We start from the raw sequence: 144,179 nt of genomic DNA on the forward strand, positions 1-144,179 counted from the left end.
CAAGATCAAGAAAAATATTATCACAGTTTGAAGGTTCCATGCAACAACAGAAAATGATGCTGCTTGTTTAGTTACACTACAGTTTTCTGATACATTTGGGATAGCAGGGAACATAAAAGAAAAATAGAAACTGCTCATAATTCTTGACATTATCATGCATATGCAGCAAAACAGTTCTCTGGTCTATTCTTTATTTCACTTTTCCCTGGACAGAGTGCAGACCATGCAGCTTTCCAAACACAGCAATATTGCATGATAGACAGAAAAAAATAATTTTTATCTTCTGCTTTGAAGAGATGGGACTTTAACCTAATATGGAAGGGGTTGATTCAACTGAATATGAGATTTTCTTTATTGTATCCAGAAAAGCTACGTGCTTATTTTGAGGATAGGTCAAAATTGTTTGAATTCCCTCAAGGGGCTTTGGATTTTTGAATGCTATGTCCAGGAATACAAATGAAGATAGATCTTGAAATAAATATTTTTTTCTTTGCATTTCAGGTGGTAAGAGTAAGTGGCATAAGGCCAAGTATAGACATTTTTTATAAAGGGTTTGTCAATACTAGAGCATACCTTTTACAGAGTGGTTATTTCTGATGAGAAACCACATGAGAAGTCACATAGCCAAAAAAAAAAAAAAAAAAAAAAAAATCCCCATCTTAAGTAGAAAGCAAGAAGGCAGATAAGTAACCAACTTTTAAAGCAATATGTAATAGTTGCACATCTCTCTCAAAAGAGTTTTCTATGATTTGTCTTGGGCTTCAGTACATTTAGCACATTTCTTCAAGTACTAGAGAAGTATCTTTCAAGCTTTCTTTGATTTATAACCTCCAAACATTTAATGAGAAAGGTAGGGTCTTTGTTTATCTAATAGCTGGATTTATACATTCTGAAAACAGCTCTGTTTTTCTTTCTTACCTATTATATTATTGACAAGAAGAAACAGAAAGCACTTGGCACGTTTTTTCTTACGCCAGTTAAGGATATAATTTCTACTAATGACCGCAAGTCTTGCTATGAGGATCTTGCACTTCTTTGTATGCTAAAATATCTGAAATTAAGTGTCTTCATTAAAAATACAGCATTTGTTGTAACAGAAATTCATGGCCTCTTTTGATGTTCTTTCCCAGCCCTTGCCCTTTCATATAGCCTTTATTTCTAAGATACATAACAAAAACCTAGACCAGAACATAGTCAATCTACACCATCTACAGGTTGTCTCTAACAGGGACAAAAAGGGGATACATTTCTTTTTCTGTAAATATGGTAGCATCAGTGTATTTCATCAATGGCTATTTGATTCCAGGTCTGAGTGAAATAAATGCTATGTTTCACTATTACTAAAAGCATTTCTTTGGTGAGTAGTAGAAGTACAATGTAGTTGTCGTGCTCCAGGATCTTGCTCTTTTCTTATATATCATTGCATGAAAACAGTTTTGGTCTTAGCTGTATTATAAAAAGTAAAATCTACAAAATGAACCCCTCCTCCACCCCACTTTAAAAGATCCTCCAAAAAAATTCACAGTAGAGGCCCAAAAATGGAGCTTTACTCAGTGCTGTTCATTGGCACTGTGCAGCTGGCACCACTGAGGGAATTGCAAGTGCAATCCCGAAGGCAAGGCTGAAAAATTCTCATTCCACACGGTGTAATTATTAACATCAGCCAGTTACTCTAATGGTAATCACCACACTAAAAAGTGACACATAAAAAGACAGTATGCTTTGATACAAATCACAAAATACAAATTAATTTAAAGTGGATGCTGTTAGGAGTTTCGTTTCTTTATGCTTGTACAGCAGTCAGAAAATCATGGCTACTATATTAAATAAAACAGCAAACAAACAGCTATAAACCATTATTCAATTGCCATTGGGAACACAATGTATGCAGTATGTCCAGTGACTGAGGCACGTTATGGTGTAGATTATGGTGTAGCATTTAACTGACAATCATGTCTGGGCTATCCTGAACATACACAGAATTAAATATTCTTAGTTCTACTGTCTGGACCTGTCTTTCTTGACAAGCTATTTTGGATAACTTTTGGTGAAATGCGTCTAAATTCAGTTCACTTTTTCTCTTTTCTAATTGATCTTGCGTATAACAGAACGCAGCATACCTACTGCGCTTACTTAATACGTATTAGCCTTTCAGGCATAACCTGAAGTGACTTGCAGCTACTTCACATGCTTTATCTCCATCTGCAAACCGCTAAGACAATTGTCCAGTCTGAGAGAGAACAGACCACATGATATGAGAGCAGAATGTAAGTCTCAAGAGATTAGAGAATAAAATTGAATCTTACCCATCACAACAATAACGCTCCCTTCTCTCCACTTCCTGTCTTCCTTGCCAAAACCCCCAAATTCCAAACCAAACAAAGCTGGTTTTATTTGAAAACTCATGAAATAATTTTGCTAGCAGTGATCCACTCAAAGCCTAAAAATTCAGGGGAATACTATTTCTCTGCCTAATTCCAAAAAATGTGTCCACATGAGCTTGAAATAGCGATTAATAGACAGAACCTTATTAGGTTTATGAAAATTGCAAATTCTTAGGGGAAATACATAGATCTCTCAAACATGTTAGTGAGGCCAATATTTCAAAGGACAAAAACCAGCTTGACAGCAGGCACAAAGCCATTCCAGCATAAGAATACACTATTGCCCAGCCTCGCTTAAAAAGCTGGTACCCTGAATGATTTCCTAGGCAGAAGTAAAAGAAAGAGATTTTGGTAGGAAGTACAGGAGACACATGAGACACAGAGGGACAGATAGACACTGGAGCTGTAGTAGGACACAGGAAAGGCTCCATTAGAAATCTTTTCTGAGGTAGTTCTAATCACGAGAAACCTGTATCGGGTATTACACTTTTAAGTCAGAAGCAATCAAAATAATTTGCAAGTGCTGTAAATAGAAACAAAGGATCGTGTCCACATTTCCAAAAAGTAGGATTACACATGCTTCAGTAGAAGCACTTTTAATATGGGGATATTATTTTGACGGATGTAAAGTTATTTCACATTTTGCAACAGACACTGCTGCACTAGGTAACATAGATATTAAATAGTTTTCTCTATGTCATTCACTACATTTGCCTTGTGTTTTCCTTATTTATTGCATTCTAACAACTTACAGAAAGGTAGAGAGGTGGAAAATACAACCTGAGATTTTCAATGGCTTCCACATTGCTTCCAAATACAATTTAAGCAATGGATTTCAATCCTAAGGTGTTAAATATTTTGTACTCCTTGGACCTTGGTGGCCACCTGTTCCCTCATGTTTACAGAGCTACTTTCACAAAACAACCCTTATGCTTAGAGCCGAGATTGCCTAAAGCAGTGTATTTTTAGGAAGGGGTTTTTAACTTTGTAATTTACTTTTCTTTCTCCAAAGGTTCACCAGAGTTTGTGTCTGCTTTTTTTCCAAACTGCAGGTCTGGAGATAAGCATAAAAATAAGCAATACATAGCATTATAGTGATAGGGATACTAGAAATCTTTGTTTCTATATGGGCCCAATTTATCTATTATGCAGGTTTTTATTGCATGCTAAACTTTGTAAATAGGATGCATTTTAAAGTAATCGAGTACCTGAATTTTCTAAAAATGTTTTAGGTGCAAAAATTAAAGTCTAAAATACATTTTAAATATTTCACAATTGACATATAGGATTAGCAAGTGAGAGATACTGATATTCCAGACTTCACTCATTTGCAATACCGTAGCAAGGACTCCAGCTGATAAGCTATTTAGGTATCAAGAAACTGAGGTCTTGGCCTCCAGGCAAGAAAGCGAATGAGCCCCTGGACACTTCACAATTCACTAAAACAAGGTTTCTCTAAGGAATTATTTTTACGAAGCCAGGGCCCTGCTGATCATTCCCTTTTGCCAATTAAATCAATAGAACCACTTAGAAATACACAAAAGAGATTTTCACAAGCGGTAAATGGAATTTATATTTCACAGCATGAGCAGTAAATCTAAGGAAACAATAAAGATAGTAGAACTACTAGGAATAGGTTATTCTTTCACAGACATGGTGAACACAGTTCAGGAAACTGCAGGAGAATATGTTATTTTCTATAGTTTAATAGAAACTCAAAAGAAATGAAACAAGCACTTATAGCCTTCACTTTCTGGTATTGTTTTTTTGTGGAGACAACGGTTACTGTACTGTGCAATACACTTTGTATCCCTATCATCATTAGATTCCAGGTTTCAAATGCTTCTATTTCAGCTGTTGAAACAAATATTACCTTAAAGGGCAGGACATCAACACAATACCTTAATTTATAAGACTGAGGGAGGAAGGAAGATTTGATTTAGCTTTTGCAATAAGATTTACAACTAAGCGAGATCCTCCTTACACCAATGAGAGTACCAAACATTGAAATAAATAGAACTATTTCATTCAGAAGAAAGTTTAGATTTCAAACTTGCCAAGCTGTTAGCAGGGTCAAAAAAATGAATTATATATTCATTTTGAGTAAAATCTCTTACTTATTGTGAAGTATCTAGAAAGATTAAACACAATAACTTTGAGGAAAATACAAACCTGTTCTGACATTTTTCTTAACATAAAAAGGCATTATTACGGTGGCAGACAAAGCATTCTTTCATTTGACAAAAAATTCCATTAAATAGATTTTTTTTATACATGGTCTAATTTCTTTAGCATGGCAATATGACATCCTATATGCTTTGCCAAGCTATTATATTATTTATTATTAAATTTGCAAAGGGTATTATTAAAAAAGGAGTTTAAATTCACAGCTTCTGGTGCACAGAAAATAAACTCTAGGTGGAAATTCAGCGAGTCTGTGAATTATGCACAGATGTTTTCAAAGCATTGCTCAGTAATTGTAAAACCTGTAGAAGCGACCATAAATAAGTAACCTCCATAGTTCTCCTAATCCCTTTTCTACAGTGCACAAATAACCACCTCCCTCTTATCTGTTGAAAAAAAGTAGGAATCAGACCAAGAAGTAGGAGCAATATTGATCAAATCATAGTTTTAAAGGCTAACTTGTTTCAGATATTTATTAATACCTGTTATGTGTCTAATTTGTCTGCTGTATATTAATGAAAGCTAGCTTTATAAGAATTTTAGTTAAAGGAAGGAAAAAATTAGCAACTTTATTTCACAGTTTTCTTCATCATCATCATAATTTTATTATAGATTGGTTAAAACTTTTAATTAAAATCTTGATTAGCTTAGGTCTGCGTAACAGATGGATTCTATTAAAATTTTTCTTGCAAAATTTTGCACAGGACTGAAATAATCATGTCAGTCTTTCTGTCTCAAACTGGAAAGTTGATTACAAGTTGATCTTGTACAAATGCTACAAATTTGCCAAAATGTCTGATCTCATGAGATTTCAGTCAGACAGTGATTGAAAAACTGCTCTGTTCCATTCACAATCTGATCAAACTCTTCAAGATGTTTGAGACATGATGGCATGGAAGTCTAAGATTAGGTTCATTACTCTATCTTCTTGCACATTATAGCCTATCTAACCTTTATTTCTTACAATATTTACCCTAGGAATGATGCTCATCTGTGAAAGTTTTTGTGTTGAGTTTAATGCAAGAATTGCATTAAAAGAGACCGTGACAGAGCTTCCCTGCTATTTCATGCTTTGCTTTATTTTTGCTGATAAATAAGAGAAATAGTGATTAGGTAGTGAGTGAGCACAGGAACCTGCTGACTTAAGGGACGTAATAGTTAATGCTCACTACTATGAAGAATTTGCAGGCTGCACTATACATGGAACGGTAATGGAACACTTTGTTTGGTAAGAAAGTGGTAGAAGCAAGTCCCGCGTAAAAAAATATGTACAGAATTTACAGAAGACCTGGAAAGTGGCAAAAAAGCGACATAAAATCATAGCTATTATACAAGTCTACAGACTTTAGGTAGTATTGTTTCATATTTAAAACCAATATGCTGAGTACTGGAAACTGCAGTAGAGATTGCCCATTAATGTGTCCATGCTGGAAACAGGAAAGCCAGATTTTTATTTGGCTAAACCTCTCCATTTTCCTAGTGGCTTCAACCTTTACAACATGTGCAGTTATGAAGTATTATCTGGATCTTTTCCCTTGTTCTTTAAGGAGATTAGATGAACATAATACAGTGTGTCTGGGACTCTTGTAAAGCTACCACATTTATTCAGAGCAAACAAGAAGTGAGATTTGCAAACACTCTCAGTTCTGTGAAGGCATGTTTTAAAGTTTTAAGTGCCCTGTGGACATCCAGGAATGCAGTTTGTGCTCCGAGAAGTCTGCAGGCTTTGGCTTTAAGAAAGGTAGAAATATTTCCTGATTTATGTGAGAGCTGGAAGTCACTTTTGGCAAAAATCCCAGAACTATTCTTATTATTGCTTTGTGAGAAGAAAATATGTAAGATAGGAGCAGGAGAGCATGAAGCTCTAACTCATCAAGCCAAATACAAAGCAAGCTGGAAGGCAGAGCTCAGGTCAAAAGCCTAAGAGGAATGGAAGTCGTGGTTGAAATGAAGAGTCCATCAGAAGACACAGCACTACTTTTAGGTCCCAAGATGGAAAAAAGAGAACTCTTATGTGGGGTCATATGGGGGACACTGTGAAAAGGCTGCATTAAGTTTGGATGTGAACCAATCTGGTTCCCTTTAATGCATCACCTACAATAATGGTAGAAATGTTTGCAAGCTAAAGTACCCTTAGTTCCTTTCAGAATCTACAAAGTGTAATATAGTGGAAACTAAGTACGTCTGAGAGTAATCTTCTGTGCCACACTTTCAGTGAGAGCTTTTAAAAGGAGTATATGAGACTTGTTTAAAATGCATGTGCAAAATTAGTAGCAAACCCTATGTCCTGGTTTTGGCTGGGGTAGAGTTAATCTTCTTCCTAGTAGCTGGTATAGTGCTGTGTTTTGGATTTAGTATGAGAATAATGTTGATAACACACTGATGATACCATATGATGTCACGCTCAGTATATAAACTAGGGGAAAGGCAGCCGGCAGGCCGCTGCTTGCAGGCAGCTGGGCATTGGTTGGTGGGTGGTGAGCAATTTCATCATGCCTCACTCGCTTTGTATATCCTTTTATTATAATTATTACTACTATTTTAATTTATTTTATTTCAATTATGAAACTGTTCTTGTCTCAACCCATGCGTTTTCTCACTTTTACTCTTCCAATTCTCTCCCCCATCCCACTGAGAGTGGGGAGAGTGAGCGAGCGGCTGTGTGGTACTCAGTTGCCTGCTGGGGTTAAACGACAACACCATAGATCAGAGTAACTGCATATACATTGCACCTTAGTTTGGAAATCTGGAAAGGTTGGCAACACCATTTCTTCATAGGATGTTTATGAGACTAACAAAGCTGGTTTTTGGTATCACTAGTACATGCAGGATTGACAATTCTAATTCTGGGATCAGAGCTGGCTATGCTCTGAGATGCCATCTAAACTGCAGGTCCAGTGGTTTCTAATCCACACAAACACAAAACAATTATCCCTAAATCCACTCAAATGTTACACACTTTACCTGCATTATTCCACATTCCTGAAGAGACTCAAATTTAGCGCCTTTTTCTTAGCACCTTAATAACTTTATGGATGACACAGAAAATAATATTTTCCTGTCTTCCTCTGGAAAGACATAATTAAAACCCAGTATCTTTAATCTCTGAAAAGTAATTAAATGGATATGCAAAGAGTTCTTCAAATTTACCCTAATTTTCAAGCAACATAACGATTCTACAACAATTTAACCCTAACCTGAAATAGGACGATTTCCAAGTGATTCAGCCATGAATACAAAATAATATGGATCTAAAAATATGCTTAATCGATATATGACACAGATGTGAAGAAGCAAAGAAACATATCTTGATTTATGTACATTTTCTAGGACAGGGCAAAGTACAGAATCCATTATTCTTGACTTTAAGTTAATTTCAGTAATGATTAGGAATAAAAAATAAACTCAATATGTTATAAGTCAATAAGCTCAATATTGTTAAACCAGTGAAACAACAAAGATATGACAAGGGGAAAGGGCATTTTGACTAACAAAAGCCAGCATTTTTAAACCGAGATGTCTAGATTTAATTTATGGTAGGGAAAGAGATGGCACAACAGATGAAATCAGTCTAGCTTGTGTTTCTACCTTAACTTTCAAATATATGAGAGTAGGGTAAAACGACTTAAAGTAGCAGCTTTCACCACAAAATTGGATTAAAATTCTGCTTTACAACACAAAAAATAAAATTGATTTTTTTTCTAGTTACTATTTTTTGCTATACTTGTTACAAATGACTGCATAAATAATCTTTGGTTTACGCTCATGAGAAGCATATGAATAGATTTATAGATCTCCTATCTATTAAGTTTGGCTTGTATTGTGAAAACTGAATAGAAAAAAATTGTACACTGCTCTTACACACAATCCAGCCAATGTTGCTATCCCTTCTAGATAGCAGATTCAGAAACTCCTTTAAGAAAAGATGGTGTCTTTAAAAATACATTGCACAGCTTTTGCCACTGAAACATATGAATTATACTCTATTACTGCCAGCAGTAGGACAAGCATGTTATTTGCTGACCTGGATAGAATGCTTTTGCACAGCTAGGAAATTCCACGTTCCAAGAAACATTGTGATTTTTTTAATTAAAGAATTTTATTGTGGCCATCGGTCCTTTTTTTTTTACTTTCTACCCACGTTCCAGCCAATAAGAACTGCTCTTAATGGGGCAAAGAATACTACCGGGGGGTGGGTGGGTGGGGGTGTGTGTGGGGGTGTGTGTGTGTGGGTGGGTGGGTGTGTAACCCTCAATTTAAAGTTAAAATTCACATTCTATTCTAAGACTTTGTCATGAGGTTGTGAGAATAGAAGCCTAATATACGCAAAATCCTTTTCTCAAAACTGACATGAAAAATATCAACCTTAGTTGACAGTTCTCAACAAAGGTTACAGCTTGAGTAATTGGCAAAGAAATTCAAAAATGTGATTTAGTATGCAGTCAAAAATCAGGAATTCACTTTAAGAAAATTCTAAATTGATCACAGATCATTCACAAAATGTCACTTGATAAATTATTTACTGTTTTGCTCCAGAACATTGGACATGACTGCATCTATATGTATTGAATAATAAGATCCACGGCGCTTCTGCCATTATTTAATTGATAAAATGAATGCTTGGGAAATTTTTTCTCTTTTTATGTCAAAGTGCTCAGAGTAAGTGATGGCGGTGATGACAAAGGAGACAGATATTTTTCTCCCTTTGTAATTTTAGTTTGATAATACTAGGATTCTCTAGATTTATGAAATCTGACATCATTAAAATCTCAACATTTCATCATCAATCCCTCAATTTAGAATAGATTCAAAAATTGTTCTTGCCTTTCTACTGAGGGGCTTAGATATAAATGACACTGAAAGTAATATATGAACTTCACCAGAGGCTTTCTAGCAGAGGCAGGCACTCCAAAGTCAATGGAGCAATGCCTGAAGCATTAACCTCAGATGTTGTCTCAAAAAATCTCCCTTACTCAGCTGCTCATGGTCCCTGGTATCCTGCACCCATGTTACTGACCCCTTTAGCCTGGGCTCAGATCATTTATGCTTAGGAAGAGCCGAGTTCACAGTCAGTAGATTGAATTTTGGAGTGGTTCATCATTATCTAGTCCTCTAGGTAGGCACTCAGAGATGAAAGCCAGGCTGTAGTATCCATGCTCCAAGAAATTATTCTTTTATTTTTACATTGGCCAATGGGGGTACAGGGACTAAGGTAGTCACCATGAAGCTTTGTAGTCTTCTCTGTGACTCAGCTAAGATTCCCCATCTCAGATGGGAAATGGCGGAGGGACCAGGATTGCAGCTTGCTACAATATCTGCTGGAGCACTCCTTTCCTCTAAGCTGTGTGCTGACGAGTTACTCAGCCTGATACGGACATAGCCTGGGCCAAATAATACTTGTTCCTAAGTCAATTATTTGAAAATAGAACCGGTAATGTGAGATTTACTGTGATACTGTTAACTTTGTAGTGAATTGAAGTGTTTGTAGCATCTGTAAAATTGATGGACTGTTTCTCATAGACCTAGCAGTTCAATAGCAAATATGGCTTTTATGTGCAGGAAAGCAACAAGGTCAAACATCTGTGAAGGGCATACTGGAAACACAACTGATTTCTAGGCGAATAATGCATGCCCTAGAACTTACTATTTGTTTCTTTGAAATGAGAGCAGATGTGAAAATATCCACCAACATCATCTATTCTTATTTGCCAGCTTCATGTACCTAAGATGAACAGAATGGCTAGGAAAAAAATTGCTAGGTTTTGGGTTTATTTTTAAAGAGGACTAGACAGAGAGAAATTCTTTTTCAATAGGATTTCACAACCTAAAATATATGCTCCGATCTTCCCAAATCTAGAAAGAATACTTAGTGTTTCTGTGTTACCACCACTAGATCTCAGCAATGACAAAAAAGGAAGAGGGAACTGTTCTTTTGTTTTTCTACTCAAGCATAAAATAATTGCAGTGTGAGAAAAAGCAACGGTCATTTGAATTTTACTTTTTATTCCTTTCCCTCTATGTCTTCAGTTCATACTTTTGTCTTGAACTGGGATGGGAGAAGGCAAATATAACTCTTCAGAGAATGTATTTCTCCATTGTTAGGAAAAGTGTCTTAAGTTATTCAAAGTAAAAGTACACTGACAAAATCACTGGGAAAAAATGCATGACAAAATATATCTCTTGATTTTAAAACTACATCAAATAACATTTGATCAGATCTTGTAAAGAACCAAGACATTGTGAAAAGCATGTGAGTTTATGATACAGTCTAGTTTAAGATCTTCAGCTCTGGCTGCAGCTTGTCATCACTGAAGAAGCATTAACTGTTAATAGTAACAGTAAAACATAGGTATCTTTTCAAGCTGGGAAAGCTAGCATGACTTTGGCTATTGCCCAACCAAACAGCCCTAACTGAAGTGCTAGGAAATTGTGTTAAATAAATATGAAACTAGACAATTATTACAGATTTCTATTTAATTCCTGGCTTTGTTAGTCTTCCTGTGTGACCTTCAATGAGGCATTTAATCTCTTTCTGTATCAAACTGTAAACAGTTGCCTGAGAATGACTATGGGATACTAGAGGGCATATAAACAGCTAGCAGAAAAAGAATAACATAAATTATTCATCTGTTTTATGAAAAGCTTGCCTCCAATTGAGTAAATAGAGCTTTTCAATCTGAATTATAGTGTATGTGTAATATTTCCTTTACAATGAATTCATTTTATTCACTAACTATATTATATTCCTCAAACACCAGGAAAATGGTGTCAACCATACCTTTCACCATTTGTGATGAAATTACAGTGCCACTTGTTAGACTTGGAGCTTTAATACTATTCCTAACACCTCCGTAATGTAGACTGGACTCTTCAAGGTAAAGAGTTACCAGACACCTTGCCCTGACAAAAAAATGTGCTAAAACATAGAGAACAGTAAGTCACTTATTTAAAACCATTTGGCGGTCTACTTGAGACCAAGTTTCACACATTTATCCTTTTACTTAAATAACATTGCTCCAGTTAGTTCCTACTGGCAGGTCAGTCTAGCCTTCTTTCAGTACAAATGAAGGTATGAGTTCCTACAGCAGCGTGTGCTCTGTAAGAACTCGTGATTGCTTGGTGTGGAAAGCAGAAATTAAAAAGCTGATTATACACACATCCAGTAACAGAACAGCAGTGCAATGACAGTAAAGTATTTCCCCCTCATTAAAATGCATATAATTAATTTCAAAATCATGCATGTCTAACAGGATGCCTTGCTATTTAAAGAATCTTAACACTGCCATGATGTCATGAAAATAAATTCATAGAACTTCTTTCCTATCTCATTTAACAAGATGCAAATGTAACTAATGTTTCCCTGAAAATTGAGAAAAATATCAGCACAGTGCCTAATCAACTTCAGTAATGTTATGCCGTTTATCACCAACCACAACTGTAAAATTGCTTCAGCAAAATAAATAAGCACCTCTTTCAGTTTGCATTGCACTTTAAGATAACTTTCAAACTGAGAAACATTTTAGCTAAGAGATGATGAACAACAGCTTCAGATTTTACTTTAATCTTTCATCACATACTCCTGGGCCTGACTCTTACACAGGTTCAGTAGAAGAAATTTATGCAAGTAGCTTCAGTGTATATATAAGTGCATATATCAAATATTTATGATTTAAAGAACATATACCATCATATATTATATATATATATATATGATTCAATGTTTCTGAATCCAAAGCAGTTGCAGAAAGTTGAAGTAGGAGTAATAGTATTAACAGGAAAAGCTCTACTTTACTGCTTGGTTTTAGTAGAATAAGATATCAATTCCTTTAACGAACATCTTACATGCACCAAAAGCCCAACAGATCAGAGACAAAAATTCCCACTGCTTACATTTCTGTTACAGATAACCTTAGTGAAATAATTCCATATCTGATAAGAAATTCCCCTGGTCTAAGTCAAAAGTAATCCTGCATAGCAATAATTATTAACATGTAATAAATGAGGAACAAAAAAAAAATACACAAATTTATAAAATACAATTTATCTCACTGTGAATCTGATACCAATCATCAGCAGACCATCTTAATTATCACTTCAGTTTCTATGAATCTCTTTTAAAGAGAAAAAATTATTCATACTGATAATTCTTGATGATGTTTGGTAGCCCCCCCTACACCCCCCAAAAATCCCCAAACACCAAAACAACAAATGGAAGACGTGGGAGCTTTTTTCGGATATTCTAAAAGGAAATTAAGCCAATTATTTATCAAAAAGAAGCAACAAGCTAAAATAACTACGATATTGAAGCTTTTATGAAGACAGTATGTTTGAAAACAGTGGAGAATGTAAATATTAACTCTTTGTAATTCAAGTCAGTGGCAATATCTTACATGTAGGACCAAGCAATGTGATTCTGTACTTTGCTAGGTTAATCTTACAGAGTTACTTAGCACTTGTCGGGTTCCCCCTCACACCATTCTCAAATATTATTCCCACTGATGGGTCCACTGTCTCTGAGAGCAGCCTGAGCATTATAATGATTCTTATGTTGTATTTCTTGATGATATGGCATACATTTAACAACCAGTTTCACTCAAAATCTAGGGTAATACAGAGAGGCTCAGCATCTGTACCCCTGCGTTCCCAGACAACTATTGTACAAATGGGCAGAAGATGCTCAAGAGAGCAATTTCTGGCTAACTGGTCAGAAATTGCTGTAAGGGTTTTGACAGGTTGAGAAGTACAACTCTTCCTAAAAGAAACAAGATTATATTTCTGGACCAGAATCCTAAAAGACCCCTCCAGCCAGCACAGTTCATTTTCATCCAAGCAGTTTCACTAGAACAAACATCAATACATACATCAACTATCATACATTAACATCAATCATCAACAGTTTTAAATGAATTCAGAAGTTTGGCTCCTTGTTTCTACCAGATACAAATCTGTGTATAACGAAATTTTTTCTACATAGCACAAAACAGCTTGAAAAAAATAAGCCATGGCACTCAAAGCAACCACAAAGAATTCTGAAGTAACCCACAAGACCTTTTTTATATGAGATCCTGAAACAAGGTGAGAATTCAGATCTTCCTGCTACTACCAGAGTCATTACTGGAAAGCTGGGATCACTAGGTTGCTTGGTTGAAAAAGAACTTTCTGATGGATATACAACTCAAAGGCATAAAGATTTAACATGTATTTTTCAATCAAAAATAAAAGCCTTGGTGCATAGCAGTTTTATTTCAAATAAACAGAATAATTTAGAACTATATTACAATATTTTTCTTCTATTGAGATGCTATTGAAAATGTGTCACTTACAAAGAAACCCTAACTACTGAAAAACAATTTCTTGAAAGATATGGACAGATAGATCAATGTTTTGAAAAACTCTCGTTGCTGTTGTATTCCCAGCAACACTTGAACAGGAAGCCGTTCAACACTTCACAGCTGCGCTTCTTGGCTGCACACAAGCGTTCCTTCCCTTGTTCTGCCGCATCTTTTGTGACTCTGATTTTACCCAACTTCATCACTGCTTGCAATTAAGTCTTGTCAACTGCTGCACACCAGCATGAATGATCCTAAAGTTTGGTAAAGATTTTTAACTTCACTGTGCTATAGGAGCTACAGAATTCCAAAACAATGATCTCTAAATTGATCAATTTTATCAAACAAGTTTCAGTGGACTTGCAACTTTCCTGACTTTTCAGCCCAACCCTATTCAATAAACTACCTTGTCAGATTCTTATTACTCTGATTAATTGATCAAAGGCAATGACAGCCATAAATGTGCAAATAGAATGAACTCTGGTACCCTCATATTTCTTTGCAACCCATATTTGCTTGGGCTACTGAACACATGTGAAGTAATAAATCTCAAAAAAAATTGTTTATCAGGAGGTGTTGTAGAGATCAACCTGGAGGTTAAGCAAGCATAATTTATCTTGAGATAGAGAACTGCCACTAAGCTCTTAATAAAGGATGGTTTACACCTTTTGCTGTAGTATCTTAGAGTTTACCAATGTTAATGAAATCCAGTTCCTACTCTAAAACAACTCCCTTCCCACCCAGAATCTAAAGTGAAAAAGTTTTTTATTCGTTTAACAGACAATAGAGATGAACATTTTAACAGTGTATTTTAGTATCAACAAACAGTATGTCAGTTCTTCAACTTCATTGGTCTTGGTATAAGTTAAGAATAATGTCAGTTTACACCAAATTTAACTGAACTTCATTATTCAGCCAAATATCTTTTATTTATTGCTCTTTCCATCCACAGCAGGAATGCATAGCTGATGCCTCCACAATGGAACAGAGTAGGAACTTGGTTTGGTTCAGCAATATTGTAAGTCCAGCTGATTAGCTGATTTTTTGAAAAAAGAAGAGAGGAGAGAGAGCAAGAAAATGAGAAAATGGGGGGGGGGGGGGGGGTTGGAGAGAGAAAAAAAAGGAGAGAAAGAGATAGCTAAGGAGGTATGCCTTTCATCCAGTACAAGCAGGAATATATCTATACCTGTTGGCTTTCCAGACCTAATGCAAACTCCAAAGCTGGAAAAGCTATTTAAGTTTCCTAATGCCCAGCTCAATGCAGTCGTACTGTTATTTTAGGTTGACTGAATTGCACCAGTTGAGGCTGCCTAGAAGTCACTATGCCTTTGCAACAGGCAACATAATGGTCCTTTCAGGAAGAAATTTAGACTGTCTCATCTACCCAGTGTTGCTAATATGAACACCATTAAGACAGCATTTAGAAGAGAGAGTTAGCACAAACACAAATAAGTTCCAATAGGCACATTAATGTCTTCACAAGTAATACAGCACTGCAGTAATGCACCAAAATTCAAAATCGTCACACTGCTGCTTTCTTACTGTCTTCAAAGAGCTGCTGTATTAAGTTCTATGACAAGGTGACCTACACCTTGAGCACAGCATTCAGTTTTGGGCCCCTTACTACAAGAAGGACATCGAGGGGCTGGAGTGTGTCCAAAGAAGGGCAATGAAGCTGGTGAAGGGTCTGGAGAACAAAGTCTGGTGAGGAGCAGCTGAGGGAGCTGGGGTTGTTTAGCCTGGAGAAAAGGAGGCTGAGGGGAGACCTTATCGCTCTCTACAACTACCTGAAAGGAGGTTGTAGCGAGGTGGGGGTCGGTCTCTTCTCCCAAGTAACAAACGATAGGACAAGAGGAAACGGCCTCAAGTTGCACCAGGGGACGTTTACGTTGGATATTAGGAAAAATTTCTTCACCAAAAGGGCTGTCAGGCACTGGCACAGGCTGCCCAGGGAAGTGGTGGAGTCCTCATCCCTGGAGGTATTTAAAAGACGTGTAGATGTGGTGCTTAGGGACATGGTTTAGTGGTGGACTTGGCAGTGTTACATTTACGGTTGGACTTGATGATCTTAAAGGTCTTTTCCCACCTAAATGATTCTATGATTCTAAGACTCCAGCTCAGCTGTGTCCTTTGTCTGCTGAAGGCTAAATCTTATCACATTGCTGACAATCTAATGTCAAGGAACTTGATCGTTCCCTGTCTTTAACTCTCTGGTCTCTAGGTTTATCCAGAGAAATGTATTTTTCAAAGACTGCGAGTTTTTGGAGTCTAGTAAATAGCTTACTAGAATCAGTGCTAAGGCTTCTATTGACTTCAGAGGATGTCAGATCAGATCCTTGGTTTACCTGCAACGCATCGATACAAAGATGTCAAATTTCATGAAGTCTAGGATTTAAGTTACCCAGCTTTGAAAGGCACTCTATTATTTGGCCATCAGATATAATGGGAATATCTGTACCGATCACGGAGAATTTCAGTTTGAATCAGATAGTTTCAGCTCTGTGTTATCATTTAACCTGAATTCCATTTATCTATTAAATGTCTGCTAGTCTGCAGACTAAAGATTCAGAGTTTTCATTCTATGGCACTGCTATTTTCTAGTCAGGCAAATAAATAAATAATTAAGATATCTTATTTATGCACAGTTTGAGCCTTCAAAGAGTTCTGTTGAAGAGAATGGTGAGAACCGTCTGAGTTATACTGGATAGGGACAACAATTTACACTGCCAAACTCAGGCTACATCCATCAAAATAAGGAAGGACTTCAACAGTTTTGGTGTTTGCCATTACAAGCTGTCTAGGTTATACAGCTCCAGTGCGTTGCATCATCTTTTGATGGTATGGAGCAAGAGTAAAAAGAAAAGAGGCTTTATATATTTATATTTACAATATGCACATAACTGTGCTGTGTATATACGTTTTGGGGGGAATAAGGAAATTTGAAAGGAATTGTGTCTAGAGCGGCTGGTGTGATGGCAGCCATGGGAAAAAGATACGAGTACCACTATGCAGTGTATCATTGCCAGTTACACTTTCACAAATGCTATCATGTGGATTTGGTTAGAATAAGAAATTCTAACAAACTAAATAGAGAGGCAGAGACCCTTACCTAGAGAATGTCCAATGCACCTTTCTGCATTTAATGACATTTGAGTTATGTGACATTTTGGATGCCAGATAACATGTAAGTAATAAGTTTTATCTTCCTTTAGAACAAGATAGAGATAGGTAGGAAGTTCCTAAACAGGACAATTTCCCTGTGAGTTTCTGCCATTTATGCAGTGCTGTTAAGAAGTATCAGAGCACTGAGAAATCATAAGATGAGTAGTGCTTAAGGATTTGTCTCTGCTTGCAAAGATTTTTGAGTATAGCTATTCAAACAGCTTTAAACAGATACCACATATTAAAAGATCAAGAGCATAAATTCTGGTGGAAGCTTTTGCTCGAGTAATCAACTCAAGAATCTTGGAAATAGTCTAAAGAGCTTTCACCACTGGCAGAAAACTGCATAGTGACTGACAACTCCTATGCTGGAAAAATACACTTAAAAATACAGAGTAGACGCAGTGCCGCCATATACAGGGTCGGAAAGTCCCTCTGTCTCCTTTGTTGGGTCTCTGGTGGCTTAAAAGCAAAGAAGAACCCCCAAAGAATTAAGTACTCACAATACAATGTTAACTTAATTATGGATGCACATTAACAAACTACCTGTATACTTTGGCTAAAAAGTGAAGATTTAATGCTCTGGGGGGAGGAGAGACCAAAAAAAAAAAAAAAAGAGTCTAATTCAGGTGCTTTTATTTATCAGTTTAATAGAACTATAACTTAAGAAATAAAAACATTTGTCATAAAAGTAGCTGCCTTGTTATCTTGCAACAAACCATTTGAGACACACAATGGTAATATCTGTGCCTTTATTCCCTGAATTAGGATCATCAATTCCTTAGCAATTGCCTAGAGTTCTTTTGAAAGTAGAGGACTTCATTTTCCCATTACAATTTTATACCAACTTTTATGGACTGGTAGAAAGCACAGGTTTTAAATCTGGGATGTTTGTCTCAATTCAATTTCAGAATTTTTTTTTTTTTTTTTTTTAATGCCAACCAAGTGTCCCATCACAAAGACCACATTTTAAGATAAATTGGAAATTGCTGGACAGTGCACTCTGAGAAGAGGAATGTGTGAGCGTATCTTATATTAGAAGAAAATTAAAATAAAATAGATTAAGTGCTGATCCTCCAGAAGTTTCAAACTTCTATGGAGGGAAAAACAAAACAAAACAAAACAAAACAAACAACAACAACAACAACAACAACAAAAACCCACAATCAAAAAAACCCCAAAGTTAGCATCCAGTACAGGGTACTACGATATTACAAGAGGGTACAAGTGTGTTCAGTCAACTTCATTAGAGCCAAATTGTGATAGGGCCTTATTTCATTCAAAATAACTTTCTTTCATACCAAATAACTTCCTCCTCCTAAAAAGTAAACACCACAACGATAAAGAATTTACCTACTGTATTCAGGTTTTGACTCATGGAAGAAATTATACTGAACACAAAAAATACACAGTTCCTGCAAATAATACGCAAATCCTCACACACAACCCTACATCTGAAATTGATTTATTTTGAAACTTCTTCTTAGAGCAATTTGAGTCTGATATCTTTTGATTTTGTTAAGCACTGTACATCCAAAGTTCTGGTACAAAACAATGGAGACATTAATACTGTCAGCCTCTCTGTAATTAAGTTATCATCATTGAAGAAGGCTTAGAAACAGGGTCCATTCACATTTCATGGTGGACACAGACTACAACATTGCAAAGTAACACTTCATAGCTTGATCCAACTCAGCTAACAAAAAATGTACAATCTTTCCTTGTCTTCCCTGCTATTTCTTTGTCAAGCACTTTTTGTTCTGATTTGCACTGTGATGAAGGTGATTCTGAAAGTGAAATCCAAATTCACCATCAACATTATTTTGCATCTCAGTTTAGTTCTGTAACTGGCATCTTAACCTTGCCCTAATTTCAGATATAGACCGAATTATTTTGAATATGCTAATAAATCTGCTATTTTTCTAGACACCTATTTTTCTGGAACACTGTCATCTATGAAGCAAATAACTCTATCAGCTTACTGCAAACATGCAGCAGAAATGTAAATGGCAGAAGCCGAGATCAACCACCGCTCCCAATCAATTTGTTAATTTTCATGCCACATTTGGGCTACTAATATGCACTACATATAGTGCTTTTCTCCTCAGACTCAGCTTCATTTTGTTGCTATTTTCACTTTAAGCGTTTTCAGGGCATCAGTACAGGACGCAGCTGTACCAGCCGGAGCCAAGCCACAGACATTCTCAATCTCTTTTTCGTTTAAAATGGGGTGGGTTTTTGCTATAAAGGGATTCTCATATGGAAGGACTTCAGACTTTGCATTTTCTAGGAATGAATTCACTAGCATATTTATGACCCATCAGATTCTAATGAAAGCAGAATTATTATCCCTGTGCAGTTAATATATGGCTGTATCATGTAAACAACGTAAGCCCAAAGGTCATGACAAAGCTAAGACTTTTTAAAATGATGTGGGAAAGCCATAGTGCTTTCAGGATTAGGTACCCAATTTTCCCCATTTATCTAATCAATAGCTGCAGTAGAGATGATATAAAAATAAGTGAAGTCAGGGAAAAAAGCAAGGATTTCCAAGAAATCACTGAGAACGTCAAAATATTTTCACACAGAAGAGTGCATGGGGAAAAAACCACTGATTTCTAGAACTAAAAATGCTGTGCTTGCTTTGAAGAAAGAAACAGAAAATGAAAGAACTTGAGGTAGCTGCAAAATAGTGTATGTGCTGTAGTTAGAGCAATAAAAAGGAAGTGTACGTAATTTTAGTTTGCATAATCATTATAGCTGGCCATTCAAGCATAAAAGTGGATTTTCTGCTGTAGCAACATTTTTAGTTTCTGTTTTTCATCATAAAACTAATTAAAAGTAGAGAAGGGTGGAACTGTTAAGAAAAAAAAAAAAAGTTTGGGTATATTTAAATACTGGATTATCCATTAAGGCATATAGCACTTACCAAATACAGTTCACTTGTATCGAGTTCAAGCTGTGCCACAGAAAAAGCTCCAGAGGAGTTTTGCTGAAGCATACTTCCACAGACTTAATATCCCTAAAACTATCCCCAAATATGTTTTTTTCCCTATGACTTTCTAAAAAAAATATTTCCTTTTCCGTGGTAGTTGATGAAAGACAGCATTCTAATGTCAATTTGCCAGGAGGAGGCAATTACTACAAAAGTCATATAAAGTGTTTGAGACAATTTTATTAAATGCATACAAAACCCCTTTGTTGCTCTTAAAGGCTTGCTCTTAAATTCAGCTGTATCACAGTCCTATTTAAGCACATGTAAAACTAATGGAAAAATTGCCTGATATAGAAATACAAGCCTGAACTCTGGGTAGCCAACATGTTTTAAGATCTAATCCACCAAGCCTTCTGCTTGTTTACTCAGGCATATGGGTGTAACTTGAAGCATTTTCAGGAAGAAGTGTAAATGGAAGAGGCAATTGGTGCAGCAGATAAGCTATATCAAAACTCAAGAGAGATTTTAACATGAAGATAATGGATGTGTATTAAGAACAGTTACCAAAGACTTGATAGAATATAGACCTGGAGGCCAGAAGATGGGCTAATGAACCATAGCTTTCCATTTCACATTTCTAGAACTTCGTATTTGAAAAGCAAAATACACAATGCACATGAAAATGCACAAGTTTAGAATCCTTCATTCTTCAGTTATGAGTTGAATGTCCTGTCCTCCCCAGCATACACAGACACATACACACACACAGATATATATAATTAGTTATTATATTTCAAAAGTATATGGTGTGCTGGTGTTCTTACCCCATGACACCTGCCTTGAGCTGCTACTGGGCCCAAGGTGGCCAGACCTGGGAGATGCTCCACAGATCAGCCCCAGCCACTTGTGTGTTATGACAGTCCTATTACCTATGAGTCACAACTACTTGAAAAGTTCTTTTCAAGAGTATTGAAACAATATTTTCCTCAAAACACATGCAATTATTTTCAGATTGTATACTTGGATAATGCAAACACCTTGACTTCACCTTTTGGGAAGCAAACGATTTGAATACACCCTCCCCCTCCTGAATGTTACAGCTGTCCCATGGTAAGCTAGGAATTCAAACTCCTGTCCAATTTCCAATTAAAAGATGTGAATGAAAAGCTGACATTCTGTTGTGCCTGAGAAGATTGGTTTGGGTTTTTTTTTTATTCTAGATCTGCAAATGATGGGCAATTATTTAGTCAGCGTAAGACTATTCTATGCAAAAGTTCTAGAACTTGGATGTTAATTCAACATTTGTAATATAATATTTCTGGTGCTCAAGTCACACAGGCAGTTTATAATATTCAGACAAATATTGTGTTACCCACCATAACATTAAAAGTTCAAGCACATTTCTCCTAAATGCTTGCAGCCTAGTAAAATAATTTAAATTCTGAAGAAATATGTATCATAATCTAAATATAAATATTATTAATAACTAGTTTCATAACTAAAATTGCTTACAAAGCAGAATTTAATTTTTAATAAACCTGTAGTACTCTATAGGTATATTTGGCTATATATTCAAAACTTACTGGTGCTTTAATTGCTTTATTTGTCATTGTTACAGATTGTTACTATAACAATTACTACAAAGATAAATGCTTTTTGTCATAGTTCATCAAAAGAAAGTTATTCAGATTAAGACAACATAGCAACTAAAATTGTAGAATAAAACAATGATTTCTTCCACAAACCGTATTGTTTTAGTTATACCTTGGATCATCTACAAACTTATAAATGCATGTTTTAATGAACAATTATCATATGCCAAAGAGATTAAGAGAAGGATCAAGCACTGATTATAACTGAGAAATAGAAACATACGTAGAAATAAAAAGCTGGAATTTTGCATCCCCGAGAAAGACGACAAAAACAATTTCAAAGGACATGGCAAATTGCATATGACTGATGAGAATCAAATTGATTTCCCTAATTTCTTTGACACAAAATTCTCTTTTCAGTACAGGGTATACCCATTACTATCTACTAATGAACTGAAATTTTCTCAATTATCTGTATTTATACAAGTGTTATATGATCAATAATGGTCACACAGCAGTCAACATTAGCACGGTCCTAGGGTAACTGGCCAGAGCTTGCCTGTAAATCTACAATACAGTCCAGGCAGATAAGGACAGTCAATGGAAATAGAAACTGAAAGCAAAGGAAAGGAAATATTCTTTCTTGTAACATAACACTAACTCAAATTAGTTACTTGACATTATCTGCAATGCTTTTAGAAGGCTAAATAGACAACTAACATTTATTGCTATGCAGTGTCAAATAACTAAACAGATCAGTGTTTAAACGTCCAGAAGGAACACTTCCTAATAGGGATGGCATCATGCAGCATGATTAGGCTTTCACCTTGGTTAGCACCAGGACTTATGCTTGCGAGGAAGATGACAAAGTAGATACATCCATGGTCTGATTCAGTACAAAAAAAATCCTCTGCTCTTTCTTAAAGCCAGAACATGCAGAACATGAAAATTTTTATGGGAAATGAAATTCAGAGCTTACTCTGAAATTTTGCGGTTCAACTATGCAGCCCAAAATAAATTTAGAGAAACATGTCTATGGTTTTATTTGTTTAATATCCATATTTGTCATACTCATGTCAGTCATTTCTTTAGGTACATGCAGAAGAAAGGCCTGTCCTGCATCTCGTGAAATTTGTATCCAGCAATATTTTACATGGCAGAGACAAATTGGAGGCCAGTTTAGAACCTCCAGGCATGTAGTCTGCCAGGGTAATACAAAAGCAACTTTGTTAACTCAAGCTAGAAAATAACTAACATATTAGTATATTCCTTCTAGTAGAAATTAGACTTGGAGTCCTAGGAGGGTGAAAGCTGAGGCCTTGTGTGGACCAGTAAACGTCAGTGCCCACAGGCACTACTAGATGCTACCAGGTCCCGTTCGCTAAAGTAGTGCTGCATGTCAGCTCATGAGAGAAATATCTCTACTGCATCTAATAATTAAATTCAAGGGACTTTCAAACAAATGCTTTATTAGTTAAGAAGCTGTATTTTTAATTCCTCCAGCAGAGGCTGAATGAAAATGAAAATGCACATTTTAATTTAACCTCTGATCCAATTCTACAAAGTGATCACTTGATAAATTCTTCTGGTTGTTTAAGGCTACCACTTAGTACAGAAATAGTATTAACAAAAAGCCTTGTGGATTTTTTTTCTTTTTTTTAGCTTTTTCAGCTCTTTAGTGTATAAATTAAGCTAAAAGCTTGTAGACACCGTGTAGTTTACCCCAATTGCATGAAGCACATACACTCTATGAAATAACTCTAAAACAATTTCAAGAGTCAAGTAACTTAAGGTCTGCTTACACTGTAAAAAGCTTCAATGTGTTACCCATGGACACTTACTTCATAGAGTACTTGTAATTCTTCTCACTGAACTTCTTCCCTTCACTTTCCCTCCCCACTTCCACTCAGGAAACAGCAGCTAAACTAAAGGTTGACTGAAACGCAAGGGTTCAAATGAATGTGTTCTATCACTATATATAGACAGTTTTGAATGTGCTTTCAGGATCTTTTAGATTGTTTCTGTTTGGAGAAAAAAACTTGAGTCCTGATCCGGGTATCTATTGGACATGATTAGCATTATATTAGAAACCTAATGTTACAACACTTTTTATTTGATCCCAGTTCCCTGCCTCATTCCAGCTGGCACATCAACCAAAGGAACTCTCTTGTCATGCAGTTTTCAAGGCCATATTACAACTTCTTGGTTTTGCAGCCAAGCTTCCTTACTACTTATTTCTATATTGAGCTTTTCATTAGCTTAAAGTCTTTTGTATAGGCTTCTTGATACCACTTTTTGCCTTTAGGTCCCTGACTTTCTTGGTCTCTATGGCTCACCTTCTACTCTGGTCTAAATATCACACCTGGTGGTTCCCACTGCTCTGCTGACCGTCAGAGTAAAGGAGTTTATTTTGCTTTTCAGCCTGAATGAATAACAGCTATTGTGTCCAGCAGCTTCACTGAGCTTTCATGTCTCATCTTAACTCATATATATATCTGCATGTGTATGAATATATGTACACACACATATATGTAATCTCCTTTAAAGAAAAGATACAACATTTTCTATTGCTGCCCAAATCTTCACTCTTCTCAGTTTTTTTGAATACCTAACAATTAACTGCTGTGAAATTGTTTCTGAGAAAATATTGAATCTGTGTTGTTCCTCTGCAATTTCCCCGCTTCAGCAGTGTCAGCCAGTCAACGCAGAAGAGACAGAATGTCTCCAGACAGCCTATAAATGCCACCTTTAGAATAATAACTTTGCAAAGTGAACAAGAGACAAGAGAATCCCATTAGGTTACTAATGACCATTTTTTTCCCCTTAGTGACATGAGGGAAACGCAGGAGCTTCCTCTCAACCTCCATGCCCAGCACACAGCTCAGACTGAAGTGCTGAAGTTTCCACAGCTGCCTTCACACCTCACAGGTACTGGAGAGATTACTATAGTCCTAATGATCAACTACATTTTACATCTTTTAGGTATCAAGTGGTAGTCAAGGATGGGAGATTCAAAGTTACACAAGCTAATTCAAGCAAGATTCTTTCCTGTCTATTCTTATCCTAGGGGAAGGTGGAGATCTATTTTCACGACCTTTAGACTTTCTTCTGAATAGTCCTGAACAGACATTTTGCGAGCTATTAAAAGTAGGATCTGCTACTTGTTCCAGATTGTTATTACTTGCCTCTTTTTTTTTTTTTCTTTTTTTTTTTTTTTTAAATAATTTCTTTTCAGGTATGTATTTCAGCTACTATACTTGGTACCATTTGTTGGCGAGATTTTAGGTGCTTGTTTAAAACAATTTTTTGTTAAAAAATTTAGATTATTGCAGCAATTGATAATCAAAGAGATGATGGATTTTTTCAATATAGGGCTGTTCAGATGCTTGTGTAAATCTAGACTTGACTTTCATAACCAGTTAAAGCAGAACCTTGTCATTAGGTACAGCACTCAGTGCTAAGCTTCATAGTTTATTGCTAATGAAATACTGCAGAATGGAGCCACAATTTCCAAAGCATTTATCAATAGTTACTGAAATAGGAACGGATCTCCTTGTGATGACACATTTAATGAGTGTCACACTTGCTGTATGACGATTGCTAAGTCCGCTCCCCTTCCTGTCCCAGTTCTGTAAAGGAGAAATAGCTGTTTAAACAGCCTCATAAAGGACTTCAAAATGTACGGATGATCAGTGCTATGAGAAACAAATACTAAGTGATGAGAGACAAATAAAGTATTATTTCATGGTAAAAATATGCATTATGCTGGATACTGTCTCCTCCAAGGAGCTGTTTGTGCTCTGATTGAATGCTGAGAATGAAAAATAGACCCTCTATGTTAGACAAGGAAAAGGCTTTCCCTCTTTCAGCTCACTGCAGATACCTCTCTCTACAAAGTAAAACAGATCCCCCATGAGACAGATACCCATTAGTATTACAGGCAAAGCAAACTTATTTCAAAATGTATAAAAGACACACCCATTGATAAAATACTCTGTCTTCAAGAAACAAAGTTAAAAGCTTTTGTACTATAACAAAATATTCAGATTTTAAGAAAAGAAATAAGTTATAAAGCACCTCTTTGGAGGTTGGAAGTTCAATCACTCTCATATCACAGTTCTTTGTTCTTAAAAATAAACTGGAAAGATTTATATGCACCCTGGGAGTGGCAGGAAGGAATGATGCTTTCAGTTAAGTCATAGGAAGTTCCATATCTCTACAATGAGAACAGAATCCGTCCCCACACAAATTATGTGGTGACTACAGTCAAGGAACTACAGCCACACACCTTTCATGGATGCTACAATGACACTGGAGCTACCTCCTTAGCACCTATTTCTGTATGGAATTAAATGAGTGGTTCATTGAGCTTTGTCTCCTCCTGCCTTCCTTCCTTTCTCCACTCTTCCTCTCTTCCATATATATATATGTGAACTGTCTTCCATCCCTTCTGAAGGTGTAGTCCAAGCTAGGTTTTAATCAACAGGAGTAGTCCCATAGCCCTCAGATCACCTTGGATGACCCTGCAAAACTCCAGCTGTACCTCATGTCAAACAGAGCAAACCCCAAAATCATCTCTACAAAACTTCTGGTGAGCTCAAGAAGATCCAACACAGTAACAGAAGCTTTGGCATTCCAGCAGCGCAACTCCTTTTACTGAAAATATTTTGGAAATTAATTTCAAGCTGGCAAGCTTTGTGAAACACAAACATCTAAAATTGGCCAATCTACTATTTAGATGAAAGTGAAATATGTGCGCTTTTGTTGTTACTGTTCCTGCAGAGATTAAGCAATTTTCTATTGAACTGTTTATTGTTCAGTATTGTAATTTACAATATGAGCTGTGCCAACGTTCTGAAAGAAAGATCCAAAGAACATTCCTTTCTGTGCCTTTTTAATTAAATAAAACTTTCCCAGAAACATTAAAAATGTAGGAACTGAGAAAGTTCCACTGAACTCAGCATCTGCAATGCCTACTGGACAGGAGAAAAATAACAATCTATACAGTCCTCACTCACAATGAAATCTGCCTTTATTCTTTATACTTTACAACCCCCCCACCCCCCTATTTTAAAATATTTGCATACCATTTTGTCATTGTAATCTTTGCTGTGTTACAGGACCATTATCTGTCACTAGCTGTGAAATAAATGACTCCTCCTGAGTTGTATAGTCTAACTATATTTTTACGTATAAAAGAGCAATACAACTGAAAAAAACAGGACTGCATTTAAATGTATGTAGCAGGTACAACATCCCAGCTGGAAACTGGATTTGATGGTGAGTACCAGTGATGGACTGTTTCCTGTGGAGGATATCATAACGTAATAGAGTAGCAGTTGAAACAACACTTTCAGTAACACATTATACTACCTTCATTTATCTGTTCAATGAATAGGAAATCTACTTAAGCCACAGTGCCAAGATATGCTATTTCTTTTGCCTCAAATGCATTTTTCACATTGCCATACTACTAATGGAAAATGTGTTATAAACAACAAAAAATGTATTTTATCTCACAGAACACTTAATTCATGCAGTGAAGATTTTAACTGAAGTTTCTATCATTTTAGATATGGAGAAGGTTAGGTTTTTTTCTCTTTCAAACTTCATGAGCACTTTAAAAATGATGTAGTCAATATCAGTTAAAAATACCTGTACACAGCATAGCTGTCTGTCAGCAGCACATAAGGCATATAAAATATAACTGCCTTCTATATAGGGCATCTGTCAATCAGCTTTTAAAGTGGTGGCCAGTAGTAGAGGGCTACTCCATGCATCTCTTCATTTGCACACTCAAATTTCAGTAGAAGCCAAGAATGCCTTTTTCCAAATTCAATTGGAGAGAAAATTGTTCCCAATTTACTGTGCTGTGACCGTAATCACGCCGAAGCATGCCTTCATCATTTCTGAACAAAGCAGCATGATCTATGCAGTAGCTGACTGCTGAGTAACAGGATGCTTGGACACACCCAAATCATAGCTGTCCACTGTTGAACCGAGCCAGAAAGAAGAGCACACCTGGTGTCTTTACCTTACGGTGCCTTCCAAGTTCTTGTTAAATATACATAATAGTATTTCTCAAGATACCAGGAAACAGAGGATGGTATCCAAAATTCTATCACGAGGCTATCAATTTTTGATGTCAGTACTGTGCCATGCATAAATGACAGAGTTGGCCTAGACTCAGGACCACCTACAACTGCAGTGATGTCCTCTCAAGTGACATAAAATGCAGAATGCAAAAAACTGTCTAATGTTGTCCTATATAAATGAATATTAAATTGCATTAATGTAACAAGAATGTTGAGCAGAATGAGCAATGATTTCCTAATTTGTAATCACTGAATTATGTCAGGTCAGAGGCACATTATGTGATGCTATATATCATCAGCAGTGATACTACTGTATTTGTATGGAAACAACACAGGCAGATGAATAATATTTGCACTTTCTGAATTCAGCAGTCTATTTTCTATACATTCAAAATCAAAGTACAAAAGCTCATGCAAGACATGACTTGTGTGATAGGAGAGAACCAATGACAAATTCAGAGCTGATAGATATTTATAGGGGATAAAACATTTTGAAATTTCCTGTGAGAGAAAGGTGTTGAAGGCAAGAGTAGCACTATATTTATTTCTCAAATTTACTATCTATTCAACAGACTCTGAAAAGACACACAGCTATAAAAGGCCACTCTTCTGCTATGACAGCACTCTCTACACTACACTCACTGATGATTCTGCCAGAACAGGAAAACATTCCTGGTACTATTATAGTAAGAAAATGATGGAAAATAGCAACATATTTAGTTGTTTAGGTTCATTGTTGATATCAAGCAATATTCAGAAATCTTTGTGGCCTTCGAGGTTTACTTGTTCTTCAAATTTCCCTTCTAATCAACAGGTTCAGGTGATCCAAGTAGCAGCAGTCAAGCTTCTTAGTTTGAACATTTTAGGCATGCTGCCCCAATTCACATTAAATTGTTTTATTTTCAGTGCTGCATGGCTGCATTTTTTGATAGCATGGAGCGCTATGAAATAAGTTTTTGTGATTTGTGAAGGGCACAGGCAATCAAACACAACTTTTATGTCATTACCACTGCATAAAAGCGTATGTTCACTATAACGTTCAGAGCTATAGGAAATGCCAAGTAAAAGAAAAACAATGTTTGATTGTTTACTCACTCCATTTATCCCACATTTATGTGAAATAAATAAAGGAGCTATAACGGGGCTCCAGTGGCATACCACATTTAACTCTTGCTGTTGAAAAGCTAAACCATAGTAGATAAATACCAGAACATTTTGGAGAAATAGATGCTATTCCTTTTCCAGTACAGCCTATATCCCAAAACAGTGCAAAAAGAGAGAAAAATATTTAAGAATATGTATTAAGTTTATATGCAATTTTTTTTGTACATTCTATTGCAGTCAAAAATCTGGCTTCACTTAGGTAAATAACCATCGCTATGTGAATGTTTTGACAAATAACTCCAATTTGTTCTTTAGAGCTTTGTTCTATTGCAGTGGGAGGTGGGATTGTTTATCATCCGTGTTGGCAACTGTCACAAACTGCCTGGAATCCTGCAGGCTCCTTACTTAAACATATACTTAATTGCACTTAAGTAACATATAAATTACATTTGGTTTTAGACAGCAGAGAAAAATGCATGGTTACTAGATAGGTATGGCATATATTTTCAAGTTTGTCATACAGATGATCTTTTACTCCATAAAACTGAATGTTATGCTTACCATGAGCAATGGATACAATTTTCTACATGTGCATCTTGACTTGAGATACACAGATTTTTTGAGGAGGATTAGCAGGCTAAGAATTTACAATACACCGGGTGATGCACTGCAACTGCCTATGTTTAAGCTCTTACCTGTGGCAAATGTGAGGTACGTTCCCCTCAGAGGAACAGGGGAGCTACCTACACCACATTATCTTGCTCACTGTTAAACAGAGGAGACTTCATAACTTAAGAGCTTAGTTTATTGCAATGTATTTTTTTTTTATGCCTTTATGCTTCAATAGAAAAGAGATGACAGCAACAAGAATTTTCTCTTTGGTTCATACGACGACGACTTCTACAATCAAATTAACAATAGTTTTAATGAAAGACTGTTTGTAAACTCAGCCCTGAAGATCACCGTTCCATTGCCATGCTCATCGTGTGACATACTGCCATTTCCATACTAAAATAGTGATTGTTACTCTCGTCAGAGCAAATCTATCTATCACCTATTACAGCGTCCAGTAACTGAAGCTTCAGTTTAACTTGGAAGAAAATCTGCCTGGACAGAATAACCTGCAAAGAGGAAATTATTTGTCACCTCAAGCAGTTGATGATTTGGCTTAAACTTAAAACTTACAGACTTTTATCTCCTTTAAAGAAATGTTTACCCACTGTAATAGCTCTCTTACTGTTCACTTATAGTGCCAATTCTCTCTGGAACCTTGAGTCTCAAGATTTCTTATCAAATCCATTCTTTTTTTAGTTTAGTGTTTACCTCCTTTCTTTAAATGTTTAGTTTTCTACTTTTTAATCTCATTTAAATTTCTCTTCACATTTAGAGGAAAACAGAAATGCATGATATAATTCACTCTGCTATTCAATAATTTCTACATAACTCTACTGTGTTCCAAGGTAATTATCTAATCTTAAAATAACATTTCTATCTTGTCTCCCTCCTTTTGAAGGTTTCCCCTACCTCTAATGATTTTCTTTCTATGTAACATCTATTTATTTTTTTAAAAAGAAACTGCAACCAGGAGAAATTATAATAGTGCAAGAAAAGGGTTACTGTATAACATTTTTTCAGTGGTTCTGATACTTATATACTCATATATATATTACGCATATATATTAGGTTTACTTAAAAAAGCACCATGGCATGCGGACCAGTTCCTCAATGATGATACCTAAGCCTTTCTTCAAAGGCATTCCAGTCAAAGCCCAGTAACAAGTATGACTAGCTGAACTGGTTTACTGTCATGCAATATATGTTTAATTCATCAAAAGTGGAATTCATTGTCCACATACAGCTTATTCACCAAGTTTGTAAAAAGGTTCAGTGAGACCTATCAGTCTTCAGCAGTGCTGCAAAGAAAGCTGTTTTCTGCAACTCTGATACCTTACTGTGTTCAGAAGAGCAGTAAACCTATTATGCAATGCTGTTTCTAGTTTATACGTTAGGTCTCTTGACAACAGCATTAACCTTTTGCCACGCTGAAAATTGCCCATTTATTTCTGCTTTTTGGTTTCTGTTTTAGCCATTTTCTAATTCAATATAGTACTTTACCTTTCAGCCAAAACTATTTATTAGCTTTGGCAAGGGACTTCTTTAAATTATGTTCTCAGTCTATTATCCACTATTTGATAGACAAGATAGCATGTCTTTTTCTTAAACAAAGGCATACTAGTTTCTTTGTATCAAATATAGATGTTTGCAAAATACGTTTTTTAATTAAAGCTTGCCATCTGTAATTGAATAAAAATTCCTCATCAATGTATGAACATAATTGACAAGAATTAAATCTTGAACAGACCACCACAAAGCTGAGATAACTGAGATGGATGCAGCTTAAAAATGTAGATAAAAATCACCATAAAATATGCTGACACTATAAATCAAGTTCCTACAGTGATAGAGGTTCACCTGAACAACAGTGTGTGTGTGTCTTGAGAATTTGGTTCAAATGTCTGGAGAAAACATAACCATGTTGCTAAGGTAACAAATGTGGTTGGTTTGTTTGTTTGTTTTTTTTCTTGGAAGAATAAACAGGCATGTAAAACCAGCATAAAATCGACAAGTAATATCTTGATGCCCTAGGGCTTTTCTAGTTTATATATGGCACTTTGCGTAGATACTTGATATTCATCTTTCACAGCTGATTACCCCTTTCCTCATTTAGAGAGTCCTTTAGAAACCAATTGTGTAAAATGGAGAAATAACTAAGGATTCAGAAGAAAGAGCAAACTGGACTGTGAAGGCAGTGCCAGAGTCTTACTCAGCTGCTGCATCCATGAGCAAAATGCTGAGCATTTTTGTCTAAAGCGTAGCAGAGAAAATGTCAACGCAAAGCAACTCATACATAAGGGACCTCTAAATCACTGCATAAATAAAATAAGGTAGCATTAGAACTGTGAATATTACAAAAAACAACGAAAGGATCTGATTCCATTTTAAAAGTGAATTACACTGGAATCTTTTCCCCTTTTATGTTTATTTTGTATGAATGGTGATATTTTATTTGAACAAATCTGCCTGAAATTTATATTACAAATTGCATTATAATGAGAACTCTCAGGACCCAGAGAAAAGTTAGTTACCCTCAGCACCCTAATCACTATCCTAATATTTTGTCAATTAAAAGAACTAGACAAGAGTTTCAACTATAAACATCTCATTTCATGTGCTTAGACAATACAGATCTGGGATCAGATGACATTATACTGCAGCAGTGCTTCTCACTGATGTCTCATTGCCAGGTTTTATTCGGAGAAGGCAGAGGCTGAAGTACTAGAGGCTTCCATTTTACTTAAGTGCAGCCACCCTTTTCCACTACAATCTTTTTTCCTTCGCTTCCTTCCTCCTGTTCAGTGCCTTCCTCCTCCCAGAGAAAGAAGCATTAAATAAGGATTCATAGAAACTTGAACAACTTACAGATTTGAATCAGACATTTATAGTAACAAATTTAGCTTTAGCTCTGAGGTTTTTATTCCCTATAAATCCACTATTTGCACTTCTGGGAAATTACCATCTTTCCATTTATTTTCAGGCAATTCAAAGCTGTACCTTCTTTGGAAAGTGAGGTCAAAGGCAGAAATACAATTCTCAGTACTTCCAACCTGTCCACATGCATCATCACTGCATAAAATGTTGCTTATAGTTTAATGAATAGCATTCAGTGCTTCCCCAAGCTAACGAGCACCACTAGGTCACATTTTAATACATGATTTACTGTCTGAGAACAAAAGTCTCTTTTCGCCATGACAGTCATTAGTAATATGGTAACAGGAGGTGATGGTGTGAAATGGGGGTGAAGGAGTGAGATATGATGGAAGCGGCAGTATCTCATTGAGCTGGAGTAGGAGCAGAGTAGGAGTTGCGTGAAGGGCTGATGTGGACATGAAAAAGAGATGACTGAATTGATAAGAAGAGCTGGGGAATTAATTTGGGAGTTGGAAAGAGGAATAGGGACCTCTGAGATGGCAGGAGTCTTAAGTTCAAGTAGAAAGGACAGGGGCTGTCATACAGGTGGAAAAGGATGGGCGGAACATGAGGTGGAAGACTGGTGAACTGGGCATTTTTTGTCAGGAGGAGCAGGGAGCTGATAGCAAGGGGATGTGGAAGTCTTACGTCCACAAAAGTGAGAGGCTGTCCTTTTGGGGTGCAAGAAGGGCTGGGATAGGAGACCTCAGGACTTTACTATGGTAACTCTAGAGCAATTCTAACTGTGATCCAGTTCAGCAGTGGACATCATGTACAAGCCTATGAGGCTTCTCTCACCATCCTTTTCATTCAAGTCAAATGCACTCTCTTTTCCTGAAACTCTTTCTAAGTGCAATGCTTTGGGGCAAAACAGAATGACAGCGAATCACTGGGAAGGAAACTGAGACTGCAATCCGAACCAAACAACTTGCACAATTGCAGCACAGTAGTTTACGAGCTTTCCACATGCAAGAAATAAAAAATAATCCACAATCAAAACCAACCCTTTAAAACATTAAAATAAGGCAGTACAAATTTACTTTCTTCTGAATACATAGGATGTTTAAAAAGACAGAGTAGTTTGAAAATTATGTCTTCATACAGCACACATTGTTAGTCTACAAATTATACCTCCACTACAGCAGCATGGTAGCATACTGCCTCATATGACAAATAAGCCTTAAATTATACATAATTAACCCAAAACAACGTTTGTATGTAATGAACATTATTTTGCATACTGAAGATTTAAGTTTTTGCATTCTGAATAGAATATATTGAATTTCACTAAAACTTCACCTATTTTATCAGCAGCAGCTACATGAGATCTGTCACAGTTATACATGCTACATGAAGCTTTACAGTACAGCATTTGAAGCTATTGCACCCATTTTGGTAGCTGAACAAATGCTGTACAAAGCTGAGGTAGGACAGAAGAAAACAAAAATATTTAATAATATGCCAAGCCACTGGCCACCATATGCTATTCATGTAGAGAGCTACAGGTATTCTATCATAATCCTGACAATCACTGTTATAATTTTTCATGTTCAATTATCGTGTATTCAATAGTTGTTCTCAAGAAAATAAACAGGGAACAAAACATAACTACAATAGTTTAAATTAAACAGCAGGTGTTTTGTACATCACAGAGCTTCCTCAACAAGCTCTCAAAAACAGTGCCCAGTATTGGAATTACAGTGCTGCACAGCCCAAGCTCTTATCCTCAGACATTAACATGATGTTTCTTAAAGGTCTTTCAAATGCCTTTTCCCTTAAAAATCAACCTTTTTTTCCTTCATGTCCTAGAAATAATCCTTCACAAAATACTTCATCTAGCTCATTGATATCTTTGATACCATCTGGATAATTCTTTTTTATTGTTGTTGAAAGAGAAAAATATTTTAAGAAGAATGAACTTAATTAATAATATTGCTAACAACAAGTTGATAACAACAAGTATTTTGTTTCACATTCAGAGGTTGGAACAACTTGAGATTTCCTGTTTGATTGGTGAGAGGATTTTGTTGTTTGTTTTAGAACTGCTAATTAACTCCAAACCTTCACGACCAAGTAGAAACACCAATGGGAAGAACTTGTCCCTATACAGACATACACCAGCTTACTCATAACCTGAGAATTAACTGCAGTCTTTGGGAGCTAATGGAAGTGGTAATTAGCAAAACCAAAACACAGTTCTGCACATTTGCTCTCCCGTTTCTTCTCTTTTTTTGCTATTACCTGGAGCATTTACATTGCAACTACCCTTGCTACTAACTTCCCATCTGAAACTTTAATTATCATTAGCAACCATTTATGATATCAAAACATTATATTATAATTTCAGGCTAGTAAATTGTTGCAGAAATAAACGTATGCTTATGAAACAAAGTTACTTTTCTTACAACCATTTCAACAGCTTTTCAACAGCTGCTGAAAATAACAAACACCGTAATTAGAACATTGTGGATTCTTTTTAACAAGCTTTGGAAGAACAAAAAGAAAATCTTTCTCTTGAGCTGATGGGGTAGCATGTTGCATACCATGCTTAAGGTGCTGTGCAGCAGAGAAATATTTTTCCATACATTATTTCTACTCTCCATTTGAATAATGTCATAAGTTGACTTGGAGCATGATAACTCTGAATAGAACACAGAGAGAGCTGTTTCTAAGTAATTACTACATTTTTTTCCTCTAGGGATAAACTGCCAAATGTAAATTACACAGATACCTGCATGTTAAAAACCATACTCGAGTTTCTATAGATCTTACTCATTGATCCTTGCATTATGATGGCCTGCTCCTTCAAGTACTAGGAGGCCTCAGAGCAGCTGCATCTGTAAACCAGGATGGGCTAAACTTCTTGATTTGCTTACATTTCATTTTTAAAAATCTTGTGACTCAAAGATATATGTGTATCCTGAAGACTTTTCCATGGGATTTAAAAACACATCTTGTGAGAAGGTGAGCAGCTCACTGGTCGGTGAGCTATCAGCAGAGTGAATGATCAGCCATGCTCAAATCAGTCTTAGCCATTGTATCTGGGCTTTGGCTAAAGATACTGCTGCAAACAGATGAGTCTTCTCCTACAAAATGAAGCAGGCTGGCTTGGAACGGTGCCAATTTTCCAGAACGGCTTGGCTTCAGTTATATGCATCTGATCACAGAAATTTAAGAACAGTGAAACATCATTTCCTTCAGACTTGAGGTTTAGGAAAAAAGAAGTTCTAAATGTCCCATTTATCAAAATAGTAGGAGGATTCTAAATTTTGAATAACCTTGATGCAGATGGAAAGCAACAAAACAGCTATATCTTGGGTTTGAGAAGAAGCATCACGTTACCATCACAGAGCTGACAAGAAGTGACAAACGTTTGCTTCATCCTATGAGCTTGTTTAACAACCAGAAGGGGACAAAATGTAATGTGTCTATCACAGGCATGCTGTTCAGGATTCAAGTGGTAACTCACAATCTCAAATACAGAATTTTAAAATGAAAAAACCCCTGTGTGTCCATTTCTATTAAACTAGGGCAAGATGCAAACTCATTGTGATAGCCCTGTCATCTAGTCTTATCCCCAGCTCCCAAAACTTGCACAAAGAATGTTGCAATCAGCTTCAGGACGACACAAAATCTCCCAGGCCCTGACAGGCATAATCCTTTGGTAAAATAGGCTTCTTTATCTGTAATGCTATCACCTGTCGACAGAGTGATGTGATGCCACATCAAGGACAGCATATAATGTGATTCAAATATAGATTTTTTTAGAAAAAGTTTTCTTTTGCATGAAATAATCTGATTTAGAGATTTCTGACAAGTGCTGTAATTATTTGAAGTACTTATGACAAAATGGCGTAATTTGTCAATATAGCAAAGATAATTGCAAGGTGACTAGTCAAAATAATCGTGATTAAACCACTTTCTAGATGCTGTTTAGATGATGATATAATGAGAATGACAACACAATCCAGTTACTGGCACTTAGAACTCTTGGAAATATTTCAAATGTCTCCGGAATAATGTAGATGGAGACATGTTTTCTGTTTTGATTTTGATGTTACAAAGGTGTTTAGTACTTTCTTTTCCTGTGGACCTGTCACTGAAAGTCTCAAGCTTTGTACAAGATGTCCCATTAGTCTAATATTACTGTTCTGTCTTGTGTATTCTCCTGGAAGAGACACACCACTCCTGCCATTGTTTTATATCAACCTGGGTCCCGTCACAGTGTCTCAGATGATTGAAAAATAGTATTGTCTAGTGTGTTTTACAACATTTTTCTTTAGGATTTCTGACAGCTCACTACATTTAACTATTTATTCCACACACGCATAGATTTTAAGGACAGAGGGGACCCCCTTTATGATCATCCAGTTCAGCCTCCTGCATAACACAGAGCCAATAATTCTGGCTGCCAGATTAAAAATTGTGTTAGAAGTACAGTTTATCTTTTTTTTTTTTTTTTTTTTTTTAAATCTGGTTTTTATTTAACGACTTCAAGCATCAGCAACTCCATCACATTCCCACAAAAAGATCTGTTTTCTTCTTTACCATGGGGCATGGTTGACTTCCTGGGAAGACCTGGGTATCTTACCAAAATTCCCTGCTGTTATGTCGTACAGCAGCGATGCCCTTGACCTCTCCTATTCTCTTTCCATTGCAAACAATAGGTTTGGGGTTTAGTCTTGTAAATAAATCTTAAGTTTATAGTATTCAGTATGTAAATGTTTTCAGCCTGCACAGGGCAGGAGCATTCAAGAAAGATGTTCCTTTGCACACTTCCAAGCTTAACACACAAAGTTGAGACTGACTAGATCAGATGGTTACCTGTAATTGTAAGGGAGTGGACTCGCTGAATCAAACGGTGTCTTTTCATTCTACATTTCCATATTGCTAGAACGTTTAATGGCCCTATTAAAAATTAATGTTTTAGTTCTTGTGTTACGATTTCCTCACTGATCTTGTTATGCCTTTATCTACTAGTTTAGAACTCATGTCAAGATCTTCTCTCATGCATGCACCTCTAGATATTTTTTCAGAGGTCATCTTGGAAAAACTAAACAGACTTTTTTAATTGTAAGAGAGAGCATTCTTGTATTATTTTTACGAACCCTTTCCAATTTCAACTTTATTTTGAAAAAGTGGTCTCTGTTAATGACTTAATGTCATACACATGTGATAAAGCATCTGCTTTGACCTAATCTCTTCTCACTTAAAGGCAAACTTTAAAGCTACCTTTCATAGCTATCCTTTCACACGGGGATAAATTACATTTAGCTTCACTATGTTGACACTTTATTTTCAGAATTATATTTTTCAAGAGTACATTGTCACCTCTCCCCTCCCTCCAATTATCCCTCTTTTAAGCACAGCAAAGCTTTTTATTCCTTGAGGCATGACTTTTCATTTTAATAAAGAAAAAAGCTGAGCATTCTATGTGACCAACTTGCAAAGCAATATAAACTTTTCTATTGAATTAAGACCTTCTTTATGACGTACTCTTTTCTCATTCAGTCTTTTAGAAGGCTTCGCCCTCTGACCAAGCAGTCACAACATGTACAAAATTATAATATTTCTTCTACTTCCTCCAACCTCAACTACAAAACAAAACTGACGTTTCCACAAAGCTGTAATTAGTTCTCTATTTTGAACTCAATCTCTGGTCCATAGTCTTTCTACTGCTTTTAAATAGATATAATTAGAGTTCTAATACATATGGCTATACCTGTCTTTGCTTGCGGGAAATGTGAAAGATTATGGCTGGAACCCTTACGTTAGTTCTGTACGCAACCAGTATATCAAATAGAAAAAAAATAAAAGGTATGTACAGACTCACATATTCATGTTCTACATGAACAGTTTATATCAGACACACTGATCCAAACACAGCATTGTTTAACAGACCTTTAACATATTCAGATCATCTATCGAGTGTACTTATTGAAACCTCAGTCCTGACAGAATCACGAGCCTGTAAAAGAAACATAGCCACCAGAATGCACCCTTGAACTTTGGAGGGCAGTATGCAGTAGATCATTTTAATAGCAACTTGAGAGTCAATGTCTTCTGGTATTTTAATAATGCGGCGTAGCATTATAGTAAAAATAATGTGTTTGAACTTTGGAAAATGCAGTTAAACTTGTGTGGCACCTTCAGAATTTTGTCGGTTCTACTGAGAGCCTATTACATGAGAAGACTGATTTATCTCTTGATTGGGTTTTATAAAGCTGTGACAATTCTTCACAGAGAAGGACAAAAAATATTCATCCCCAGAGCTTTCATAATCCAGTTTAAAAAAATAAAAAAAGTATTCTAGTTTCTCTTTAATTTCCAAATACTCAGGAGACTTATAGACCTGACATTTTTTAATCAGAGCAGAACTACTCTTTCAAGCTTTCCAAGTAACTCCTATTCTTGCTTTCCAAATTAACTCTGCCTTGTAGGGAAAAAAAGAACAGATAAACATTTTCACAGTAGTATCTAAACAGAACCCTTCGGCTGGGGCTGCACGGCTAGAAGGCGCGTCCCCTGGGTGGTGGATAGGGGATCCCTCTCTGGAGGGTGCACCAGATAAAACTGAAGAAGGTGCCGCGAACCAACGCAGCCTAAGGGAAGGCCACCCTGACAGAAAAACCACTGGCCCTCCAAGTCATGGGGGTTGGGCAGGAGGCCAACTACCTCCTCCCAGGGGGAAAAAAAAAATAAATAAAAAGTTGCAGAAACGACGAGCATCAACTCGGAGATGGAGAAAATCAGTAATGAAGCGAGGAGGAGGAGATGGAACTAGATCGGTCATGTCTTGAGGAAAAAACCAACAGACCGCGCTGTGGCCCTTGGGACTCCAGAGCACGCAGCCGCAGACCGATGGAAGTGGAAGAACGATGTTCGCGCCTTGTGTGCCTCCTGGCACTGAGAGAATTCAGATTCAGATCTAAACAGAACAGACAGTACATAGAACAGACATCAGGGAACAGGTTCTGAGGTCTTATTTCCTATGCTCGTATTCTTAGTTCTCTGAGGATAGATCCCACCGCCTGTCTTGCGAGAGCACTGCTTGGAAGCTCATGCTGTAGCTACTCTTTAGCTATTCAAGCATGACTGGGTGACCACCCAGAGCATTGCTAAAAGTGGCTGAATACTGGTGGACTGAGCTGAGATTCTCTCTTTGAAACAGCTGCTGATTGCCACAAGACTTGTAAGAATTTTTACATCTTTAATTCAGCTGAAATTGGACAATGTTTGAGGAAAATAGCATGCCTGCACTCTGAAAACCTCACCCCAACTACTAAAGATCTCAGAAAGTAAACAACTTCTGTAGCTGAGAATCTTCCCCCTAATATTTACTATTTAAAAAAGAGCCTAGGAGGTAGTGATAGATTTGACCAACATAGCCAGCTCAGGGAGGGTGAGTATGAAAGGTTACTCTTAAGACTTTAGACTTTTACATCAGTACTCAAAAGCAACCAAAAAACTGAAACACATGTTCACGAAGTGAGTGATCACTTATCTTCTACAAGAGCCAAAGTTTCCAAATAGCGTCACAATTCAGATGCTTTAACACAGCTGGTGCTGAAGGTGAATACACAGGGGACCATAGCACAGTTTACATTAGCAAGGATAAGGTACCCCTTTTACCCACATTACTTTTACTCTTGAAAGCAAGAACTGTGCTCCAAAAATAACCAAAGGCTGTAGATTATATTTTTAAAGCACAAAATTACTCCAACAACACAAAGAACAGTGGCAGCTTATGTGACCCTCTTAAGTGGATTCACGTTATCAATCAGTGCCGCTTCTATGCTGCCTGAGCAAACGCCTACACAGTGGGACGAAGTAACAGCAAACCAAAAACATACAAAAAAGGGAGACAGCATAACTATGAGATAAATTATAGCTAGAAACATCGGTAAACATTCTTCAGGAAGGACTGAAAGGGGAAAGCAGAAAATACTGAATCATTCAGAAATTTATATGGTTACGTAAAAGTTCAAGAGTGAGAATCATGTATATCAAATGTCTTTGGATAAAGATACAAGGGAATAAACCATTAACGATGTCACACTAGGAACTTATTTCTGACAATTTGCTCAGGAGAAGAAAGTACAAACAAAAAACAAACCAACCAAGCAACCAGCCAGAAGCTGCGTGCAAAGACTGCGTACTTCTAAAAAATAGATATTTTTGCCATGGTGTCTCTTGGAAAAGCATATCAGCAACACAGAAGCATCCATGTTGCCTGATGTCAAAAACAACTTTTAGAGGTATATGGAGGAAATTGTTCTGGGAAGGACTACTGTACATTTGATTAGTGAGAAGGAACTAATTTCAGGATCTCAACAGCCAATGAGGCTGCTTCGGGAGCTCTTTTGTGATCTAAAAATCAAAATAGCATCCTTAAACTGGGATTGAAAACAACTATTATGATCAGATAGCTTGCTTAGTTGGGTTTATGCCAATATAAAGAACAGATACAGAAATAACTGAAAATTATCTAAGTTGGCAGATCAACCTTTTTAGAGAACCCTACTCTAAAAATCCAGTCTTGGAACCTCTAATATCGAAAACCTACTGAAAACAGGTAAAGGGCTACAGGAATAGAAAAGGGAATATCCAAAGAATTGCTGGCCTGCCTTCCTAACTTTGGAATCTGTAAAGAGCAAATAATTAAACAATCATTTGACAAATAATCAACCAGTCTTTCTGAAGGTGTGCATAAAGAGGCAATATTCACTTGATAAGAAAAAATTGTTTTAAACAGCTACAGTTTTTTCTTGATACTAATAATACATTTCCATTTCAAAAGAACATTTCTTATACAAAAAAATTATAAATCTGATTAAAAGTAAAGAATATCTGTTGGTAAGTTTTTCCAATAGCTAATTCATTATCACTATTTAATGTTATCTCTGCCCTAAATGTGTTGATCTTCAGCTTCCATTTATAAGACATTTTTAATATATATTTTTAAACCTTTCTCTGCTAGATTGAAGGCACATCTGTTAGGCACTTTCTATTAGACTGACATTTAGGGAAAAATCTGATCAACATCTTGTATTTGATAAACACTTCAAAACTTAGATTCTTGAATGTTTTCTCTATGAATTGCATTTTCTCTTTCATCTTTCTCTTTAATCATTCTTCATTCAGCTCACTGAGCCTCTCTGTATTTTTAACATTCATCCTGAATTGTGGACACTGGAAATGAACACACTGCGGAGAGCAAGTATTGACAGAGATAGTTTGAACAAGAATAAAAACTTATTAGGAGCATGAAAGAGCAGCTGCCTGCGTTTAAAGCCCACCGTCATTAGAAACTCAAAGACACAAAGGAATAAGAAAAGCTCTGTCCAGGTCTTTATTTCATCTGTAGGTAGGTTATATCTGACATTAGCAGCATCCTTCACTATTGAGCCACTTAACAATATTTCCTTACATAATAACCTCTACCCAGTGACACTAATTCACGGTGTGACCTTATCGCAGCAAAGACTAAAATCCCAGACTAGGTGAATACAGATATTAAAGTCTTCCTACTACCTGCTGTTAATTCATCCCTATCATTTCAAGGACATCGTTTAGGATTACAGCTGATTAATGCCTTATTAGTTCAGTTTAAATCACATGGCATTCAATAATTTTAAGTTCAGGTACCTTACTAGCTGTGCTTTTTATGTTTTGATCTCTGACCTTCCTGTTACAGTTTTATAGAAGTTATTCAGATGAGCATCTGAAGACATGCTATTCAGAATGTGTCCAACAGCAGGCCAATGAAAGAGGAAAACAACATGAAACACAGTAAAATTTGCAAATTTCTTTGATAAGGGTTTTTAATTTTTTATTTTTTTTTTTTTATTTTAGGGATGAGGAAGATGAGATTGGTAACTTTCAACTTCCAGTCTCCAATTCTTTATTAGCTTCTTTCCAAGCACTTTGGTTTCTTATTAAAAGGTATTTTTGCTTCTTATTTTTTTTCTTTTTAGTATAAGTACTTCCCTTGTTTCTTCCTCATCTACACTTTTTAAAGCAACATGCAAATCTGTTGAAGTTTCAGATGAAGTTTCATTTATCTGGGGTTGAATAATGGGATTACTAGGGTGAATCAACTGAAATAAATTTGTTTAGGCTCAAATGGAACAAATTGGCAGGCCATGGCTTTTGGTTCCCCATCCTGGTCAACTAATAACATTCCTATGCAGCAGACCCTTTTTTATGTACAGAACCAATCTAGCATGAAGTGCTTTGAAGTCAGTTACTTACAGTACCTGAAAAGGAATGCACTTAAAGTCTACTTATTTATTTATTAAGCAGATAGGGGACGATGTGCAAGCAAAAGTAAGCGAGGAATCAGTGAATAAAGCAAGCTAGCAACTAGATTTAGAAGGTCAAATGCCCGCTTTTTGTCTACAGAAAGTGCATTCACAAACACGGGAGGAATGCGAGTACTTCATTGTCGTAAACTGAATTGTCACCATTTTATTGTCATCTTTCCATCTTCCTTAAACTCTTTGGGAAACTGTAAATAACAGCAAACCATATTCTGTTCATGCCATTTTAGAGGAAGATTGATGTATACTCTCCTGCTCTAAATACAATGCTGAGATGTCACAAACCTTCGTGGGGCCACGATTTTTAAAAGTAGTATAGAAACAGCGCTGTAATCATTCAAAATTACACTGAACTCTATAGTCCTCTATTACAGTAATTTTTCAATACAACATCCCATCCCTACTTTTAAAGCACAGTTGCACTCAGAAGATCATAACAGGCCTTGGATAATAGAAATAACACTGGTTATTGTAATCCCTCTGACATGAGCTTGCCTAGCAGTAGCCAGAGTATCCTCCCATTAACTTTCCATTATACTTAGCGTCATTTTTGCTGCTGCTCTGCTATTACTCTCAATATGTCTCACTGCAAAAAATAGTGTCTGTATTTTACGGTAAGGTATCAGCTAAACATCAAGGAAAAAAGAATGCCATACACAAGTTCTCCTTGTAAACAGAGAAGGGAGTGTACAGGGGACAGAAGGAATGTACGGTCCCACATTAAAATAAATGGCTTGAACACTCTAATTAGGAAGACAACAGGCAAAATGTGAAAAAATGCAGCTTCTGCATAAAAGTGAATCACACGACTGACCCCTTGGATTTTGATCAGCCACTAGAGTGATGAAGTAAGTATCTAGCCAAATAAAAATATTTCCTCAAATGCAGACACTGAATGAGTTTTCTTTTTGTTTTATTTTCATCTCCTGGCAACTGATTTAGTAAATGTTATGTTTTCAACTACGATAGGTTATAATCTCTATTATTGACTCAATTGAAAGCACTCATCAGTACAGTGAATTAGTTCATCACTCCATATATCACTTCTACCTACTATGTCACAATAAGGCCTTTTTTCTGGTGATGATTTAATGAGTGGAGCTCAGAAGTTCAGCATATATTTTTCATATTCAAATTCATTTCTTGTAACACAAAATATTATTTAAATAGGTGCTGTTTGATTGGTGAGTATGTTTCTTAAATACTGTTTATATGCTGTGTGTAACAATACAACGACAAATAGAAAAGAAATGAAGGCTAAATCTAATTTTGAGAAAAACTCTTCTTTTACCAATCTGCAAGGGACTTTGAATTGCCTGTGAGATTATGCTGTTTTTAAAAATAAAAAAAGAACACTGAATGGGAATGCAAGAATTTAGCTTCTTATGTATTTCCATCATCATAAACTAGCAGTTTTCATTAAAATCCAGAAGGATTGGAAGGTGATAGATGCAGCTTCTTGCTTCTTTTTCTCACATTGCATATTCCTTCCATATATCTTACTGATATGAAATAGTTGCATTTTTGCTGGTAATAGTAAGAAACAGTAGCCTAGGAATGCAAATTTATTTTGTAGTCTGAGAGGTCCATTCAAAAACATTTGGCTAGGACTCATTCAACTTCATTTTTACAGTTTCCCTACATGGTCACTCCGAGCTACTAGCACATTATTTCAAGCACGTGCCAACCTGACGCAAACATTCATGGGTTCACTGGCTTAGGGAACAATCACAATTTACACCAGCTGACAAGCAGTTGACAGAAATGGGCATATATTCCTATAAAAGCAAACTATGTATAAATCATTTTTACAATTAAAGAGAATACACGTTGAAAAGTACACTTGCTGAAGGAATAAGCTGTATTTATTCAGTCCATCTCACACTGACAAAAGACCGAGTTATCTATTTTAAATGGTGTATTTAACACTCAGATTTAAGATAGACACAGAATTATGGATACAACATACTTTGTTCTCATTTATAAGATGCAAGTTCTTTGGGTCAAACCCATGTCCTCCTTTTTATACAAGACTTTGAATATCATAGGCACTGCTGGAAATATATAACAATGAATAATGAATTTTCCTTGGAAGAGACTTCAGGTAGAATGAATTGAGAAATTCTATATATAAAAATGAGTGCTATACTAAATGTATAAATGTAAAGGTACTTCAGTCAAATTCTTCCCCTACAGCTTGACTCAGCCAGAAGAAACAGGTATGAGAGAAACAAATACAGATCCTATGTATGTTAAATTTTAATTTTCCTTTTCTGCAACTACATAGATAAACACCAAATTTAAATTGGAAGGTTCTTTTGATGACGTATAAGCAGCTATGATGATAAATAACTGTTCTCTAAATCTTAAGAAGAAAATGCTAGTTTAAAACACTTCTGCAGACTTGTAACATTAGACTTTGAAAAATTATTTTGTCCAGCTGCAGTCTTCATGAATGCCAGTTTACATATATTTGCATGCAAATTGCATAGGTACACAGTAATGGATTGTTTGCACCAGTACTACCTATTTGTACCTACAGGTTGCCCAGAGAGGTTGTAGAATCTCCCTCCTCAGAGGTATTTCAAAATCCATCTGGACATGGTCCTGGGTAATCAGCTTTAGGCAGCCCTGCCTGAGCAGGGTGGTTGGACAAGATGACCTCTAGAGGTCCCTTCCAACCTCAACCATTCTGTGATTAGGTATATGTAAAGACGGCTATATCTACAAATATTATAGTCATTATTAAGATATCCACTCATATAGCCACATGATTTAGATAAATGTGGAGCAGTAACTATAACTTCAGTTGTTTGGTATTCTTTTGATAATAATTCAAGATGGACCAAAACCCTAAAATACATTCAAAACATTGAATGCTATTTGAAGATAGGTTATGGGTAAGGATCAGCTAAATATTTCCTTAGAGAAAGATCTCACAGGCAGGCTGAAAGAGAACTTGCTTACATTACCCACTTACATCATGGCAATTCATTTCACATTTGCATGTTCTGTTTGTCAAACAAACATTCAGATATACATTGTCGTTCCCCACCCCCCCCAATATATGTTAGTCATTACATGATAGCATATAGTCGCTTCGGTATGCAGATATGAAAACTAAGAACTTAAATTGGAAATAGAACGTTAAAAACCTGGTTCATATCTAACTTCCATTGTTCAATATGATAATTTGCTTCAGTCCATTCACCTTGCATGTGCCTCCCATTCCTCTCCCACTGTAATTACCTTCGCTGTTTATTGCGCGCAAGCCGTTTCTATTACTAATCCACACTATTTCCATATGAGACAAAGGAAACACGGTAGCTGCTATTGATCTATATTTCAGTAAAGTATTTAATATGATTCCCCAAAGGAAAATATTAGCAAAATATTATTAGGTAGATCAAGAAATGATTACATCTAGAAAGGAAAAAAGGAGTGACAAAAGAAAAAAAAAAAACCAAACCCTGGGCTTAGAAAAGGTTAAGAAGATTTTATTCCTCAAGGATCTGTTTTGGACCCATCTTATAAAACATCCTCACTGTTAAAGAGAATTCTTTTTAATAAAAATAAAGAATGTTCTTACCAAATTTGCTGATGAAACAAAGTTGGAAGATTTCATTGAAACAGAAAAACCTCAGGATATCATACAAAAGGAACAATATTTTCTTGAGGACTCATGTAACACAGACAGAATGAAGTGCAGTAGTGCAAGAAAGGCAAGGCTAGAGAATTGGAAACTATTAACAAAAGCATCTGCTAGAGTTGAAAGATCATGAAATAGAAAACATGAAAGAATAAAATGTTTGGCACTACATGATTAGGAACGAGATGACCAAATGCAATGCTAGGACACATCAGTCAGTGAGACTTGACTTAAAGAAGCTCAGTAGACATATAGAAGTATTAGTATTATTCAAGCTGTACTCCTGTGTATAATTCATCATATGTATTCCAGGAATAGTACTGCAAACCAAAAGTAGATTCAGAGATGAGTTCCCTGAATGATCAAGAAAATGGATTCCTGGCATGAGCAAAGATGACCAGACTCTCATTTTTACCCCAGCAAAACCAAAGTCAAGTGTGAAAGGCAAAGATTCGCTTTGAAGGCAATCTGAAATCCCATAGTAGAAACTCAAAGCGCAACTGCTCTTCAAAGAGTAGTAGTTCAGGAGACACCTTTTTACACAGCTTGGTTCTTGTAACAGAAATTTTCTGTCTCCGCTTATGGGAGTAAAAAGTAATTGCCTTTGAGATACATGCTTGAAGATATGGAATATATAACTGCAGAGAGCTTCGTTAGCTGTTTACATCAGCTAGCAAATGAAACAATTTCTATAGCATATCTGTAAACCAGGAACTTCGGAGACCTTATTTTTCTTTATACTTCTTACTGTGTTGTTTTTATAACACATCAAAGATCTCTCATTACAATTACATCAACAAAGAAGCCCATCACCATATCAGCTTATTACACCCAATTATAGAACCTGAGCTGCTTTGTTAAGGTATTCATTAACCTTTTCAGAACTTATAATAAGAAATCTAATCAAATAGAGGTGGTAGGGTGCATTCTGAAATGAGAACAGTTGTCATGTACAGTAAATTTTAATACACTGACTTTTCTTAAATTAGCTAGTTTTATTAAATTGAATGAAGTGAATTTCTTTTAATCAGCAGTAGCTGTACAAAACAGGAATTATTCTGCACTGTAAAAATAATATATATTGTCTGGAGTGAGTGTTACAGACTATTTTGACTTTTATTCAAATTAAAGGTGTAGCATTTATTAAATTTATTCTTTTTAATTTTGTGCCAGGTGAATTTGCATTCTTAAAGGAATTGCATAAGCAATTATAAATAGACCTAATTCATTTCTTTAGTATTTGTCATTCTAGAAGTACGTAACATGCTTAAAAATAAGGGGAGACGGAAATGGCAGACAGTTTATAGAGCAATTTTACCAAAATAATCAGTAGCCACCTTACGGTACTATTTTAGTAAATAGCCGCTGTGAGAGCAGAATGGATGTGAGCTGAAGCCAACTGGTAGGGGAATATGTTGCACTGTCTGAGTACTATAAACCTAGAAAAATCCTCCCATGGAAGACAGTCTGGTTAAGAAAATGGAAGAACGATCTCTTGGAGGAGGACAGTTGAATACAACAGTTAATTAGATGAGTCTCCTGAAAGACGTAACATCTCGGATCTAGTCCCTTTTCTAACGAAAATTTAAATATTCTGTATGAGACAGTTTCAGAAGGAAAGACTAAGAGAGACCTCAGAATACAGACTGACACTTTGGAAATATACTTGGGATAAGAATGGAATTATTTGGAACCTTTGTTCAGAAAGATGTTGGGGGAATTTAGGCCTTGTCTGCTATTTCCAAGAGGTGTATCATAACTGCCAGAAAGTATTTTGCAAATGTAAATCCCCATTGTAAATCTAGCTTTTTGCTTTTATTTAGAAAGCCAGAAAATCAACATGGTTCCCTTTGATCGCCTTTTATTTTTTTCCTGTCATTTATCCAAATATTCTGTTGCACACAAGAAATTTTCTTTCATAAACACACTTACCTTCATCTTGAACTATTTTAGATGATTTTTTTTTTCCAATATCATTATAATTTCAATTATCTTTTCAAGAGCACTTTTAGCTCCTCCTCCCAAATCTCTTGCGTATCTCTAGTACATCATTCCTAGGTGTGGGAGGACTTGAATGGAGGAAGAGTTTTAGAACATGTATTTCGGGCTTAATCAGAAAAGATAAGATGCATATTTCAGCCACGATACAGTTGTTCTTTTCATGAAGATTTTCTGTTCTGTCTGGCTTCTTCCTGTTCCTTCTGTAGTTAGCACTTTTTGGGGGGCAGGTTTATTGATTTCAACAATGCAGAATTTGGTTGATGTTTACACATTATTCTCGATGTTATTTGGAAGTTGCAAGGTGATACTCAGAAACCTTATGCAACTGTGTTCTGTTGCACAGTATCAAACTGGTTTCAAAAGCATTGCAATTGTGCATAAAATACTTAATCAGATTACAATTTTTAAGCACTATTAACAGTCATCATTTAATCTTGTGCACTGACAATGGGCTCTCTACTTTTTGAAGCTCACTGGTGTACTGCCAGCAAGACTCACTGTAAATATGCAATTTTTTAGATTACGATACCAATGGATAAAAATCACAACTAGTGCTGTGCTTGCCCTATTGTCTAGATATAAGACAGTAAATGGAGAGTTTTATGAAATATATAACACTTACTTGCCATAAGTTTGGCAAGTTGGTTTCTACCTCCTCTTATATCAAATTCTTATAACCTGTCTCAATGATAACAGCCAGTTAATCATCGCTAATTATTCAAGGGATTATTTCACATGCATGATTACAGTTTTTGGTTCACCAATTCCCTGTAAAATATTGGCCTATAAAAGCTCCTGTTAACCTGACCTTGCTGTAAAATACATTATTAAATGACCAAAGCTATTAGTGAAGAGAACTAAAGGCCAATGTGTGAAGGACAGAGGCAACTACCTCCACATTTAAATACCTCTGTTACTAGATGAAAGTGTATATGAAGCCAAGGTCAATTAACTGATTACATCCTGATTCTCATCTGCAATTTTCTTGGGTAACTGAGTAGTAGCAATTCTAGAGCTGAATGAACAGAGTTGAATAAAATTGTAGAATTTCATACAAAATAAAAGATTTGTGGAAAGAAGCAGTAAATTGTAAATTGTATTTGTACAATGTCATTCCAAGTGCTGAAGTTAATTAAAGATGGTCTGAACTAAGACAACTGAAAAATTCAGAGATATAGGAGGCTGTTTAAAAGCTAGGAAGTGAAAGTGAGCAACAGAAAGTAAAGGAAAATATCACTGGCCTAATTATAAATGTAATATACATCTATTAGACTGATTCATAAAAGTCTCTGTTCTATTTTGGGTACTTCTGGAGGATGACTCTGAGATAAATATGCGTTGGCTAAGCTAAGACCTGAAAAATGGGATCACAGGAGTGATCACATTGTTATCTCACAAGTTCTTGGATTTAAAAATCTATTCTCTGGTCTTCATGTAAGCCAGCTGTGGCCAGCTTTCAAAAGAAAACTGTTTTCTGGGCTTTGCAGAGGACATGTAATTTACATTGGTGCAGAAAAGTACACACCTCCTGGAAAGAACCAGATACCCTAGCAAAACACACTACCTGAAAAAAGAAAATATTTTTGAAACTCTACCACAGAATAACCATGTGATCTCTGAAAATCCTCCCTCCAGGTTGAGATTAATCCATACATACAGGAACTTATTTCTTGGCTTCTCACAGCATTATGTTTGGGTACCTGTTTAAATACATTGACCATCAACATCTGATAATATTCACATTGAAAATTATAAATATTAATAAAAATGTCAATAAATATATTTTTTTTATCATCCTGCTCCTTCCTATTTTTAGGTATTACTCTTAAGGTTTCCTATGTACTTAGAGACTTGAAGGGGTAAAGTAACCTGGATGATAGGACAGAGTACACTCTGGAGGCAATACCAGATTGGGGGGAAAATGGTCAATATACAGGGCTGCTATTCAAAAGTACCTCAACAGGAAGGTGGGCTGATGTGGACCTCATGAAGTTCAGTAAATTAAAATGTGAAGTACTGTGTCTTGGATGGAAGAATCCCACACAAAGAGCAGAGATGTGGGGCAAGGTGGAGAGAAAGCAACTTTGCAGAAAAGACCTGAGGGTGTTAGTGGACAACTTGAACCAGAGCCAGCAGTAGCATGCCCTTGAACCAAAAAAGGGCCAACTGTATCCTGGGCTCAATTAGCAAGAATGCAGCCAGAAGCCTGAGAGAAGTGATCCTTCTCCTGTATTCAGCACTTGCGAGACCACATTTCAAGTGCTGTGTCCTGTTTTGTTTCCCAGTACAAGACAGATATAGGCATACTGGAATGAGGTCCTGCAAATGCCCACAAAGATGGTGAGCTGGATGGAGCACAGGGCATATGAGGAGAGAACAAGAGCTGCCTTTGTTCAGCCTGGAGAAAAGAGACAAAGGAGAGACCTTATCGCTATCTGCAACTACATAGTGGGAAGACGTAGAGGAGGTGGAGTCAGATGCTTCCTGCAGAGGCATACAGACAGGACAAGAGGCAACAAACACACATTGGAGTGTGGAAAATTCTCACTAAATGAAGGAAATAAATCTTTTCACGATTAAGGTGTTCTGATACTTGAAGAGGGGTCCAGAGAAGTTGTGGAACCTCTATCCTTGGAGTTATTAAAAACAACCATACAAGGTTCTGAGCAAACACAGAACCAACTATATCCTGCATTGAGTACAAGTTAGAACCAGAGATAACAAGGGGTCTCTCCCAAATTAAGTGATTCTGTCTTTCTATGTGTCTGGGAGTCTTTTGGGGACTGGTACAGATCATTGCACTATTTTAATAATCTACTGTAAATGGGTAGATCTTTCCCCCCTAAAGGCTTTTCTTCTGGTAATTCACTAGCATGCAATTCTTGCATTAATAAAACTTTTGCTCAGGGTAAGTTCCAGGAGTGCCACTAAGCTGGTAACAAGTATGTATTAATGGTTTTCTAAACTTGGCTCCTAAAGAGTAGCAACATTTGTTAATAATAGTCTCCAAAACTTACAGCAGATGCTCACTGCATTTGTTTTCAGCAATGTAGTTATCGTTCCTCTGCAATCAAGAACTCTTAAAAAGAGCTATCCTGGATCGGTAGGGTAAAATATAAGAACCTAGGAAAGCCGACCATGACATTTCTACCAGCAAACACTCACAATGCATTTCACTACATGCAATTCTGGTTTTGGCGCTGTGTTATTGTTTATTAGGATTCAGATATTTATACAGATTTAAGCATTGTTGGAGATTAGAAAAATGAATTGAAAGAAAAATAGGAAGAGTATGAAAAAGAAAATAACATCTGAAATGCAAGCCTAATGCATAACCCCGAAATGAATCAAAACAGTATAAAAGACAGGATAATCTCAGGAAGCAATGAGGAAAAAATTGTTTACATTAGCATGGTTTGTAATCATTTTGATTTCACGTGTAGATCTGTTACTTCAAATATAGAGCCTCTGGGCAAAGAAAAAGCATTCCTCAAAGCATCCGTTTCCTCCCTTGTTGTCCCAATGAAGAGACAACAAACTCTTTTGACTACATCCTCCACTGAACAAATGTTCTGCAGTATTCAACACCATCAAAAAGAAAATGAAAGACAAAGGTGAAATCCTTTCCCTTCAAGGCATTTGAGCTGCAGCTTTGCTTGTGGAAATTGTCAATTTTCCTCCATCTCACAGTGCTGTCTGCCTACCGCTGACCTGTCACCCCCTCACATCCAAAACTTGCGTTTCCAGTCCCTGGTGTTTTATAGTACTCCTCACCATCTTGCTCTCTTCTATGAAATAAAGACAGACTAAGAATTCACAGTGAGCTTACGTGTAGAAGGGAAACAGTTCAGTGCGGTCTTCATTCTTCTTACATGAAATATTGCAACTTTTTGATGCAAATAGTTGAAAAATTGAAAGGAGAAATATTTCTACATAGATCAAGTTGTTTCTTAAATAAATGTTTCATATTGAATTAAAAAAATGCTAAACAATGCAAAACCTGCCAGGTGACAGCTCAAGCAATAAGAAATGGTTAGAAAACAACAAGGTTTTGCTTTGGTTTTTTTTGTTTGTGTTGGTTTGTTTTTGTTTTTTTAAATTTAAAGTAGAAAACCAGTATACACTTGAAGAGACTTAGGGATGATCTTTCACAATAGAAAAGTCACAAGAAAATTACAGTCTATAGTTTTGCTATTAATCATGAAGTTTAGTGGACAAAAACTGCACTGAGTGGTGGCGCGTGGACAGTTCAAAGGACTGTATTTGAATACAGTTTTGAAATTACTACCTGCAACAATGTGCTGACTGTACCTCCTGTAGGAATTCTTACGCAGCTGTATAATCCAAAGTGAATTTGGAGGCTGTCATGAAAATTAGTCCTGCATTCACAAGGTAATTTAGAGTTAAAAAACACCTTATCAAAGACCTACGTAATGAGTTACTTCCATATATCCAATCAATATTCACCTGTTTAGCTCAAGTGTACAACGCAAATATTCTTGGCATCACAACTGATCTCCCACCAGCAATGTTGTGTCTTGTGCAGCAAATGCACTCCAGGAAAACAAGTAGCTTATAAAAAATCCCCTCCTCTCCCACCAAATAATAAGTAAATTCTTTGCAGTAAATTTTGTGGTTCTGCTTTCCTAGTCATACGTCTCTGAATACATCACATAAAATTTAGTTCAGCCAACAACCTATGTAAAATGCACGCTGCTAACGCAGTACTGTGAGAAGCGAGATCTACTGGCAGAGCTATGTGAAAGGGTTTTTGTCTCCACAGATCAGATATTTGCAAGTCAGCAACTGCAGTGGGGGAATTGTCGATGGAACTGCTTGGTAGATGGGCTCGAGTCAGAGCCAGCAGTGCACAGTGATGGCTCTTATGTTTGTGATAACTGACAAAAGTTAAGCAGAAGCTGTAGAGGTACATAGGGAGCACAGCGTGAACATAAATGACCACAGTACTAGCTTTTAATTTTTTACCATACTAACTTAAAGCACTTTAAGCTTCAATAGAAAGCTGGAATTGATATATGTTATCATGGATGATAGCATGCATCAAATGTGCAGCCTCTTAAAGGCTAAGGAAGCCAAGAATACGTGAAGAGAGAACTACTCCAGTGCTTAGAAATAAAGCAGAAAGGCCACAGGTGCAGAGCAATTGTATCTGGCATCTTCAGGAGAGGATGGCTTATCACCAGCAGCAACTGTCTGGTTGGAGAGAGGCTGGGACTTTCTCCTGACAAGTGCCATGGCGCTATGCAGCCCTGCATACGTATGCATGACTGGATGAATAACTTGGCTTTCTGGCAATAGACAGCAAACACCTGTTCAAGGCAATATGCTCAAGGAGAGGATTTAAAACCTCCGCTTCCTGATTTCTGGTAAAGATACCAAACACCTATCAGGCCCTGCTGGGACTGAAGAATTCATCCCACATAACAGATTATTGCTGGTTGGGGGGTGGGAGGGGAGGGAGGTGGGAAGAAAAAACCCCAAAGGAACCCTTGAGTATATAGCTCCTCGCTTAGTTTCACTAGTGAATTACTACTTTACTAAAGCAGAATACAAACTGATTAGAACAGAATTTTTTTTTGTATTTTCAATTTAAACATCATTATTTTTACTTGAAAGTAAACCTTTAAGCAGACTCACATTTAGTACATATACATGAAGAAAAAACACTAGTTTGATCTAGCTGCTTTTCTGAAAATTGGAAGACTAAGAACTTAAACAGAATCAAATAAAATGGAATGATTTACACAACTCTGTCTACATGATCTGCAGTCAGCAGTCATTCTGCATCCATCTTGTAAGGTTCACACACACACACATTTTAAGTATGCTCTCAAGCAGAACTTCACACAACTGTAGACACATTGGTAGATGCAGGAAAGAACACTCATCATTCTGTTCTGTTCCTACTCTTCCTTTTGGAAAAGATAAGAAATCCATCATCATTATCTAGGGGAATCACTTGTCCACAGGAATGGACATGGCAGTTACTTTATGCAGCAATATAGAGATAAGAAGCTCCTTTAATTCCATCCATGAATGAACGAAGCATGTCTGAGTGCTGTCACATTAAATACTGCTCTTTGGAAATTAAACAAAACAATTATTTCATCACCATTTGAATTTGTTTCTCATAGTCACGTTCTAGGGAAGATGAGAATTTAGTTCTCTATTTTTAATGAGCTGAACGTATTTTGACAAAAGGCATACTACAGTAATACTGGATAATCTTAATGCTGATATATAGATATATAGCAGATGGGATAGGGTGTTCATAAGTAAATTAAGCTTTATTACATTTTCTTTGTATTTGCTTAAAGCATATTTGTGAATGCATAAAAATAATTCCTCTGGCTAAATGCACTTTTTAATTAGCTGATGTTCAGTGATACAGAGAAATGTAATATCTGTGACAAGACTGGTATCCAATTGCTCATGTAACTCAATATCTGCATTGTTGCTAGGGAATATGTTCACATCTCATCTGTTTTTCACCATGCTAAGACTATTCCTAATGTTAATATCAAGGTTACCGTGTACTTCAGATGACAACAGGTTTATTTGCAGTTTAACTATTTGTAGATAAACCATACAGAAATCTGTGACAACTAACCTTAAAACTACAGTAAGTTATAAAAGAAGGATGGTCTGAATTTTATAGTGCTCTGTAGAAATTACTCCCTCTCTTATTAAACAGCTATGCTTCTAATCTAAGCATCACCAAATAAGAAGTCAGATTGTACAGTGAAAGTGTTCAACAACTGCTTACCCTACTGCTACAAGATTTTTGCTTAGAATTTGGAGATATTTTTTTTTTCTTCATTCTGCAAAATGGCTGTTTGCTTTGTACTGTTAACCTGTCTCAGCAGCTTCAGAGCAGAGACTTGACGCATGCTCGTAACCAAATCTTACTAGACTGAGAATAACCTGCAGTTGTGCAGTGCTTAATTATTTTTTAAAATCTGACCATGTATTTATCTAGAGAAATACACGTGAGCTAAGCTCCTCAGAACACTGAGCATTCTGATGGAGCTCCTCTGAAAACACATACCAAGAATCACATGCAATGCTAGAATTTTTAGACTGGGTAGAAAATTGCCATTCAGGGAAGTTTCCTTTAAAGACAAAGGTCTAAAAGTGAGGACTTCTAAAATAAGTTGTTTTTTTCCTTACTAAGTTTCTTCTAATTCTTATTGTTTCACCTTTTTTCAGAAGCCGTGCAGATTGTTAGCAGTATTTTGTATATGAGTAATGGAAACCAAAACCTGCAGAGTAATTTAAAACTGAAGAAGCCTCTGTGGAAGTAAGTAGTTATCACAAAAGAATTATTTCATGCAAAGGTAATAAATCTATTCAGTAAGCAAACAGAAGAAAAATAAAACAATAAATGAGCCATGAGCACTCAAAGCAATAAAAATTTAGCAGAACTGCCATCTAAAGCAGCAAAACAACTAATCACAGCGCATGAGAAAAAAAACACTGAGTATTAGGAGACTTTCAGCTGCTAATGGGTGAAAAGAATGTTTAGGCTTGCTATGCGGAGAGTTGTTTTGCTGGCCATGCACAACCAAGATGGAATTCTGAATACTGCATGAAGCTTTCAAATGCTCTTTGAGAGTCGATGCTCTATACTTTCATTTTCACAGGCTGTCCTTTGGGTAACAAATGTATAAACAACTGAATACGCAACTTCTACATACAATTAGCATGAGTAGCATGACAATACTACACACTGCACCAAGTTACAGAAAGCACGTTGGGAGAGGGAAGTAAATGATCAGCAGCATGTTCTAGCAACACCAGAAGAAAGGAAAAAAGCAAGCAGCAGTACTGGTGCCATAGTGACAAAGTAGCAGTAAATATTAAATTTGTGCCTTGGACAATGAAACAGCAGTAATTTCGCTTTTGCTCCAAAACAGTTGTTTCAGGTATTACAGTGCAGGCAGTATGCAAAGTACCTGCTGAAATATTTAAGGATGATAGCATAGGGCTAAAGACAAGCATTAGTCTTGACTGAATTACAGGTTGATTGTTAATGTAAATCAAGCTCCAATTTTTATTCTTTAAATGGAGCTTTAAAATGCAATAATATATAAAGGTAATTGAGACTAATGCACTGAGATGGTCTAGATTCCTCACCTGCTTTCTGAGAGAGAGTTACTAGAAACCTATTAGATTCTTGCAATCTAAATGATACACTTAAAATCAAGCTAATAATGGCTGTAATAGAAATATTTCTTAGAAATATACTCCATTAGTCTGAGAATGAGAACTTTTCCTTCTTCCAGTATGTAGAAGACTTACTATATGGACTGAGAGATTTCCCAGTGAAAGTAAGAGGTATTACGTATTTTTGGCAATAGACCAAGGTCACTGAAAGCAAAACAATAACGTGATGACTACATGACACTGGTGTTTTTCATGCTAAAAACTGAATGCAAGATTTCCTCTTTTCTACCAAAAAAGCCACAACAAATTTTCTTATTCTACTATATGAAATAGGGCAAGACAGACACCAAAGAACTGAATCTGCTTCTAGCATTCACATTTAACAAAACAAATAATTTGATAACGTTAGGAAAATGACAAACCATGAACATTTACGAAGGAAAGGACTGAGATTTGACCAGAGCATCCATCTCCATCTCAGAAAAAAACCCAAAAAACCAAACCAAAACAAAAAAAAAAACCACCAATAAAACTGAAAGGACTGTAAATCTGGTAGCAAAGCAGAATATAGTAAGGAACTCAGGATGGCCAAATGTAGCCTGGAAATAAGGCACGTATTTTAAAGATAACTAATCTTCGGAATAAACACCAAAGGATACCACCACCCACCTCCCAACACAACCACCTTTTTTTTTCCTCCTGGTATCTTCAAATCAGAATCAGACGGAGGATGAGTTCAGTAATATCACTGTGAACAAAATAAAATATAAGTGTACATGCGTAAAATAAAATGGCTTGTGATACACAGGAGAATAAATTAGATTATCTCTATTGTGCCTCAGCTGTGAAATCTCACTTTTAAATGAACAGGAGAAATATCTTTTTCTGATCTCACACAATATTAATATGTTACACTACTTCGCTTAGCAGAAGTCAGTTATTTGAATTTTGAGTGACACTGTCCTATGACATATACACAGCTTTATAGTCAATGTTTAACATAACGACAGGACAAATACCACATTCAAGTCAGAGCTGTTCTGATCCCAGAGCTCCCATTGTCACGTGAGCCAGAACCAGAAAGCAAATACACAGTATTGCTAGATTTGTGCTCTGAAATAAGTATTATGCCACCTAAAAATCATGCAACTGCTTAATATTGACTGTCGGTATTCTACTGTATGTTATATAAGAACATCTCACAGCTAAAGTAAGTAACCGTCACATCTTTAAATGCTTCAAAAATCCATTTTATTTTAAATCTCTTTTATATGTCAAGGCAGCTCCTTTGCTTTATTTGTTTTGAGCTGTGGGTTGGGTATTTTTAGTGGTGGCGGTTTAAGATTTCGTTCTGTTTGTTTTTGCGAAGATGGGTGTTGAAAATGCTCTATTGCTGCCATTGATGAAGTATCCTCTCTATTTCATTAAAAATTAAATAAAGACCCAAGGGGTTGAAGGAAAATGGATTTTTCATTTTTCTCCCTTTTGCTCTTGAGAATGATTTCTGAAGTACAAGTGCATTCATAAACTAGCTACTATACCCCCAAGAAAATAAACTAGATATTATTCAATTGTTAGTGGTTCATATTATAAGTGGCCACCACTAATTTTACGTTGTTTGTTGAAATCATTTTTAACCACATAACTCTCACTCAAACCATGAAAAATTGAATTGAAAAATGCCACATTTATCATCCAGATCAAAACTTAAACTCACATGTCTCTCTTCCATAGTTAAACCCAAAATTATATTGTCATGTTTTATTCCATTCATTAAAAGTTACGAACACATCGAGATAACATGTTGCTACAAAAGCTGGTCATTTGCTTAGCTGTCATATTTAAGAAGCACACATAAATGCGTACCATTAGGTAAGACTTACTACAGGATTTCAGCCTTCACGCAATCTGGCCCTTAGTGTCAGTACTATCCCACAGCTTTCAAATTTCACCTGCCTTCGACAACCTTTCTTTCCCCTGCAGGTAAGTTTTACCTGAGCAGGACATTGGGAAACCAAAGAGTGGCACGACAGATCCCTAATGGGCACCTCATACCTGTTAGGGATCTCTACCTAACGGGGCAAGGTGTATGCATCACTGCATTCAAGCAGGATTTCGGACGCTCAATATCAAGAGTGAGCCTTGTAAAATTGGTTGTGCTGCTTTCTCAGTTACATGCACTTTTCCAGTTGTCCTCCAGAAATCTGTAATACTGACATTCTTTCGAATGACCCACGAAGCATCTATGAAGTAAATGTGAAGGAAAGGATAAAGATGGATCCTTAGCCTTGCCTAAACTGCATTTGTCAGCAAAATTGACAGTGGCAGAATGACACTTGGGCTGTACCTAAGGGGAGGGAGCAGGACTACCCTGCGTGATGCAAAGGCACAGATGAGCTGGTGTAAAATGAACCTGCACCCTTGAAATATTCTCCAAGTCTTTGAAGTACTTGAAAAAAAAAGACCGGTTCTCCATTAAACACCTTCTCACTGTTAATTGCAGAGATGATCTGCACATTAGTTAATATTTACAAGCCATCCCAAACAGAAGCTAATAGATACTGCCACTTCATAACCGTAGTAATTTAAACAGACATAGAATGACAACAACATTTTGTTGTTGCTGTTGTCAAACGTGCAGTCAAGTTAACAGAAATCCATTTTTTTAAATGGATCTCAGTTTAATAAACACAGGTGAAAATATAGTTTTAATGATTTTAGAAAAATGGTTTAAAACTTAATGCAAGCCTATATTATCTTATAGTGCTTGACTTCTTCCATTTTGCCATTTCGGATAATACTACTGACAGAGAGCAGCTACACATGTATTTAAAGTTCAATAAATCGCCATTGGCAGTAGTATTGCAAGGAACTGCATGTAAACACAACCTCTGCAGCACTTCTTTTTCACTCATTCCTAATTGCAGAGCTACAGCTACTGCAGCAAAGCTTTCAAACAGTTCACATTTATTACAGCTATGTTGGAAAACGGTTACCCTACACTAGCCCTATGTAAGACCATCTCTGAAGTTTAATTAATGATGAGACAGAGTGCTTTAAGCACTCCATTTTTAGGAGACAAAGTCATCCAAGCCCCATCATGTAAATATTTGCTAGCTCCAGGAGCACGTGCAAGGAGTGCAGAAGGGAAAAATGATGAGATTCAACAAAGCTGCCTAACCTCACCGAGGTTAGGGATATTCCCAGCTTCACAACAGTAGGGTTTCACCGAGCTAAAGGAAGATGACACCTCTTAGTAACTGTTGTTCGGTCTTGTTTTTTGGTAAACTCTGGAAGCTCTGGCACACGTGAGGAGTAGGCATTTGTTTAACGTGAAGGTCTGAGGATACCTACTTTGTCACAGCAGGGAGGCAGTTCAAATGCAGTACAAATAGCTGTCTAGAGAAGTCATGTTCCAGATGGGAGCAGAAATACCAGCAAGAGCCTCTTTTCTCCTATTAACAAGACAAGTCCACTGAGAACCAACCAACCCTGCCACTGCAGAGCCTGTGTGAGGATTGTTTTGCTCTGATAGACTGGAGGAAAGTAAATAATGACTTTTTAGTATTCTGAAAGCTCTAAATCACAAAAGGCTCTAATAGCATAGTTACACATTTAAAAATAATATTCACGTTTCAGTAACAAGAAATGCTGGCAATGATTCATAGAGTAGGTTTCAAAGACTTCCCATCCCCCACTGCATCACAAAATAGCAAGAAGTTGCTATAGAAAATGCTTTTTGCTTTACAAACATGATAGCTTTCGTTTAGTGCCTCACCAGTTGGCCTTTAAACAATTACTGAAATAGCATTTTTAAACTGAGCACTAAATTCAGCTCAGTATTTTAAGAAAGGCAATGAATTTGGGAAGGATTCAAATCACATATTGAGTGTGCTTATGTTTCTTCCTCAGTAGAAGCCTAGAACAACCCTAGGCAAAAGTGAAGTGGCTGTTTGCATATGGATAGCACGAGGTCTTATTTAGACCTCTTGAGAGCATCAAACTTGAGCATCGATTTGCCACTGCTCATTCTGCTGAACTTCAGTGGCATGCCAGCCATAGAAAAAAGGCACATACATTTTACAAGAAAGAGAAAGAAAACATACTTAAGTAACAGGAATGTGTGTAAAGTGTTGCGTGTATGACAATATGGAATAATCTCAGGTTTTTTGGAACCACAAATTTGGTAGTGTTCCAGGAATTCAAACTAGGCCCAAGAACACATCTCCAATAAGACAGGAGATTATTTTAAATACGACATACAAGAAAAGACTAAAGCTGCTGTACTACAAGAAAAGGACAAAGCAATACTTGGGAACTGGCAAAAAACTTCCATGATGAAACACAGTGGATTCTTAAAGGAACGGGCAAGTGAGTCCAGGTGGAATGGCTGCACATGCACACTAAGGTACAACACAGGCTGGTTTCAAGATTCATAGTATTTGTAACAGACATTATTTTTGTATACTTTAGAGAAACTGCTGTATGTATACCACTGTCCATGTATATTACAATTTTATATCATTTAATAATGATACCATGTGTAAGTGCTGTTTCCTGTGTTTTTTCTCCAACTGTGATCATATTGTTTTTCCATAATATCAGAAGTCTTGTCTATAGTTGATTTTCTAAAATAAGCAGGCAACCTGACATTTCATCATACCACACGAAACAATGAAGTTTATCAAGACTAGTATATTTGGACTAACTGTGCAACAATGCATTCCTGTGCACAACTGAGCAACAATGGATTCCTTTGGAAAAGATTGGGTTATTCTAAACAGAATATGACCTTTTTTCTTTCAACCTACACTTAAGTTTCCCCTCCAGTTTAATTTTTTCCAACTGCTGTCCACCGAGATAATGTGTTCGCCCTAGGGGCAGCATCTTTGACAAGTATTTCTGGAATGGCACAGGAGTGATCTTCAGGTATGATACTGTAGTTTAATAGTCTTTTCAGCTGACTACTAAAATAGGACACTACACAATAAAACTTCTGCTCTGCAATTCCAGACAGGCTTCATCATGGATGAAGAAACAAACTTCTCAGGAAGGAGGTACTTGCTTCAATGAACAACCACTGCAGTGCAGCAGAAAAATGAGAAGAGGGTCTGCACCTTAAATCATCTAATTGATTATAGTACCTACAGCTGTGGGCTATAGCGGCTTTCTTATCCAACCCAATTCACCTATGCTCTACTTTTATTTGAAGTGTGTTATTGACAGATTCTTTCTCCAAACAGTTAGGATAACATTGAGTGGAAAAAAAGTAACAGTAAAAATGCAATAATCTAGAAAAGACAGCTTTCCTCAGATTTTCACAGTTAAAGCATGACGTTCCAATAGGGAGATACAGAACACAGTGATTTACAGCTACAGCCCATACGCTCCTTCCTGCATCCTCCTCTCCTCCCACCAGATTCGTACACTACATTACTTTGGCATTAGACTAGTACTCCGTAAAAGCTGGCTTTCAGCCTGGATTCTATTGGCAATTAAACCACTACATTGTTCAGATTTATATAAGCCAAACTAGACATAAATGAAAACAAAACAAATACAAGAAAACCAATAAATCCCATTAGTTGTGTAACTCAAAATATAATTGCACAACGGCTATTAAAATATTCCACACCTCTTCTGTAAGAGATAGCATCTAATATATCACTGCCTGTTTCAGATATGCAGGAAGCCAACAAAGCTGCAAGGGATGTGGTGTGATTACTCAATAACTTTAGCTTATTTAGAAACTACACAGAGATAAATTATACAATGCAGAATATCACGTACCTCAAAATAGGTTCTGTTTTTCTCACAATGCTATTAAAAGCTTTAATCACATTAAAAAAAAAAATTAAAGATAACTATCTTGGAATAAGTAGCAATTTGATGCCTAGGCCTTTTGCGTCACCCAGCTGAATATGTAGCACAGGTAACAAACAGGGCCAACAGGAGAGGGTCGGCTGCGCCTGCTGACATCCATCACTCTTCTCCTCCCCAAACCAAGGAAATCGCTACAGGAGGAAAACCTCGTTCTTCATTAAGAATGTCTTCATTAAAAACCAGGTGAGTCAGGAGCTGCTGCAGCATTTGTAGCCATTCATACCCAGACAGTATAGTGTCATCATAACCCACATTAGTGCCCTTCTAATTAGTCCAGCTTTGTAACTCATCTGCAAAGTTCTGTTCCTCAGGTTCCCTCAGAATCCAATTAGGGCTGTCACCACTCTGCTAACCAATGCTAATCACCCACTGGCAAGGTGGCTACTTGGGGCAGGTGCTGGGATCTCCCTTGTGGATGGTGCAGGTTTCTCCCAAGTTTTCCAAGCTCAGATCAGAGGTGAGCTGCCCCACAGCCAGCAAGCATGCCTCTGGAGGGACAAAACGCTTTCTTAAGTCTTCCAAGGCAAAAACCCATCAGGTTCTATATAATAGGCATTTCCTAAATGATAGTTACACAGCATAATGATCCATGCTGCACCAAAATGAAATGTATGCTCAAATACTTCATTTGATTTTCTTTCTTTACTAAAAGGAACATAGAAAAGTAGATATAGGATCCAATGAACCAGTATGCCCTAACAAAGCAGCCTCAGAGTATTAAGAAATGATATTCTAACAGTATCAAGAATTATCATAGCACTAAATTATCACATTGAAAATATTACGAACAACACTAGTTGTTACGTTCTAAGCAATAGCTTAAAATTATTTGCGTGTGGGGAAGCAACGACTGTTCAATGTTGTCTGGGGGGGAAGAGAAGCCCTCGGCAGCAGTGTAATGTGTCCTGCATATGGCAGCCCCAGCTGCTCCCTTCACACCTCGATCACAACACGCAAGCAACGAGGTAGAAGCGCAGCGACAGCGGGGCACGCAGTGCCTGCCATCCTCAGCGAGCAGGTTGGTGCCTTGGAACTTGTTGTTCATTTGGAAATTAGCTGTCACACCCATAGAAAACTAAGCAAAGATATCCTTGTTAATGTGATGTTCGCTGAAATGCTGCACAATGGAGTGTTGCTAACACATATCAAGTGCAAGGGGACAAATTCCCATTCTTAATTACGCTGGGTCTGAGGGCTGGATCACACCCTAAATCTCTGTATTAGGAGATATGTATTAGAAGATATTAGAATATTTCCTATGTTTTCAAGACAGATGTGCATATCCAGAATAAATAAAAGTATCTGAATGATTTGAGAATTATAATATCATTTTATTTTTGTTTGTAATAATAATTTTGAAATATTTATAAGTTCTAGTTTTAAGACACAGGGTACAAAACTCAGTGACCAAGGAAGCCCACAACATATTTTTTTAAGTACTACGGTAAATGTACATGAGATTGAAAACTATACAGCTGATCTCTTTCACAAATAGCTTATTATCCAACAAGTTAGGAGAGAGATTCGGTAATGGAATACATGAATGTGTAAGGAGGATTAGAGATGGCTCTGAGGAATGCTCCAAAGGGTAGGGGCAGAAAATGGCAAAAAGACAGCCAATACAGATGTATGGAACAGTAGGGGAAAAGAGGCAAAGCTAAAAGGTGAAAACCTGATTGGGGAAAATATGCAAAGCGTAATCAGGGTAGATAAAATGAGCTAAGAGATAAAGACAAATTATATTGGGACTTCAGAAGATGCTTTGACTGCTAGGATCGGATGCAGTAAAATTCAGCGACGGTGCAGAATCGCTTAAAGAGAAAAACTAATAATGTTTGGAGTTGTGGGACTGGAAGATTTCTCATCAGATCTCTACAAAACAATTACCAGGGAAGGTGAAGGACAGGAGAAGAATAAAGACAAGACACAATTTAACTGTATTATAGAATGAAAACCATAAGGCTTAGGTAAAAATGGATAGGAAAAAAAAGCAGGTAATATGTGAAGTCTGGAAAGGAAAAGTGCAGCCATCAGTGGAAATCAAGAAAAAGGTAATTGAAAAATTCAGAGAAAACATGATGAGAACCCCAATTTTGAAAACAGAGCTGTGTGGCCACATATTTACTTTCTTTTCATTGTTTTTTTCTTTCTTTCTATGGTCTTGATTTTAAAGTAGTCTATCAGAATGGTCTCCAAGTGTTAGAGAACAAGCATCACTTGTGTGAAAAGACCAATTAATTTTTGGAGTATTCATCAGAAAATTTATTCTTGTTATCTAAACAATTATCTTCTTGCATTAAAATATATCATCAATACCTAATTGATATTGTATTACATCTCCTCTATTTGTTCCAGGCAGAAACTGTATCAGTTTTGCACAAAACCAATACCATGTCTCCCTCCTCCGTTTCATTTGTAAGAGTGAGAATTTTTGTGCTGTACTCTGCAAATACACATACTATTGTACAAAATTGATACTTTAGCCTTTTCAGCATTCTCTTTAGGATACGCAAGTCTAGTGTCTCTGCAGATACATTATGAAATGATTGATTCTGCAAGAGTATTCCTTTGTAGTTTTGAACATTTTAATGATACAAAAATAAATTGAGTTTGGAACTTTCCAGCCTTTTCCTCTCTTTTCTCTCCGAGGGGAACACGCAATATTCTTTTTTCTCTGTCTCTCTCAAAAAAAAAAAGGCAAAAAAAAAAAGCAATCACATTTCAACCATTAGCGTTCTCACTGAAATTGCAAAACATCACACTAAATGTACCAGCATCCCTTTGACAGACATATAAGAGTACCTACTCACTAGTGTAATGGAAAAAGTTAGTGATTATATATACTGAAGTGATTGAGCCAACAACTCTAATGGAGGGAAAAAACCTTGATTAATAACAATTGCCACTAAAAGAACTGATTGTTTTATGAGGAATGAATCACAAAGAAAGTAGCAATACAGTATGTCCTTGTCCATTGGCTGAGAATTGGTACGGGAAAGAATAAAAAGACAAATGCCTGAAGATCAGTAACAGTTTTGCTAGAAAGATTTTAAAATAAATTTCTCCCCTTATTTCCTCCAATTCACAGTGTGCAGATGTATCAGAATAGGTATCACATGGGTATATGTTTCTGGAAATCTCTTCCAAATTAACCATGCTGCTGTTCTCATGGTTTCTACTTAAATGCATGTGAAACTAAGAAGGATGATTTACCACAAAGCACTGCTTTTGCACATTAAGTTAGCATGCCATTTCTACAAATTAAATAAACCAATTCTATAAATTAAATACTGTGTGTTTACATACTCCTAAACACTGAAATGTGTACACACACACACACACAGTCGCCTTTGAATAATGTTGGTCTGATTAATACAAAGGGCAGGAAAACCTTTTCATTATTAAAGAAGGCAAAGGTTCAAGATAGGGATCCAACGTATGTTATAGTCTAATGCCAGACATTTGCATGCAAGCCATATTCAGTAGTGAAGAAAACAAATCAGTGTCTAAATGAATCTTTTACTATGATTCCATAAATACCTTTCTACTTCTATTTAGACAAACATCTTGATTTTTCTAAAATAGAAAATGTATTGGTTTAAAGAACAATCATAAAACACTGACATCTCAGCAATATTGGTAATCCCATGATACTTTTAGAAGCATAAAGTAAAAGGTAAAGTTTGAGAACTGCCCAAAACAGGAAATCCCATACAATTGGTGAAACTCTGAACAGTCATCAGCAAAAGACTGTTAGGGATCCTATGTGAATCAGCTTGCTTGTTATTTATAGCAAATACTAGCAAACAGAACTTGAGAAAGATTTTCAGCCAAAGAAAAAGAAAAAGTCCAAAAAGAAAACGCTTGGATTTTCTTTTCCTTCTGCTTCTTACCTCAAAAATAATTTTGAGGTAAGATCTGCATCAGAAATAATAGTTTTGGAGAAAATAGTTTTATGAAGTACGTAGATCAGCTTTTTAAAAATACATTTTAGAAGTCACCAGATCTAATTCCAAAATAATTTTGCTATTTTACCATAAAATGGTTGATCATGACTGATAGACACTCTATAGCCAGATTTTACAACTACCTGCATGAGACAAAACCATAAGCCACCACTCTTTTGTGAAAGCAAGAGATAAATATGCCTCCTCTCTCACCTAATCCCAAGGAGAGCCAGGAACTGCAGCCACTACCAACCCATGGTTTCCATTGGTTCGGGCCTTTAACAGAGTGTCTGAAGAGTGGCTTTAGAGATTCAACAGGAAGCCCATGAGTTGCCAACAGTTTCAAACTGGCAGCCCTAAACATCAGAACACAAATCTCACCTATACAGTCTTTTGCCAGTTCCCCTGCACTTATCCACTATGGGACCAACATAAACCAAAGCAAATACTGCTGAGATTTAGTTCTTGGTCCATCTCCCATTTGTCTTTGAATGCTATTTTGTGCATTCAGTACACTGCATCACTCACTTCAAAATTTATTCACAACAGAAATTTCGCAGCTACTTTCTCCAAAAAATTACGGAGCAGATGGGCTGTGCACACATGCACACACATAACAGAAACTGTGGCAGCCACCCGTAAGTCTGGCGTCACCAGCAGCAGACTATAATGAAAAACTACCTGTGCTGCTACAGTGTGCAGTTCTGGGTATGGACTTAATCAACCCATTCCATTGCTTATATTTTTTATCAATTTTTTACTTGTTAGAGTGCTTAAATGAAATCATCATAGCCAGAATGACTTATTTGGTGCATATTTGTTTCTAATCTTCTCAGGGGAATGAACAGACCTGTTTTCTTAAAAACCACAATCCTAACCTCTTTAGCAATAACGCTAACCAGATATTGGCTTTTCCCCTGAAAACATCAAGATTTGTTGCTCTACAACAAATTGTTTCAGACGCAATGTCAGAGTATTGCAACTTGAGAAACCTATTTGGTGAAAACAAGGAAAAAAATCTGGCTGGAGATAAATAAATAATTAGGCCCACTCTACTAGCTGTTACTCTTATAAAAGCACCATTTGCAACCCAATACCTCCACACTTCTTGTAGAGACAATACTAATTTATATATTAAGAATACAGGAAACAACTGAAGTTAATGATAGAATATTAAAGAATTTGGTAAACAGACTGCAAATGGTACATTTCTGATGTGGTAGGCTTTGCGGAGTGCTTGAATATTCTGGCTCTGCATCAGCAGAACACTTAAGTAAGTGTCTTAATAGGATAATTATACCAATAAGCATAAAAGTCATTCCATTGATTTTAGTGGCGTGACTCAAATCTAAGTGCATGCACACTTTAAGTATTTTTCTGCATAGTGACCTTTAGCATCCATCTAAATAGGAGCGTATGCTTAATTCTACGTTTGTAGTTATTCCTGACCTCAAACTGAAGCTTTATATTCCACAGATATCTCTATATTTTATTTTGAAAACAAGGTAATAGGCTTCCTTCCACTGTTGTTTAAAACTGGGCTTCTTGCTCCTGCAATAAAAGAGACCAGCAGGCTCAACAGAATAGAAATTGGGCAAAATCCATATTGATGACACTGTATTATTAATAAATTACCTACTGTGAACTTTCCATGAATTATTAAAGCAAATAAATCCTATTTTAAAGCGTTATAGATACTAGATAATTTATAAATATGGGATCATTGAATTATAATTCAATCTTTTCCCCTGATCTCTGTCTGTATTTCCATTTTCAAATGGCTTTTAAAATGTCCATGCAATATTATTGGGTTTATATATGAATTTGAACGCTCCTACTTCAATGCAGTGTTGTCAAGCTTGCTATACACCTGATGCACTGCAGGCACCATAAAAGGACAGTTGCTTATCCAGAATCTGCTCTTTGCTATGAAGTGGTTCTTTGCACGACACTTTCCAACAGAACGTACACACATGCCCTTCTACACCAACACTTAGAGTTATTCTTGTCCCTCACTCCTGGATAGTGAATGTGTAATTGGATTTTAAAGAGACTGAGAGGGGAAAAGGCAGGCGGAATGTGAAGGTGTATGTCAAGTACTCAAACAACTTTTACTGGCAAATGACCTTTCTTCTAGAAGTTGACTTCTGCTCTCTAATAGTTGATGGCTCCCAGCAGTTCTGCCATTCGATTTCTGGAAAAGAATCTCAGAGTGCTCCAAGTAAGCAAGGATTGCAGACATGCCCTGCCTCAGGCTAATTGGGGATGGCACAGCACTGAGCAAAGGTATGGCTAAGTGTCCAGCATGCTGATGTCTGGGTGCTGCTGCCTGAACTCTGGTAAAAGGCACTGAGACAGGTTTAAAATTCTCTGTTCCTACTTACACAGCCAGCCTGCACGTATGCAGAGATCCACTCGACAAATGTTGTGCAGAAACTGCAAATTTTATACATTCCACTGATGGAAACTGACTGACTGTAGTGGTCTGTACCTACGCAGCTGAAAGAAAGTCTTCCTGACACGGGGGATGTGAGATACCAAATTTCTCCAAGGGAGTTTCTGAAGAAGTCAGGGTGAGTAATCTCCTGACAAACCTAGATTTCCCCAAGTTGCTGGCCCTAAACTTCCTGACACTATAAGGAATAAGCCACCCTGCTAAAACAGATTTCATATATCCAGTATTACTATCTTGATAAGTTTTCTATGTTGAAAATAAAATGTAAGATCTCCTTAAATGAAGGAATAGAAAATACAGGGACAAATTCTCTAGGCTTGCAAACGTACAGAGAGCTTAATGGCGAATACTGTGCATTGGAATGATCTATTTTTATTTCAGCAAATGCAATTTCTCTCTCTTCTGCCTGCTGTGTTTCAGATACAATTCAAAATAAATCTGCAGTAATTAAATTAAGAGCTTAACCATACTGTTTTGGTTTGTTTTCATACAGTTTTTTTCCATACTTGACACCTTTTTATATTTTTATTTTTCAGCTGAATTTAACATGTGCCACAAAGGATGGTACCACCAAGACAGTGTTACGTTACCGCTGTTCATACTTTCCCACTTACATAAGTCCTGACCTGCAGCACCTATTCTTTTCTTTCACGTACTGAGCTACTTGGGTTAAAAAAAAAAAAAAAAAAAAAAAATTGACATGACAGCAATTGTAGTTTTAAGATTTGGAAGAATGCCTACTGGAGATTAGGATGAGATCAGTCTACTTACACAGAGTTTTATCTAAATCTCTGGAGGCAGAACTTTAGTATACTAAGCCATCTGAAAGCTACGTAACAATTAGTATCCACGAAAATCTCCAGATAACTTTTCTGGGAATAAAGGGAAGAAGAGTTACAGTAGAGGTTGCTGCAACCAAAGAGAGATGCTCAGAATATTCATTCTGATGTTGTTATTTTTTTCTTAGCTGTTAACAAAATCAAATTATCATTAAAAGGCACTGTTATGTGTAGTCTTAAGTGAAGTTAAGCTTGGACAGCAGTCTTTTAGTGATCACGTGTATTGAGGAACAGACTAAATGCTGTGCTCCTCTGTGTCATTGTCCCAACTCAAGAATGCAGTGAGGCTCAGACAAATGCACAAACATGCTTGGCTGTTTGAGCAAAAATATCTTGCAATTACCACCTTGCTGCAAGCCTGTGGTACGATTTCACCAGGATAAGAGGCACCTTTGAGCTCTTGTGCCTAAAATGATTTGAGTTCCTCTAGTGACTTGATATTTCTAGCCTTGCTGTTCACTGACAGCCTAGGGAGGACAATTCAGTGCCTATTTCCTTCTAAGCAAGGCAGCAAAGAGTTCAACCCCGGCAGCGTTCAAATAGTCTGGGGAACTTCTGTTTGGTGCCACAGCCCTCCTGGTGCTAGAAAGCATTAACAGTCAAAAGATCAAGAGAATAGGATATGATCACTTTTGTGGAAGTATAAGTGAAATGTGTCAGGCAGAAGATATATATTTAATCATTTATTGCCTTTTTGATGCTAGCAAAATACATCACAGAATGTACTCACACAATCCTTCTAATGCTAGTAAAAGCACACACTACTATATTTATAGATATAGTATATAGTGATCAGCTTTATTTACTCCAAAATACATTTTATGTGTAAAATTATGGCCTACAGGCACAAAACCAAAAATATATTACTACTGTAAGCTTCTCTGGTCTTTGGTCAGCACCGATCTTTTGAATTATTCATTTTTATCTTTCCTGTTACTGATTCACTGGTTTATAGAAGATGTTGGAAGAAGTAAGAAACATCTCTACCACATATGTACTTTTCCTAAACTAAACCCAGATAGATGATTAAGCTAAGTTAATACATCAGTGATTTGTAAAATGAGACTTTAAAGATTGTAACGTAATTTGAGTTGCATAAGAATACATTTATCTTAAAGGACAGAACTCTGGAATATTGCAAGAAACTGTCTCCATGGTGAATTACTGAGAAATTGCATTATTGGAATTCTATAGCAACTCCTGTTTTTTTTTTATTTTATGTACATAATTAAAGGAGTAATGATATTTCACTGCTTGATAGTTCAAGTTATCTCTAAGAAATGCTTTAATTCTATCTTTAAAAACAGTTTTGATATTATAAGTAGAAACAAGGAGAGTATACGAGATCATGATTCAAATGGTAGGGTGTGATGTGCTTGTGATTTATAGTACCAGACACCGTCAAAAATGTCACCTTTGCATCATGGATTTCCGTTGACATCAAAAGGAGTTTTTGTTGCACAAAAGAATAAGGAGTAAAGTGTACTATTTTCTGCTTTGCTCTCTCTGTAACTTACACTGACTCTGTAAACGTATCTTGGAAACACTACAAAATATATTGCTAACTCATTTTTAGCCTGTGAAAGTTGGAATGAGGTTCCAGTGAGACAAGTTAATGAGACACAAGCATAATAATTTGCCAAGCACTTTCTGACAATGGATAATTCAGTAGTTCCTACCCTACATTAAGCCATCTTGGCTAGGAGTAGTAAATATAGAATAAAAGATTTACGTTAATATACAGCACACACTGTAAAATTCAAACAAACACTTTATGGAATTATGGGGGAGGGAGGAGGAAGGAAGGAAAAGAAAAAGCCTGTCAAACACAGCTAAAGCTTTGCTATTTGAAGTTTGAATAGCTGGCTGTTCCTCCTTATCCATCATTCACAGTTGTTGGGTCCAGCCTTTCAACAGCGTAAAACAGATTGAACATTGAACACAATCATTCTAACTAAGGAAGTTTCTATACCTAGGCAAGGTGAATACTGCTATTAGAAAGCTGATTTTATTCTCAGGAGATCCAATGAACCTATATTTCCTCTCCAGTTAGTGTCTTTGTTTGCTTTTGATGCTTCAGATTCTTTCAAAATTTAGATCAAGTTAATAAAAAGCTCAAGACAGACCAGAGACCTGATTGAAGAATCACAGCTTAGCCTCAAAAAGTAGACTCCAGAGCTGGGAAGCTGCAACCTGTGAGCATTTTTTGAAACAAAACTTTATGGATGTCCAAGAAGGTCCACAAAAAATGGAGACCAGCAAAGGAATGGCTAGTTTCCACTGCCATAGCATAGCTGTTACCCATTTTTATCTCAGTTTAAAAGTTTCTAGGACTGAATGCTCACAGAGATCCAGCTTCAGGAGCTTACTGTAATGCGTTATTAATGTTTGTAAATCGCTTTCACAACCTTTAACAAAAGTGAAAAGGACAGTATTGTTGCAAAGTATTTTTCATTGATTGTCTGGAGATTCCCAGCAGTCAGTCTCCTATTTCACCATGGCAATATTAATAGAGAATCTCTGATATGAGAACCAGTAGAAATGAATGTTTAAGATCCTCAGAGCAAACCATCCACTGTATGGAGGAGAAGCCTCAAGCATTTTAAATGGTACTATATCTAAAATAGAAACTGCAAAGCATGCTTTATCTTTTATAGCTTGTAAATCCAAATGCATCTTGAAAATATGAATACCTTAAAGATGCATTATACAAATTATCCAGGAAACCACATTTCATCTTGAAGGCCTATAATACTACCAAGACTTGGCAATGGCTAGGAGCCATTGTATCTGCTTAAGGCCTTCACTGCAAAACCCTTCCCTGATTGTACAAGCTAACAGGAATTTATAAAATAGCAACATAAGACATAGTTTCCAAGAATGATGTCTAATCACATACCTAGTATACTTAATAACGCAGATAAATCAAATTCTTTCATCCATAGCATAAGGTTGGTTACTGTTTAATGAGAACAATAAGCTGTCCCATAAGCAAAATGGATGTTTTTCTGTGTTTACAGTTGAAACTGCAAATATAATAAACCATAAAGCACAATGCCTGCCAACCATACGTACAATAATGTTTTTTGGTTTTAAACACAAAAGCTATAACCTGGAAGTAAATGTTCCTGCTGTTGTGAGACAGGGCCCCTGGTTTTGGTATCAAATATCAGCATCTTACAAAGAAACAGGATATATGTACCAGGAGGAAGAGGAAGATGTTCAGAGCAAGGAGGAAGGCAGTCTGATTTCCCAAGCACAACCCTGAGACAATTCCCTGCATTCACAAATTTTCTTTGTGGATCCTCCCATGTTTAAAAGGTGCAGGTTCTGACTGAAACACTTCTCTAAACTTGGCACATTAATTAGGTTTCTTTCTGTTGTAGAATCTTTTAGAGAAGCTTATGAAGTGGCCTTCTCTTAGGGCATTTTAAAAATCCCTTTTTTCTGCAAAGCTATGTATTTTCACTAGAATGCTGGGAATATAATTTTCTTTCAAAACTCTATCTTCCTGCTAATGTCAGTCATTGGGCAAAAAAAATCCTGATGTCAGTCAACAGGTTAAAAATTATTGGGGGATACAGACACACGGACATCCCAATCATATACATACGTTATTGTGATCATATAAGCTTTATTTTCATAAGAAACCACAACAAAACTTTGACCGTTTTCAGTATCAAGAGTGGTCCCAATTAAACTGCATACATAGGTAGCACATTACTCATTTTAGGCACCAATTCAGTGTGCCTAAAAGATTTTTTTTTTAAACGTCTTCCACACTCATGATAAGGTAATTACGCTTATAAGCAGCTAATAATTCTAGGATTATCTGTTTTAAGTTGTTAACGTACCTCACTAACAGGGTTTTGAAGAAGCAGGAAGGTTTTTAAGGTGGAAAAGTTAATTTTTTAAACAAGAAAATATCAGAGAATCTTTAAGGCATTAAATCTGAGATATCGATATGTTGAAAGAATAGCTTTAAAATGGAATTATAAGGCACTGAAAGAAAGTTGAAGAGCTACAGACAAACCAAGTGTGCTTTTTTCAAATCCTATTAAGAGCAGTTAATTTTTTTTTTTTTTTTTTTTTTTAAGATGGACCCTGTTTGTAACTAATTGTACGTAAGCACCTCATCTTGCTTCCATAAGCAATTCTAGGAAGTAATTTTTATTAAATTATACAAATGTCTTTTGTTTCATCATCTTATCCAGTCTCAGAAACCAATACAATGAGATCTGTATTGTAGCTGCTCAGCAAATGGATTACTCAGTCAAATTCTGTAAGATCAAATGTCAATCAAAATTGTTTCCTGTGAATGTCCCCAGCTTTTAGCAGAAGTGATGCCCTAGATGGGCAATGTAGAAGACAACTGTGCTGTAAGACACAGTTACAGTAAGACAGGATTCAGAAACCATGAAGCTATTTGGCAAGCCTCAAGGATTTCCATAGCATATCCAACAATCTACATATGTAAGAGCAGTTTCTGATAGCAATTGCAGAAAATATTTTAGGAATGCTTGTAACAGTCAGTTATGTATGTTACAACTCTGGATCTGGAGGTACAACTCTCCCTCAGCAACAAACGTGCTTTAAAAACACACCTACTAAATGCGGTTTTACTTATCGCTGACAACTACCACCAGCTATTTTCTGCGTGACCTATGGCTATCCATGGTCTGATGATGCCACATTCAACATTTTTCCCAGCTACTTAACGAAACCTTGTAATACAGCTAGAAAAGCAAAATTATAAATACTATTCTTGAGAGAGACTCTAGATAGGATTCATGCTTAACAGCCCCAAACAAAATACGTGATATTGTATGCTGAAAAGGTGAGAAGCCAACAAGCTTTCTAGCCTGCTGGTTTTCATATAAGGGGGTTGAGGTGAAAGGATATTTAGAAGCCACTGAGCCTGGTCTGCACCAGCTAATATTAGTTTGAGCCTGGTCCTTGGCAGGAATCTGAGAATGCAGAAAAAACGACCGAAAGGAAAAAATAAGAACCGAGATACCAATATTCTCTCTTGGTGAGTGTCAGCAGTGACTACAGGGGTGGCCACCGCAGGCTATACTTTTCAGACTCAAAAAAGGCTCACATCTTTCAAACCATGTCTCCCTTACATCCTTATCCCATCAAGGCTAAATCACCGTACTACTCTTCTCTGTCATCTCTAGTTATGCCTGCCTTGTTGTATATTATTGCAATCTTAAATGACATAGCAGAACTCAATTCCAGGTATTTTAGAAAGATCTATTATCAACAACAAAGGATAGCATAGCTCTAAGTACTGAACCGGGTAAGTCCTTTAATACAGTACCCAATATTTCATTACGCATATTTGGAGAACATAAATCTACACTGACCCAAAACTGAATTATAAACAACTTCAGAAATGTTAATTATATTCATAAGTTCAGCATCAAGATGTCAAACAATCTTCCAAAGGACTCCATAGTACAGAGAGGTACATTTAGCAATTCCAGAGCTCCTGTTCCTATCAGTCATTTGTTTCCTGTGGCTACATCAACAGTAAATCTCTTAAACACAAACAACCAAACCCTCAGCGTGTGCAAGAACATAATGGTAGTTACAGATCCCTTAGAATTAAGATGCCTAACATGAACACATTTAGTGCTCAACAAATAATTTTTTAATGTCATTGATTCTGGATTTTTTTTTTTTTTAAAGCTACTTTCTTTTCCTTTGACAGATGTGCTACGCTGCATTTCATTACTTTCTCTCCTTACCTCGTTCTTCTTTTGTTTTAGATAAGTGATGAGGCTTTCGGAAAAGATTAAGTACTGGCAGGCAAAGCAATGGTCCAAACACAGTTTTAATTGGAACCTCAAATCCTGTGGAAAAAAAAAAGAAATTAAATCATTAATAATTTAATTTTACTAGCAGACAGAGTGAATTCATGTATCCTATTTTAGGCAGCTTTTACCATATTTCTTCATATTTTCTTTCAACAGGTATACAATCTGTTAGTCAAATCATGTTAAAAATAAAATTATTACCACAAGATTTCAGTGAGGTATGCATAGATACTAAGTAGTACTGATGCGAGTAGTTCTCATCTAGAGAAGTAGTCCACTGATTACTAGTAGCAAGTCAGAATTTACTTGATTAAGCCTTAAGTCCAAAAAATTGTTTTCTTCTGTAAAATCTAAAAAATTTCCCATTGCTGTATAACATTCATTATATTGTTTTCTTACATTGCTACAATACACTTTTCGCCGTACACATGCTTGACAGCGTACAACCATTATATAGCAATATGACTCAAATGCAAGTAAGACTTAATAAACAACTCAAGCTTCAAGAGAAAAGATAGTGAAAGAAATTCCATTTCTCTTGAGATTGGCAAAGGCTCTAAACATAAATACCTCCATAAAAGAAAACCATAAAAGCAATTTTTAGAGAGTCAGAGGTTATATGTTGTAGTATTGGGCAAGCGGCAACCAAATAACCAACAAAATAAAACAACTTAGCTTACGAGTAACTTGCTTATTTCTGAAAATAAGACATTCTTGCATTAGTAATTTTTATTCAGACATACAGTACAAAAAATCCCAGATAGATCACTGAACATCTCTCAAATTTTTCTGAATTTCACTTTATATTTTAAAAGACCATAGGTCCAAATTCTTATAGACAGTAACTGGCATTAATACAATTATTTCAATGGACCAGCAGTTACTTCTACAAGTAACTAATCTGACCAACAGAGCTGAAATTTCCTAGGTTCTCAAAGCTATATCAAGGAGGAAGCTGTGTTTCATTTTCTTACTTTGCTGTTATTGTACAGCAAGTATATGTAAATTTAATTTGGGATTACGATCAAATTTATGTACCATGACCTCAGTCACACTAGGCCACTTGGAATTCAACAGACATTTTGTTGTAGGCAACTAGTTATCAACAAGTGTGTTCAATTACATATATTGCTGTTATTTAATGCAGCAAATATATCTAAAGCCCATGTAGAAGGTGGCATTTGGAAGTGCTGTAAGACCATATATTTACAAAAGCTCCTTTCATAATGATAGTTTGGATGGGTAGTGAATTTATTTTTTATTGTTTGTTAATTGAGGGCTGCAGGATGCTATGGGGGTTTTAAAGACTAAACCGATGTTTATGACTGGAATGGGAGGTAATATTTTTTATTAAACTTTCTTTTTTGGAGAAAGAATTTGCTGAAATGTTTCTCTGAACATTCCATCAGAAGCATTTCTTTGGACGAAGAGGGAATTTCTGGTCAAAATGAGAATAAGATAGAAATGGAAAACCTAAGATCAAATCTCTAGCCTGGCCAGTGTTGGAGAAACCTTAAAATCTTTCCCTAAATTACATTTTTGTTTCTGAATTCTACTCATGACCTAACCCATGTAACTGCACGTAACAGCAAAGCTTTGGTCCACAGTCAGATTATCTAGTTTATAGCTTCCTTTCAACAATGTGTATGTATGTGACAGTCTGCTTGCAAAGCTGCTTGGGATGGAAAGCAGTTTCTTTGCATGGCATACAGACTGTACCAACAAAACCCACAAGGACAAGATTCAATCTCTCTGCATCACAGCCATCTGCCCTATTATGTCCTCCCAGAAATCAGAAGCCAGGAGGTCGCAGCACAGACGCATAAAAGAGGCTGTGCAAGAGCCAATGCAGACCACGCACGGCTGACGAGGCATTGTTAACAACATTTGCATTTAAGCAAATCTGAGCATAGTCATTCCTATAAGTGTCTGCATCATGCTCCCCACTATTTCTAATTGTGCCTGTGTTATCAAGACCTTTTCCACTGCCCAGGTATGTCCACCTTCCCTCAGCCCGCTAGATGACAGAGGAGACAGATGTTATTGCTTTATTACGTGCAAAGACAGATGATATAGGAACTAGATGAAGGCTGGCATGAGTACTGGGAATGAACTTTAACTTTCACAGTGCTGGAACCAAAGCAGAGACAGCCTACACGGTCATCTTCAAAGTGAAAGTCCTAACATTCAGATAATGACATACTTGTGGATTTCCAGTGTGCCACGGACAGGAAGCAACCGACGCTTGACACCGGCAACTCAGCCTTAGAAATTTTTAGAGGTTTCTAAAACTGTTTTTTCTCCTGAAATTCAGAAATGAGCTTGAGGGGAAAACAGGCTATTTCCTCCTGAAAACAATTCTTGGTCCAAATATCACTCCTTCACTTACTTCTCCATCAATAAATAATTTTAAATACAACTACTGGGCTTCTCTGTGTACATTTCAAAAACGTCTTGCAAACTGCAAGCTCTCCAAGCAGCACTGCTCCTTTTAGCACAAAGAAACATTTAAGTCAGTCATTCAACACGCAGCCATTCAAAGACATTACTAAAGTTTCACAGGAGGCAATTTTAGAGCCTGGTGTTCTAAATGAGACCCAGATACTGAGTCCCTGCCTAATTTTTAAAACGTATCTATTTGCCTATGGAGCTATAAAAATAACAAATACAAAAATAACAACCACCACAATAGCCATCATTATAGTTTTGTAGCAAAGCCTGCTAGAAACAAAAAAGGACAATATGTTATCCTGAGCAGTAAAAGCAGGACAGAGTAGCTGTTAGCCCCCCTCTGGAAATACGTGAACCCTTGGGGCATTCAGATTTCACGCTGTATGTAAGACGAGCACTCTGGTTGGGATCCATGAGAACAATAATTGAAAAACAAAAAAAAAAATCAAAATTGTTGAATAGCTTGGCTATAAAATATACTAATTGATGCTTCAGGCATAGAAAATTCAATAAAGTGGTGAAGTATACAGTAAAGCAAATCTCACAATGGTCTTCAAATTAATTCACATTCACAGAAATGTCATAAAGATAACTTTAAGAGAGGAGAATGAACTCCATCTGACTAACAAACTCAAAATTTATTTAGAGAATAACCTCATTACTCGATTTAATGCCAACATGTTCTTCACTGCTCTAGCTGTTGCTTTACAACCACCAAATTTTTCAGCATTTGAAAGAGGGCCACACCTCACCAAATTGCCATTTACTATGGTATTAAATTTCTTTTAAGTTTACCCTACCATGATGAATATGTGCTTGGAATGGAACAAGAGAAGAAATGACAGCATCTCTGCCACAGCATGTGTTTGTGTAAGAATATACTTGAAAGAAAGAGTACGTGAGAGCTTGACATGTCCTTGGGGTATGATTAAAAGCTCATGAAATAAAATAATTCAAAAAAGACAGCTCTGACTTTAACCACCACTGGGGACAAGAGATCTTTCACTTAAGACATGTCAGTCATTCACAGGTATAGCTGAAATCATACAGAAGACATATTTTAAAACCTGGTGATTTAGATACAAAGCCCAAACCAGGGAGACCCTGTGGATGACACAAAAATGCCACAGTTTAACTAGAGTTTCATTTTTCATAATAATAGTAAGCCAAAGCCTAAAAACATCCCCACTTCATATTGATAACATTGAATGATAAAGAAAACTACAATGTAGAGAAAAAAGAAATCCAAGAGGAGAGAGGTAAAACCCCATGTAGAATATGATTCGTTAGGAAAGGAGAAATCTTCTCCCCCAGGCTGTTTTCTATCTAATGCCACATCTGGGCCATGCTAACTCAGTTCTGTAGCAAAGGTCTGAGTGTATTCAAAGCCAATGAGATTTGTAACCTAGACTATCTTATGTTTTATGTAATGATGTCTTTTAAGTGGGGGTATTTTATTAAATATATTCTTTCCTAAGCTTCGGAGTCTGTTCCACTTTTGTGAATTCCCTTTATTTCCTTTCTGACAGTGCTAAAATTAGCCATCTATAGAGATACAAAGCCACCTGTAATTCACAGTACAATATATCCATATGTATATAAACACAGTTTACACGAGCTCTCACCTCATCCAAAGTTATCTTCAACAATTTCTTTAAAAAAAGTAATGAGATTGACCCAAGTGTGAGACCACAGTATCTGGCATGCAAAATACCTCATTAAGTGAACAGCAGAACTGATGAAATCTGATTCAGAGTCTAATTTTTTCTTCTGCATGGATGCTTTGGCATCCAAGAAGTTCAGGACTGAAGTTAAAATTTTCCAAGTGCAAGCGCTGATCATGTTTCTCTCCTGTGTGCAATAGATGGTGTCTAATAAAGAGCATGCTCACACTACAGCCTCAACGGGAGCATACATAAAAGCTTCTGATAGGGGCTCAGCCACCGAACCACTGACTGTTGAGAACTACTTTGAGGACTGTCAGTTTGCAGGAACTTACTCTCTGAGACCTCTGTCTCTCTGTGAAATACGTTTCAAAATAGTTTCAAAAGATACCAGGGGAAAAACAGGTAGATATAAGGCATAAACCTTGTTTCCTTAGCAAAAGAGACCAAAAAATATATTGCATTTTAGACATTTTCTGACTGGAATGAATGAACTAAAAGACCAATCAGAAAACTGCATTAAACTGTGTACTGTGTTAGATCGTGCTTAGTCATGAGAGTGAAGCCCTGATCCACTTGAAGTTAAAAGAAGTTTAGATTTTGACTTTAGCACAGTTAGAGTTTTGCCCTGGTTCTATATGCCCAAATATTCAGAGGAGAGAACTGCACAAGCTTTTAGACACAGAATATCAATAGAACCCCCCATTCTAAATCATTCAAATTCTTTTGAAAAAATTCCACCTTTTGGAGACTCATCCCTGTTCTCAATGAAGTTGCTGAGAGCAAGAAGGAGACTTTGTTTCCCTTTTGGGGGAGAGGTGTGCTCTCCAGATTATTTAAATGCTCACTGTTAATGCAAATGCAGCTTAGGTTATCAATATTGAGATACTATGAATGGATCACTCCTGCTGCTCCTCAAGAGTAATTATGCATTAAGGCTCAAATTTGAATCAAAGGTCCCAGATACTTTAACTTAATATTAAAAAAAATAATCTCCTTGTATAGCAAATTCTATAATAGAACACTTGATATTATTTATTCTCAGCGATATTCACTTTCTATAAGCCAAATCCTAGCTTCCGTTTAGCAGCTGCTAGATTATTTTTTTTTTTGGTTAATTGTTTAAATAAATACACAAGAAAACAGAAGATTTGTTGCATGCTTGTTTTTGTATGTTTGAATCTTTTGAAATTAGCTATAACAGTGGTTTTGTATTAGTAACAAGCCCATTAGTAACAGACTAAAGTGATTAGGTGATAGTCTTTTTGTCTTTATCAAGCACCGATGTCAGCTGAGACTGTACATAGTAGTTCAAATTGCGTTCTCTAGTGTGGAGTGTCATAATTTTGACAAGCCTAAATATGCATGGCTTCCTGACAGAAATGAAAACTCCAATTACTGGCTTTCTCCAGCTGAGGAAAGGTGTTTACAGACAAGAAATTTAACACTAATAAAGCAGTTAAAGCTCTGAAGGCATTTTTCTAAACCCACAAATTCTTGATTTGCTACAGTCTCTTCTTCTCTCGCATCCTCTCTCTTGAAAGACCTTCCTTAATTTGTTCTGAAATCTTCTACGCCCTATTTTAGCCCATAATAGGTCTCCAGACTTGGTTTAAGGCACGTTGTCATTGTGCTTAAGGATCTTTCTTCCCTCAGTGCCACGCTATTAAGATTTTCTATTGATTTTCCAGCCTAGATCAAAACCAGCCTCCATAGCCCTTGGAGCAGTCTCCAAATTCAGGATGCTTATTCCTGAACAAACATAGGTTTTGGTTTTTGAACACCAATCCCTTTTCTGCTAACATATTAAAGGCTGGCTGAAAGCCTGCTTCATGGCTCTCTCATTACTGCAGAAAAAGTGCTACTCTTTTTCTCTTTGTGCTCTCTTCCCTTCAAAGTGCTTACATCCTTCTAACTTAGAAATATTTTCAATCTTACCACTATCAATAAATAAATTGCTTTCAATAATAACCATTTAATTAAAATTTCGATTAGGCTGCTTCTGAAAAATGAATTTCCAACAAATAAATGGACTTTATTAATGAGTTATCCCACACTCTGTTATTTGCTGTTATGACAATCTAAACACATAGTTATGCTAGTCCCTACCCAAAAGGTCTCAGCAATACCATGCAATTACTTAGTCAAGCTTCTAATTCATTTGTTGTTAGTTTTGGTCCTTTGAAATTTCCTCATTAAGTTAGTGCAGGGAGCTGTGTTTGCACAGCAAAAGAGAAAAATACAAGCTCTTTATTGCATTCTTTCAATAACCCTTTTATCTTTAAACTAGCTAATTAGCATATTAATTAACTAGATATAGTACTCACTGTCTTAAAATTAACCGTGGGTACCACATTGTACTTATTTAGTGTAACACCATTTGTACTTATATTATAATAATAACTTTACTTAACTTTGCTCTGATATGTCAAGTATTTCAAAATTAAAACCACTAGTATTGTAACATATCTCATTAATGGTAAGTATCCAAGTGAACTTTTTTTTGTACTTTGTCAAAACTTTCTGGTCCTAAAACATAAATACATAAGGCTTATTAATTACCTAAGAAATGAAACCCCATTGGCCCCACATATTAAAAGCTTGTTCCTTTTCTATTTTTACCATCAAATCTTTTATTTGGCTTTTTCAGACAGAATTGCTTCTCTTGCCATCTTCCAAAATTTCAGCAGAACTAAAACCTTTACATACCAGTAACAACTTTGAACGAGAAAAAAAGAACTTGCAAACTAAATGAACTAAAACATTCCCTGCTCTGACCCAAACTGCTGCCAGGGGACATTTTGAGCATTACCAGAAGCTCAGTGAGAGCATCCACCACCACTGCCCATGTCTGGCTTCTCTCCTGCTCATGTTCTTATTGTTATACATGGTATGGCTGTAATTACACCAAGAAACCTACCCAAACTGAAGTTCTTACCCTTCTAAACCATGTCACTGGAATATGAAAGCAAAGTAATGCTTTCCATAAGAACGAGAACCATGTGCATCTCCTGACTTAACAGCTGAAAACAAAGAAAACGTGTTTAAGCTTCCAACGACTGAGGTTTGCGAATATTCTGTGGTTCACACTTGAGATACTGAAAATCAATGTACATATGTGGGTACAGGAGAAGAAAATACACAAAACCTCATACCCTCTATCCTGGCATTACCCTGCCAAAGAATTGTCTCCATCAAGTTGCCCAAGAGCAACTCCAAGGCCTGACTGGTAAAAAAAACAGCCAATACAGATACACAACACTTCTAGTCTGTTAATCATGCCAGGCTGCCCTTGACCTCCAGTGATTTTTAGAAAGTGCCTGCATAGTTGCTACAACATGATAATCTTGCTGATCTGGAGAAAGGACAACCATCGTATGTCATGAAGCATAGTGACTGTAATTCTGAGTAGCCTTTTCAGGAGCTGTGCAAAACAGAAGATGAGAACAGCTATATCCTCATCCTAAACTGTACCTCCCAAAATGGGCTCAGCTGGGAATGGACACTCCAGCTGGGGGTATTTTAGAACATAAACTATCTCAGTAATAAATTCATAATGGAACAAATTTTGGTTCACAGTGAAATAAAATATGTAAGAATTGAATATAAAAACAGAATATAAAAATACTTTGCCCTTGCAGTGTTTGGTCCACAATGATCAAAATATGTCAGCCAATAAATACCTGATGACAACTTCAGTATAAGTGCCTACATTCACCGAGTAAGATTCATCTACTGGAGTGATAATGTCACACTTTCTGTAGCTGAGCATTTTACAATACAAAGAATTCATTTAAATGCAACATTTCGGTAATGCCCTCATAAAACTATGTTAGCCAAGATCTATATTTTCATATGAATTGAAAGGGACACAAATATTTATAGCACAAGTCTGATAGCCTGACTACAAAATGCATATCGAAACAGTTACACATTGACTACAATAAGGATATTATAAGACTGAGGACTATATGGGTGAGTACACTGGAGAGGCAGCACTTCTGCACTGCAATCGTTCCTGGCAGTTTCCAAAACATAAAAAGCCCTGCTCCTGTATGGCGTGATAAGCATCAGCCCGGTCCGCAGTACTCCCTTCCTTCCCCTGTCCTATAACTCTCCTCAAGTCCTCTGGACTTGGGCAAAAATCCAAAGCAATTTAAAAAATGAAAAGAAAAATTACAGGCTGCCCACTTATCATATTTCTATCTTTGCAATAGCCTATCGATATTAACAGGTGTTTATGAAGTCACACATACAATAAGACAGTATTTCAAGCTGGCTGCGGCCTTGTGGGAATGTACATAATGTACATTATATTTTTTGAGAAACCTAGCAGACCTGGACATTTTATATTCAGTTTCATATAGACATTGATGTATTGGGTGATTTACAGTGTGTATGCTTTGCATTTGTTTGAAATATCTCCGACAAGTAGATATTTTTGAATTAGTGATCTAAAGATTTTTTTGATGATATAATTATGAGCTGGAGGCTGAATTTTTAGAAGTGAATTTGGTGGCAGATTTGCAATTCAAAGAAGTTACTTAAATTAACAAGAATGCCCTAAAAGAACAGCTGTCTACCTGACTGATCCAAGAAAATGAACACTGAAAATAAACAGCTGCCCTGTAGAAGACTATGTGATAAAACTAATCACCCGTTGCATAATGTATTTATTTTCCCCTGTGCTTATTACAGACTTGGTGAACCTTCAAAGCTATAAATATTTAAATGTAACAGCCCAGGCATGTGAGTTCAAGTGAAAACAGAATTTCAGTAGCCTGACTGCAGCAAATCCAGACCTCTTAAAGAAAGCAGTTCTGATCATTATATAACACTCCAAAACTTTTTTTTTATTATTATTGTTTTTGTTATATTATACCAACAAATGCTTTTTTAAAAAGACCTTTCCGGTGAAATCTGAATGTTTCCCAAACAATACAAGGCTCAGTGTCTGGACAAAGGCTACAATTCTACTAGCATCATCACAATAACATATTACAGAGAGCAAAAGAACAGTGCATATTTGAAATTACTAGGATAAATATCCCCAGGTGCTATACTTTATCACAGAACCTCCAAAATCAAGTCACTAAAATTAACCAGGTAATGACAAGATCCAGTATTTGAGATGTCTCAGCTATGTCTTTTTCACTTTCAAAAAGCTAGCTGAAAGCATAGATAGAAGTAGGGATGCCTCAAAACAATTTCAGGGTTCAGACTAAGGGATTAGCTTTAGATGCAGGTATTTTCATAGCCATGAAGACTTTGCAGTCATGAACCAGATTAAGACAGTGCATGGAGTCCTGGTTGTGAAAAACTGCTGTGTGACAAATGAAATAAACTGTCTGAAGACAAATCGATTTCCCTCTTAGCGTGTCCATGCATGGAAGGAAGGTAGGACGTCCTTTGCTTTGGGCCTTTTTTCCACTCCAGCAATTGTCAGTGGCTTCTACCATTGAAACACTCCCCAGACCATGCTATTCTCTCCCCCATTCCCTGAGCAGCAAGTCCTAGTGAGATAGTCCAAAACCAACGCCAACAAGTTCAGTTATGGCAAAGGGCCCATGAGAACATCCAAAGCAAAGCTAAGCCAACTATCCATCACATGCCTTGCTTTGCGGGCATTAAGTATAGCTTGGTCTGATTTATGAGGAAATCAATGGTGTCCTGAAAGCCTCTTTTGGACAGCATGATTTGGAATGCTGCCACTGGCACTGAAGCAACCAGAAAGCTGTGACGTCTGCAGATGTAGTCTCTGCACTGAAGTGCCATGGACGCACCCTTTATCGTTTCAACCATCCGAACAACCCCTACTGTATGCAGGGCTTTCTCCTAAAAGCCTTCCAGCTTCCAAGCCTCCTAGGTCCTGCCAGCCCTGCTGCCATGCTGCACAATCTGCTAGGTGAGCACGTTTTTCTTGTTCTCGAGAATGGAACAACCTCTTCTTTCTCCAGGGGCTCAGTCTCACTCAGCAGCAAAGATGAGGAAAACAGGCCTGATATTCAGACATACCCTCCTAAGAGTAATGCACGGTCCTACAGAGTCAACCGAACAATTGTGTAATTTGTCAGACTTAGCATTTTACTCGTATCCATATATAGGTTTTATTAGAACTGTTCACAAATAGCTGCAGGATTCACTGGGCAGAAAGACCATGATAAGCAAATATATAATATTTACTGTACTTGAATTACTAAACTGGACAGCTTCAGTTTATGCTAATTTATTACAGTGAAGATCTGCCTATTATCAAATCCATCCATTGCCTCTTTCAAATCCATCCTTTAAAAAGCAATTGTAGTTGTCACTTGCCCAGATGCACAGAAGGAGGAAGATGCAAGGAGCAGTCTTCCTTTGATTCTGCCGCAATGGGTGTACTTTCAGACTAACCCCTATAAAAAGCGAGGAAAGTAGGCAGAGATGTTTCAATCAGTAAGCAGAGGCAGCAGCCTGGAAAGGAGAGCACAAAATGTACCTTACAACAGCTTTGCCCTTGAGGGCTCTAACAGATATTTGTCTTTTTGAGACGTATTCTTCCCTTTACCCTTTCAAAAGCATGCTGAGAAGATCCAGTTCCCACCAAAGTCAAGAGAAGTCTTTCCACTGATTTTAATGAGAGCTCGAGATCGCGGTGTGGGCCCTCAATGAGGCCAGTATTTCTTTCTTTTCTTTTCTAATTCAAAAATTGCCTTGCACAGACTGTCTGGAAGGATGTAAAGAAGATTAGCAACAATATTCTGAACTAGCTTAACCTAAAAAGAATATATTTATTCTAAAAAGTGTCAGCACACTCAGAAGTACTACATGCTATGAATATTCAGTACAACCCCCGCCCCCAGTAGCCATTCTTTGCAAGGCTGTTTTTACTAAAAGCCATCGTGATGTGACATATAGAAACGATAAGACTTTTTACACAAAACAGGATTCACTGGAAATACTTTCTAATGAAATTTTTATACTATGTAAGCTAGCCTGCCTGCACTCCTTTGGCTCATCCTCCATTTACTGCTAGAATACATTCTACAGCACGTTAAAAGAAGGACCAATATGATCATCCTTGAGCCTATGTATACGAATATGCTATTACAAACAGGAGATGACACAGGAATTTCTCAACAGTAAAACACTTAAATTGCATACCCTTACTGTGCCATCAAATTTGTTACACATTCTTTAAAATTAATAACAAAAATAGATCTTAAAAGACCATTAATAAACAAGCACAAGAGAAAGGAATTTTAAATAGCTCATGTTAATTGTGTTTATCTCAGTGTGAAGCCATGTCAAAAAGCCTGCAGCAAATGTATTTTGTTAAAAGTACCACTTGCGCAGCAGGCGTTAAACATTAGAAAGCAAGCTTGTTATTAGTGGGCTACAACTGAAAAGGCTACTAAAACTCAACTAAATTATTAATATGCTTTCTTAAAAATGTGAGATGGAGAATTAAACTCCTTTTACACAGTACATAATTTTAATGCTACTTTGTCATCATGTTATTCCATTAGTAATGTCCCAGTTTATACAATCTTAGAACCAGAGGGCAGCCATGTGCCAACCTTCGTTTGCGTTCTTCAGTGTGGGAAAACTCCACTGCTCTCCCCCTCTGCTTCTGAGGCTCCTGTATTTTACTTGCATGCTTATCCAAATGAAGCTGATAATTTTGCTTTTCTCAGGTTATTTATACAGTTAACGAAGTATAAAAGATAAGATTTTATTATTTAAATCCATTGTGGTGTTTGGGATCCCTAGTATTTCTGCAGATGCAGTGCCAGGCTGCATCTAAGCCAGTTTAACACTGAGCTGACGCTGAAAGGGGCAATTCTGCTCTTCTTTGCCAGTTCACGCCTGACTGAGGGTTGAGTCAGTTAGCTTATGAAATGAAGCGTTGTTTCAGGGTTATTTTTCCATTGGATCAGCAACACTACCAGTACAGAAAAAAGGGAAGCACAAGGAGCATCAAGGTGCAAGGTAGGCAGCAGGTGGTGATTTTAGGCAGTAATGTACCATTGAATTAGTTTCCTTTAATATGGTGTGAAATCACCAAATCTGCTGGTTTAAAGAGAAAGGCTGAAATCTGGAAAACACCAGTGCCTACTAGTAAGTGCACACATGCAATATTTTAACAGAGGAAATGAGCTACATATTGTATAGTCTATTTAAAGTTTTGCTCGCTTTTGTAATTAATTCATAACTCTCCACCATGAACACGCAATACATAGATACAATGCAACATTTTTTCCTGTTTTTCTTTGAAATCTGACAGAGAATAAGAAAGAGGAGAAATACAAGAGATCCCTTAGCAACACAGCTATGATCAGAAATTGTGTTGCTTTAAAACATGAGCAGGCTCTCACCTCAGCAGGCTATACTCTCAACCACTAGCTACATGGGTCAGTGCACACATTCATCTACCATGCTGAGAAAAGAACTTCTGGGGGTTTGAAGCTGATTTTGTTTTATTTTTTTTTTTCCTTACAGAAGTTCATTCTCATTCTACAGACTACTTTTACTCACAAAACCATTCTGAAAAGACAATGGAAGCCCAAACACACAATCCTACCCAATTCCTATAGTTAAAAAGAAGGTACCAAAGGTTCCATGATCTGATACCATCAAGGTTTACAAAACAAAAGCTTTACAAAAATATTTTATTCAGAAGTATCCATAACACATTTGGTATTAGTTCCGAGTCCTTTCTATAAAGTAGTTTCTTTCTAACTTCAGAGAGGATGGGATGAGATGAAATGAAATAACATGAGGAAACTCATATTTGTGAGAACAGAGTAGAAAATGCCCTGGTATCAAACATGAATAGCTCGTTTACTTCCAAATTACTTGGGAAATGATGAGAGAGGGAGAGACTAACTAATATTGATGCATGCCTTCACTGTTGCCAGAGATCAAATGTGCAGTTCAGTATGCCTTGGATGAAGGCACTGTGACAGCCCAGCAACATTTTCTGCTGGCAGTCCAGAAGGCTAAATCTGATACCAATGAGATGCTCTGGGAGTCCAGCAATCCGTCCTCAAGCTAAAAGTCATCTACTTAATACAAAGTGTCTTGGGGAGCAAAGGAATATGCTCCTTCCCAAACTTCAGCATCCTGCAGACTGAAATGTTGCTCAGGCTGTTGTCTGAACATCAATAGAAGGCACTTTCTGTGTCAGTAATTCAAGGTTTGGTGAAATATATCAGGCTTCTAAATGTAAGCCAAAATTATCCTATAAACTTGAGTTTTTTCTAAATAAGCCCAAGAAAAAAAAAAAGTTTGAAAATAGCATGCTCTTCCACTTACTGTTTCAGGTAGCCTGTCACCTTGGCCCACAATGGATGCTTAGACAAGAACAACACACATGCACCAGCACAAGCCAGGTAATAGCCCCCTTGCAGCCCTCTCTCTGCTAAATGAAGCTTAAGGTCTTTCATTTTATTTATAAAATCTTAATGTCCAGGTTCCTGCCTATTTGAGGAATCACATTCTCCATAAAATATGGTATTGAGGAAAGTATTCAAGCCTGAAAGCCCTTTCAGTTTAAGAGACTAATGTCAAGATATTATCCATCATGCAACTCCAGATCACAATGTGTTCCTTCTCTCTGCTTCAGTGAAAAAAACCCAAGCTTCTGGTGATACAAGACAACATTGTTTTCCTCAGAAAATGAGGAATGATGACCAGCTACATTCAGCTAAAAGGATGAACAGGAGCTAGAACACCCAATTGAAAGAACAGAATTGAACTGCAGGAAATTGTGTTATTTGATATTTTAGTCCAAAACGGAACTTAAACAAACAACTGAATAGGTCCTCAACTAAGGCAGCTTCCAGAAAGTTCTCTGGGCAAGTTGCCCTGGAAGCTTTGACAGAGAGCAAATTTGCACTGGGTTGCCTACTTCTGCGGCAGTGACATGGAGCTGGCTCTGGGGAAGACCTGCCAGGCAGATTGCTTCATGGCCAAGCAACCATGTGGCCAGGCTCCTCTGGAAACCTGCATAGTCAAACCAGAATATTTAGAATTCAACAAATAGCATCTCCTATCTATCTCTAGCCAGCGAACCATTTTGCTTTCGTTGCTTATGTTGAATTTCATATTTTTAATCATTGAACAAGATTTTTTTTTTTTTTTTAATAACTTCAATTCTTTAGGAAGTGTGCTTGGATTTTTTAATTTTTTTTTTTTTTAAAGTAGAAATCCAAACAAATGTATTAAATTAAAATGAGGCAGAGGCAGAAGAGTACACAGAACTGTCTGACAAACGGAGAATAAAGGAGACAGAAGTGAAGTTTTCTTTGCTTAGCCATTTCTCACAGCTTAACTAACTCCTAACATTAGCTACCATTCAAATGCTTCGCTTCTAATGCTTTCAGAGTTTACTTAGCCATAGAGAGCGCTATTAAGAAACACTAATTCTGGTTATTCTACCCCCACTTATTGCAGCCTTTCAGTACTTAAAGGGGGCTTAGAAGAAAGATGGGGACAGACTTTTTAGCAGGGCCAGCAGCGATAACACAAGGGGTAATGGTTTTAAACTCAAAGAGGGTAGATTCAGACTAGATATAAGGAAGAATTTTTTTTACAATGAGGGTAGTGAAACACTGGAACAGGTTGCCCAGAGAGGTGGTAGATGCCCCATCCTTGGAAACATTCAAGGCAAGGCTGGATGGGGCTCTGAGCAACCTGATCTAGTTGTAGGTGTCCCTGCCAATTGCAGCAGGGGGGACGGACTAGATGCCCTTTAAAGGTCCCTTCCATCCCAAAGCATTCTATGATTCGATGATGATTCTATGATTCTATTTTCAACTACAATAAACTCTAAGTACTTCATTTTTTTCAGCCTTCTTGAGCAGCTTTATCAAATCACTGTCTTTTATAGGGAGGATCCCAAATGTTGATATAAACGTTATAAGTTTGACAGATTAAGCAAAGAATAAATAAAACTAGTACATTATTGCAGCAAGGATGCAGTCAATGTTGTGTGAAATGAGGTGGTCTCTCTATTCTGAATCGGTTTAGGAGACTGAGAAACATTCAGCCATCATTCTGAGCAGTCAAGGCCCACTTAACATCAATATTTAGAAATACATAAATAAATCCCAATAAGACCAAGACTTTGCTGAAGAGACAGGTTAATTGTCCGTTTATTGGGGATTTAGGGTCTACGCTTTTATCTTTAGAACGATTTGCAGAAATACTTGGTGAAAAGGGAACAATATTTTCATCAATGTTATCTCAAAAAAGTACATATACTAAGGCTGAAAACATTTAAGACATTTCTGTCCCACTTTTGAGTTCTTTGAAGCTTAAATTTGACAAAAATGAGACTACAGACTATTCAACATCAATGGCAACCTCATCTGTGTTTACCTCTGTTGAGGCAACTCAGGTAGCCCGTATCACAACAGCACTAGTAGAGAATTGCAGGTTCTTTGGTAGTTGAGAAATGACCACATCTCACGGACAACACGTGAGCAAGAGATGAAATTTCATGACGGAGATTCAGCAGTCAGACAACTTATTCTCACTTCATGGAGTCCAATTTTCTTTCTTATTATGCTGTATCAATGGCTCGTATTACAATGCTTTATGCCATGTTGTAGTGTCAGATGGACTCCCTGTGCTTGTGTGGGAATCGGTCGCAACGGGATAAAAGTTTGTCTCTCCTTCAATTAATGGTTAAGCACAAAGAAGAAAATCACTACAGGTATTAGCTCTTTAAATACAGACATTCTTTTGCACTAATGAGCTTCTTTTTCATTTTATTTACGATTAATGTGGAGGTAGGGACTTTGTGTGTCACATCTATCAAACAGTGAGGTTCTTGCCGACTTTGCTGCTATAATAAGGACAATATTGCATCTACAGAGCACTGCAATAAAAACATTCCTTTTACCACAAATTTTTGGAGGCAATAGTGACACAGTCTTAAGTGAAAGGATGAATGGATATTTTAAAAAATCTCAACTTTGAGAAAGTATCCCAAAGAGACCTTATGAAAGCTAGAATAAATCATGACCTACCATAACTTTCCCAAGTACTTATTTACCTAAAACAGGTAGAAAAATCTAAAACGAGACAGGTGCATTGACATTTTTCTTGACAGATTCATAACCTTATGGTTCCCAAAACTTTAATGTTCAATAACATTTCATTAGTATACTCCAGTGTATTTATTACTATGCATTATTAATACAGATATGTGCCTAGGAGATGTACAGTTTGTAATTATTTTTCCTTTCAAAACATAATAGCTTCACACTGGGCTTGTTGCAGCTACAATATTTCATCTCTGAATGCTCCTTCAAACATTCTGGGGCTGTGACAGAAATTTGTATTTGAACAGAAAAGCTGTCAAGAAGGTGCTGTGGTGCTATCCATCACATTTTTAATCCTGACCATACTTAGATGTTAGTGAAGCTATCTGTCCAGGACACTACACAAAGACTGAAATTATGCCTTCTGTTCTTACACATCAAAGCTACAAAGTTAGACTGAATTCAATAGGCCTGTATTACACTCTATTAATTTCCTATTAGTTCTCAGCTATGCAAAATCCAGCCACGGTGTCACTGTGGTTTAGACATGCAGCCTTGATTTCAGCATCAAAAATGGAGCCTGTCACTTCTTATAATTTTACAGGAGATTCTACAAATGTAAATCCTTTTTCACCTTGTCATCCTTTTATGTCTTTAATGAGTTTGCTCACTAACAGTGCAGAATCTTAATTTCACATTCAGAAATATTAACAGTTACTATAACTTTAAGCTTCTGAAGTAGCTGCTCAATTAAAGAGTAATTTATATATTTATACTTAGTTTTACAAAAAGCAATGACATTTAGAGTTGCGATTTTCTTTTTTTCCTTCTCTCCCATTTACATTTCACATTCCCAAGGAAAAAAAGTTGCAGTTAGAAACTGAGCTAAAGATTCTAAAACAAAATCTTCAATCAGGAGCACATTATGTAGTATAATATGATTCCTTAGCAGTTAAAATCTAACATTTGTAAAAACAAATGGCACGCACTTGACAGGCAAATTACACATGGATTACCATTTGTTAAAATTTCATCACAGAAAATAGTTTAACTGTTGTGGATATGAGCCAAGATCAGCCTGACAAGTACTTTACATGAAAGATTAGCATATTCTCTTCCAGAGGTTTATGCTTAATTTAGATGCATCGACTTTTTGCCACCATTGCTGACCTTTATGTCTAATCAAAGTCCCTTTGAATCCAAATCCCCAACCTTTTATCTCTCCTGACAGCTTTTAATTTGAAGGCTTGTAATAAAGTCTATTAAAATTCAAAATGTATCTGTGTTTAAAGCTTGGTTCACTTTGCTGGATTTTCAGATATGAAACTTCAAATGGGCTGATTACAGAGACTCCAAACTTTTCATTTTAAGCTTTATACCAGGCTAAAAAAGCCCCTTGGAGGCGGAATCAATCTACATTTTCAGTTATAATGCACAAAGATTACATATGTGGCATAACTATAAAAAAAGAATACCTGTAATAGCATTGTATGCAGACATTGGGTAAGTTAGGACTGCAGTTGCTTCTGTGATAGTCCTGTATCTGTGCTTAACTTTATATTGCCATTTCATCCAAGGCAGCCAGAGCTTCCATACAAGACAGTATGAATTCAGTGCGACGGCCTCCAAGTAAACAGCCAGTGCTGCTGCATCCAGCCCTGTTACGTGGGGTCGCTCACCAAGGTGCCACATCCCGCTGCGTGGCTTGCAGCCTGCCAGGCTACGTGGTGCCAATGCCAAGCAGCACCTCCAGAGCTAAGTCTTCCCTGAAGGAAAAGGCGGCCTCTTCCTCTGGGTCACCTGTAACTATCAGTCAGCAGAAGAATAAGACAATTGTCTTTTCCATCTTAATTAAGATAATTACTTTAAAAATAGGAAGGCAATTGGGAGTAAAATGTTACAAATTTGCAGAAACTTGTGATTCAAAGGCCTTTTTCGTTTTTCTGTTTTAAAACATCCTCCTGTTCAAGTATGTTGTTTCTTCAATCGGAATTTTTCTATTCTCTCACAGTAGCATGTACAAATCCAAACACTATAGATCTGATTATCACACATAATCCTACTGTTTCATCAGGCAGGTACTATAATCAGAGAAGGAGCTGTAGATAAGAAAAGGGGATTAAAAAGTAGCCAAAATAAGTTGATGTTACAAATTCTTTTAAAGAAGAAATACATATCTGAAATCTACAATAAAAAGTGAACACAGGTAAGAATTCTATAACTGATTCCCATGCAAAGATAAGAAATATGTAAAAAGCCTGTATCCTGCTGTCCCTGTAAAGAGCACAGGTTAGTCCACCAGGGCTCAGAGACCCCTCCAGATAAGGATTTGATTTCCTTGTAGTTCAGAGGAAAACACACATCTAGCTTTTGGAGCATTCTATTCTTTTTAACATACACAATTTAAAACTCTTGAATTTGTTACAGCACTGTAGTTCTAAATACAACATTTCTTAACTGCCACGGAGCACAATTGGATTTAAACCATGGCTTTTTCAATGACACTGTTGTTTAATCCTTTACAGCTGCTTTTAGTCTATTACAAAAAGGCAAAACTTTTCACATCTAATTAACTTACTCTCTAAGTCCAGCCCAGAAAATTATGTATCACCCTCATCTCATGCAAGTGAACTTCCAGATGACACAAGGAAATTCTGAAACACAGAATCTAGGACACCAGTTCCAAGGATGCATTGGAGAACCCAGTAAGTTTTTTTGCAAAATTAGCCAGATAAATATACAAGAGAGGAATGTCTGCACTCATTTCTTAGTATTGAAATCACCAGGAGCCTGCAGGTGCAAGCGCTAGGCTGCAGCAATGGGCATTTGTCCGTCTTTTACTTCCTCCTGTTGTTCATTTCACACATTCCTCTTTATGACTTCCTCCTTTCCAGAGGCTGATAACTAAAATAAGCTGATCATCTTCCATTGCTTTAGCTGCTTTCAAAATACTATCAGAAGTTTTCTGAACTGTGCCTCCAGACAGATGTTCCTCACATCCCAGTGCCATTTTCTGGCACTCTAGTGGAGCACGTTGCAAATGTACTCAATGTCACCCCAAGTTCAGAATCAGCTGTTGTATCATCCATAGATCCATATCCTCCTGAAACAACTGTTGTATCATCCATAGAATTTAACAAGTACAAACTGGTTTATATAACTTATATACTTATTTCTTGAAAGTAGCTTTGTTTTGGCCTCGTTAAAGACTTGTTTATACCCATAGCGAATGTGTCATTAGCCAAGAACCTACACACTTTACCCTGCATCCTTGAACAACAACATGAAAGTGAAAATTTCTCTAATCTTGAAACAAGTTTCTCTTACTCTAGAGTTTTGTTAAATAAAGTGTATATTTTAAATAATTTTTCTTTATAGTCTTCTCTCTTTTTTATACAACTATTAAACCATTATTTTCTTTTTCCTGTTAACAATAGTTGTACCTGGTCTTGATAGATAGGAGGCTTCTTATATTTCAGTCTTTGACCTAGCTAAGTATTTTATTTTCAAGCAGGCAAAGATTTAAACATCATTTTACCTACAGATAAATAACCAAATAAATAAAAGCTGAACCTCAAATTTCAAAGAATTGTCCCCATAAAAAAATCATCAAATATAATTACCCTAACCAAAGAGCTTAATAATGAATAACGCACTTATAGGCTTAGATTCTGTGGTGATAGAAAATCTCTCAAATCTAACAGTAGTTTATATATCTACAGAGATGCAGAATTCCTCAGATGTTAGAAAGAAACAAAAGTCAAAAACCAAAACCAAACAAACAAAAAACAAAAGAAAACAAAAAACAATTCTGCAGCTCCAGAGTAAGGCTTTGCAAGAGTTTAAGGAGATGTTCAGAACACCACCAACATAAGCTAAATATCTATGGCTGTCAAACACTGTTGGGTTTTACAAATTACTATTTGTTAGCCTATTTGACCTGAAATTCCTGGGTTATTTGCAAGCATTTATGCAAAACTCTCACTGCATTCTGTAGCCAGAAAGAAGAAAAATGGGACAAGAAGATGAGACAAGTTGGACATCATCATCATTTTAGGAATACATTATTCCTCTGACACGTTTCTCCACTGTTTTATCACCCTTTTTTTGTCAACATTTGTGCATTGACATTACTAAGAAAGCCCTACTGCTCATTCTCACTGTGATTTTAAATCAGCTTGTATCTCTTTACATACATACACATGGAAAACATTGCTGCCTGATTCATCAAATGGTCTTCTATTAGCAAGCTCTTCCTGTGTGGAAGAAAAGGAGCACCTCCAACCTGTGCTACATCAAACAGGAGGTAAGGTTAAGCTCTAAAGTAGTTTTTCCTTCTGTTTTTTTTTTTTTCCTTTGCTCATATTTTGTATGCATTTGTCACTTGATTTAGGAGACAGCTTATTTTCCAAAGTTAGAAGGCACATAATTGCTCATTAAATCTAATTACACAGATTCAAGTTTTAAAGTTCATCCCTATGAAGGGAATGGAACATGGCCAGCATTGTCTGCTGGCTTCCTACACTGCACCAAAAAAAAAATATAAGGAATTTTGATCAAGTGTGCTAAATGACTTCAGGAATAAACTTTAGACCTTTCAGGTCAGATGGGTGATGTTTCAGAAAACAACAAATTCTAAGAGCAATCTTTAAAATACAAAATCTTCGGAGACCTCAGCTCCAGTTGTTATCACAGACAGATTGAATTTTACTTCCAGGCACCCATGTTAAAATTTCTCCTTTTCACTGTTGTCTGCAAGAAGAAGAAGAAGAAGGGGGGGAAAAAAAAAAAAAAAAGCTGACTTGAATACACTGCTCAGCCCTTGCTTTGAAGACAATTGGAAGAATTCCTTTCCAATTTTTTTTTTTTTTAATATTCTTTATATGGTTGTATGCAATTACTAATCAAGGGATAAGTTAATTTTCATAACAGCACCAGGTAGAAGAAACAGCTATATTATTCCCATTTTATGGATGGGGCACAATAAGCATCAGGTAAACAAAAAGTCTGTTCATTTTAGATGCAGAATTTGAGAATGTAGGACCACATTGTTTACATAACAGTATTTTCTGTTATTAGCACTTTATATTTTCAAAGCACAGCTCCCAATGCGCTACAAGGGGTCAGTGCTCAGTATGTCTGTAAATCCGACCCTGATTATTAAGTTAGACAGCAACAAAATGAAAAACAGTCAGTTGGTGACTCTCTGTGAAACCCTTTTTTTCCTTGTGTGACATGAGAGCTTTGTGGCAGAGACCAGGACGTAACCAGTTCTCCAGCAGAGCATTCAGTTGCCTTACATGAGACTTTCTTTTCCTTACAGTCTGCTGCATCATTCCCTTAACATTCTTCATCTTCTGTAACTAACAATTTGGGGGTAATACAGAGAAGATACTCCTGTGTGATACAACCTATTCCAAAGTAACCTTGTCACATCTATTCAGGCAGCTTTGCAAATACGGCTGTTAGCCATCCTGCCTATGATTCCCATCAGAGTACCCACACCCTACCTCTGATGGAAAAAGAGAGAGATCTCATACTAGATTGTTGTCATTGTTTTGATATGGAAGGTAGTTCAGTTCCCTAAAGGATGCCAGAAATAAGATGTTCATAAATGTACATTAAATGAATCTTGTGATTCTGAAAGTACCACCACTAATTTCAAACACACTTCAGAATAAAACTTAAAGATCTGCAATACGCCACCAGTCTAAGCAAAAATGACATCAATATAATTATCTATACTTCAGGGAGATATTATCATTTCAGCTAATTAAATTGAGCTGTCAATGAAGACAAAGGAAATTGAACTTTTTTCTGCAAGATTTCCAGAATCTCAGGGGATAATTTCAAAAAAGCAAGTGCAATATCCAGTGGAATATTCAGAATAGTTAAGGACAGAATGTTTAATATTCAAAGTAGACAGATAATTTTCCATAAAAAGCTGGTTTATGTAAAATACTAATCAAAATATTCCTTTCCTGTTTGTAACTTAACTTGAGCCCACACATCAATTGAACTAGAAAGCCATAGAATACATCTAATGGTTAAGCAGCAATAAAACAATTAATGAGCCAAATGATACTTGCTAATGCCACTGCTCCTGATTTGCATTGGGGGGGGGGTGTGGGGTGTGGGGTGTGGAAAGAAACCCAAAAACCCCACCACAACTTGGATGCAATTCTCAGTTGAAATATTGCTTCTCTGCCAGGAGAAAGAAGCTGTAGAGTTGTCTTATATTCAGGAATATTCAGGAAGAAGACTGAGACATACAAGACTGTTCCCTTGTCTTTCTGGGTGGGAGCTAGAGATAGTGAGTACAAGCTGTAGGAAAAATCAGCTGGGGCAAACACTAGAAAATTATTCTTTGAATCTCATATCCGTAGAACTGAGACGTGAGGCTGAGCCTAGTAATTCTAAACCAGAATATAGAAATGCAGACTACTTGATTGCCAAAAGCCATACTTCACTAACAGTGGTAGATTTACCTATGGAGAATACCTGTATACTGGGGAAGATCTTCCAGGAGCACTGCACTTGAAATAATGTTTCCTAGTTGTGAGTACTCAGGTAACATCAAAGTAGTACCAGAACAAGAAGTGATTTTTTTCTATTCTTGGCTTAGGTCACCATAATAAAAAGTTTAGAAGGCACCTAAACCCAGTCTCTATCTGCCACTCTTTAATTAACAGCAAAAAGCATATAAAAAAGCCCTTGGAACATACATGCAGGAGGCACAATGTGCTGTATCTGAAACACCATTAAAATAACAAAGACAAAACCTGATGAGATTTCTCTATATATTGCAAGAGATGTCTTTTGTCGGTATTGGAGACTAAAGAGAAAAAAAAAAAGGCACTTTTCAGCTTTTCATTACTGGTTTGAGGCTTTGCCAGCTCAAGAGTCTGCACCATCTATTTTTGAAATAGGACCTGGAATGACCACTGGGAGTAAGGTCTGCAAAAAGAGCTAATTGTCTAATTTATCCATAGAAGCCTTTCATAGTACTACATATTAAAACATCTCATTTGATTATCTTTAGTCCACAGGTTTTTAAGGGGGGAATGCTGTCACAAGTAACCCAAGGACCTGGAGCAATGACCTAAAATTCTAAAAACCTTTGAACTTTGAATTTCCAGAATAATCAAATTCCACTGGAAACAGAAATCCAGTCATTGGTTTGGCCTTCTTGGTCTTGAAAAGCAGCTTTTACTTTCACCACATTAAAAAAAACAACACCTGATTATCTACCTAAGAGATTCCCTTATGTTCCTGATTATGGCAATTCCGTGCCACAGGGCAGGGATGGATTAGTTCAGCATGAGATAATTCCACAGTCATAATGGCTAAAGAGCACACTACAGAGACACCCATGGGAATTTACTGGTTCAGGTTGGTCTAAGCTAAGAGGTTATTGGCTTATATTTCATTACAACAGACAGTTATGCCAGAGGATATCTTTATGAAGAATTTGTGTTGATGGTTTTCCCAAGCTGATCGTGCGGAAGAGGTCAAATTATTCTCCTTCAACATTTACACTGCATTTGTCACCATCCAATTTTGGCTTACATACAAATATGAGGCTATTCTTTAGTGCAACCTCCAGGAGCAAGAAAAGCTCTCTGTTCCTTTTGCATGACTCTGGAAATGAGAAAGAAAGTTTTCTCAGAGGATGTAGGTCATAACTATGTCCCCTACCATCTGGTCCTTGAAACCCAGTAAAGGAGGCTGAATATATTGCATTCCAGCAACCTCCATTGACAGACAGTCCCTCAAGGATTGTGACTAACTGGTGAAGTTTAGAACAACCTCCAAACTTCTCTAAGCACCACTAGAGCTACAGAAGTCTTATATTGTCTGGCTCAGTAGGAAACTATAACCATCTCCTTCATCTGCTTCCACTTTTACGACAGCTAATCTGTATGTATTTGCATTCAGAAACGATTCGTACCTGAAACTCGACTATTTTTTCATGTAATCCTCTTAATCAGTGACAGAGCATTTATATATTTAATTCTAGACTACATTTGATGGTGGTTAATACTTTAATTAGCTATTTACACATGGTAAAAATTACAGAAGTAATTAAGGATATTCAGATTAATTACAAGCATTAGGCAGTATTAAATGTGAGAGAACAGATTTTAATTAAATCTTTTAAGTATTTTTTTTATAATCTCTTCTGTTGAGAAATAAACTGTAGTAACACAATTCTATCTGAATCAGATAGCTTTGCACTATCATCACCATAACGTTTAAAAAAAAAAAGCCAAAAGCTGTGCATAAACTTATTCTTTACTGTTTATTAAAAATCCTATCCATACAGATTAACTTTCTTTTTTCTCCATCTATTGGTTTTACCAGTACTGATACAGAATGACTGGTAGTAAACTGAATTGATTGAAATGCTGTCTTAGTCTCACTGTAGCTTATTTATACTCCACTAAAACATTTGAGAGAAATACCTTTTAGCCTGCCTGAAAAATACTTTTCAGACAAAGATCCCTCCTTTACCTACTACGCATAATGCATCGGACTGCAGAAACCCTGTGGATTCCAGCATCACTGTTCAGACACTCTTTAGGCAAATCATGCCATCATGAACGTGTTACTGTGCGTACGGGTCCCAAGCTTCTATTTGTGGATGGAGCGGTACTGAGACGTACTGTGCAGCAATTGCGCTTTGCCGGCTGCTGTCTGGGGAATCTGTAGCACGGTGCCCTGCTGCCCAGCGCAGACCTGCCAAGGCTGCCAGCTTTCTCCTACACTGAATCATCACTTGTGGACCAAAAAAAAAAAAAAAAAAAAAAAAAGAAAAAAAAAATCATGTGAAGCACATGAAAACACTGAGGTGAAATATCAGTTTTGTGATTATCTACAGACTGTGTCCCAAAGCATGAAACCTGCTTCGTAACAGTGGACTGAAATAATCAAGAGGAAAAAGCAACAGGCTAAGACTTGGATCCCAAAATAAGAACAAAGATTTGCAGATACCAGAAAACCTGCCATCACAGTTGGCAAATGCCACCTCTACCAACATAATTCCCCTGCAGTTTCCTTGGTTAAATCACCAGGAATAAGATAGTCTATAATATTATAAAGCAAGTATCACAAGGTCATTTAGGTCAAGCAGTTTAGGATGTTGGAGCATACAGAGAAGCAAATGGTGCAACTATTTACATTCAGCTACCAAGAAGATGCATGTTACTAAGTCACATAGGTCTTTCAAAATATCATGATGAAAGCTAAAAGACTTTTATATTCAGTATACATGTGCAAGCCAGAGTAAGACATTTAAGTGCTTTTACTCACAAATGAATCATCCACATGAATGCCAGTGCTGTTTGTTCCCTTCCCCTATGTTCCAGAATACTATTTTGTCCTACTTTTGTGTGTATACAAAATTAGAATTGTAAGTTGCATCAATTTTAATCTTTAAATTGGTTTTATTTACAACCTCTAAAGTTCCTTGATTATTTCTAGTAACATTTGCATCAATGTTTGCTTAAATTATTCATGACATTTCAGTTATATCATTGGGTGCTTCAAAGTAAAACTCAAAGTAACTTTTCTTTCCTGAGAACAAAGATATACTTCCCTTGCTCTCAAGCAGAAATTCATAGGAAGATGAAAGAAATGTCAAGAATTGTTAATAAACAAATTTGTGGAGTAAATTATAAACAGAAATATGAAAATATTCCCAGTAGAAATAGAAAACTATCTCTAAAAATGCCTCCAAACACCAATTAAGTCTATCCAATTAGGATAATATTTGATTTATCTAGGTCAGGACTCAAGAAATTTTTTGCCGCCTAAGTAGCGTCTGAATTACATGCTCCTCCCTGTGTGGGACACACCACTGGAGAAAGTTGTACTGCCACGAGCCAGATCCAGAGGAGGAAAGAGCCACTTAGAGACCCACTGTGTGCTGCAGAGTAGTTGCTGGTGCCAGATAGAGCTGGTCCCTAACGCATGAAGGGGTGCTGCTTGGGGCTGTGGCGGTGCCCTTGTCCACACCAGCCTTGGGGCTCAGGCCTGAGGGATCTGGGGCATCAACAAAGCAGGAGACGGGGCAAATGCAGGGACTGCAACCTCTTTTGTGTCCCTGCTGTCTTCTCCCTCTTCCCTCAATAGGTACACTCTTTTCCTTCAATATATATACAGCAAATGAAAATATATAAAAGCACATAACAACAACACTTGCGTGCATTTCTGCTTTTTTTAAAGATGAGAAATTGGAATTTATATTCCTCACCTTTAAACTGCTAGAAAATGTAAAGCAGGTTTCAGAACCCTATAGATCTCATTCACCACAATCTTATTTTCATGTTCTGATATTGAGACAAACATTGTATCTGTATATCACAATGGAAGAGCAGGACATTACAAAACTTCAGATTCAAAAAGTCTTCAATGAATACTCAAAATCAAAAGCTTTTCTTCTTTCAATAGATACATATAATGACAATTTTTGGTGAATGTAAGCAATGATATTTATGAATGAAATGAAACTTCACAGTAAATAAATCAACTATTCAATTTAACATTATGAAATTGGTGGTAACATTTATTTCACAGGGCTCAAGTGAACTATTCCTCAAAAAAAAAACAATACAAGAAAAGCACAGACTCATTTTTTTCATAGTAACTTAGCTTCCTCAGAAGGTTTCCTCAAGCGCATGATTAAGCATATTTATGTTTTCACAACACATTTATGATTTCACACCAAATCATGTGAAATGTGAAGTTTCATATGGCTTTTGAATCACGACCAAGTGGAAGTGTGTAAAAGGCTGCCAATATTTGCCTGAAACACCACATTGTGACAATAGCAGCTGATCCTGATATGCAAGTGATAAACAGGTCACAACCACTTACTGAAATAGGTGGTTTCTTATTTCACCAGGAGAAAATAGAAAAATGTGGTTAAAAAAAAAGTTTGGACTGAGCATTCTTCCCTGAAGAAATATTTCATCAAAGGGTAGAAAAAAAGGCAGTGCTAAACTCTATTTCCCTTATCATCAGCTTTTGCATTAGAAAGCTAAGCAGCAGCAGCTTAAAATTAAAATTCTGATAAACAAAAAAAAAAAAAAAAAAAAAAAAAAAAGATTGCTTTCAGGACACCTCATACCCCTTCTTTCTCCTGTATTGAGAAGAGGTAATCTATCATAAGCACAGATGATCTGAAGTGAAGGATAAACCAAGGGACTGGCAGCATGACCCGAGCACCAGCCACATAGGACACCGCAGACATGAGGCACGGTAACGACAGGTCTGATAAAAGACCTCTGTACCAGGTCCAAATCTATTTCTTTAGTTCAGCCAAAGACTTCAGCAGTTCTGCAAGAGGAGAGTTTAAGGGAAGAGAAGGCAAGACAGACAAAGGATTACAGTAAGACATTTTTGCTTTTCCATTTCTTGTTTGCCATCTTTAAACTTACCAAGGGAAGAGAAAAATCATCATGGAGGGAATATTATTTTAGTGATAGTTCCATTAGCCAAAGTGTGAATGATGTTGTCATCATCTGCCACATTGGCAAAAGTGGGTGAGAGCCTTAAAAATAAAATTCACATTTTAAACATCTACAAATATTTACTTTCTTTATGGCAATGGAAACAAGGAAGGGATGCAGGGAAAACTTAAGTTGTTAAAAGTGTTCAGGCTTAAAGAGATATTGACTCTTGGCAGGTGCACATAGATATCTTAAAAAATAACTATTATTCTATGCTAAAGATCTTGAAGAAATGGTCTGAAAAAAGAGAGACATCTGCTAGGCATTATCTGAATAGAAATAAATGAGTAATGATGTAAAAATAAGGCGACAGATGGTCCACACTTCACAAGCTAGCCTGAGACGTAGAATGAGCTTGAGCAGTTCTTCATGCCTAGATTGGTAGAATGGCACAGTAGGAAGATATTTCCATTTGCTTGAAATGTTTTGGTGATATTTTCTTTAAAAGTCTCTTGCATTTTCCTATAGTAGTGTCTGTCATCCTAACACTTTTACTTGATCCCAATATACTTAGAAGATGCCAAAGGAACATTAAAAGGCTACAACATACCCAAAGGAAAAAGGTGAGATGAGGAACAAATTTAGTTCTTAAACTACACATCATGGGAGTAAAAACGTCCGCTATAGGCTAACTAGCAAATTAGAAATGTATGTGGGAAAAATAAAGTTTGGACTTTAAAATGTAGAGAGTGAGAGAATTTTAAAAAGCAGTATATTAACATTTCTTTCTTAAGATGCTGTTCAAGCATACTGTTCCAATCTTAAAGATCAGTAAATTAAAATTTACTTGAATAAGCATGCTCTTGTAGCTACATTAGAGACTTACTCACAAGGTGACATATAACTTCAGAGATGAAAACTGCCAACCTAGTTAAATTTTATTAAGGCAGTCACATTCTTTAGATACAATCACACTGCAAGCATTGCCAATTAAAATTAGATCATTTGACCTTCATTGGGGAAAAAAAAAAACCTTCATCTAGCTAAAAAAAAAATTAAAAATTATTAAGATACCTACACACAGAAGGAAGACAAAGGTTTATTTCTGCTTCATAGTTCAAATAGCCACTATTCTTTGTGCTCTTCAAGATCTTGAACCAAAATTTAAAAAGTCGGGAAGGTCTGCTAAAGCAATTAATGGGAAGGGAAGCACTACCTTGTCTAAAAATGAAGATTTTCTCACAGCCTGCAAAAAAGTCAGAGTTGAGGTTCAATTTTCACCAACAAAAAGTTAAAATTTATCCACATTAGTGTTTGGGATACCACAGTAATTTTCCAGTTTTAGTTTTTGCAGTAAATTGTGTTTGCAAATAGTACTGTATGGCAACCACTAGACCGGGTCCCAAGAAATAAACATTTTATTTCAGATCTTTTGTTCCTGAACTCTGGCTTGTGTGAAAGGGATAAAAGACACAGAAGAGAAAATTCTGCAAACACTTAGTTGTCATAAATTGAGAGATAAAACTAAACATCTTACAACAACTTCTTATGACAAAGAGCTCCAGTAAGTAGAATATTGCTCTGGAAACACGCAGTGCTGACTGTTAGTACTGTTTCTTGGTACATGAGTAGGGACCTCACAGTCACTCATACTGAGCAAGCTTTAGTGACATATATTGTATGACTAGCTCTTCTCTTTTTCTCAGTAATGTTTTAGTATCTATCTTCTTTCTGCTGAACTACGAGGACTTCATTATAAAGCTGAGAAACCATTTCTTTTGTTGTCAAGATAAATATTGACCAATTCAGCGAAATAAAAGCCTTGGGTTTTCAGACATATCAATTTGACTCTAGTTGCACCATATTAGGCACTATTTGAACATATATATTAGGATGCATCATCTTTTCATATATTCACAAAATAACTCACTAGGCATTTGACACAATCTGTGCTAATAACATCAATACTTCAGCTATTTTTAAGGATGCTTCCTAGAGAAAAAGTAGATTACTGAACAGCATCAGCAAGTGACCTTTGATATGCACGTGTATGCATTTACACACTACTAGCCGTCAAGAAAGCTGATCTCACATCAAGAGCATTCCCAGACAGTTCTGGGGAAAACAAACCAACCAACCTCTTACTCTGCACCCTGTCTCCAGTTACAAATAAATAAATAAACAGAACACAGCAACGAGTGAGTTCATGGCTATTTATCTGAAACAAGGAAGAAGAAAAAAAAAAGAAAGGATAAAAAAAGCCTTTTTTTTTTTCTTTCCCTTTCATGATTCACATTCTTGGCTTTACAAACTTGGCTCTGCTTCTGATGACATATGATGCAGCTGTAAATAGCAGTCCTTGTTATCAGGACAGGTCCCTATCAGCTCTATATAATAAAGCAGGAGTTGTGGTTACTTTCCGTCTCTCCGATTTGTACATTTTCTTCCTCTCCAGAGAGCTCTTGAGCTTGATGCTTTCTTTACCTGGAATCACTCCAGAGCAGTCGCCTACCATTTGTTCAGCTTCTGGTTTGGAGCTGGCCCCAAGGTGGTTAAGCAGTAGGACTAAGAAGTACCACCAAGCTCCAATAACTCCACTGTAATTAATTAGGGACTTTGGGGCACAAAAGGGATGCTTTACTTTTAACATTTTTATTGAAACATCTGCCCTCTCAGAGAGTTGTCTTATAGGAAATCCTGGGCTAACTGTACCCTTTCAGCCGCCAGAACTGACATTTCAGCTCCTCTTCTACTCTGCAAAGCGAATATCTCATTAGGGACTGTTAAAGGTCTGTTCACGTGCCATGGTTTTGAGGGAATTTTTACTGCACTTTCTGTGATAAAACATTTGACAGTGCTAAGGCACACCGAAGTTATGATTCAAATAAGGATGTTCATTGAAATTGCTAGAAACCTTAAAAAAAAACAGCTTGTGAAATGCTTGTGAAAGCAGCTTGTGAACATGGTGAAAAAGTGAGATATATGAAAAAACCCCAAATAAATCAAGGGTGAGTGAGTCATAAGTAGTGAAAGCTCAGAGGGATGCTAGCCCATGCTATGCCCCTTTATTCTTCAGGTAAATAAATAACTATGGCCTCATTGATTTACTGTCATGAAGGCATTGTCTTTGACCACATGATAAAATACAGAGGAGAAAAATCCAAGCTTTCCTGAAAGAAAAAGAAAGGCTAATCCTAAAGTTTCTGAAAGAGTTAAAGACTGAAAGTCCTCTGGAAATCCTTAAGTGCTGTTCTTATGCCCTTACTTGCCTCACACACAGTAAAGAAAGAAGAGAATATTGTGCTAAAGTTAATTGGTTATGTTTTTTAAATCCTCAGTGTAGACTAAAACTAGAAACAGAAGCAAAACCTGCACAGTTGTTGCTGCCTTGGTAGTGGAAACGCAGCCACAAAATGCTCTCTCGAGCCCCTCATTCGTACCCCAAAGCCTGATTTAACACAGTCTTTGCTGCCATTGCTACGGCCCCTGCTCCTCAGCTACTTCTTTCGCCCTCCTGTCAAAAGTCTTTTACTCAAAGACTCTTTCTAAATAAAGAACTCCTCTGTTGGTCTGGACAAAGGTCCCTTTCAGTCCCTGGTAGGATACGCTTTAGATGCTGACAGGCTTTTTCCTGCACCTGGAAGGTTTTATCCCTGCTGCTTCTTTTGCTTTCACCTCTTTCACGACAGCAGCTTCCCCAAACAGAAATGACAGCGCACTGATATGATTTTGCTCTCTTCATAATATTCATAATACAAGGACAGTGCTTGGGTATAGCTGCCTTCTCAAAATTCATGTCTAAATGCCTGTGTTACAAACAACTGCTTCTGTTCCCACAAGGAACAGACTTACCACAGCTACAAGGCCAGAAAACCCCTTACGGGTTCTCACTCACTGTCTAGAGAGGACTACTCAGTTTCTAAAGACTACGTTTCCAGAAGTATTGATGGTCCTTAACCCACAAACACCTGTGCCATTTGTCTTTAAGAGATTATGTCAAAAGAGTTTGGGCTGTACTGATGGTGTTAGTGCACTTCTATACGTTCAGAAGTAATTGGGTAACTTGCACTAGATCCACTGTCACATGACAAACTTTCCTGGTCCAAAGATATCTTCCACAACCCACCTTACTGTGGCAAAGTATTAATGTGGAAATTTTCTACTTACAAAATAAACATGTTGTTTAATTAACACCCCCCCCTTGCCTAACAAGTAATAAAAAACAAATAGCATTAATAACTCACTCGATGGTTTGTCACTGTCTGTTCTTACCATAATACAATCCAGTGAATGAAAATCTGGTGGAAAAAACAAAGTACCATGCCTTAGAAACACTCATTCTTACAAACAGCTATAGCTTAGAATGACAGCGTCCCTATTAACAGCCTATCTATTTAATCCCATGACTTTTTCTACGCTCACCATTTGATAAAGTTTGACAACTCAGAATTCAGCTGCAAAACTGCATATAATGAGAGCAGGCTGTAACATCGCACTATCTTCCTTGAGGCTAATCACTTTATAATGAGTTTAGTGAAAAGTACCTATGCAATAAGTTGCAGCTGACAGCAGCCCAAGGGAACCTCTACGTGGTAAAAATTAGCTGCTGAGGGATGTTGAATCTCATCTTTTTGAAGATAGAAAACAGGCTTCTTTCTAAAACACATGCAGTTTAAAGTAGACATAAATCAAACAGACGCTAAAAAATTTGTTTTGCTATGGGCTTTATCCTGTTTTTATTCTTTCACTCTTATGAGGTAACAGTTTAAAAAGAGAGTAAGATTAGTCATCCTGCTAGAGATCCAGTTATACTAATTTGTGGCACTGTACTACTTGGGATTCAAAAGACTCGCTGCCTTTTTTTTTTTTTTTTTTTTTTTCTTTCCAACTTGCCTTGGTGAGCTACACAGCCTTACTGAAGACCTCTACTCCCTTCTCTGAGGACAGAAACTCAGAGGACAAAATTCCTCCCAACAGATCCAAAGAGTGCAATTATGCCTTAAGCAGTAAAAGCTCTCTATATTGTTCGGTACTGCCAATACATTGATTTGCCAGCCAGAACAGTTAGTTGCTGTCATTATACAGCATATTACACAGATTTAGGCTATTTGGGAAATCTGTTGTTCTAGAAACACACACTTGAATATTACAGAGCATAAAGCCAGGAAGAAGTTCAGCCTTTTGGAATCCAGGGCTATGAACCATGAGGAAAAAATAATTCTGAAATACTGAACTGGTAATACATACAGATATAAAATCTCTAAATTACAAAACTACTAATTCTTACATGAAAATATTGCTTTTGCTACTGAGATTACTGTAATGATGGACACTGCACTTATCACCCTGAGAAGACATTGGCAAAGATATGATAACTGTTTATAATAGCTACTAGGGAAATGTACAGAGCTTACAATACCTGTTCTGGAAATTTGACTAATATATTTTAAGTATATTAAATAAATCACTTTACAGACTAGCCCAACATTCTTTAATGGAAAAAGGCCATAGGAAACTTATTCATTGCCTGTTAGAACTTTTAGGTGAAATACTGTATGTAATTCCATCTCAGCCTTCATGGAACAAATGCATTCATCAGCTGTGTGAGATTAGCATTCCCTGATCTATCATCTGTATGCATAGCACCTGTTAATTGCATCTACTTAACAAATAACAGAGTTATATTTCAATTTACCCCAAAATGCACAAATATGTGTAATTTAACAGAATCTGATAGCCAGCTACTTGGGTATTAATTAACAAATACAGACAATATAACAGAAATCTAGAAAACAATGTAAGTGCATCTATAATAATCATTCCAAGCTCTCTACAAATTTGTAAAAAAAAATATTATCTTTGGACATACTGTAATTATACCTGACACAACTGCATAGTTAACTGTGATCCTAACTTGCGTATCTACCTACATTCATAAAATATATACCCGCTTATTATATTTTACTCCAGGTTGCCCTTTTATCTAAACATTTACAAAATATAAACCTACAATTATTAGAACAATTTCTTCTTCTATAGTGTAGTAGAATGTTCAAATGGTAAGGAAAAATACTTCCATTTTGAACAAGGAAAATGGTCTTCTAAAATTTTTGAGAACATGACAAATCACTCAACCTGAATTTTAATACTTATGAATTAATGACTTGGAATTAATTCACGCTAAGTTTTGTGTCATCAAACCCTGCTGAAATATGAAAAAACATTTACTTAAGAGTTTACTCCATTAATTTTTCTCTTTTTCTTTATTTATGGCTTTCAATGAGATCTGAAGATGAATTTTCAGAGGCACAAGAAATCTTTAAAGTCTGACAACAGCTTAGTTTTCCAGACCCCGGGCATTCAAAATAAGCTTCAAATAGGAAATACTGGCTGCTTATCTGAATTAGAATCCACATCCAAACCATTTCAAGTAAGTCATTATATCTAGCGGCCTTTAGGTTGCTTTAGTAATCGGCAGCACAGACTTCATTTGGAGACGGGATGAAGTTCATAATTCAATTACAAGGATGACTGCCTAATCCACTGAATAAAATGAACATAAAAGGTAAAATAAACAAAATTCCCACCTTAGTTTAATGAGATTCTTTGGCATAAAAGAGAGAAATTTAGTCAGTTCACCCAAAAATAGGTGCTGAAAACGTAGATATTTATCACTTAAGTCCCAATTTAATTCTAGCATAAATTCAATTTAAACTGAGTGCGCCGAGTTACAACTATGTTGTAGTAACCGAAAACATGATTCATCCATGGTTAATAGTTAACACTAGTATAGGAAGAAGAATAATATTTGAATAATAACTACTGTTTGAGCTCATGAGCATGCTAGGTAGAATTCTGCCATCAAATAGAGTAGTGTAAAAATTGCAAAATCACTTCCTACATTGTTGCAAATTAAAGCAATAATTGTTGGTCTATTTTCCAGGAAATATTGCTAGAATGATGCTGCCATTAATACCTACCGAGATGCACCAATGTTAATTAGTGTAAATTAAATCTCAGAAAGATAATAGCTATTAATTTACTATTAGAACATCAAAGTGGGAAACAAACAATAGTGAAACTAGTTTAATTTAGTAATGCAGGAAGAAACTCTAATGATTATATGAAAACTGCTGTGATCTCATGGCAGATATAACTAAACCAGTTTAATTTAGTATTTTTAGATTCAGTTCAACGTGCTTTGTAATTGTTTTACGAGATCACCAACCTTCAGTCTGAGGAAGGCAAGTATATACGCTCAAAACAGACTGACTGAGATTCTGCAAGTTGTTGAAGTCTAATAGCATGCCACAGACCGTGGTTTCTACCCTTATATTCAAGAAAATATTTGTTTCTGATCTGCTGAAATAGGACATGCTTTGGACTCTAAACCCTGCTTCACATCTGCCACACAAACATGGAGACTATAAAAGTGTGTTTGTCAGAATATTATCAGAAACAACTGTTCCAAAGCACAGTAATTCTGTCTTCATAGAAAAACTCAGCAAAGAGAAGAACTGACCCAAACCTTTGTATCAAAGGCCTCTCGCTTCGTTAGAGTTTTGATATCTGCATTTGTCTAAATTGCTGCTGTTCAGCAAATTTATGTTTTAAATTATTGGTGAGAAGTAAAACATTCCTACCAGCAGCATGAGACTTTTTGCTATGTGGGGCAGGTGTCCCCGTCCTAAAGCCTCTCCAGGTGCTCCGTACGATCCCCTTTACTCTTTCCCAGATCTACTTTTCTTGGTCCTATATATCTTCTACACTCCGCACCTTAGAGATGTAACTCCTTTTCCGAGGTTGCATCTGCAGCAGGCTGAAAGACTCAAGTTTGCTCCAACCCATTTCTTTTATCCTTCTCACAGCTCTATCAGAAAATTACTTTTGTAAAACAGAGGCTATTCACAGCATATACACGGTCCTTGACCTGACAGATATAAATCTCTGACACACAGAAAAAACAATCCCTACCTTACTGCTTTGGAGGAAACAATCCTTCTCCTTGGGTATTAGCTCTCAGCCTTAACTACATCATTAAACGAGGTGAGAGAAGGTACCAGTTAGCCAAACTGACTTTTGCTTAATAAAAGCATTACCATAAACCTGTATCATTTACTCTCGCACAGACCAAAGATGACCGAAGAACTACATCACAGTCTATATTTCAGTTTCTTACACAACCATCAATACCATCATTTATTTTACAGTCTGTATATACTTAGACTGAAACCGGTCTAAACAAAAGCAATTGCTTTGCCGCTGTCTTGGAAGTAAGCCAGATACCTAAACACTCAAAAATATTTTAGAAAAGTAGCTCCTTCAGGAATACATAGGAATTTCCTGAAAATGCATACACTTTTTAAAGGGAAAACATTTATATAATCTGTACTAAGACGGAAACTAACCATGGAATGGGAAAAGAAAAATAACCAACAAAACCACCACCAGTTTGACTTTCTGCTGTGATGAAATGTCTTCCAACAATTAACAGTCGTCTTCTGCACAAGCTAAAAAAAAAATTAGAGAAATATCCAAAATTCTAGGTATATGTTTTAACTAACCCAAATGCATGCATTTAGAGGAATATGCACCATTAGCCAGCTGGGGGAACTAGAAATCCAACATGATATTAGAATACCAGCAATCATCACTCACTCTGACATGAGCTATGGTTTCAAGGAGCATATTTGGTTTTTTGCTATACAGGGATGCAAAGTACGCTTTCAGCCTGTTGCAAAAACATTACAAAGGTCTGCTTATACTATCACCATAATGAATGAAGTTTTTCTTTGCTGCAGTTGTTTCTACTTCATAGTCATATAAACATATGCTCTTCAATAAATTTTAGCTTTGCTCCAGTCACGAAAAATGCCCTTTGAGGACAGTAGATATAAGGAAGTTACCAAAAAAAATCAAAAGCGAGCATGGTTAGTAGGGAAAAAAAAAAAAAAAATTGCATTCTCTCGATTGTTGCTTGCAACTGAGACTGTTTGAACATGCAACTGTTTCGTGTAACACAGAATAGGTAGATCTATTAACTAGTAAATACAAAGCCCCATAAAAGGCTAGATCTTCAAAGAACGTTTTCCTGGTGTCTGTCACTAAGTAAATATAATCTATAAAACTCCTCCAAGCTTAAATGGCAGGGACAAACCGCACTGTTATAATTACAAGCCAAAGATGTTAAAACACACTATCCACTTCATGAGTATATACATATGGAAAAATCTCATACTTGTAGTTGCTACTGGTACAGCTGCTCCCAGGGGTGAGACAATAACTAGGAAGAAACAGAGACTTGCACTCTCAGCAAAAGTGGAAAAGTTTCTGTACCAAAAATCAGTTACATAGTCACATATCTTTTTACTGGCAAGCAATGAACAAACAGGTCAACATGTTTTGGCATCTAACCACCTCCCTCAGGACCCAGTGAGCAAGGCATCAGTGGCAATGCAACCTCTTTTTTGCAATGGTGCGCTAACTTTGGCATACAGCTAAAATACTGCAAGCATTCATATGTTAAAAGGTCAAGAGAAGATCTGTTTTTATGAGGCCATTTCTGCATTGCACCAAGTTCCCTTTAAAAGAGGCTATAAAGATAGTGATTTCCTAATTTGAGAATACTCCTAGAGTACAGGGTCTTTGGAAGATAAAGTGCCAATATGTCCAGCTTTATGCTGCAATGCTTGAAAAGTCCACAAAATAAAAAGTATACTCAAGCAGGTATTGGCATAACAGAAGTTCTTGGGGCTTCTATTTGCAGTAAAAAGTCAAATACTATCATTCAATTTAGATCTTTGTGAAGCTGGTTTATCAGATATCTACATACAAATATTTGATTCCTTTTTGACTTCCTGGTAGCAGAATGCCCTCTGTTGGTGTGTGAATGAGAGATGGCCTGTAGATCTTTCCACCTATTATTTATAGGTTATAATGACTTAATAGAGAAAATTTCCATCTTTAAATCAGTGCAGTTCACAGGCGCTGCTGGATATGAGAGTTCTGATGTGTCCATCTCAAATAAGTACAAAAAAATGACAGTATGAATGCATTGTTACATACAATTTCTCAGAGGACAGACAAATCAATTGGAATTCACTTTCATAGAAAAACTAAAGGAGGAAAATTACATGAGCTCAAGGCCTGTTATTGTACCATTGAAACTGAAACATGATTCCTTCTCCAATACCTTGCCAAAAGAGACCTCAACCTCATGATGTAAAATCCTTATTGTGTTCCCAATGCCTGAACTGACATAATTTACCCAAGTTAACCATCCTGTTATGCGAAAAAGCTGTTCTGTTATCAAAACACTTATTTTAATCCAAGCAAGTACACACTTCGTTACTGAATAAAAACTATTTTTTAATATCTAAAAATGCTTAAATCACACTGCTTTGTTGATTTAGGAAGAAAAACTCCTCTCCACCGTCCTCTTTCTTAATGCCTACTCATCCAACACTAAACATACTTATTTGTTCAGCACATTCAAAAAAATTATAAAGGAGTTAGTTTATAGCAATGAAGAAGAGGCACAAAAGCTATGTTAAAAAACAGTGTTCAAAACAAATAGAACAATTACCCTTTCCTCTGTCTGTCTCTTTCCCAGCCACAAAAAACACTCATTAACAAACTGAAGCATTTAAACATAAAACAGTACCCTTCCTTTTCCCTCCAGGAGATGCAGAGATTTCATCTCACCTTCCTCAGTCACAAAAATACTTCTCTAAAACATGTTTACAGCCAACCTTTCCTAGCACTGCTTTTTCCACAAGACCCAACTGCTCCTTTCCATCACCTTCTCTAGGGTTGGGAGTAAGTAAAAACTCTGCTTTATTTAATTACTGAATGAAGTGAGAATATGGGCTACATTTTGCAAATGGGGGAATCATTTATTTAACAATATTTAATGTTACTGAAGTCATTTCAGCTGAGCTTATGTATTCTAAACTGCTGTGAACCACTCCTGATAGTCCCACACATAGATTATTTACTTTTTACCATCTATCCTATGCTCCTTCACAAATGCAGAATCAAAATACAAAAATTGGTTATTTCAACATAAATAACAAGACTGGTTTCACGTTCCTTCTGAAAGAAACAAACAAATGAGCGTACCCAAAAACTCTTTCAGAAAAGATGAAAACAGTATCGACACTTGAATCCTGTACTTCAAAGAACGTTAAAATCTATGACTTCAATCCAGATCAATCCCTAGTTTAAAGCATTTAATATAAGAAAAGATGCATTTGTTTAGAACTGTTTGAAATAGAAATGCTTACATCTGAGATTTAGAAAATCAGAAGAAATAGATATCTCAAAACGCAAACAGTCAAACCCCACCAATCTACACACACATTTGTGCTAACAAATCTTTTTCTTCATAAGTCCTTATGAAAAGGAGGACTGAAAAGCAAATTTATAAAACATACTTATGAATGCTAAAAATGCAAATCAGTTTTTAGAATGTGGGCCTGAATTTAGCTGGACAAATAAAGTATTATTACTTTATGAAGAGATAACAAATGAAGCAGAATTATGGAGCTCCATTTCACACCTGGTTTAATGTAAAATTTCATAGACAAAATTAGTGACATTGGTAAATCTATTGTTTTGCTATTATTACAATTCTTTTACAATATTTCAAAAAGGAAATTGAAGATTATCCTAGCTGTTTTGTTACCAATTAGAATTGGTTTAGGATGATCCAGTAATTCTTACAGCTCTCTGCTTACATACCAAACAATTGTTGGTGCTATTTACTTGTGTTCCACAAAACAGCTCGACTCTGGACCTGAATGAAAAGTAATGTAATTCATCCAGCATGCCACTCCTCCCTTACATTACACGTTTCAGCACCCTGGTTACACCCCAGCTTGGGTATTCCTTTTTACCCACGAGAAACCAAACCTGCCCTCCATCCAGCCCACCTGGCAGGGCTGCTCCTTTTTTGCCACGGTTCAGTGTCAGAGTGACAGTGAGGCCAGCAACTAAGAAGCATTAGTTCTTAGACATCATCCTGCAGGCTCGAAAGTTCAAGCATTCACCAACATATAGTCATGGAGTAGCAACACTAAAATAATTGACTCTGCCTTAGTCCCAAACATAAGAGCATACAGAGCTATGATGGATTATTCCAAGTTATAAAGAGAGTCAGGCAAATGCATTCTGAACACACAAGAATGCGTAATTTTAGTATTTGCCACTTTTTGCCATTTATTGATTGTATTTCTTATTTTTTAGCACTTTATCAACCACTTCTGATTCACCCTGTATCTAAACCACAGTATCAGGAAAAAAATGCTTGAAAAATCACTGGCTGACAACAAACTATAACCTCTTCCACTTTACCCAGTGACAGAGTTAATTGGGCATTGAAATTTATCACCAAAGGCACAGATTTGTAGGAAAGGCTGCTTACATCTCAACTATTTTATTATTATTTCTTCCTTGATTATAAGCATGCATGTTTTGCTAGACTTTCCATACAATAAAGAAATTCCACTGGACGACTTAAGGCACCTTTATATTTATTACGCATTTGTTCAAAACATCCCCATAACCATAAAAAAACCCCCACTATTAAGGCCTTAGTAAATACCTCTACTCTGAGTGACAACATGCTTTTACTAGTGTTTATTTCCACTATTCCAAATGAGTTAACAGCTATAAGAAAGTTACCTAGAATCAGCTTTAACAACAATGTAGCAACAATAGAAGTTAATACAGAAGAAAAATATTTACAAAGAAACCACCATGGAAGGATGTTGCTGGTTTCACAAATACGCAGTTTCTATTGACTTTAAACAGATTTTTAAAAGACTGTCCCTTCAACCCTTTAAATTGATTAGCATTCATTTGTAAGACAGGTCAATATAACATTAATTTTAAGTTATGTTCCTAGTGTAGCCCTTGCTTGTAAAAAAGTAGAGGGATTTTTTTTTTATTCCATTATCTATTTAATTTATGAAAATAATGGACTCTGAAATGACACAGTAGATAATGTCTATTCATAGTAATGACAGGTGGAAACAATTAAACTTCAAGGAATTTACTTAAATTCTAGATAGATACTGCACATTTATTGACAAGCATTTAATTGGAGCTCAAAGAACTGGCAGGATTTCATACTGCTAATCTTAAATTCTTAAATTCATATTAGTTAATGGGTTTGTGAAATTATACATCTTGTCTAGACTTTTAATTAGACAATGCCTAATTAAAGATCCTACAGAAAAATCTTATTGCTAGATCATTCCTGAAAAAAAGAGGATAACAAAGACCTGAATGCAACTTCATGTATCATCAAACTGTCCATATTACTATGCAATCCTTTGACTTTGTTCAGTGGGAAAAAAATCGTGTAGCAGATAGCTGACGTAAATAAGATTTGCTTGATTATGTGTTTTGTAGAAAAGGTACGTGGGTTCGTTAAGGTTTGTGTCAAATTTTTGTCCCTCTGGCCCTCAAATCAAAGCTTTGATTTTGTATACCTCTGTGGAAGAAGTTAAATCACTTTTCAATTACATAGTCTAAAATTCACTTCTGTTCAGAGGATTAGCCCAGGGTCTAAGAAACGTTCACGTCCTTATTTTGCAAATACAGTTTAGGTAGCCTCCTCTATCCATATCCACTGAAATCCAAAATCAATTTCACATGTACTATATGTGAAGAACAGCTGAAGAATCCAGTCACATAATCTCAAAATATAATTTGAGACCCTTTGATGTATTATTCATTTTGAGCCAGATTTCTGTACTAATTTTGATTCTCCCTGTTAGGAGGAGCTTAATACCAAGAATTAACAATCTGGTTATACATCGAACGCACTGGCATTTCATCTTAAAATCGCTTAATGTGTGATACCTTTATTTGTGTTAAGGAAGACAGTGCTTCTCTATATTTATACTCTTTCAAATACTATTACTTAAGAAAATACTACCCCATGCCAGGCTGTTACAACAAATCACTCTTACAGTATCAATAGCAATGCAGTTTTCAAAAAGTGTCCGTAAAGATTTTATCCAATAACAGCATTCTACAACCCCTTTGGTTCATCAATGTGAATAACAGAAGTTCCATTTTCAATATAAGTGGAAATTAGAAACAGTATTTCCAAGCATGCACTGTATATTTCTATTTGACTATAACGACCTATACAAATCTGAGGGAATCCACTTATAAAACTGCTGTCAGATTCTGTCTTTTATATTTATTTCAGCGAGTTAAGACTCTAGAGATGTTATGTTTACTCCTGCCACACACACACTTAAAATGAAACGCTTTTCTCAAAAATTTTTTCTTTCACAAGGATATTTTCACTGATCCAGACCATAAAGTGTTTAGAGATAGTATTTGCATTAAAAGCTATTTACAGAAGTTAGAAAAGAAAGGTCCTATTTCCATCCCTTTACTGATGCCCACTTCAAAAAGACACAGCACAAACAAAACGATAAGGAAGAGGTTCATTTTATGTTTAGCAGGATTCAAAATGCAATAAAATATTAACTCTGTTTTTGTTTTAAAAATTCAAAGGGATACAACGGATAGACATCCTCTGGGCTGCGACAATGTCACAGGAGTTGAAAATCTGAGGAAACGACCAGAATTGCCAGCGTAACTTTGGACAGCTTCCACGCCAACACAGAACGATTAAGTAATAATCTCTCTTTTCACTCCTCTAAGAGCAAAGCATTTTACTGTTCCTGAAACAAGTCCTTTTACTTTTAGGAAAATTGGTGCAATAACAATGTAACCCAAAGTAAATAACAAATATCTTATTTAGGTCAAAAATTCTAATTAATTCCCAAAACTTGTTTGAAAATGCAAATCCAGATTTGTCTTTTAAGGAATTCAGCAGAAAGAACTTGTCTTTCCATGATGAAGTTCTACCACCTCAAAACACTGTCTTGTTGAAAATATTAAGATGAAGGTACACAGATCCTGTATCTAAATTCAAGTGTTTACCTCAGGTTTTGCAACAATCTCAAAACCTATGTGTTCAGGTCCCAGCTTCTACCACTATAAGTTTGGGTTGTTTTTTTAATATTCCTTAATGAGTCTCTCTCAAATGAAAAGCAAAACAAATCTTCTTAACTAACTATATATCCTACATTTATGATTTAAATGGAACCATGTAAGTAAAATATGGAGACAGTTTGAACCTGTATCTGGAAAGGTGAAACCTATTATCTTTATACGCATCCTCTCTGGAAATATTTGAAGAGACTAACGATTCACTGAGCACAGAAAATCTCTATTGTCTTTCACCTGGACTGTGGTAGCAGCAAACTAGCCGGTCTGTAGGTACCAACATCATCTGTCATGCCCCATATTTTCTGCAGTTTAAGACATGCCTTCATTTCCCATCACTAATTTCCCAGCAGTACTTAATTTCATACATTAAACCCCTGCTTCAGGCACTCTTCTTACTTTTTTGTTTTGCACAACAGAAAATATTTAGCTCAAGAATATCACTGCTGAATGCTGGATTGAAATTACAGAAATCCAAACGTAATTCTTGACATTTCATTGCTGTTAGCCAACATAGCAAAATGTGGCAGAAAACCAGAAAGTATTGAAAGAAGCAATTTCTGCAGCTCAGACTTTCACCAGACACCACCATTGCCACGCAGAGACCTGCCAGACGACAACTTGTTTCCCAGAGACCATCACCGGTGCTTCCTTTGCTCTGAGCTTTTCAATCTGATTGCATCTTCATAAAGCGTAGCACTCATGAGGAAATGCCACTCTCCTCCCCCCATCAGCCCCTTCTGCTAGCCATTGCAATAACAGAGGTTATTTCAACATGCCTCTAGAGCTAATACAATTCTTCTCAAAAGCAGATAAGCACTAAGTATGCTATAGACTGTATCTGCTATATAAACATGCCTTAGCAGAAATTAAACAAATTGCTGTACTGCCAGCGCAGTCCTCCCTCTGTCAGTTTTGCCTTTACAATCCTACCTTTCAAGGAGTTTTTAAAGAAATGTTTATTGGGCTCTCCAACATCTTGGGATGTTTAGGCTTTCAAGTTAAAATTGGCTTAAAATCAGTTCAAAACATGACTTCTGCCTACACCCCCCAACAGCTATTACTAATTACCTGCTTTCTCCTTCTATAGGTTTTCCTTTTTCACTACACCACGAAGCGTGATGAAGGCTGAGAGGCCTTTCACCAGCTCAGATAAGCTTCTGATTCCGTACAGACAGAAAAAGCCTCTCCTTTATTTTATGTACATATCAAATAGCTGCAGAGCAAACAATTTTCCCAAGAAAAATAGGCCCCTTTACTTTCTGAAGAGTTTTCTTCCACATTTACTTTTAACTGACACTGGAAATTTCACAAGGTCTTTCTATAGCTTTGCTACATTTTGATTTCATTTAACACAGTCAAACAAAATTGCAGAAAATTTTTTTTTCTCAAAATCATTTCATTTGAGTCCTAAAGAATCATGCATGAGAGGCATAAACTAAGTACTTAAAAATAAAACATACCTGATCGAGATAAAAATGCCATGGCCAGATAAATGGAAACATAAACTCATGGGGGTGGGAGCAATAGCCCACCTCTTACTGTCCTCACCTACCCATGTTCCTTTATGCAGCCAACCTACCCCACACCCAGCACCTGCTCACAAGGTGGAAGCATAATGATAATATTCTTGTAAGCGCATATCTGATGAGTAGGGACCTTAGAATCTCTCTAGTTTTAGAGTTACATTAAATGGATTTTGACCACTATCATATTTTCTTCTCGGGACGGAGAGTGGAAGAGAAAAAATATAGCTAATATATTATATGCCTTCTCTTAAAAATATTCTTACCTGTTTTAAACCATACTTAGGTTCCAGGGAGTGTGCCTAATTAGAGCTAATACTTTCTGGGAAAAGGCAATGTTTTAGATCTCTCAAAACCGTTAGGAGCTCCTTGCATAGACTTGCATAACAGAAGCTTTAATATAAAAATCTCTAAAGCACTTTGAAATAAAGTTTCATTAAGACAAAATAAATTCAGATCTAACTGAAAACTATTATAATTGTCTTATTTGGTTCCCCAGTTAAATATTATTGTATATTCCTGCATTGATATGTATATGGCAAACATCAACATGTTAAAAACAGCAAATCAGGTCTAAAGGTCTGTCTGAAAAGGACACGCTATATGCAAAAGTGGTTTCACTGGATTCTAGGAGATTACCCATGCCAATACAAATAACTTAGACATTAAATATTTACAGGAAATGAGCTTGTAACTGCAGTTAAACTCTGATATTTTTTTACATAAGCACACTTTCTCCACATATCATATCAGCATAGATACCTGAGACTTGTCTCTGCAGGGACTAAAATCCTTTAATAATCTGGTTTTAATTTCCTGAAATTAAAGGATAAAATTGGTGTTTAATGCACCTTGTGGTGTCCAAATACAGTAAAACTAGTTCCTGATGAAGAGGAAGCCTTAATGAAGACCAAGAGTGCAGGTAGGTGCCTGAAAGGATGCTGCGGCCTATAGCTGGAATCTCCTGGGTTTTTTGCATGTGCATAACTGGGTCGCATAATCATTCTGCTATTTGAATAATCCCTCCTTAAAAAAAAAACCAAAACCAAAACATTTCTAATCTGTTTACTGTGATCACAAAGAACAGAAGAAAATGTGATAATAAGTGGAGACTATTATTACTTATCTATTGTAATTCACAAAACAAGAAATTAGGTAATTATGTTAATGAGATAATATTCACAGCCCAGAATTTAAAGAATTATTATGCAAATCACATCATGAATAGGGAAAGGAAGCAAAAGAATGGTTTGCACACCACAGTCAAACAATTATTCCAGAATGCACACACCCTACTGAACCTTAATTTGAATGAATGGAATTAAATCATGTATTTTCATACTTTTCTAAACATGAAATACAGCATGCTCAATTCATCCCAGTATGGGTAGTCACTGTGTAAGCCTGCATGCACAGAGAACGTGCAGGCTGCACGGCAATTAATTTCATACTTAAAAAAAAAAAAAAAAAAATTACTGGAGTGGCTAAGCTATATTGCTTTATGTAAAATACCTAAACCCTCCATGTTCACCAGTTAAAATTTATACAACAGTGTTGATACTTTATCAGATGCTCCCTTCTGGTACTGCAATATTCCCTCCCATCAGATTCTGCAATTCAGAATAAAGTAAAAAACCTCCTAGGAAATGAACATGAGTAGCAATGTCCAACTAATAAAAGGTCAGAGATGAGAGTAGGGGCACATATGTTCAAATGATCCTGTGATAGGGGGTTCCTTGCCAGCCAAATTGAGAAAGGAGAATGCATGCCCACCAGCTGAGCCCAGGGCCGAGAGACAAAAATGCCAGGTTTTGTTTGAAGTTACTCTGCTGCCTCTCTCTTGGTGAGCTGAAGTACGTGGCCTTTTTTTGTTGGTTTTTTGTTTGTTTGTTTGTTGTTGTTGGTTTTTTTTCCCTCTCTTTACCTTACAATCCTTCCCACCACAGCCAGGGAAGCTCCTTGTATAATAGCCCTTGAGTGCTTTGTCAGAAAACGAGGGGTGAGGAGTTATGAAATCCTCAGATTTAGGTAATATTCAAATACAAATATTTAAATAATCTCTCACTCTGGGATTCTAACACACTGACTTTTACACAGCTTAAAAGTTCAATGACTTGATAAAAAGTCTCTAGTAAATTACAGCACTCAGCTAACCTACTCCAAGATGTTTGAGCTCTGAAAGGAGAATACTTCAGCTAATTGAGAGATATCCTTAAACTGCGGGAGTGGAGCTATGGAAAAAGACATTTACCTGAATGTGTTATTCCACAGTGAGACCAATGAGGCCATGAGCAAAACCATACTGTGGTCCCCTTTAAAACTGTAAGGTCAACACATTAATTTCTCAGTTCGTTAAACCATGATCTCAGTGGCATTTTTTAAAAGCTATGTTGATGAGCTAAGGCTAATTCAAAGGACAATGGGAGAAGAGCCAAAGAAAAGTTTGAAACCAAGAAAGTGCCTGACCTTGAATAGCTGCTTGGCTCTGTCAGTAGTGGGCTGGACTAGTAAAGGAGCAAAAACTAAGGAAAACACATAATGTGCCCAAATGTACGTAAGGTGAACAAATACAAAAAACAATGTTTATTGATTCTCTCATTACTTTAGTACTTGTCCTCCTCATCCAGCAAAAAGAAAGGTTACACCTGGGACAGCTCAGCCTTTCATGAAAGGGAAATCAAATAGGATTTACCATTTCTTTAATGTAAGACTGACTCTTGTAATGAGGAGGAGGGGACTGTGATCCTGGGAAAGCTTTTCTCATTAAACTGTCGATTCTGTGTTTCTAAAAAATTGATTAAGAGAGGTACATGTTGACGATCTTGTGAATTTTAACAACTTTAAGTCAATTACACCAGCATCCAAGCACAGAGTTTCAATATTGATGCTGGGATGTTATCTTTTACATCTGAATGAAATAAAGTCTTGAAAAGCCAAAGCCAGGAGGGATAGCTTAAAATGGAAGAACGCAAAGGGCAGCTCTCTGCATGTAGCCATTGTAAAACACACCATTGTTTAAAGCATTTTGTGATAAAACGCAACAAGTTCACTTAGAAATCATGACAAAGCATCACTTCTCAAAGCCGAAAATCATTGTGACGGAGACAGCGTTTCCTCCTGCTTTACCTGTGAATCAGACTACATAACAGGAAGATAAAATGGAAGTCAGTAACAGAGAAACTCTAGAGCTATTTTATCTTTTTAAGCAGGAAATGATGCAGACTACTACCAGAATAAGGAGTCACATATGTCCCCTTAAACCCCTGCTTGGGGAGGAGTACAGTATCCATATGCCCTAGCAAAACCTAACTGTGGGAAACAGGGAAACAAACCCAACAAATAATTTAAAAAAAAAAAAAAAAAAAAAAAAAAAAAAAAAAACAAACCAAAAAACCAAAAAAAACCAAAAAAAACCAAAAAAAACCAAAAAAAACCAAAAAAAACCAAAAAAAACAAACCACCCTAAACCAGTTTAAAATGTCAGAAATTACTCATGAAGTTAGACTGAAATGTTTTACCAGTGAGTCCTTAACTTGTGGTCAGGCATTGTTAAATTTTGTGAAAAAAGGAGTATCTTTTGTCTCTTTTCCCCCTACTTGCAGCTTCTACCCTTTGAATTTGGAAAGCTGTAATAACAAAAAAGCCAGTGTTCTGTTTGTGCATTTGATGTTTCCAGGACCGTAGGTAGAGTAAGAACTATTTTATAGTTAACATCTTCATTAGTTTAGGAACCATATTGCAGTTACAATGACTGAGAAAGACATTTATTTTAATGGAGCATAGCCTTTTATGCAACAATTGTATCAAATCACAATGTCAGAAAAGTTTTTGTTGGTTGGGTTTAGTCATTTCTGGCCAAGTTAATGCTTAGGAAATTATTCTTAGGGAGTGAGCGTATAAATTTCCATCTCATTTCAGCACTTTAAATAAACATGAAAGATTAATGCTGTGCCTAACTTTTAGGAGAAAAGAGCAATCCGTTAGATAACATATAGAGTTTTTAAAGAGAGACTGACAATTCTCTGCATTGATTTATTAAGTTCTAGTAAACATTATCCATGAAAGCATGTTTCCTAAACTTGATAAGGAAAGAGTGCACTGATTTACGTTCTAGACTGGCTACTACCCCAGCATTATTTCTTAGTACAGACGTTTATACAACTGATATTTTTCAGAGAGAAGAATATACTTTATGTCAGAGACAAGCCAAGATTTTCTTGATATATATGATTGTTACATGTACTTTTTGAATAATGGCTATATTGTACTTTTAGTGCAAAAGCATTCAATACTTTCTACCTGTAATTAACTGGCCAAAACAAAAGGGGACCAACGCTTAACACCGTATTCCCTCCAGAAGTATTAGTCCTGTGTTAGAATTTCATGAGGATTGAAGAAAACGCCATTCTGTGAGCCTGACATGAATGAAATTATTTTACCATCTTCAGATTTAAATTACAAACACTAGTTTTGGAGAAAAATAAGAGATCATTTTTCTCCTCAGTATTAAGTGATTTGATTCAAGCAACATGTTTACTTTCCACTTCATCTATAATTAAGATACATTTCAATATTACTCTGGTTCAACAGCAACTATCAGTCCAGGACCTGATTCCTACCCATATCCTGATCCATATGTCCCATCCAAAAGCAACCTCACGCGGACAAGACAGACATTAACAACAACAAAAATAATACAGCGGAATACTCAGCATTAGGTCTGTGCAGGCTCTGCCTCCCTGCTGTAACTAAGCCCAGGAAGCACTGGTTGTTTTTGACAAGTTTTCTTAAGCATGTGTTTAATCTTAAGCAATGCGTGTCTCTGTAGAGTCACTGTTCATCAAGTGACACCACACCAGTTTTCAAGTGTTTGCTAAATGAAGACCCAAGTATTATTTTTATCTATTCCCAAGACTGTGCAGAGATTCTACATTATTAGTAGTATTTCTTAAACAAGCAGCTATTCCTAGTTATACTCAAGGAAAGAAAAGAGTATTATTTTTAGTATTAATTGCATTCTACTATATACATATATATATATTTAAAATATTTTAAAACCCAAGCTTTTTATTATCCTTCAATTAAAAGACCAATAAATGATCTATCATATGAACAGATGTCAAATTAAGCAGCATCTGCCTTGAAAGCATTGTTAGAGTATTTTAAAAAAGTTTATGGACTTAAAACAGTGTGTCCTTAAGCTATTTTTGGTGAAGTACTTTACTGCCTCGAGTTAGTAATGTGTAGACATAAGCTAAATGAATCATAAAGTATAAACATGAAGAGAGTATAAATAAGTACTTATTTTAAAATTAAAAAAAGGTTTTTCATGTATATCAGAACTTAGACATTTTCATTGTTTTAATAAAATATCATACAATCATCTTAAGCATTTAACGTGGAAGCTCTTTTGTGAGCGGTTACTGTGCTGTTTCATTATCAACAACCTTCCACGTCTCAGTGGGAGGAATATTTTTCAATTTACCATAACACAAAAGATAAACTAGCAAATACTGTATATTAATCATGGCTAACCTTAAGTCAACCTTATGATAGGTAAATTGATATTCTGAAGTTATTGCTTATTATGCTCACATTTCTTCCTTTTCCCCTAGTGAAGTACTTAATTTCCATTATTTTATTTTAGATTTAGTCCAAATAAATTTAAATCTTCCACAATAAAACTGTACAAAACCCCACTCATCAAATCAATTAACTCATTCAATTTTTAATAGGTTAGGCCAGTGGTATATTGTAAGTTTTAAAACAGTTCTAGAGGCAAATTCTATAAAGATCTACATTTTTAAGTCCCTTTTATTGGATTGTTTCACTGTTGACCTTAGGGACTTTAAAACATCAGATTAGAGCTTGTGAATTCCAGACTTCTGTTGATAAAATTGGATTCTTCAAAGTCTGACCCGTGGCAATGGTTTTGTTTTGCTTTGCTTTCTTCCCCAGCGGCAGCAGTTTTCAGAACAAATGAAATACGCAACAGTCAGTGAATGACTGAATGCACCAAATATTGTCACAACACCACTCACATGGTAGGAAAAGGATAAGACGACAGTTAAAAAGGACAAAAAATGATTTAATGGCATTCATTTTCTCCCTTGCCCAATGGATTGTCCATTGGTTCAACAGCTGACGTGAGGCACATTTTGCTGATAAATCAAACTCGCCTACATTAATCTTTAAAATGAGAGTTGTTCAAGCCTTTGTATACGCAATAAGATTTCTTTTTCCTACAGTGAAGTCTTGGGGACATTTGAAATACATTTCTGAGTGTAGGCTGTATGGAGACCAATTCAGCAAGGGTTAGATTTAGTTCAGCTGTGAAGCCTAGCAAATCTATTGGGGACATAAAACTTGGACGACATGGCATCTGCATTCCCTCTCTGTTCAGGAAACACGGCTTCTCGCTGACATGCTAAGGCTGCCCGTTTCAGTGATGGCATTGGGAAGTTACGTGTTTCATACTAGGGAAAATTCTCTTCCCATTATTCAGTATCAGTAGCAGATTACATTTCAGCCTTAAATCATAGGCTTAGACTAGCAGAGAGAGGGAAAGGTGACTTTTACCTCCCTACATTCCCCCACTGTTTGGTTTTAGGCAGCTGCAAAGCATTTCACCTTTATAATTGCTCACCACAGATTCTTTTCCATCTTTTAAAATTCCTCCCCCCAAAAGGTGCATCTTTTCTCACAGAAATCTTTCTCCTCACTCTCTATAAATTTAGAATATTTTTTCCTGAATAATTTTGTTAAATCACTGCTGAATTTCCAACATCTGATACCTAGTACCTGAAAGCTGAAGATGAACCGATTTAGATTACAAATAAAGCACACAATTTTACCATGTGGATAATCAAACCTTAGAACAATTTACCTACAGGTGTGCTGAATTCTCCATCACTTGAAGTCTCCAAATCAACATTCAATATCCTTTAAAAATATAAGCTCTAAATCAACCAGGAACCACATTGTACCTGATGCAAGAGTTACTGCAGGAAATTCTAGGTTTATGTTACACAGCCAAACAGACAAAATGACCGTTATAGGGCTATACAACCTTAAAATCTTTTAATAAGCCCACATAGTTATTGGATGGAAAGATAAGGAAGCAAACATAAACCAGTAAAATTTCTGTAAGTGAATAGAATTGGGAGGCAGAATTTGGATGAAGCTAGTTTCAATTAAGACCAACAACTCAGAATTACCAAAACTTCCTTGAAAATATACTATTTTATACTGGTGAAAGCAGTAAAAGTCTAAGCGGAAAAAATCCTCACTGGTCTTGAGAGACTGGGGTTAGCATGGGAGGTTTCTGTGCACCCATTGAGCTTGGCCCATATAGCTCTTACAACATGAACAAAACTGAAATTATTAAAAAAGACTATTGTCAGTCATTAATTAGTAATGACATTTAAAAAAAAAAATCAAAAAAAGAACAGCCAAAGGAATAGCTATATATTAAACAAGTTAAAAATAAGAGCTTTTATGAAGAAACAAAACATCAAGGTAAACCCCAACTAAACAACATTGTCCATGGACATCCATTTTCATTAACATTTCATGAAAAGTCACCTTAACCAAGCAACAGCACTGCTGAAAAGTCTGATTTTTTTTTTTTCCTACTTCGAGCAACATCTTCCCTTTTGAAGTGTCCTTACAGAATAAGGAAAACTAATGACTGAGAAAATGCGCGTGGTTCTTCAGTTCTCAAACTCAATAGATGCATTTACTTGTTCTTTAATCCACTAACAAACTAACTCTGAAACATTCCAGCATCCTTTTTTTCCAAGTGATGCTTGTCTGATAAACAAGAAAGCAATTAAGAGAGAAAAAAGCTGAACTGCTGAGTGCAGTGTTCTGGAGCATTGTGACAAAAAAAGGGTTGGTAAAACATGTCAGGATAAATACAATTGAAAAAATTAATGGACACAAGCAGAAGCCTGGAATCTGGGTACATTCCTCTGATCTCTACCCTTTCCTTTATTAAACCCCTTTCATATAGCCACTATGAGACACTGATTCTGCTACAGAGTAGCCAGACCTCTCAGCAGTGCCATCAGATAAAATCAATTACCGATTTCCCTAGAAAACAACAGATCTGTTCTCCTATAGCTGAAATGACAACCAAATGAAATGAAACCCACTGCATGGGCAAAACTTAAAGTGGAAAATGAAATTTAAACTCAGAATGGATGTCAGATTTGTGAAGTTTTAAGGTTATAACCACCTGGTAACACAGCTTAAGTGACAGGACAACACGTAGGAATACTTCAGTTTCCATTTCTGAACTGTGGCTACCATATCTAAAAGGAAGAGGTTATATTAGGTTGAATGCCTCCAAATGTATTTTCACAATAAGCAAAGGATAATGAAAAGTTATCAGAAGATCATTGTCTGCATGTGCTCATGCTTCAGCAGAAAATAGCACGTGTATGTATTGACATCATAGACTGTTCGATGTTTTTCTTTTAAAAAAATCACAGCCAGCACTGATAGCACTGAGCATACACAGATTGCATTTAATGCCATGTTGTGGCTGAGGCCATTCACCATTCTTACAACTCCGAGTTAGGAAGCCAGAAGGAGATACTACAGGGATTTATCCGATATCCCATGCTTCAAAATTTCCCATAGCACGTAAATTAGAGGATGAGTTTAGTGCAAGAACATCAAGGTAGTTCAGCAAGAGAGTGAGAAAGTTCTTTAATTATGATGTGACACCCACCCCTGAAGCTCTCCCGTGTCTTATATTTTACACAAAGTGCTGAAGAAATTGGTTTTATTCTGTTATTTTTATTAATAAAAATGACATATAACTCTCTAGCCAAGTTCTCAAAGCAGAAAACGTGTCCTGCATTGTTATCATTGTTTTCTGAAGACATTGTAGTCTTGAGAATATACAGTAAGATAGTACCAGTTTGGAGGCTGCCACCTGTTTATCAAAGTATGAGGGAAAATCCTAATCAAAGAAAAACTGTTATTGCAAGTGAGTGCCAAAGTACAGCATATTTCTACCAAAACTACAAATATTTCTATTAGACCACTCAGTCTTTCTAAATGAGTCTCCTCTTGGCTTGCTCTTGCCTGAGTTCAGGCAAGACAGGCCTCTCTCCCTACTCATCAGCAGAAGTTTTGGCAGCTCTATTCCTTCCTTTCAGACAACAGAGAACAAAAATATTATGTGTTACTAATGTTAACTTTCACACTTTTGGAATACGTAAAGTTTGAAAAATAGACACATAAATGACAATTCTTTTTGCATATCAGCTAGATGGCAAATAGAGATTACTATCTGCTAAAATTAATGTATTTTTTTCCTCTATTGAAATAAACCAACCTTCATTTTCTATTTTTCAGAACCACCGTATTCTGCAAGTAGTGTTCAATTCAACAAATCACTTGAATATATGCTTACAGGTAAATTGACTTTTATAGGGCTATATTTGATATTAGACATGCACTTACTTTACTGAATACTGATAACATCACTATATTACTTTGCTGGCCCATCTTCTGTACCTCCCAGGCATGCCACAATCACAGTTATATTTATTTGAATATATATTAGTAATGCAGCACTTCATACATAAGATACGTTCAATAAAGACAGCATTATAAAATATCATCCCAGAAAATTTGTTCTATTGGAAAAATTTCTGCAGAGACACGTATGAGGACCAACCCAACATCCAGTCCTTCATTTTTAAGAAAGCAAGGGCATACATTTATCCTGGGCTATAGGAAAATTCAAGCTACTGGGGACACCTAGGTGTCAAGTTTCCTATGTAGAAAACTCCATGCTCTGAAGTCTTCAAAGGGCTTAAAGGCAAAGCAATTTCCATTAATGGAGATACCAACAAAAACAACAACAAAAAAGCTTCAGATATCTAAAATTCACCTTCAGTAAATTTTTCAGTGTTGTACATCAGATGGCAATTCCAAGAAGGCATTCTGAAAACAATCAGCCACAGCGTCTATCAGCAAGCATTGTTTATGTTTAAATCTAAATACTGGAGAAAATAGGGTGGGGTGTTTTGGGGTTTGGTTTTGTTGTTGAGTTTGGGGGTTTGTTTTGTTTTGTTTTTTGCTGGTTTTTTTTTTGTTGTTTGTTTGTTTGGGTTTTTTTAAGACAGTCAGCATTCTGCTCATTATACCTACTAGGTCCCTTTCATTCCCTGAAAGCATACTTCTCTGTTACACTGAGCTGCATTATGAAATTTTCATACTTGGTGCTCTTGTAAAAACGTAGCATGCACGTAGGAAGACAGTCTGCCTTTGAGTGCCCCTTCTGAATTAATCAGTCAACAGGTTTCTGCTCAAGTTTCAGCTTGCAATTCCAGTAATATGATTATGGCAGGTTTTGGTTTGTCTCACTTTGCTCCTGCCAGCTGATAGCAGCAATTCCCCTAAAATAAGCCCTGAAAATTAGTAAAAGTTGAAACAGAAAAACAGAACTTCTAACAAAAAAACCTCACATTGATCCTTCTTTTCATCATCTTCAGTTGTTGCACCTACCCTTATGGTTTCCCCAAGGTTCATGTTATTTAGATTTCTGTGTGCAGAGCTCTAACTCCTTTCTTTTTCTTCTATTGAAAAAAGGGGCAATTGAGGCTCAAACAAACTATGTCACGTCCCATCTGAAATGACCATTTCATCTCGTGAGTAGGAAGGATATAGCTTCAGAGGGAGTGTCTTTAGGGAAATGGGATGTTGCAGGTGGAAGGAAGGCTGTCTATTCTCCAGTGCATGGGGAACTGCAAAAATAAATAAGGCTGCATTGAAACCTGAATAAATAATAGTGGGCTCTGGTTATCTTATCTTTTACATGCAACTTCCAGGGTTGTAAAACTTTTTTTGGAGGAACGGTCCCTGGGAAGCTGCCGAGTCCCATGCAGTGAAAGCTGATCTCAGTGAAGACAGAGTGACAGAAGGTGGAGACAGGACAATACCCAGGCAGTTGTTCCTGTAGGATACTACACGATAGACAGCACGTGCAACCAGTTCCTTTTTATTCTTCTGTAAGTATAATCCCAGTGCCAAAACAGAAATATTTGGAGAAAAACTTTATCTCTTTTCTTTAAGATCTTCTCTATAGATTTTTCTTCTTTGAAGAATTTTCCTGACATTGACATGAGAATCACACTATTACACGATTTTTGAATCTCCAGATCCTTTGAGGTTAGTCTTGCATTTTCTAGAATATCTAGGGTTCCCATTCTTCGGGGCAAAAACCTTACAATTTTTGCAGACTTGATTGGGAAGACTATAGCCTTGTTACTTTGTCTACAAACTATCAAAAACTCTCTTTTGATGCAGAAGAAACAGCAGATGATACTGGGTACAGAGGCAGGAGCATCCCTACTACTCAGGCAATGAAATCCTGGACTTTCTGGCTAGAGGCCCACATAAGGTTTCCACGAGACTTGTTTAGTCTTTATCAACTGTGAAACATGAAGAACTTTGAGGAGCAATTACAATGCTAAGCGTATTTTATTATTATCAAAATCCTGTGGTGGGTTGACCCTGCCTGGATGCCAGGTGCCCACCAAAGCTGCTCTATCACTCCCCCTCCTCAACTGGACAGTGGAGAGAAAATATAACAAAAGGCTCATGGGTCGAGATAAGGACAGGGAGAGATCATTCACCAATTACTAACTCAACTTGGGGAAATCAGCTTAATTTATTACCAGTCAAATCAGAGTAAGGCAATGAGAAATAAAACCAAATCTTAAAACACCTTCCCCCCACCCCTGCCGCCTTCTCAGGCTCAACTTCACTTCTCATTTCTCTACCTCCTCCCCTCCAGCGGCACAGAGGGACGGGGACCAGTACTGTTTAACATCTTCATCAGTGACATAGACAGTGGAACCGAGTGCACCCTCAGCAAGTTTGCAGATGACACCAAGCTGAGTGGTGCAGTTGACACGCCTGAGGGACGGGATGCCACCCAGAGGGACCTGGACAGGCTGGAGAGGTGGGCCTGTGTGAACCTCATGAGGTTCAACAAGGCCAAGTGCAAGGTCCTGCACGTGGGTTGGGGCAACCCCTGGTATCAATACAGGCTGGGGGATGAAGGGATTGTGAGCAGCCCTGCAGAGGAGGAGTTGGGGGTACTGGTGGATGAAAAGCTGGACACTGGAACAGGCTGCCCAGAGAGGTGGTAGATGCCCCATCCCTGGCAACATTCAAGGTGAGGTTGGACGGGGCTCTGAGCAACCTGATCCAGTTGAAGATGTCCCTGCAGTGGAGTTGGACTAGAGAAGCTTTAAAGGTCCCTTCCAACCCAAACCATTCTACAATACTGGCTGCTCAGGCTCACGTCAAGGAACTCTGATATTCCCTCTACTTTGGTTACATTTCTATTGTGGGACCTGGTTTAATAGCAGGCTGTCACTGTTGCATATATCCATGTATGTTAAAATGAAGAATAATGAACAGGTTGATTACAGTTAAATCTATTTTACTTTGGCTTTGGCATGTTCTGTGGATTCATCTGTGGTCTTGACTTTAGCAAAAGACATCTGAAAAGGCAATAGCTAACACCTTCCTGATGATCACAGTGTAATATCACAATACCCACCTGTTCAACTATTCAGTTTTCAATTCATTCTTTTTTTCTTAGCATATTTACCGTCTTAAAAATAGTGACTTGAAACCCCTAAAGCAATCTTTCAAATTTCTCATTGATAACTCCAGAAATGTATTTTCTCCTCACAGTAAGGAGGAGTAGGTTGGTCAATATTGCAAGATCAGGCAAATAGATATTTGACCTGACCAGGAAGACAACACTGAATCTGATTTTTATGGTGACAAAGTCGAAATTGGTAAAACTGGGGTTAAAGAAAGAATACAAACAAAAATGAATTATTTTGCACATGAAAGGTAGTTTCAAAGAGAAAATAAAATATGAGGTATAATTTAATTGAAGTCACTAGACTATTCCCCACATTATCCCAAGTGTTTATACAATCACTCGTGCAAATAGGTAAAATTCAATAAAAATGAATAAAAGTTTCCCAACAAATTTTAATGCATTTATCTCTCTTACTATGAATCATATACAGAAGTTGCACAGGTCTCCAAAGTACCACATTTCCAAAAACTAATTACATCCATACCAGATAAAGGAACGCATTAAACACCGGTTTGTTCATCCATTCGTTTACAGAGTTCTTTATGAAAAAAGGCACAGTAACTGGATTATGAGCCAAATCCCATTTCCATTCTTTTCTGTAGCAAAACCTCCATTCACTGGGACTGGTTTGTCTGTAGTATTTCATTCGCAATAAAGTCAGAGACAAATTCAAGGAGCGGGGGAGGCAGCGTGCCCCAACTTGAGCCACAGAACTTTCAGGTCTTTATTAACAACCATACTCTCATACGAAAAAGTAGTATTTTCTTCTTCCACAAACATTATTAATCCTATAGCACAGGAACAAGTAATCAAAGCACATATATAAGAAATATGGATCGAATGTTTAAGATAAAGATATCAAGACCAAATTTCCACTAGAATTCCTTCTCCCCAACCTCAGGCAACTCAGTTTGGTAAGACCTCCAACTCCGTATGACTACAGGGAGCTACAGGTAATAGACAATAAACATTTTCAAGCTGGCATCGAGAAAAGAATAAATATGAGAATATTTGCCTAGGTAATTATACCAAGTGAGTTGGTCACAGGTTATAGCTACCTCTAGCCATTACACAGTGAACGGATAAACCGGTGGCTATTACATAGTGGGGGAAGAAACAAACAAAAAACCAAACAAACAAACAAAGATGCCTTCAAAAATGCATAATTTTACAATTGTCAGCCTACACCTCCAGTTCTGCCTTATCAACAAAAGATAAATACCAGTGACACAGGGACCAACTAGTGTGCAAATTATTTTTTTACAGTTTTATTTATAAGATTAAAACATTTTCTTTGAGACACTGCAGCAGGGAAATAGTAATACATGGTCCTTTAATCATGCAGTACTTTTAAGGGAAATGTCTATGTGCCCCTATAGCATAATGTCATTAGAGAGGTTTTAGAATTTGGTGTTGGAGTGGACAAACAGAAACATTATTGGACAATATTGCCAGCAGATTACAAGTGTGAACTGTAAATTACATGAGCCCAATTATAAAGGAAACCACTGGAAATGTTCTGTTATTGATGTCGCATAGATATAATAAAGTGTTTTCTAGCACTAAAAGAAATACCAGCTTTTATGCAGATTCTCTGCTGTGCACATAGCACATCAGGGTTGCATCTAATAGACTCCTGTATAAAAGCCCTCAATTATTTTTAGATGGAAACCATTTCTTACTTTTCCTATGAAACAAACATCCCTTTTCACCTCCCAGTGTACAGTATGGATCCATACCCCCTGTTTCCCAAGCCACAGCATCTACTGTAGTACAAGGGGACAGTGAATCAAAGATAACATGGGGCTTCTGATTCAGGAATTGTCGTTTTTCAGTGGAGACTAACCTCAACTGCATAAATCAAAGTACTAATGAGCTAAACAGCACCGAGACAGACCAGCAAAAAAGTGGGATGATTTTATAACACCATCTATACGCACTGTAGACTAAATCAAAGGATCTCATTTATTAATATTTTATTGATTGTTACTTATAAATAGTAAAGAAAAACAGCAAATTCAGTGGACAGAGTGGGTGTAATAAAGCAAACCACAGAAGCCTTATACTGCCTTAGCAAAAAATGAGCAAAAGCGAATCTTTAAGTAGTAAAAGACCTACTTTAAGAAGTCAGCTCTTTTTGAAGATGCCTAAAATGTCAAATCACCTAGTTGCATGTCAGTATTCACTGGATTAAAAAAAAAAAAAAGGAAAAAAAAGAAGAAATGTTTACGAGCAGTAGGATGCATCAGCTGAGTCCCCTTCCAATAGGGGGGCCCTCCAACACAAGCTGTCCAAGCAGGCTACGTGATAACTGAGAATGGCACCATGACACTTCTGCGTGAGTGTAGCTTGCACAAAAGCTTCAGATTCATATTTAGTTCCTTTTTTTCCCCAGGGAGAACTACCAGTTTAACTATTTTTTCATCAATATGCAAAAGAACTAAAAATCCCTATACACAAAAACTTAACATAAAAGAGTCATCAGGCTTATCTTCTAGCCACTTTGCAGACAAGGCCCAATTAATTCCACCACCTTTGTTTTTTGAAGCCGGTGACAAATCTCGATATGTCCAACTGTCCTTGAAGTTAGAGTGAGCCAAGCATCTAAGCAAGCGGCCTCATTTTTCAAAGCCTCACATTGCCTTTTTCACCTCTAAGAATCCCCCTGCTATTACCACAGAGCAGATCCTGACAGACTCTTTGCTGATGCGCAGGAGGCAGCATTTAAGAAAACCTTTCATGCTCCATGTATGGGTATGTCAGAATTGCAGTTCCAGGAGAGAAAGAATATGTCACAGCAGGAGAGGAGGAGGCATTCTGAACCACCACAAAGAACTGCATCAAAGCATGTCCTTTTCCTAGGCGCCGAATTAATGCCATAGGAGGAAAAGGGAAGAAAGAGATCCTGCTTCTCTGAGAGAATGGAGAACTAATGAAGGACTGTGGCAACAAATCATAATTTGGTTGCATGCAAACATTTGGGGAGAAAACATTGATCACGAATCTAACAATAGGCTGCTGCAGAAACATCAATAAAGCATAATGGCAGACTGCAAAGGTGCATGGATGTTGCCCCAATAAATCATTCACTAGTTTGCTGCACAATTGACATGCTGGGAAGAAGCTCTGAGACATAGCGTCACCTTTCCGTTCCTGCTAGGAATGTCCATGTCCCTATCCCTCCCCCTCATCCCAGTTACAACTGAACACTACTTGCCAAAAAACCAAGAGTATACCAGAACCTCAAAAACCACCAAGCCTCCAATATCTCAGTATGTTGGCAAACCAGCTTTAAAAATACCCCTGACAATTTCTGGATGCTGAAGATGTAGTAAAGATGCATAGCTAAGGACATACTTACTGGTTAGAAAACAAAGTTCATAGAAATTTTTACTTATCGTTCATCTTGAATTACTTTACAATGAAGGAATAAAAACAACAACAAAAAAGGAAAATAATCCGTTAAACCTTACAACATTTAAAATTTGAGGTGTAATTTGATTTCACAGTCAGGCCTACTTCTAAGCAATTTTCACGTAAAAGCACATAGTTTTAAACATCTTTTTTTCAGGACCATTTGTCTGAGACTGTTTTCTTTCGCAACCACTCCTACACTGTTACCCTCTTACTTCCAGGCTTAAGTTTAATTGACATAGTTTAAGCTGTTGCTCCTACATGGAAATGGTACCTGTTTTCATAGACCTCCTGACATACTGGAAGAACTGTCACCATCGGATACACAGAATAAAACCCTCAAACGAGAAACACTTGTACAGGGGCTTTTAAACTTTGCTTGCATCCAAATTTAATGGAACAACAACAGAACTACTGACATGCATGAATAATCACGAAAGCCAGAAAATGCTTGCAGACAGACTTAACGCTATGGGGGTCATCGCTGAGTTACATTCATGCATTTGGTCAGGTAGTATGAAACCTAACAAATACATGAATATCTAATGGAAATAAAATACAAGTTTTATATGGTACTATTGCTAATTAGCAAAACATCATCTTTCAATCTGGTATGAATTTCTTGCAGTTGTTTTAATCAACTATGACAGGATATTTCTATTCATGTATTTATTTTACAAATAGGCAGATTCAAAGGTTAAAAAATGGGTTTATTTTTGGATCATACTTTTTGGTATAATTGCTATTGATTCTATAAATGTCACATAATTTATCCAGAAGTTTTCTTTTGACTGTTAACATTTAACTTTTTTCTGTGCTGTGAGGAACCTCTAGAATCAGAGGCTTCACGTGGACAAACGCTGCCAGAGCCAATGTAAATCTTAAACCTGCATTTCTGCCAAACCATTAGTTATGCATTTCTCATCTTGTAAGTTACTCTTCAACAGTTTGTAACAGCTTTCTATTCATGGAAACATCTCTTTCCTCACTAATGGAAAAGCCTGGAGAACTGGTATTTCACCGTTACTGTTCCTCTCCATTACCAATACGAAAAGAAAATCTTTATTATTCTGAGAGAGTATCTGAACTGGAAGGGACAGAAGGATCCTTTCGCCACTCCCTGCACCACTGGGGCAGTGGCAAGGAAATAATATGGGGGAGAGGGTGAGGAAAATGAGTATGTAATACTGAGGGTTTTTTTGTGGAAAGCATGAGAATTCTCAGTTCCAAGACAAGGACATTTTCAAAACTCTTAACATTGTGGTGTTGAAGCAAATCAGGAAATTATAGAAGCAGTCACTCCAATTTGCTCTGAAATTTTCAAACTGCAAAGCCAGGTCTCTAGTTCCATTCACAAAGCTCATACAAGGTAACTTTTAGCTTAACTAGAGGGTTTACGATATAGAATGAAACCATACTGATTTACAGAATTTAAACATAACTTTTTTTTTTTTTAATGTGCTAGACTTTTCCCAGGTTAAGCCTGTATAGCCAGACAGCCTATGCTCCTGAGGTTTAATGCCATATCTTGCAGATGCAGCGTAGGCACAAGGCTTAAGCACATGCCAACGTAGGCATGTACTCTCACAGCAATCCTCTACAATGAGCTAATAACATATTCCCTTCTCTTTCTTGTAGTCATATAATGCCACTTTCACTCTAGTGGACACCAGAAATAAATATTGAGCAAAGCAGTAACAAACATAGATATTTTCAGGAAAAAAGTATTTCAAGTCCTAAGTTACCTACCATTTTCTTACATTTACTCTTCAAAAAATCAGAAATACATGCAGAGGCAACAGAAATAATTTAAAATTAGTGAGATAATTCTTTTACAGAAACAGATTATTCTTAATTTTAGCTATAGCTACTAAAAGAAGACAACAGGCAGTCAGCTGCAGGAAAATTCTACAGTGGAGAGTGGATCATAGGATTTAAGCCCTTACTACCACAGCTTTTCTGAAAAACACAACTGTAACAAAAGAAACACCAAAAGCTTCTGACAGGATTTGTTCAGAATTTTTGCTGAGGTGTCAGAACAATTCTGCCTTAATTAGTTTTTGCATCCATGAACATCCCCAACACCTGCTCCAGTAATACCTTTGATACCCAGATAGAGGCTAGTATGGTCTTCCTCTCTAGTACGGCTATGAATTTCACAGTTTAAAACTGTGAGGACTGTCAAGTCTGGCCTGGTGTTCAAGGGTCAAAACGGAGGATATAAATCACAACAAGATCTATTTACTGCATCTTTGGCAAGCTGGAAGAAAGCCAGGGAAGACAGTGAGAAAAATCCACTATTATTTTAACATTGATTGGGTTCTTTTCCCATACAGGACACAGTAGTAAGGCTAGCTCCTTCCTCAAAAAACACAACGTCTAGATAAATCAAAAGAGGGGTTCATATGCTCAATATATCAAGCTTCACATATCATGTAACTGAAGGTATAATAGATTAAAAAAAAAAAATGTAATTTACTCTTGGCAGAAGAATAAGAGTCAACAAGAAGGAGAAAAACCCCAACACCTGACTGACTGTATCTGCTGGACTCTAGGAGTTCAGTCTCTCACCAAATTACAAGCTTGCTACTCATGCTCCTATCCACAAAGCCTCTCATTTTGTTTTCTTATTAGAAATAATAGCTAAAGAAAGAAGAACAGGATATATCTGGGTCGACAACATAAATTTCCAAGAAACGTGAGTAGAGAAAGAATGAGACAAAATAAAATATGGATTTCACAATATTGACAGCACGACTTTTAAGTTTCCTGTTACAAAGGCATTTGAGATCACACACATGCTGTTAGAACAAAATAAATTCAAGATTCGCTGTATGCAGACATTCATGTGGAACATAACCTTCTGATCTATTGTGTAACTTTCAAATCTGTCCCTACAGGTAAAGATACAGCCCCAATTACAAACATAATGAAATTTTTCGCATGAGCCAGTTTAACATATGGATTGTGAAATACACTCTTATTATGCCAAAACTAATTTTTGTAATTTAATAATGATAATAGTCTCCTACAAACCCTACAATTAAAGAAGCCAATGCCTTAAAATTAGAATTGTAAAAAGCATTTCTTAAGTAATGGACTGGTAATCCACTAAAATTTTACAAGACTAATCTTCTATAATCTCTTGCAAAACTAATACACAAACTAAATAAAGAGTACAGTATTAACAGTCCCAGTATGCATGTCTAAGTTATGTGCCAATTATTTTACAGCTTCCTGAAAGTACACGTATAGGTCATGCAAACCAAAAAGACTCCTCAAATAAAATAAAATAAACTGAACTAGGGCTGTAGATCAGGTTTCCAGGAGGTACAATGTGTTAGACTGATAACTGCTAATTTCTGAAGATACTTCAGAATACTCCAGGAAGAATACTTTTGGAAAATTAATGTCTTCATAAAAATGTGTAGAAGCAATAAACCCCCGAGATTAGCAATAGAGCATCTGTTAAGTAGTTTATTTTTTATGTTAGTGTAAAGCCTGACAAAGAGGTCATGCAGAGTTAGTATGTATGTCACAAGTTACATTACATTTATTTCTCTGTGAAGCATAAAATATTTACTGTACTGTAATATGTTGCTGATATTAAATAATTCTATCAAAGCCAAGACACATATAAGGTTTTGCTGATTTCCGGAGAAAATACCAGCATAAATCTAATGTTTCTGTATAATTAGCTAAAACAGCCAATAGACCTCATATGGTTTCTTCAATCCTGTTTCTTTCTTAGGGCAAAAAACAAAATAGTGCTTCTTCAGGGAGAAATTGCTCCAATATATAGACATTAACGCTCCGGCTTTCAACTCCATGTAACCTCATTAACTCTACTGCTCTTCTGAACAAGGACCGGATGTTTTCTCAATTACATCAACCCAAGCTGACTTTAAGGTAATAATGACAGTGTAAAGAGAAGAAAATAGCACCTTTGCACTAAGTGACCATGCACATATGACTTTCTAACTTTACCAGTCATCGCTTAAAGAAACTATTTCGCATCAGGATGTAGCAGGAGCTATGGAAGAACCATCACTTGGACAGAGCCAAAGTCACCTCCCAGAGTTATCTAACAATACTACAGGAAGAGAGTATCCATGCTTGAACCCCTAGGAAGTTGTTAACTAAGGTGTTTCCACCTACTTTTCAACAAGCTTATGCTACTTTGAACACCGTTTTTGCTAACCGTAACCAAAATATTATTTTGCTTAGATCTAAGTGCTCTTGTTTGTCTTCAAACACCAACAATTTGTAGTCTAAATCTCTTACACGGTCAATGTGGCAGCTGTTTACTGCTATTTACTATTCATAAGCAAGTAATACAGTCAACACTAAACAAATTTGAAATTGTTTCAGCCATGGTGTTCTAGAAACGGTCACTTTCTTCTTTAGTGTCATCTTAAGACCAAAAGTAATTTACATCATAAAATTATCAGCCTAATATTCTTTGCAAAAGCACAACAGTGGGGAACATTGAAATTTCATGTGATTATAGTGGTTATATTATGAAAAGCCTACTACTCTATTTTATTCATTTCAAATAGTGGTATTCCCATGAATGTTTCAGAAGCAAATGGAATTTTTTATTTCTGTGTACTTGTGGCTGACTGTGCTGATCTAAAGGCTACTATATAATCAATACTATTTAACATTCTTCTAAATTTACTTCTTTACTACTACTATTCTAATTTAAGCTGCTTTAATAGCTAGGATAGACTGTTTTAGAACCAACATCTTCAGTTAAAGATCAGATAAAACCCATCCAATTTAAAATAAAAAAAAAAAAAAAAAAAAAAAGAAAAAAGGTGATACAGCCATACCCATCTTATCTGCTAAGTGTATTTGTCAGTGTTACCTAACAAAGTTCCCAGGTCTCAAATTTTATCAATTCTGATTTTCTCTCATCTTTACCATTAAAGAGAGACATGCTCTCTCCTAACACAATAGTCTTCTACCTTATAGAACATGAATCTGCTCTGTCATGGGTATTAAATGGTCATGAGCCTTAGTCAAGCTCAGAAGTTCTTTTCAGAGCTGTGAAAATTATTATTTTTCAAAGCACAAAATGGAAAGAAAATTCCAATATAATCATCAATAATATTATCAAATTCCAGAGTAACACTCTTTCCAAAACTCTGGAGAACGGCTACCTCCTCCTTCCAAATTGGTCTTCCCCTTTGACTTCTCTTGTTTGCTCTCAGGTAGTATTTGGGACAAGCAGTCTCTGCTCTCCGGGGTACAATCAACCCCCTCTGATCTTCCTCAAAGAAAGCTAAAACAACTTCGACAAGAAAGATGGGACAAGATACTCCATCTCAAGTGGGTCTGCTTCTCTTAAACAAGGACATACAGTAAGTTAGCTAACCTTTTTAAGGATTTATTGTACCTGTAATTTGTGTAGGAAGAACAGAAGAGGAAAAGAAATTTTCCTAACAGCTCCAAACACATGCCAATGCATACAATCATGTTCTGTCATAGAAATGTTTTCCTAATTATATAACCCATTCAATATTAATGTCAGTTTTTCCTTCCTACTTTCACATGCTCAAAAACTTTTAAAGGGCAAAAAAAGAAACACTTTTTTTTTTAAGTGAGTTTGAAATGCCTTAGATGCATTTTGACTGACATGGTTAAATGCATACTGCTTCAGCACACATTTTAGTTATTTTGATAATGGGACCACAGAAAATACTGCATTCATCTTTGTCAGATATAGAAGATCTTCACCAAGTTGATCAGGCCTTGAGTGGTTAGCAGGAAGACAAGAAATGCAATAAACAAGCACAGATTGAGGGATTGTTCACAGGGACTAAGATCAATCCCTTCAGCTGCTTGAATGATCAAACCATATCCTCAGGCAGCTTGAGACAACTTACCAAAATAATTGTTTCAGCATGAACTAGTCTATTCAACAATAGCAGGAGACAACACAGGAATTTCATTAAAGGATACTTAAAATATTCAGTTATAATTCAGATTAGAAATGAAAACAGAGTTCCCAGAGAGCCTCGCACCACTGCACTCAACGTAACCTACACATATTAGGTTTCTAATATCTAACAAAAGTTGCGATTAATTACAGTCTAACAATAAGATAGAATAGCAAGGAGATGAAAGGGATGAAGAGACCAGGCATCAAAGAACAAAGTTGGTGGAATTTTGTGACCTGTCTTTTTGTTATTGTTCATTCAAAGCAAATCTCTCTTGCCCCAAACATTTAAGGACCTTTTGCTCTCCAACAAGACAGGCATATTATGTACGTATGTCCTGGACTGAGGAGCCACTACAGAAATAAAATCTTATAAATGAGAACTTCGCCCTCAATTCTAGCTACTTTGTCTAGTACAAAGGGGCACAAAACCTCTCATTCTGGTTCATTTGAAGTCTTCAGTGCAGTCACTATTAAAGACTGTTGGCAAGCTGCCTTTTGAGCATCTCATTACAAGCTCTGACAAACGGATGAAGCCCAGAACCCAGCAGCATAAAGTTTCTGAATAACACTGTGGCTACATGACCACATAGAGAATCTTCTTAACTTGGAGAACTCCCTTCTTCGCCCCTTCCCAACACTCCCACAGGCTTTGCTAGGAGTGAATTTACATGGGCAGGTGCAAACAGTAAGTAGGTCTACAGAAACAGAGGCACCCCAGAATCACCTTTAGTTCCCACAACAAAGACTGCAAGCTTTGTGCCGCTTCTCTAAGCAGATATACCACCACAGAGATTTTGAGACCTTGTATTACAGAAGAAACACAAATATCTACGTAGCCCAACTCGAAGGGAAAGTATCAAATTTGCTTAGGAGTTGTACAACAGCTCTGCTGTGCATCTCAACCATCTCTGCTTGCCATGCACTGCCTAAGTTTGCAGAGTGGATTGCCCTATGCAAACTCTTTATCTTTAGGAAAATGAACCCGAAGTGCTATGTGAAGATACATAAATGCGCTCCAGTCCTTAAGGCAGACACAAAGGTCCAAAGCAATGAGTTGTCTTTTGGACAGCTTCAGAGACACCTGGTGGAAACAATCTCAGGGACCAGACTAAACCTAATCCAAAGTAACACTGGTGAAACAAATATAGCACAGGTATAGGGGTCTCAACTGTTTTGATGTAGTGAACTTTACAGATTACAGTGAATTACTTGCTAATGTAGGCTGTTATCCTATGTCCTTCTTTTAAAGAACTCGGAGCTTAGACAATAATAAAATAAGCTATGAGGTAAGAGATCAAACACAGAACTCACAATATATTTATTACATTTCCCCATTATGATTTTTCTCCACAATTCTGTCAAAAAAAAAAAAAATCAAGGTGTTTTGAAATCTAGTCCAGCACCTGCTGTCCAAAAATGTGCTCGGCCCTGAGAAGGCAGTAATTCACAACTAGTCTAAATTTGATTGAAGGACAAAGATTGGTGAAGACAAATATTATACCCTCTATGGTGGTTCTAGTTTTATATCTACAGGCAATTCAAATCTGAACAAATGCACTAGTGGTCTCAAAATTCACAGCTTATCAGATTTAAAGGCACAGCAAGGGACTTTATTGTACAATTTAATAACTTAGAGTGCTGAGACCAAATGTGAATGCGGTTTGCAGGGAGTAAAAATAGAAAGTTAGGCCCTAATTACCAACGGCCAACAGAAAGAGACCTGTCAAAAATTTAACAGCTGTTAAAAAAGAAATCATTTTTACAGGTCAAAAATCAAAGGTCTATTGCACAAGAAGCCCTCTGTCATGGGGCTGTGCTGATTTTTGGATTTACAGTGCATTGTTATTCCCCACACGAATCAAAGAAAGGGGCTGCTCCCCACAGAGCTTATAAGGCAATACAGAGTCTTCTCCAGTGGGCAGAGTCCTCACGTAGTGGAAGGATGGCAAAATGCTTATTACACATGCAACACACTCAGGAGCACTTTGAGGTTTGAACATGGCTGAATTGCCCCCAAGTTTTAAGCTTCTGTCATTAATATTTCGGTCTCATTCTTGTGTAGTAACCGCAGATAGAAAAAAAAAAAAAAAAAGCAAGGCCTGATCCCAGCCAACCATAAAAAACAAAGAATTGAAACTGCTGACAGTTAAAGAAACTTTTTCTAAGCTGTGTGAGGAGAATGAGAAAACCAAAGACCACACCCATGCAGAAGAAAAGGGTCATTCCCTGGATGCATAGAGAAGACCTTGGTGCAATGACATTTCCAAGCACTAGGTCCTTAAGTCCTAACTAATGAAAAGCCTAAATAGGAATAATTTCAAAAATCATAATTTTTTTTTTTTTTTTTTTTTTTTTTTTTTTTTTTTTTTACAGTCCTTTACAGGTCTTTTATGGTCAACTTATTCTGCACCAGAAAGTCTTCATATTCTGACTGGCTCACCATCAGAGAAAAGCAGAGCTGCAGCACAATCCTTAGATACGCCAAAAGGCACTCGATTTATAGAGGATGCCGCAATCCAACTGGATCACGTTGGTCGTGCTGCTCTAGCAGTTCTGTGCTACAAACACCAAGCAATTGGTAGTAAGCAGTGG

The sequence above is a fragment of the Platalea leucorodia genome (assembly GCF_965183815.1).
Source record: "Platalea leucorodia genome assembly, chromosome: 10".
NCBI lineage: Eukaryota > Metazoa > Chordata > Aves > Pelecaniformes > Threskiornithidae > Platalea > Platalea leucorodia.